At 41.0% G+C, this 141,302-nt stretch overlaps 12 protein-coding genes and 1 long non-coding RNA gene across 24 annotated transcripts in view; 4 read left to right on the top strand and 9 right to left on the bottom strand.

The window, feature by feature from the left end:
• The window catches only part of LOC306782680 (uncharacterized protein), a gene marked incomplete at its 5' end in the record, with an annotated part of 36,270 nt that extends 11,060 nt beyond the window's left edge, over positions 1-25,210 (top strand). Inside the window, 23 exons of the mRNA XM_079276124.1 lie at positions 5,532-5,820; positions 6,148-6,188; positions 6,341-6,626; positions 7,754-8,022; positions 8,721-9,009; positions 13,938-13,981; positions 14,962-15,250; positions 15,576-15,616; positions 15,769-16,054; positions 16,160-16,245; positions 16,965-17,250; positions 19,188-19,216; positions 19,449-19,734; positions 20,542-20,582; positions 20,669-20,739; positions 20,990-21,204; positions 21,329-21,579; positions 21,725-21,853; positions 22,353-22,488; positions 22,648-22,677; positions 23,033-23,077; positions 23,523-23,561; positions 24,355-25,210. Of these exons, the coding sequence (XP_079132250.1) occupies positions 5,532-5,820; positions 6,148-6,188; positions 6,341-6,626; positions 7,754-8,022; positions 8,721-9,009; positions 13,938-13,981; positions 14,962-15,250; positions 15,576-15,616; positions 15,769-16,054; positions 16,160-16,245; positions 16,965-17,250; positions 19,188-19,216; positions 19,449-19,734; positions 20,542-20,582; positions 20,669-20,739; positions 20,990-21,204; positions 21,329-21,579; positions 21,725-21,853; positions 22,353-22,488; positions 22,648-22,677; positions 23,033-23,077; positions 23,523-23,561; positions 24,355-24,620 (3,744 nt within the window). The 3' untranslated portion in view covers positions 24,621-25,210. The remainder of the gene's footprint in view (positions 1-5,531; positions 5,821-6,147; positions 6,189-6,340; positions 6,627-7,753; positions 8,023-8,720; positions 9,010-13,937; positions 13,982-14,961; positions 15,251-15,575; positions 15,617-15,768; positions 16,055-16,159; positions 16,246-16,964; positions 17,251-19,187; positions 19,217-19,448; positions 19,735-20,541; positions 20,583-20,668; positions 20,740-20,989; positions 21,205-21,328; positions 21,580-21,724; positions 21,854-22,352; positions 22,489-22,647; positions 22,678-23,032; positions 23,078-23,522; positions 23,562-24,354) is intronic.
• Positions 25,211-36,738: 11,528 nt separating this feature from the next.
• LOC306782163 (uncharacterized protein) lies at positions 36,739-56,921 on the top strand. 4 transcript variants are annotated; one of them, XM_079275392.1, is made up of 18 exons: positions 36,739-36,853; positions 37,177-37,217; positions 37,369-37,639; positions 37,785-37,828; positions 38,548-38,827; positions 40,514-40,539; positions 40,772-41,057; positions 41,716-41,759; positions 41,845-41,918; positions 42,041-42,255; positions 42,379-42,629; positions 42,762-42,881; positions 43,399-43,528; positions 43,668-43,697; positions 46,158-46,196; positions 46,967-47,221; positions 48,688-48,732; positions 50,068-50,450. In XM_079275392.1, exons 1-18 carry the CDS (start codon positions 36,742-36,744, stop codon positions 50,088-50,090), a joined length of 2,286 nt encoding a protein of 761 aa, XP_079131518.1. In that variant the 5' UTR covers positions 36,739-36,741; the 3' UTR covers positions 50,091-50,450. The 4 variants fall into 4 exon arrangements, with proteins under 4 accessions (XP_079131518.1, XP_079131519.1, XP_079131517.1 ...); XM_079275393.1 differs by having other exon boundaries at positions 40,511-40,539; positions 41,725-41,759; XM_079275391.1 differs by having other exon boundaries at positions 40,511-40,539.
• Positions 56,922-64,653: 7,732 nt separating this feature from the next.
• On the bottom strand, positions 64,654-69,056 carry LOC306782228 (apoptosis-associated speck-like protein containing a CARD). The gene is made up of 4 exons (XM_079275490.1): positions 68,741-69,056; positions 67,343-67,387; positions 66,859-66,897; positions 64,654-65,998 (listed from the first exon to the last, which is right to left on the bottom strand). Exons 1-4 carry the CDS (start codon positions 68,991-68,993, stop codon positions 65,730-65,732), a joined length of 606 nt encoding a protein of 201 aa, XP_079131616.1. The 5' UTR covers positions 68,994-69,056; the 3' UTR covers positions 64,654-65,729.
• Positions 69,057-70,440: 1,384 nt separating this feature from the next.
• LOC306782229 (apoptosis-associated speck-like protein containing a CARD) lies at positions 70,441-73,866 on the bottom strand. 2 transcript variants are annotated; one of them, XM_079275491.1, is made up of 3 exons: positions 73,530-73,866; positions 72,166-72,225; positions 70,441-71,296 (listed from the first exon to the last, which is right to left on the bottom strand). In XM_079275491.1, the coding sequence occupies exons 1-3, from the start codon at positions 73,780-73,782 to the stop codon at positions 71,031-71,033; spliced, it is 579 nt and encodes a 192-aa protein (XP_079131617.1). In that variant the 5' UTR covers positions 73,783-73,866; the 3' UTR covers positions 70,441-71,030. The 2 variants fall into 2 exon arrangements, with proteins under 2 accessions (XP_079131617.1, XP_079131618.1); XM_079275492.1 differs by lacking the exon at positions 72,166-72,225.
• Positions 73,867-76,028: 2,162 nt separating this feature from the next.
• Positions 76,029-79,531, bottom strand: LOC306782230 (apoptosis-associated speck-like protein containing a CARD). 3 transcript variants are annotated; one of them, XR_013772260.1, is made up of 5 exons: positions 79,198-79,531; positions 77,845-77,889; positions 77,373-77,411; positions 77,040-77,101; positions 76,029-76,243 (listed from the first exon to the last, which is right to left on the bottom strand). XR_013772260.1 is itself a non-coding variant. In XM_079275493.1 (4 exons), exons 1-4 carry the CDS (start codon positions 79,448-79,450, stop codon positions 76,221-76,223), a joined length of 360 nt encoding a protein of 119 aa, XP_079131619.1. In that variant the 5' UTR covers positions 79,451-79,531; the 3' UTR covers positions 76,029-76,220. The 3 variants fall into 3 exon arrangements, 2 of the variants coding, with proteins under 2 accessions (XP_079131619.1, XP_079131620.1); XM_079275493.1 differs by lacking the exon at positions 77,040-77,101; XM_079275494.1 differs by lacking the exon at positions 77,040-77,101 and having other exon boundaries at positions 76,029-76,198.
• Positions 79,532-83,328: 3,797 nt separating this feature from the next.
• Positions 83,329-85,239, bottom strand: LOC306782231. Its single transcript, XR_013772261.1, has 4 exons — positions 84,888-85,239; positions 84,132-84,173; positions 83,979-84,025; positions 83,329-83,497 (listed from the first exon to the last, which is right to left on the bottom strand). It is a non-coding gene; the product is annotated as an uncharacterized lncRNA (long non-coding RNA).
• Positions 85,240-85,994: 755 nt separating this feature from the next.
• Positions 85,995-90,348, bottom strand: etsrp (ETS1-related protein). Of its 2 annotated transcripts, none has more exons than XM_079275043.1 (8): positions 90,242-90,348; positions 89,566-89,647; positions 88,478-88,606; positions 88,302-88,376; positions 88,072-88,221; positions 87,736-87,981; positions 87,291-87,409; positions 85,995-86,662 (listed from the first exon to the last, which is right to left on the bottom strand). In XM_079275043.1, exons 1-8 carry the CDS (start codon positions 90,305-90,307, stop codon positions 86,381-86,383), a joined length of 1,149 nt encoding a protein of 382 aa, XP_079131169.1. In that variant the 5' UTR covers positions 90,308-90,348; the 3' UTR covers positions 85,995-86,380. The 2 variants fall into 2 exon arrangements, with proteins under 2 accessions (XP_079131169.1, XP_079131170.1); XM_079275044.1 differs by having other exon boundaries at positions 88,478-88,576.
• Positions 90,349-94,387: 4,039 nt separating this feature from the next.
• fli1rs (Fli-1 proto-oncogene, ETS transcription factor-related sequence) lies at positions 94,388-109,933 on the top strand (the record flags this gene model as incomplete). Of its 4 annotated transcripts, none has more annotated exons than XM_079274750.1 (10): positions 94,388-94,528; positions 100,124-100,320; positions 100,732-100,898; positions 104,313-104,516; positions 105,578-105,676; positions 106,998-107,066; positions 107,217-107,279; positions 108,092-108,139; positions 108,392-108,478; positions 108,903-109,933. In XM_079274750.1, the coding sequence occupies 10 exons, from the start codon at positions 94,511-94,513 to the stop codon at positions 109,424-109,426; spliced, it is 1,476 nt and encodes a 491-aa protein (XP_079130876.1). In that variant the 3' UTR covers positions 109,427-109,933. The 4 variants fall into 4 exon arrangements, with proteins under 4 accessions (XP_079130876.1, XP_079130878.1, XP_079130877.1 ...); XM_079274751.1 differs by lacking the exon at positions 94,388-94,528 and adding an exon at positions 94,951-95,064; XM_079274752.1 differs by lacking the exon at positions 108,392-108,478.
• A 5,286-nt stretch (positions 109,934-115,219) lies between these two features.
• On the bottom strand, positions 115,220-116,898 carry LOC306782678 (sperm acrosome membrane-associated protein 4-like; the record flags this gene model as incomplete). The annotated part of the gene is made up of 3 exons (XM_079276122.1): positions 115,220-115,443; positions 115,589-115,708; positions 116,880-116,898. The coding sequence occupies 3 exons, from the start codon at positions 116,896-116,898 to the stop codon at positions 115,220-115,222; spliced, it is 363 nt and encodes a 120-aa protein (XP_079132248.1).
• A 66-nt stretch (positions 116,899-116,964) lies between these two features.
• On the bottom strand, positions 116,965-121,993 carry tektl1 (tektin like 1; the record flags this gene model as incomplete). The annotated part of the gene is made up of 8 exons (XM_079276121.1): positions 116,965-117,192; positions 117,908-118,021; positions 118,120-118,215; positions 118,311-118,477; positions 119,296-119,446; positions 120,080-120,184; positions 120,842-121,126; positions 121,700-121,993. The coding sequence occupies 8 exons, from the start codon at positions 121,991-121,993 to the stop codon at positions 116,965-116,967; spliced, it is 1,440 nt and encodes a 479-aa protein (XP_079132247.1).
• Positions 121,994-123,012: 1,019 nt separating this feature from the next.
• Positions 123,013-131,156, bottom strand: LOC306781853 (uncharacterized protein). Of its 2 annotated transcripts, none has more exons than XM_079274901.1 (10): positions 130,993-131,156; positions 129,919-130,916; positions 129,537-129,683; positions 128,634-128,711; positions 127,178-127,282; positions 125,932-126,081; positions 125,594-125,749; positions 125,295-125,390; positions 124,631-124,822; positions 123,013-123,831 (listed from the first exon to the last, which is right to left on the bottom strand). In XM_079274901.1, the coding sequence occupies exons 1-10, from the start codon at positions 131,129-131,131 to the stop codon at positions 123,727-123,729; spliced, it is 2,166 nt and encodes a 721-aa protein (XP_079131027.1). In that variant the 5' UTR covers positions 131,132-131,156; the 3' UTR covers positions 123,013-123,726. The 2 variants fall into 2 exon arrangements, with proteins under 2 accessions (XP_079131027.1, XP_079131028.1); XM_079274902.1 differs by having other exon boundaries at positions 129,919-130,796.
• Positions 131,157-134,787: 3,631 nt separating this feature from the next.
• On the bottom strand, positions 134,788-138,606 carry LOC306782676 (lysosomal thioesterase PPT2-like; the record flags this gene model as incomplete). Its single annotated transcript, XM_079276120.1, has 8 exons — positions 134,788-134,931; positions 135,086-135,140; positions 135,387-135,471; positions 135,558-135,641; positions 135,766-135,867; positions 136,026-136,121; positions 137,595-137,748; positions 138,451-138,606. The coding sequence occupies 8 exons, from the start codon at positions 138,604-138,606 to the stop codon at positions 134,788-134,790; spliced, it is 876 nt and encodes a 291-aa protein (XP_079132246.1).
• Positions 138,607-140,051: 1,445 nt separating this feature from the next.
• dhx16 (DEAH (Asp-Glu-Ala-His) box polypeptide 16) overlaps positions 140,052-141,302 on the top strand; it is an 11,563-nt gene continuing 10,312 nt past the window's right edge. The window contains exons 1-2 of the mRNA XM_079276052.1: positions 140,052-140,284; positions 141,032-141,234. Coding sequence (XP_079132178.1) covers positions 141,037-141,234 — 198 coding nt within the window. The 5' untranslated portion in view covers positions 140,052-140,284; positions 141,032-141,036. The remainder of the gene's footprint in view (positions 140,285-141,031; positions 141,235-141,302) is intronic.

The raw sequence follows: 141,302 nt of genomic DNA, 5'->3' as shown, positions 1-141,302 counted from the left end.
TTCTTTTGATGATCTTTGATGTGTTCGATGGTAAGCTCAGGTGGGCCGGATGTTGGCTTCAGTGGATGGCCCATCACAATATGAGAAGTTTTTTTTTGTTTTTTTTTCAATTGCTTTTGCCACTGCTGCAACATATCTTGCGCACGTGGATTGACCATTTTCCACAGTGTCAAGTTTTGATGAATGATACATCAGTACCTGTCTTTCACCCCCCTTTTTCTGGAAGAGTACAGCATTGAGTAGGCTGTCTCTTTCAGAAACATCAAGGTGGAACGGTAGGGAGTAGTCTGGGGACATGAGTGCAGTGGACGTGGTCCAGGGGAGTTTTGTATGGGAAAAGCTGAGTGATTTTTGGTTTGAGAATGTTGAACCAATATTGGATGGCAGGGGTCTGGGGGCCAGTTTGAAGACAGCGTAGCCAGAAAACTTCTTCGTCTGTGGGGGACACTGTCTCTGTAATGGGAGCAAGGGAGAGAATGCGTACTGGCATGGACAACGTACTAGTTGGTGGGTTGGACGAGACATGTACACCCTCTTGGTTCATCCAGATGATCAGATTGAGGCGAGTCATCAGATCGCGTCCTGTGTTCTTTGAGTTGTTTCTTGAGAAGGGCCTTCTGCAAGGTCTTAATTTCTGTGTCACTACCCGCCTCAGTTTGAATGTGCTTGGAGAGGTAATGTCGGAGCTGGGCGTTCCACATGTCTTGTGTCATTTCTTCTAGGCCAACCACTGCGTCCATGCACCGGCGAGGTCCATCAGGGAGGCCTCGTTTTACCATTGTACGCCATAGTGCCACTGTGGTAATGCTTGCATCATGTGGCTCTCTGAAGGCCTGGCGCCACACCCGTTCTGCTCTGGCCAGATACAGGGGTGGAGACTCTCCCGGGGTCCAGATGAATGCTGCCACTGCACCTTGGTTCACTGGAGTGGGGAACTTAGTTCTGAGCTGCTGCCACAACGCTGTACGATGTTGATCAAAGGGGTCGGCATCTGGTGCCGCACCAGCGCCTGCCATGTGTAGTAGGGCAGTACACTCGGATGGGTCCAGACAGCGGGAGAGAAGTGCTCTCAGGTCGCCCACTGCTAGCTGGCGGCCAGCAGTCAAAGCTTCCGTGAGCTCAATCCACGGATCAGCTCCTGCATGGAGGGATGGAAGCTGTTGTATCATGCTGGTCAGATCTGCAAACCCAAAAGGCACAAATTGAACACGCTGTGGTTGGGCTAGAGTGGGGGCTGCTCTCAGGGGATATGCACCACGAACACTCTGCTCTGTTTCTTCTCGTTGGTGCTGGCCCTGAGACCGAAGTTGCATGGCATGTTGGGAGAGTGGAACTCCAGTCCCTGTCTTGAAGGGGAAAACTTCTCCTCGTAGAGTGCCTGACACCGCATACATTGGCACTGCCACCGGTCTGTCACAGTGGCTGGTGTGGGCTAGAACTGAGTTCAGAGTCTGTTGTAGCACGTCCGCCTCTGTTAGCAGGACAGAGAGCTTCTCCAATGTGGTTGGTCCGCTTGGGTTCCTTTGTGATGGCTGTCTTCCAGCTTCAGGATCATGGTACAGGTTGCTTGTCACATAGGTCTCTTCTGAGTGCATGGGGAAAAGTGTTGTGGCAGCGAGGTCGTCGTCAAGTCGCTGAATGCAGCCCTGATCGAATTGTCTCTGTTGCTGGGCCTCTGTTTCATTCTCTTCGGGCTGCTGGCCTCTCTCTGTTGTCGCAGGATCTTTTTTGTCTATGGGGACTCCTGTTATAGCTCTTTCCAATGTTCTCACCCTCTCCATCATGTTTCTCATCGCTCGCTCTGTTGAGGTGGAGCTTGTGTCGATGGTGCACCCTTCATCCAGGGACATCTGGAATGCTCCTGAGAGCAGTCCTCCCTTTACTGTTCTCACCGGTGCTTGTATGAATGGATTATTATGGGAGTATGGGGGAGGAACCGGAGGAAGTGCTGGATACAGGCTAGTTGAGGGTGGGGGAGGAACCGGGGGAAGTGCTGGATACAGGCTAGTTGAGGGTGGGGGAGGAACCGGGGGAAGTGCTGGATACAGGCTAGTTGAGGGTGGGGGAGGAACCGGGGCCAGAGATGTTTGGCTCATTTCCTGTGCAGCCTTTTCCAGACCTACCGGGGCTTGAGTGGTAGGGGTGACGTCCAGGGGGTTGATGTTGAGTGACAGACGGGACCAGGTTTTTTCTTTTCCGGTTGGCATGTCCACCTGCATCCGATCTGTCATGGCCATCCCTAGTGCCATCGTTGCCACTCGCTGTTCCTCTTCTCTGTCTTTGCGGGCTTGCTTCAGTGGGTTAGCGAACCCCCATCGCTTGGTTTGATTTGTCATTTGATTTCTCTCTGCAGTCTGTGCTCGAGCCACTCGTTTTGTCAAATCGTTGGTGAAGAGCCGAAGGTTGTTGACTGATGGAGGTAGTGGACTGGCCGCCTTCCACCATCCCTCCTCTTGCCATCGTTTCATGCATTTATCCCAATGTGTCTTGTCTCTTTTCCATGCAGTCCTGCCTCCAGTCTCTGTTACTGTTTTTTTCAGTTTTGCACGCAGTACTTCTGAGTAGCCACCAGATGGAGCCACAGCTCCAGCCATGTCTTCTTGTGTTCTTCGTCTTCTTTCTCTTTTCAAATCAAGTTTTTTTTTTTCTTTTTTTTTATATATATTTTTTTTTTAAATCAATTCCAATCTTCTTCTTTTTTTTCAAATTTCAAATTTCAAAATTTCAAATTTCAAAATTTCAAATTTCAAATTTCAAATTTCAAATTTCAAATTTCAAATTTGAAATTTCAAATTTTTCAATATAAAATGTTTGGATGCAGTACTCCCGAATGTCCACCAGATGGAGCCAAAGCTCCTGTCGAATGTTCTTCTTGCAGTTCCTGAAGTACCCACAGAGGGAGCCAAAACTCCTGTCAAATGTTCTTCTGCAGTTCCTGTAGTGCTACCAGAGGGAGCCAAAGCTTCTCCCAACTTTTCTTGTGCAGTTCCTGTAGTGCCACCAGAGGGAGCCAAAGCTTCTCTCAAATTTTCTTGTGCAGTTCCTGTAGTGCCACCAGAGGGAGCCAAAGCTTCTCCCAAATTTTCTTGTGCCCTCTGACCTTGGCCTAAATCCTATACTCCCTGCACCTGGTTTCTTATCTGAAATTTTCACTCCCTTTTTTCCCAGTGTCTCTCTGACTGAATGAATGCCTGCTCTGTCTTCGCTTCTATGTTGACGGTCCTTATGGAACACAATTTCCAATAAATCTGTAATCTTTGTAACTATACCAGTAAAACTGACATGTATATTAACCCTCAGCTTTCCTCTTCTATCCTCGTGTTCGTGTGCCTGTGTTGAATGCAAAGTTTGTGTCTCATGAGTGTGCTCTGCTCCACTGACCGTCAATCACTGGCAAACACACACGAGCCTCTGCACACTTCAACTCCAAATCTCATCTGTCTTTCACCCATGTACGCTTCACGCAGTCACTCTCATCCTTACCAAATTGACACCATACGCTGCCGTCACTGAAATACGCACAAATCACATATGGATTTGTTCTTATAGCGTTTTCACGAGCCCGGTCCCCGAAGGAAATGGATACCTCCCTGAGGCATTACTCCACACTCAATCGACCATACACTGCCGTGATTCCACAAATAATCGCACACAGACCTCGTCAGGGAAGATCTATTGACCTTATTGTTTACAGTGTACGCCTTGTGCCAATACGGTCCCGAAGGAAATGGCGATATCTTGTGCTACAATTGAATCGATGTCTTCCCAGAGCACATCTTATGCTGCATGCAAAACCATACACTGCCACTTCTGCAATACTGGTACACAAACCATCAATTCAACCTCCTATTTAACCTCATCAATTTATTTTTTCAATTAAAATTCTCTGGATGGCTCTTCATTTTACAGTGTACAACATGCATGAACGTGGTCCCTTTAGGAAATGGCGCTGTGCAGTCTCCAGACACACTACTTTCACATCAGCGTATTTCAACAACACTTTCTATATACTTGATCCAAATCTCAGCTTGCAACTTCGCATAAATCAACAGTGTGTCCCGGAATTCAGTCTTTCAGACCGTCATTGGTCAGCGAACCGAAGCTTTCGCCACGGCTGTGTAACCTCTGAACAGTCAATCAAAGCTTACGCGGTGAACACAATGGCAGCCTATACAATGTTAACAACCATCAATTTCTGTTAGATCCACTCACACACATGTACATGCTATAGTAAAAAACCCCACTGCTGTCATAACAATTCTGTCACAATGCTCGGCAATTTATCTTTAAAAATTTAGTCAAGGCAATTCATACTCACACTCCAGTACTTCCGATCAATTCAATTTAGTTTTTTTCCTACATACAATACGCAGACTTCATTTAAATAGGCTCTGCTTTACCTTTTGATTCAGCGCGCTGTTTGATCAGTTTCTCAGAGTTGAGCAGAATGGCCCTGTAGGCCTGAGGCCTCCTGCAGCCTCGAGGGGAAACGGCTTTTTTTTCCTTTCTGTCGACAGAAGAAAGTCTGTTACTCGATGAAAAATAGTCTTGGATCTTGGATAACCATTCTCTGCTACCATGTTAAGAATGAAGATCGAGTTAACAGACTGAGATCGAGGCGTTTAGCTCAATTCAAGCAATAAGATTTATTTGTGACAGAAGTATTATGTCCAGCAGTTAAACGTGCACGGACTCTAGCAAAAGCAAAGAGTGCCAAAAGTGAAACCAAAGAGCGCTTATAGCAGAGTGCGCAGGCGTGTCCATCTGGTTCTCCTTGTGGAGCCATTGGTCAAAATAAAAGGAGAGGTGGATCTGTTTTTAGCATTCAGATGACCTGATGGAGCTCTGGACAGCGTCATCCACACTGGCTCACGTCCGAAACCTGCCTTCTCTGGAACGTCAGTGTGTGTGAAATGTTGATCTACAGCATATTGTTAACACTTGAGGTGAAGAAAATGAAAGGAGTGTAGTTCTAAACTATTTCGAAGTCTCTGTGTGAATAGATAAAAAGAGGTCTTTTCTTACTCTAAAATGGCAGTTTCTGCCCTAATCTGGTGGTTTAAGCAAGCGTTTACTTTCAGGGCCACTGTATCTGTTCCTATCGTACGAACGAGCGACGGAATGCCCCATTCGGCGTTTTTGACCTACTTACAGTGACCTCACAACTCCGCAATATAAGCTTTACAATTATAGCGCATATTATTTAACAGTGAATGAATATATTTTATTTACAAGCGCTACTTTAGACAATGCAGCTTTTATTCAACAGATGTAGATTAAAAATGATCCTCACCTTAAATATTATAAATGATGAATAAAATCAACTTAATTTTTCATCAGAAGGTTTTTTCAGAACTGTAGTGTGTATGAGATGAATTGGACAAATATTATGAATCATATCATGACCTTGTGTGATATGACTGATGTACTCACCACATCAACGTTTCTAAAACAGACATTGATGAAATGTGAACAGAAAAATCTAATTTTTTTAATTTTTCTCTCATGAACATTTCCTTTGAATATATCAGGTGGAAACGATGGCGTCTGTTATCGAGCTGCTTTTGGAAACGCTGGCTGGTTTGAGTGACTGGGACCTCGAGATGTTCAAGTATGACCTCTGGAGTCAAACTGACTTCCGCAGACACTCCAGAGACATCACATTGATGCTGTCAGAGGTAACAGACAAGCAGGACATGGTGTTTTTAATGGTGCTGATCTACGGCCAACAGTCTGTGAACAAGATCAAGGAGGTTTTAAAGAAGGTGAACCGGACTGATCTGGTGCAGATGTTGTCACACAGCAGCTCAAGACCCAAAAGTAAGACAACAAAGAGAAAAACATCTTAAAACCATGAAACTGTTACTTCACACGTATGTCATAGGTTGTGTCATAAGCTTCTTCTCTTTTCATTTTGAATACTGTGATTGATAATGTAGAGAAAAGACACATCATCTTGTGTACAAAATATATTGTATGACTGATATGAAGTATGAAACATATTTTGGGAGAGGAGACAATGACTGTTGTGGTTTAAGTGTAATATTGTGTTGTGTAGATTTCATGAAAAGCAATGTTGCCTGTGAACAATATTTATTGTCAGATGTTAGATCAATCACTCATGACTTTTACTACTTTTCTCCTCAGAGAAACTCTCTGATGAACACAGATCTGCACTGATCCAGAGAGTGAGTAATGTCACATCTGACTTCATACAACACAGCTTTCATTCCACCAATGCTGCTGAAAAAATGTTGTCATCTTTAACATTTAAAAAAATGATAAGACCCAAAGTCATGATTTACTAATTGATTTTATAAATGTATTGATTTTCTTTCAGGTAGCAACAATAGTAGCTGTTAAACAGCTGCTTTTAGAAACCTTGAATGGTTTAGATCATTCAGAGTTAAAGAAATTCAAGAAGTTCCTGCAGTTGATCGTCTCACAGAAGAACCTCCCAAACATCTCATCAATGTTGAGACAAAGAGCAGACAGTGAAGAAACAGTGGATCTGATGGTGCAGCTCTACGGCCGTCAGTCTGTGGATTTAACCAGGGAGGTTGTTGAGAAGATGAACAGAACTGATCTAATGTGGAGGTGGTCAGAGAGCAGCTCAGCACTCAAAGGTAAGACAAAGATAAACAACACATGACATAATCATGTGTCTCAAAATTGAAAGTTTAAAGGTAAAATATACAGTCACAGAGAGAGAGAGAGAGAGAGAGAGAGAGAGAGAGAGAGAGAGAGAGAGAGAGAGAGAGAGACTTTTATTGTATCAGTCTATAGTCCAGTAAAATAGCCTGTAATAGTACTTTTACTTTGGTACTTATGTACTTTTACTTGTAACAGTATTTCTACCATGGTATTACTATTTTTACTAAAGTTAAAGATCTGAGTACCTCTTCCAGCACTGATGGTAGGGCTGTTAGGATACCCTCTATAGTTTAGTAGTTAATAAATTATATCTGTGGACCATTATATAGATATTAGGAAATGCACTTTTCATTGCAAAATTATTTTACTAATTCTACGATCTAACGATTTTGTTTTTCCTGAGCTCTAAAGCGGATATAATCTGTTAGTTAATTGAAAGTGATTATCTAGAAAAACAGAAACTTACTCTGAAACCTCCTAATTTAACAGTTAGTCTGGCTCAGTACAGAACTCCAGCACATCTGAAGATCAACAATTAAAATGTCAAATATTTTTGTATTGGTTCAATAAAACACAAACTTTGGACTGACTAGCTGTTCTCCCGTGCCTCCAGTTGTTATGCTAAGCGAAGCTAAACATCTAAATGTATTGAACAAAATGTCATTAAAATCAAAAAGATGTGAGAACTTTTCAGAATGACATTTGGAGGAAACATCTCATGAATATAAAATGTGTCTTTCAGCTGTTGTTTAAATCCAAAATTGTAAATTCACAATTTGAATAATAATTAAATAAATAAAACATCAAAATGAACACTTGAGTCACTATCGCTCTAAAACACAGTTGTATGTGTGATGTTTGTTTTTCACACATGCAGTTAAAATGCTTCAATGAATGCAATACACAAACAACTGAACGATAGAAATCACTGTTACAGAATCTTAATAACTTTTCCTAAAAAATCCATGTCGCAAATTGTCTTTATTCTTACATTTGAAGAATCTCCGTTATCTACACTTTAAATTATATAAGTAGGAGTTTTAAAGCATCTTGTAATGAAACTTCTCTTCTAAACAAATGTATTTCACTGTTTCCTCAGGGGAGCACTTTGTGGAGAAACATCAAGTCAATCTGATCAAGAGAGTGAGCAACATTGCACCCTTTTTGGATGAGCTCCTCCACGAAAACATCATCCAACAAGATAGTTATGATGAGATCAAGGCTCTGCCTACCTCTCAGGAGAAGATGACGGCGCTCTTTAGTGGGCCTTTGGGATCCAGCGGAGGTCAAGGAAAAGCGATGTTCTACAGATTCCTGAACAAACATGAGCCAGATCTAATCCATGAGCTCAGTGGAACAGAAGTGCCAGTGAGTAAATCCTTAGTGATGTAAAGCATTTTAAGAAGTGTGGAGATCACAGGTGGAACCTCTCATATAGTCAGTTTTTGAGACTCAATAGGTAAATACAATTGAGAATCTCATTTTAAGTGAATGTGATAAAACAAATATTTTGTGAATACAAGTCAAACTTTGGGTAATATTTCTAAAATCCCTGAAGGAATCCTCCACTAGAAAATGTGATTTGCTCGTCTCCTGTCGGCCTAAAAAGCGTAGCTCTGATCAGTTTACAGCGTGTTCCCTTATGAAGGACAGCAGCTGTAGTCACATTCACACACGTCACAATTTAAACAGAGTCAAGAAAACATCAATAGAAACTTCTCAAACTACTTTTGCTGCATAACTGAAAATCGGCATTTTGCAAAACATCATAAATTAGCTGGAACTGTGCTGGAGAGATGAGCACCGACCACATGACGTGCATTTATTTGCTGTTTTGATGATGTTGGTTTAGAGCGCTGCCTAAACTTCAGTCCAAAATCTCCCAGAAGTGTTCCACTGAGTTGACCTGGTGTCTGAAAGTCAGAGCCTGTGATTCACATCATTTTACATGTAAACCATCCAATGACCCATCATGCTCTGTGTGGAGGAATTCAAGCTGTTCCTTTACAGAGCAGTGGTTCTCATGAACATGTTTCCTTCATGAACATATAATTGGAATTTTCCAGGTGGAAACAATGATGACTGATGAAGAGCTGCTTTTGGAAACTCTCAATGATTTGAGCTCCGAAGAGTTAAAGAAATTCAGGTGGTTGCTGCTGTTCAACTTCCTCCACTGGGGCCTTCCACGATTCTTATGGAGTCGACTGCATACGGCACACATGGCAGACCTACTGGTGAATGTGATGATGGAGATATGGAATCAACAGTCTGTGGAGGTGACCAAGGAGGTTTTCATGGACATGAACAGGACTGATCTGGTGCAGAGGCTGTCAGAGACCAGCTCAGAACCCAAAGGTAAGATAAAGATAACGGTCACATTAATAATATTTAATATGCACGGTTACAAATACAGCAGCTTATAGTATAAAGCAGCGGTTCCCAAACTTTTTAGGCCGCGCACCCCCTTCTACATCCCGACCGGGTTCGCGCACCCCCCCCCCCCCCCCATTAATAAAAAAAAAAAAAAGAAGACGCAACAGAGCCTTTTAAGCCTTCATAGCCGCATAAGAATCGGACCAATGAGAGAACAGTTTGCTCGCGCGTGGCATTTGTTTACAAGATTTAGTCCGCTGTTAAATGTTGCAGTGTGAACACAAACCGAACAAAGGAGCAAATGCAACATTGTATCATATTAATCCCTGAATCGGAACAAAGCAAACGAACTGAAGGTGTGAAAACGCCCTGAAACACTGCAACAAAGTTTCAATAACTTTCAGTGACACAAGGCGTCACTTTTAAAGAGCAATACGGATGTGAGGACACACGCACAGGCTCAGAGGCAGATTATCACATTTAATTTACAATTAATGAGCGACTAATGTAGCCAGGATGTCTTCGGACAAAGCATCGATGCGGCGCGACACAGTGTTGTTGGACACCGGGATCATGTCCAACTTTTTTGCTTCTTTCTCCCCAATCATACATTCCACCATCTCTCTGGCAGCTGGCAAGCTCACGTCTTCAGTGATTGTGTGCGGTAGCCCCTTTCTCGCTATTCTGTAACCAGATATGAAGCCCGTAGTGCGTCATTTATAGACCCAACACATGAATGAGACTGCAGTTGTTTTGGCTGTTTTGTAACTCCTCCAATTTCGATATAAAGAATGTAAGGGGCTTTTGACTTGCACTGGCATGCTTGGTGTTCAGGTGGCGACGTAAATAAGAGCTTCAGACTGTTAGCCAGAACCTCGCTGCACACCACGCACTGTGGCTTTGGGGAATCTGCGTTGCCAATCCAAGTGAAGCCCAGACACAGATCATTTTCATCATATTTCCTCTTTTTTTCCCAGTCTGATGCTCACTCTCGTTTCCTCTTTTTCACCTTGACTCCGCGATGGGCCGATGTGCTCCCGATTTGTCTGTGCAATCCCTTCCTCCTTCCTCCGTCTCATCTTCCTCTGACTCGATTTCTTCTCCCGGTCTCTCCCCACGCACCTCTCCGTTCCCCTCGCCTCCGATTCCTCTCTCTCTCTCTGTCCCTCTCCTCTTTTACGACTGATAGCTTCAGATGTCCCACCTGACAGTTTTTAAATTAAAATTACATTTTTTTTTAATATTTAATATTATTACACCATCAGACCGCCATTACACTTTTCCTCTCGCGCACCCCCTAGAGGCAGCTCGCGCACCCCACTTTGGGAATCCCTGGTATAAAGCAATGCAACACCATATAGGCCCGCCATGACAGCAAAACTACCAAAGAGTTGAAAGAACACCTCTCAAACACATTCTCAACAAAAACTGAACTTTATAAGCTTCACAGAGTTAGTTGTTCACTGTCTTTTTGAAGCGTCTAGTTTAACTAAATAAATATACTTGTGCATACAAAATAAAGACTGCATGTTAAATCAGACAAATATTACTTCAGAGGTGAATGTTTTGGATTTCAACTTCAAAGTGAAGATGTTGTGAGGGGTTCATGAGTCTGTTGACTTGTGGTCGTGGGCGGAGGCTTTATGTTCTCGGGTTGTCCATACGTACTTCCATCTGGTCCATTGTCGTGAACGTGATGTCTCAGGAACGCCTGGAGGGAATTTCTTCAGATTTGGCACAAACGTCCACCTGGACTCAAGGATGAACTGATTAGATGTTGGTGGTCAAAGGTCACTCTGACCTCATAAAACACGTTTTTAGACATAACTCAATAATTCATATGCTAATTACTCGGGCTGCAACGGATCACAAAGCTCACGGTTCGGATCGGATCACGGTTTTTGAGTCACGGATCTTTTTTTGGATCAGCAAAGAAAAGGGGAGGAGACAAATATAACTTCTTAAGTGCTGCAATGATACCTTGTTGTTGTTGTTGATACACACACTCTCCCTCTTACCACAGTTTGTTGATTTTTGATAGCATGCTCATAAATGTGTAGTATTTGTTGTTAGTTTTAGACATTAGTTGAGGAGATCATTATTATTGATACTTAATAAGCTCTGTTGTACTTTAAAGAACAGCTGTCTGTGATAACTTGGTGCATGTGTATTGTGGTGATAACTGGATATGTGGCCCGTGCTCAAATTCAAACCTTCCCTTTCACTCTGAATGTTAAATAGTATTTGACTATTGACATTGTGAGTGAATACTAATTATGAGACTTAGTTTATAGTTTGGTTATTGGTCCCTGTTCACAGGGTAGTGCCCCGTTATTATTACAAATTGTGAATAATCTTACTGACATTAATAATTCTATTGATGTCAATAATTTAGTTTTTCATATTTGCTGTTGGCTCAAACACGCTCCTTTTCGTTCCCAACATTTTCGACAGACATGGATGTAAACTGCATCTCGACTAGTTGCATGACTAGAAATACAACTGAGAGTCAGCAACTCTAGTTTGTACATTTTGTGGTTTCAAAAGTCTCTCAACATCTATTCTTTAAAAACATTTTCTTTATTGGGACACGTGATCTTGTTTGTTTTTTGGTCCATTAAATTTGTGTATCTTGATTTCATTATCACCAGTATTGTATAGAACCCAATGTGAATTTGGTTGATGTTGTCAACATAATTTCACATGAATCTGTTGAATATTATTCATTGAACTTGAAGAAAAATAATTCCTCAAAGCCATGAAGTTACTTTAATTTACATTTCAGTCTCGCAAAGAAGACGGTAGTTTATTTTTATGATGGTATTCAGTAGATTTTCTGTTCATAATGCGATCATCCTTAACATTATAGTTCTTGTAGTCTGACAGTGTGTTGTTGGGATCTAAAGGAGCGTGTTTGGGTTATCAGCATTTAAGAAACTGAATTCTTGACATCAATAGAATTATTGATGTATGTAACAATTATTAATGATTATTAATAAAAACGGGGCACCACCCTGCGAACAGGGACCAATAACCAAACGATAAAACTAAGTCTCATAATTAGTAGTCACTCATAATGTCAATAGTCTGCGTATGACTATACATTCAGTGACAGTGAAGGTTTTAAGTTCGAGCACAGGCTACTACATACAGTCTTATCAAATACATATGCACAAGTAATCACAGACGACTGCTCCTTAAAGTATAACAGAGTTTATTAAATCAAAATAATAAATGATAAAATCAATTACTATTGCAACCAACAAACATTATCATACAATTTTATATGCCTAAACTAAAGAATGAATAAAATGGATGAGGGTGTATGTCTGTGTGTGTGTGTGTGTGTGTGTGTGTGTGTGGGTCTGTGGGTGAAAAGGAAGAAGAGTCTTACAGCTACAGCCAGAGACTACAAAGATGGCGGCGTCGAGTGACGCTGGCCAAAAGGGGAGGGGCCTTAAGAACTACAGCTAAAAACTACAAAGATGGCGGAGTCGAGTGACGCGGGCCAAAATGGCAGAATGGGACTGCTGTACGTAATCACGTGTGCCGATGCAGCACGTGTGTTGTGAGGCGATCGTTTCAACGGGGTTTCCCCAGGGGCAGAGATAAGAAAGAGAGCGCAAAGGTGGGGGTCATGAATCAAACTTCTGCGCGCGGTCCGCGTTGCAGTGAGAATGGGGATCGCTGGCGTATCGTACACAACGTGCCGTTGTCGGTAGAACTGCCAGCAGTTATGTACGATAGCCGAGATTCCACACTTCACTCACAGAGCTGATTTAATGAGGAGAGAATACTACACGAAGTGTAGTAAAACAAATGAAAAGAAATCAAATAAATCCCAAGCAAACAGTCATAGTTAATACACGAATACAGCGGAGCTTCTCTCGTCCGCGAGGAGTTGCGCCATATCTCAATATCATGCGACAGTAACTTAAACACACAAAAACACGGGAATATCAACATATAAATGAATGACCTGAATTAAACTTACGATAATTTAAGCTAAGCTATGCCCAAATGCCAAGAATCTTACTTGTCGATGCTTCGTTGCAACGTTGAAGTGTTCGTGAGCAAAGTGGTCCGTTTTCCTCGTCGGGAAGGGGGACAGGGGGGAGCTTGCGGGTCGGCGCGGCTTTGCAGCGGGCGCTGTGTGTCGCACGGCGTTTGCTGGTGCGGCTTCGGTCCGTCGGCGTGGCTCTGGAGCAAACGCAGACGTGAACTATCCTCGCTGCAGGGAGGACAGTTTAACTTCGGCTGAGACGACGTGGTCCGTAGGTCTCCCGGTAATCATCGGTCAGGAGAGGATTATACGTCTTCCTGCCGGAGTGTGCGCAAAAAGAAAAAGGAGCAAAAAGCACTGAACGGATCGCTGAAGCGGATTCGTTATCGCGGGCTGTTTCGTCCAGCGAAATGGCTCGTGACCTGACAGGGTTTGAGGAGGGGGTGAAGGGCCGTGCTTCCTCGTGGCCGGCGTCGCGCTGGCGGGGAAAGCTGGATTCTCTGTGGCCTGGACCGGGGTCCGAGGGAAGAGAGCGGTTGCGTGCCTCCTGTTAACCCCGGAGGGAAAATTGGAAAAAGCGTGGAGATGGGGGAAGGAGACAGTTTTATAGAACAGTGGCTGAACCACAGTGGTCCTCGGGTCTCTTGGCTCTCGGCCAATCAGGTGACTTCAGGACCCATAGTTTTTGGGGGGGGGGGGGGGGGTGAATTTACACCCAAGTGTGAAATTCCACCCAGAGGAGGCTTGTTCTCATCAAACTACAAGTCAGGATGAGACCTTTGCTTGAAAAAGTTAAGGCCTGATTCTCATTGTCCACAGCACATATTGAAGCCATTTGGTCAGACCCCAACAGTGTTATTATAAAGCTTGGTGTTGAATCAATCATCTATATTTATTTTCTCCTCAGAGAAACACACTGTGGATGAACATTGGCCTGGACTGATCCAGAAGGTGAGTAATGTCACATCTGTCTGACTTTAAACTAAAGCTGAAACAATTAATCAATCAGTTGATCAACAGAAAATAAATCACAACTATTTTGACAATCTCTTAATCATTGAAGTACTTTTTGTTTCGCAAAAATGTGAAATATTGTTGAAGATCTTCTTTTCTCTGTTCTGTATCATTGTAAACTGAATATTTTTGGGTTTGGGCTGTTGAGTCAGACAGAACAAGACTTTTAAAGATGTCAACGTGGACTTTAGGGAATTGTGATCTTTAACCATTTTCTGACATTTTATAGACCAAACAATGAATCCATCAATTTAGAAAATAATCGTCACATTCATCAATAATAAGAATGATAGTTAACTGAAATGAGTGCACAGGAGTACGGGTAAGTAGGAAGCTGATGAATCTCAAGTTCTCCAGGTGGATTTTATGTTATGTTCTAAAAAGGATTAATGTATTTATGTTATTTTATTTATATTTCTTAATATTATTTCTATGAAGGCACATTATTGATTGATTGAAATGTTGTTCATCCCACTTGTTCTTGGAGTTGCACGGGGTTGGGAGGGAGCAATGGGGAAGGACATAAGATGTATTTATAGATATTTGTACACTGATTGTTTTGTATATTGAAAAATAGAAATTGCAAGTCATTAACTTATGTAAATAATAATAAGTTGCAGCGCTACTTTAGACAATGCAGCTTTTATTCAACAGATGTAGATTAAAAATGATCCTCACCTTAAATATTATAAATGATGAATAAAATCAACTTAATTTTTCATCAGAAGGTTTTTTCAGAACTGTAGTGTGTATGAGATGAATTGGACAAATATTATGAATCATATCATGATCTTGTGTGATATGACTGATGTACTCACCACATCCACGCTTCTGAAACAGACATTGATGAAATGTGAACAGAAAAATCTAATTTTTTTTAATTTTTCTCTCATGAACATTTCCTTTGAATATATCAGGTGGAAACGATGGCGTCTGTTATCGAGCTGCTTTTGGAAACGCTGGCTGGTTTGAGTGACGAGGAGCTCAAGATGTTCAAGGATGTCCTCTTGAGTCAAACTGACTTCAGTAGACTCTCCTCAGACATCCCATTGATGCTGTCAGAGGTAACAGACAATCAGGACATGGTGTTTTTAATGGTGCTGAACTACGGCCAACAGTCTGTGAACAAGACCAAGAAGGTTTTAAAGAAGATGAACCGGACTGATCTGGTGCAGAGGTTGTCACACAGCAGCTCAGGACCCAAAAGTAAGACAACAAAGAGAAAAACATCTTAAAACCATGAAACTGTTACTTCACACATATGTCATAAGTTGTGTCATAAGCTTCTTCTCTTTTCATTGTGAATAATATGATTGATAATGTAGAGAAAAGACACATCATCTTGTGTACAAAATATATTGTTTGACTGATATGAAGTATGAAACATATTTTGAGAGGAGACAATGACTGTTGTGGTTTAAGTGTAATATTGTGTTGTGTAGACTTTATAAAAAGCAATGTTGCCTGTGAACAATATTTATTGTCATACGTTAGATCAATCACTCATGACTTTTACTACTTTTCTCCTCAGAGAAACTCTCTGATGAACACAGATCTGCACTGATCCAGAGAGTGAGTAATGTCACATCTGACTTCATACAACACAGCTTTCATTCCACCAATGCTGCTGAAAAAATGTTGTCATCTTTAACATTGAAAAAAATGATGAGACCCAAAGTCATGATTTACTAATTGATTTTATAAATGTATTGATTTTCTTTCAGGTAGCAACAAAAGTAGCTGTTAAACAGCTGCTTTTAGAAACCTTGAATGATTTAGATCATTCAAGGTTAAAGAAATTCCAGGTGTTCCTGCAGTTGATCGTCTCACAGAAGAACCTCCCAGACATCTCATACATGTTGAGCCAAAGAGCAGACGGTGAAGAAACAGTGGATCTGATGATGCAGTTCTACGGCCATCAGTCTGTGGATTTAACCAGGGAGGTTGTTGAGAAGATGAACAGAACTGATCTAATGTGGAGGTGGTCAGAGAGCAGCTCAGGACTCAAAGGTAAGACAAAGATAAAAAAAACACAACATTCAAAATGTCGTGAATTTGTTTTATTCCTTTTTGAAGCATCTAAACCCCATTAAAGTCAATTTTACTCTTCATTAGGTTTTATTCCCCAGAGAGTTTTTAAATGGCTTTTCTCCTCAAAAGAACACTCTGTGGATGAATATCAACCTTCACTGTCAGAGAGCGTGAGTCTGACTTTACACATTACAGCTTTCATTTATAGATGCAGATTGAAAACCATCCTGTTACCAACATTGTCATCATTTATATTTTGTATCATGTGGTGGAAAAAAAATCATGTGGCAGGGAAGACTCAATCATCACACAGAGTGCCTGTGTTGTCTGTGGGATGGAGAGAGTGACCTGCGTGCCGTTTGAGCACATCTTTTAAAGGGTCAGAGCATCAAGAGAGCAGGGGTGAAGGTGTCTCTCCAAGACATCTGGTTATTTTCTAATCTACACATTTCACAATAGTACCCGTAATAAAACATTTACTACAGATCCTAATCCGTAGATCCTGTGGTTTACTACCGCGAAGCTAAACCCTCTGTGATTACTATCTGCACTCCCTACATCAAAGGTCTATGACTGATCTATTCTAAACATCCCACAACACTCACGGCAGTTTAGATTTACGACTAATCGAATCTAAACATTCCCTTCCGGGAGAAGGAGGTTACAACAGAAATCCCATATAGGTTTGTCAAACATTGAATAAAGCACACTAGAAAAGTCACGGCAGAATTTTCTATCACAATCATCATTTATAATGTTACAAACATTGTAATGATGATACAAACCAAACCAAGTGTTTTAAATTGGTTCTCACGGCATTAAGATTGAGCTCTTAAGTAATGTTATCTAACATTGATATTAATACCTCTGAATACTTTTAATCCATCAGGAAGCAACCATGACATCAGTTCAGCAGAAGCTTTTGGAAACACTGCAAGATTTGAATTACCAGGATCTCGAGAAATTCAAACATGTCCTGCAGTACACTAAAATAAAGAAAGGCCTCCCAAAAATCCCAAGACAGAGATTGGAGACGGCAGACAGAGTTGAAATGGTGAAGCTGATGATGGAGACCTACGGCCAACGGTCTGTGGAGGTGACAGAGGAGGTTTTAAAGAAGATGAACAGGAGAGATCTGGTAGAGAGGTTGTCAGAAACCAGCTTAGGACTCTCAGGTAAGCTAATTAATACAAACACTTTCACATTATACAATATGTTTCTCAGAAAATAGATCTTAGAATTCACAATAATCAATAACAATCAATAATAATCAAACTTATTTATTTTCTAATGTGACGTATTGAAGAATAGAGGGTAGGCAGCAATTCAACAACACCACATTTATTAGTTCAACTGCAGAAATCACAGAATTGAGACTTATATTACATTCTGAATATCCCAATTTGACAGCACTGTAATATTTATCTTTACAAATCTGGGACATCAGTAACTACTATGAAAGGGCAGTTGGTGTCCAGAAAAGACTGACTGACGGAGTGGTTGCCTTAAAGTTTCTCGTTGTCAGGGTCGTAAATATTCTGTCTGAATCTACAGTATTATTTATTACCTGTGACTTTAATTCATATTTTTCAATGATTATAAGACATTTAAAAAGATAGATTCATGCTTTTAATACATTTTTGACAAAGGCTGTACTGAATGTCTTTTTTTGTTTTGTTTTTAACAGTCTAAGCTTCTATTGGGATGAAGCTTTAAATGTCAACAGGCTTTAGATGCGATTCTTCATTTGTGTGGAATGTGGGAGAGCAGACAGTTTTTGACCACAGTGAAAAAGTTGTTTTTGAAAGGCTTAATGCCAGCAAATATGGATTGAAGCAGAATAGTTTGTTCGATAAATGTTGTGGATTTAGGAAATTATTTCATCTATCTTTTTCAATAAATTTAAACTTTTTGACTGAGGACTGAGGAAATTACAGAGGCAAGGACTGCAGCGCTTGCTGTGTGTGTGTTTAATACTTAATATTGTGATGTCTTGAGAGGTCGGGATCGGCTTGTGAGGCATGGGTGCACAATTGAAGACGACAAGCAGTTGTTTTCGAACTCAAAATAATATATTTCGATTATTTAAGCAAAAGGTCAACTTAATTCCAGCCGAAAGCCGCTACAAAAACAAACATAAGTATCTTCAGTTTTACTTCTGGTTCATTGTCTTTAAAGTAAAACAAAACTCTTTCTCTCTTCGTTCGCTCCTGTTCTCCTACTCGTTCCGAACATGTTCTCCTTTGTCCCCACACCAACCTCTCGAGGGTAATCAGCCACCTCTCTTTCAGCTGGGCAGCAGCCTTGGCCCCGGCTGCCCTGCTGACTATGGGAATTGTAGTCAGTTACCCAGATGCCATGATGGGTTGTAGTCTTTGCTGCAACCACTGCGAGGGGATGTATCTCCCATTGATGACACTCCTTCTCATGACATCACAATATACAGAACAAGCTTATAGATTAGGCATTTATTTAAGGTCATGGAGACAAAAGATGGACAGTGACACCAACCGTGCAGTCATTTTTCATCTCAACACGCATGAAGCAAATTCATTATTTATTATCTGGAGTAACAGCAGAGGCCACACTGCAGCCATTATGCGTAAACCGGCAAGTATGAACAATGCAATTTTACAAAATTAGACAATTACAATTAAAATATGAACAAAACATTTACAAGACTTAAAGTCAGGAAATCCTGCAGAATGCACTACTTCAGCACCAGTGGTGCAGCTGCAACAGCACCTCTCTGTCACTAATAGAGCCATGCTCCAAGGCCTCTAGTCTGTTAAAATAAGGGACAGCCTTCATATTTTTTCGGCATTGTTTAAAAAAATTCAGTCAATCATGGAAAATATTCAGTTATTGCGGCCTTTGAACTGATAGCAGGGGAATCCACCATCGATAGACGGGCTAGTTACCCTCACCACACATCCATGAAGTGAAGTCCTCACCAATGCTGCGTTCACACCAAACGCGGCTCAGTACAACACGTACTAAGCAGAAATAAAGGTTATTTTTTTCATGGTTGATGGCGGATAGTTGAACGGCTTCCAGGGCGATAAGCCACGCGATAAGTCAACGAGTCATTTTCTGTTTTCTTTCTCCTCAGAAGAACATCTGTCGAAACCAATCAAGAAAGTGAGTGGTGTCAGATCAGACACATTTTACACAACACAGCTTTCATTTAATTGTTACAGCTTGAAAATATGCTCATGTTGACAGTAATAGTGATCTTGAACTCAAAATGTATCATTGTGCCTGATCTCCTATAAATATACATTGTTACAATACTCTTAATGACTTGCTTAATGTTTCATTACTACAGTGGCGATATTACATAAATGCACTCTGATTACTTTTAATCTATCAGGAAGTAACCATGACATCAGTTCGGGAGAAGCTTTTGGAAACACTAGAAGATCTAAGTTACGGGGAGCTTGAGCAATTCAAGCTCGTCCTGCAGCGCACTAGAATGAAGAAAGGCCTCCCAAGAATATCAAGACAGAGAATGGAGACGGCAGACAGAGATGCAACAGTGGAGATGATGATGGAGATCTACAAGCAGCAGTCTGTGGAGGTGACCAGTGAAGTTTTAATGGAGATGAACAGGAGTGATCTGGTGAAGAGGTTGTCAGACTTCAGCTCAGGATCCAAAGGTAAGTTGTGGGGAAAAATGACATTACATTACAGTCATTTAGCAGATGCTTTTATCCAAAGCGACTTACAATAAGTGTATTGAACATGAAGAGAACTACTAGTCACCAGAAGTCATAAGTGCATCTCCTTTTTTAAACAAGCATATAAGAGCATAAACCAGAGCAAATGTACAGTGCAGAAAGAAACTAATACAATAAGTGCTAAGTGGAAGGCTCAGGGTAATACTTCTTGAAGAGGTGAGTTTTCAGTCTGCGCCAAAAGACGGGCAGCGACTCTGCTGTTCTGACATCAGCTCATTCTATAACATTCTCCTGACATTCAGTTCATTCCACCACTGAGGGGCCAGGACAGAAACAAGCCGCGACCGGGTCGAGCGGCCGCAGGGACCTTTGAGCGACGGGGCAACCAATAGCCTTTTAGATTACAGTGATGACTGCGTAGGATGTGACAGATTCATTTGATCCAAACATCTCCAACTCAAGAGCGTTCAGTCCATAAGACAAAATGTCTTGAAAAAATATATAGATTCTTAACATGAGTTTATCTAACAAAATATTCTGCTTTAATCCATATTTGATTTGTTATTTGTGACAGCTTCTGTATTTTTATTTTTATTTAGCTTTCATGAGGCATCATGAGGTTACTTAAGACAGCTACATGCAGCTAGTCTAATCAGTATACTTCGTTCAACATGATATATTGCATCATTAAAGCAGCATATTAAGCACAAAACACATGGAAAACTACCTTATGATTTTATATATTAAAATACCGATTTCAAACAAATTTGTATGTGTATTCACAAGGGCCTTCAAGAAGCTGGGACCATGCGAGTTGTGAAATTCTGGTAATTTCTTACAGTCATTTATTTGTTCATTTATGTGAAGACACATCTCCACGTATATTTGCCATAATTATTGTCCTCTGCATCAGCTCTCCAGTGACTGGACTAAACTTGAACCTGAAGTGAAGAGTAAAGATGCAGACGAGGCTCCAACTTACAGGTAAAAATAACATCCTGAATACTGCGTCACAGCAAATATTGAAAAGCTTTAGGGAAACATTTCAGCTTGGTTCTTGGGATTTTTTCACTGAAGGAAAACTAAAATCTTTCTCTGTGCCGTTACTGATTATAACACAATATGAGGATTAAAAGCAATACATTTTGCACCTAATAAACTTCTACTCTTTGTTGCCCAATACAGTATTTTTGTGCATATAAATAAAACAGTTATTTTCTTTTTCATGACTTAGCCTGCAGTCTGAAGCAGGAACCTTTGAATGCAGCCTCTCTGGTTTGCGCTGGATCTGTCAGGGAAAGGTCAGCTTTCAGTACCAGTTTTGTCCTTGGGAGGAACCCATGGAGAGGATCAAAAGCATGCAATACATGGCTGCAGGTCCCCTAATAAACATCACAGTCCTTGCTGGGAAGTTAGATGAAGTGCACCTGCCACACTGGATCTGCATAGGTAAGAGGACATGAAGAAATATGAACATAAAATGAACTGACTGTTTAAATTTCAGACAGCATGTTTTACAATAACTGATGCAGACCTTTTCTCCTCACTAATTGTCTGCTTTTATTTTGTACAGATGACAACCCTACGATATTAGACAAGTTTGCAGTCCTGCACATAGATGACTGTGGAGATGTTGTGGAAAAAGTGTCTGAGGTCACATCGTCGCATGTCAAGCTGTGTGAACCCGTTTTCTCTCCAAGAGCGGTCCTGATGAGAGTTGGCTTTTCAGTGAAAATAAACTGTAACGTGTTAATATACAAGACCAACACAGCATTCCTCACACTCCATGTTTATCTGATCCCACGAGATCCTGGTCTACAACAGGTAATTTCATATCTTACTGTCAATACCAATAATAGATTTAGAATGGCACCAAAAATAACTTGATAAATAGACTGAGAACAATGTTGGCTGCTTTGACTTTGTAACAAATCGGTTGAGAAATGTTTTTTGTGTTTTTTTTCTACAGGAACTGGAGAAGAGGGAAATATCCTACGGATACAAAGTAATCCGAAAGCCACATCCAGAGAAGTCTCTGAAAATAAAAGATCATTTCATCTTAACCGCAGTTTTGGAGGGTGCAGAAATTAATCCTCAGGTATGTTTTGAACTTATTTTCAATCTCTGGAGCGAACCAAGATTCAGAAATGAGACAGATACGAACAATTGCTCTTTTTTATATGTTAAAGAAAAGGGAGATTATGACAGAATTATCCATCTTTACATCACTTACATGTTTTGGTAACATAGTGCAAGTCTCGTGCAAAAGTCACTCTGAAACAGTCTAGTTAAAGAGAAAATCCTCCATCTTTTATGTGGATGTCCAATCAATGCTGATGGTAAATGTAGTCAACTGAAGAAAGAAATAATTCAGGATGCATTGCGCACAAGCGGCTAGTTCTCTACATGTGATGAATAAACTAAATAAACTCACAAAATATCAATGAAGAGAATATTTACACAATTGTGTTCATTTGTGTTGTCCAAGTCTTTGATTTAAATTAGAATACCACCTTATTCTAAAACTTATCACAGTTGCAAACTTCAGAAGCTCAAAGTCTTAACTTCCCTCCCTTTCCCTTTTTTTTGCTCCACAGGACTTAAAGCTTAGATATGAAAGCAGAACCCCAAATTTCTTCGAAGTGTACAAAAAAAAGCCAGACACAGACTTTGAGATGAAGCTCAACAAAAAAACGGAGCATGAACCAGTCTGGACCTGTACGATTCGAAAAGGTCAGTTTCAAATGATACAAGAATTGATCTGAACCGCCTATGTTCCACTTTCATTTCATTGAATATGGATCATGAGTGAAACAGATGTCCATCTGTTAAATAAAGGCAGTAAATCAGCTTTTTATCCATATCTTATTTTCTTATGCGTTTTATTTCCAGAAGAATACCAAAGCACTGTTCATTCACAAGGTAAGACATTTCTAATTATTTGTCTTTAGAAGAAGTGCACTTTGGATGTCAGCCACGTTGCAGTTTTGTGTTCAGATATGGAAATCTTTAAGACTCTTTCAGTTTGTCCAACATAAAAAACAAACAGTTTTAATACACATATGAACATGTGATTATCATTTTAAGACAGACTTGAAGAAAACTGAACCACCACATTGTACATAAACCATAAAGCAACGTAACCTTATGCACAAACCCAAGATCCCAGTTTATAAATCACAGAATGTTTCCTATAATCCTGTAACTCAAGTTGTAATTCCATCATGTTCGTTGTTGACGTCATCCATCATCTAATACTGTCTTTCTATTTTGGCAGAGAAAGAGATTGGTGAACAGTCCTCAAACCGCGGTTCCAGTGACAGTGAGTTGTTTTTACACTTTTTGTTAACATGAGACAAAACTGTGCTTCAGGATTTAACCTTTTATATCTATTGTAGAATAGAAGTTTAGAATAGAATACAACTTTATCTTCCTGCAGAGTGAAACATTGTCTTTAGCTCACCTAAGCATAAAAGCAATCAATATTTACACCAGGATGACATTTCCTGTGGCAAACTGCCTCCCTCTACATGTATGATGACACTGACTCGCACAATATGTTTTAAAACCAGGAAGAGGAAGTTGAGGACAAATTAAGTGCAGGAAAAGCATTTGAGAGACAAAGTCTGTGGCTTTCATTAGTTTTCTAATTGTGTCATTAAATATGATCTTTTTACTTGCTGTGTATAGAAACACAGTAGCATGTATGTATGACCATAGACCGGTCCATCGTTGAGCAATTTTAATTTTCCATAAATCTGTTTCAGCTGTGAGACCCTCAGCCGGAGCAGAAGGTGGCTGCACAGGTACTATGATGTCTTCTTAGCTCATTTAATTCATGCTGCCTGTGATCAGTCACTGATCAGATTGTTTAGAACATTAGAAATCCAGAATCTGACTTTGAAACCTTGTTGCTGATTTGCTGCATGGTTGTATATGTAGAACAGGTCTAACTGTTCTCCAAACAGAGCACCGGCTCAAGAAAGGAACAGATGAGTACTGCGTCATAGTATTACACTTTAAATGAGTAGTTTGACACTTTGGGGAAATATTATTTTTTGGTGTTCTTTCTTGGAGTTGGATGAGAAGACCTCTGTGATGTTTGTGCATCAAGAAAAGAACTTGAGCCTGGAGACATTTAGCTTAGCTTAGCATAAAGACTGGAAGTGACAGTTAGCTTGGCTCTGTCCAGAGTTTAAAAATCTAAACTAAGCAAAACTAAATGTCTATGCTAAGCTAAGCTAAATGTCTATGCTAAGCTAAGCTAAATGCCAATCTCACTCGTGGCAAGATGCCAATAAGTGTATTTCCCCAAAATGTCATCATAGATAAAATGTGGGAATGACATTTGGAGAAAACTTCATTTTGTGACAGTGAGATGTTCCCTTATTCATCAGCTGTAACAACATGTACTCGTCCTGGAACCCACATGCAGTTAAAAAACGCTCCAATGAATGCAATACACATGCAACTGAACTGTAGAAATCACTGTTACTTAATCTGAAGTCCTTATCTTAGAGTTGTATCAAGTTGGCTTCATGTTATCTAATAAATCTAATATGTCTAATATGTCTGTGTCATTTTTCCTTCTGTCCTCAGGGGCGGACTTTGTGGATAAACATATAGCCGCGCTGATCGACAGAGTGAACAACATTGGAGCCATTTTGGATGAGCTCCTCAAAAAAAAAGTCATCACACACGGGGTTTATGTTGAAATCTTGGCTCTCCCTACCACGAGCGATAAGATGAGGCAGCTCTACTCTGGTCCCCTGCATTCTGCTGGACGTGAAGGCAAAGAAGTCTTCTACAAAATCCTTGAGGAAAAGGAGAAATATCTTGTTGCTGAGCTCAAGAAAAAGAAGTGAATGTTGTGGTGAAATGTATCTTCAGACCAAATATACAGTCGAATGGGCCCAATTTTGTAATACAATAACAACGGGGGAATTTAATGCTCTGTCTCTGTCGGGGTTTCTAAAAAGGAAAAAGCTTTTCGGCTTTATGTTTGAACAGCTGTTTCCTCTTCATGTTCCCTTTAAATTAGTTTCAATGTGTATGAGGCGCGGTGCCTCCTCTGCCTGATCAGTGAGGATCATGATGAGATGAGTTTTACTTCAAGGTTGAAAACCAGATTCATCAAAAGTTTATCAGACAATCATGTAGGAAATGAATGGAGGTTCTCACCAGACATGTAATGATTTTATCCAACAAACAACAAATGGAATGAAAATCTGTTTTTAGCCAAATTATTTTAGTGTAAATTAAAACATGCTTGATCATAAATGGTTTTCCATAAGTGTTGCTTCTAAAGCAGGTTGAACCTTTCATTTATGCCATATATGTGCTATTAATCACTTTTATTCTGCCCAACAACAATACGTTCACTTTTGGAGGGTCATTTAAAATGTTTTCTATTTGGAAATCTATATACATTCATAATAAAGTCTTATGATTGCTATGTGTGGTTCTGACGTTTTCAGTGAATGGAGTGTTACAAATGTAATACAAGGCAAATATAATGATGTAATAGAGTTTAGAAACATTTATGTATGTAATGTGATATGAATGTGAGGAGAGGCATGAATTGGTTATGGATCTCTCCTTTTGTCTGACGTTCAGCACATGTTACTGAGGTGTTCTGTATTCAGCGGTTTACTCTTAGAGGATCTGTATCCGGCCGGATGGAAGGAGGCTGAGAGCAGAGTCCTATTTTAATGTGGAACTGCAGTGATTTTACACATGAAGTCTGTTTACAGGTATCAGGGTGCAGAGTAGCTGCTGCGTCAGTGCCTTTTGTGGCCCTAGAGGGAGCTGTAGGATAAATAATGGCAGTTTGGGCTAAAGCCCACATGCTCAAAACAGGAATTTGAGATGTTGATTCATTATTATGCATCATTTATGGTAATTTTCAATAACTTCACTGTTATTAAGTGTAGTGTGTCAAAGATCACTTCGTACATCAATGAGCTCCTCCTGGTTATACAGTTATTTGGGAAGAATGGGCTTTTGCATAATTTTGGTTTTTAATTTTGGTTTTTAAAGATTATTTGCTCAATGTTGCTTTATTTGAACCAGAATGTACTTAGCATCAACGCTATTTAAAACAATGTCCTATTTGCTTTCCACAAACCAGAATATTGGTTTAGGCCACTTTCATAACGTAACATACAGACTCAAACACACAATACATCTTATATTAACTTAATGCTTCTTCTGAAAACACATTTCGGGTTAGAAAACCTTCCCAGTGGTCATTAGTTAAAGTGAGGTTCACTCTCAACAGTTTCTTGGTGCCATACCGTCTCAAAATATAAACATTTTAAAGGAAATTATTAGTGAACCTCCATTTCTCTTTATGACCAATAAGTAAAAAGATTTACGATCACTTTTGACAGCTTCTGTACAATTCTCCTTCTGGTGACGATTCCAGGTGACATTACAATAAAGTATCAATTAGCAAGTATCAATTGTGAACCTATGTTCTGTATTGTTGTGTGTTTGTGTTGAATAAAAACAAAATATCACAGCAAGAGAAGAGTTCACTCATTTAATCTATATACACACCAATATGCACATATATTGTTGTTATGAAGAGTTGGAGAAGAATCTTTATTACCTGATGTTTCTCTACAAACTCATACTGCTCAACCTTTAGAGGTGAAATCTCAAGAGGTGCTCTGTCAGGAAAAGAGAGTCACAGCCCGACAGGACATGCAGACAGCTGAGGAAGGATTTGTGCTGATTAATGCAAGATGGGGAAATGAAACGTTGTGGAAAGTTTCTGACCAACGAACAAGTGTGTCTTTTCTCTCTTTCTCTTAGAGTTCAATGCTCAACAACTCTAAATGCCATCAGGTCATTTTGTGAGTGTGGTTTGATCAGATCAGACAGAAATCTGTAAACGTAAGACTTTAATTGACACTTTGCTCAATCCTGATTGGTGCAGGGACAAAGGTGACGACGCAGATATACCCGAATGGAAATAACCAGAGAACGTTTCTCCATGTTGGAAGCCATTGCTGATGAGAAAATAGCTTTTTTGAGCTTAAGGTGGCTGAAACTTTAGAGGCACGTTCTCGGCCGTTACTGCCTGATTGCTGTGGGCCACCAAACTGCCCACCACAGGGTGCTGCATCGCCTAAAAACCCTCTATTAGTGACTACTGTGGAAAAGGAGGATGATTAAAAGTTACAGGAAAGGAGGCTTACATCTGACTTTTGAGTGAACCAGCTCTGGTGTGAGTCGGACTGAAAGGACACATTTGAAATAATGACGTTTGTTATTCATAGCTGCTGTGTTGTGCGGGACAGAGAAGGATGGTCGACTTGTAACCTTCGCTCGGTGGTTAACTCCGCCCAAACGATGAACCCTGCAGCTGTGAATCATCATATCAATCAACATAATTGCTCTAAAGTCTTAGTACAACATAACTAAACAGAACTTAGTTTAAATCAACACAGTGAGTGCTCTTCTGAACAAGAGACACAGCCTCCCCATCTCCTAACTTCATACTATGCTGGCCAGTCCATAGTTGATTGCAGGGGTAGAAGACATTCCTCCTCTGTGGTGTAGATGTAGTGGCTCCTGAGAACACCCCTCTTGCTGTAGTAGAATGGCACAGTCCAATTGTCCAAGCTCATCTACTTAGGCAGGTGTGATGCAGCATGTTGATGGATGGTGACTCACTGAATTTAGAGAAGCGTATTTCCACCACTACACAGAAAATACTGTAATATGCTGATAAATTACAGTTATCTGCCGCTATAGTGAACCGACGGCATTAACTGTTAATTTACATGCAAAGGATGAACATTTGACTGCATGTTACAGTTATTATGATGTACTGTAAGATACTGTTGTAAATCCACCGGAAATTTACAGCAATTCATTACAGTGTAGAATAATATTAAATGAACTAACTAAACAATAGTGCAAAGATTTAACAAACAACAACAACAACAGTGTGACTGTTAAAGTTGTGTGATTGATTTGGACAGAGGTGATTTATTGTAGAGTCTTATTGCAGAGGGCAGGAATGTTCTCCTGTATCGGTCCTTGTGACAGAGGAGCTGCATCAGTCTGTTGGAGAAAGTGCTCCGCTGTCCCTGCAGGAGGTGGTGGAGAGGGTGGTCCGGGTTATCCAGTATGGATAATAGTTTCTTCAGTGTCCTCCTCTCCGCCACCTCTTCCAGATTGTCCAGTTTGCAGCCAATGATGGAGCCGGCCTTCTTAACCAGTTTGTTAAGTCTGTTGGTGTCTCCGGCTCCAATGCTGCTCCCCCAGCAGACTACGGAGAAGTACAGTGCAGTGGCCACAACAGACCGGTAGAACATCTCCAGCATCTCGCTGCACACGTTGAAGGATCTCACGACCTCTCAGACACAATAGCATTTCTCCTGCTCTACTTGGATGGTGCACACAGGTGATGTTCTTACTGCACCTATACAAACTCTGAGGGCCCTGGTCTGGATAACATCTCGCTGTTTAACTGTGGTTTCTAATGCTGAACCATATGCTATACTACTATAATATAATCTGGATTTAATTAGAGCTTTGTAAATGTGTATCAGGGATGTAATGTCTGCTCCCCAGTCCAACCCTACCAGACATTTCATTACATTTATAACTTTATTACACTTATCACTAACATTGTTAATGGGGTCTTTCCGTGTTAATCTGCTGTCAAAGTGTACTCCTAAAAACCGAAATGACTCTACTATTTATAACTTGTTTTCATACAGATTCAGCTGAAAGTTTCCCCGAGTTCTCCGTCTCGTAAATAACATTACTTTCGTTTATTCAGATGAGAATTTAAATCCCCATTTCTTCCCCCATATCTCAACTTGTTTTATTCCTTCTTTTGTGTTGCATTTGTGTTGTTCTACCGCTCCGTTCTGGATACTACAGACAGGTAGACCAGTTAGACCTGAAGGGGTGCAGTACAGGAAACGTGTTAATGAGGAAACACTATTCGAGAGAGGAGCAGACTTCTACTAAAGTCCTGTCAACTATTCGGAGAATTACATAGATTAGATAACAATGGACGGACTCTGACGGCTGAAGCTACAAGCTGTTTTAAAAAGGTTTGTAAAACAGCATTTAACAACCTTTTATTCTTACTTTCACTTTCATAGGTTTAACTTTCTGTCGACCTTAAACGTTGACACTAATGTGTGAAAAACACAGTTATCTTAACTAATTAATAACTAAATATACTAATGATACAGTAACTAACACAAGTATCTAAATTGCTCTGACAATCCATTTTAATAAAACAACCAAGAATAAAGGTAAAGACAACGAGAGAGATGAATGTGTATTATCATGACTTAAGCCACCCAACGTAGTAGTTAACATTACCTCTACCTTTATCTGCTGCAACATGAAGGTGATGTACATATTAATGCATCAATAATTATAATGCAGTGAAATAGCCTGTAATAGTACTTTTTCTTTTGGTACTTATGTACTTTTACTTGTAACAGTATTTCTACCATGGTATTACAATTTAAATTAAAGACCTGAGTACCTCTTTCAGCACTGATGGTAGGACTGTTTGGATACCCTTTATAGTTTAGTATATCTAGTCAATAAATTATATAGATATTAGAAAATGCACTTTTCATTGCAAAATGATATAACTAATTCTACTATCTAACTATTACTTCATTGTTTTTCCTGGGCTTTAAAGCGGACGTAATATGTCAGTTAATTGAAAAGCAAATAGAAAATGAAACTGTTAAGTATTTTAATAATCATTGTTGAAGTCATTTATCAAGCAGAAATGCCAAACATGGTCTGATTTAAGGATTTGCTGCTTTCTCTGTAATATTACCATCGACTGTAGAACATTACTGGAGAATAAATAACTTTGTGTTGTGGACTCACTTTGGGCCCGAGGTGATGGGCATTTTTCACTGTTTTCTGACATATTTTAAACTAAACAGGTAATTGATGAATCAAAAACTAATCAGCAGATCAATCTATACTGAAAATAATCATAACTTTTAGTCATAGTGTACCTCAATCACTGTGTTTCCCTGTCTGACATAAGTAACTGTGTCAGGCTGAATTAATACAATATTTAAATACGACCACACGCTGCTTTGCCTTTGTACCTCTTCAATGGATCAAAGCTGTGAATCAGAAGCTCATTTTATGCTTTGCACTCTTTGCAGCTTATTATTGCATCATCATTTAACTGAGCCTCCCAGTGTGTGGTGTATATTTTAAAGGTGCCATGTAAATAAAGTTATTATTGTTATTATATGGATATGAGACGACAGAGGTATGCACAAAGTCTAAGAACAATATATTGTACTGAAGTCTTAATTGTACCTTTTTATTTTTACAGCTACTTCATCCTCAGTAGCAGCAGCTGATGTGAACACAATAGCAGAAGGTAGGTGCACAGATGTTATGTACACAGTCACCTCACTGTTACTCACGAGTTCAGGTTGTCTACGACATAAAAGAAAAGAACGTACAACTTATTGAACAAATGTGGTAACAAAACAGATTAACTGTAGAAGAAAGTAATGTGTTCTTAAAAATGTATAAACTGCAAAAACAAAACAGTGGAGAGATTTTGCAGATTAGCAGTTCAGTTCTTTGATTTTATTTATTCACTAATGCACCAATTCTGCAGCTGAAAATAGTCAATAATAATAAATGCAATATTTACTCCTGTTTCACTAAGGTATGCAAAAAAAACTACAGTGCCCAGCTGTTTTAGGACTTCTTTAGCCTTTTTAAAAAATGAAACTATATTTATATACAGTATATATAACTGTATATTTGAAGAATCTCCATTATCTACACTTTAAATTATATAAGTAGGAGTTTTAAAGCATCTTGTAATGAAACTTCTCTTCTAAAGAAATGTATTTCACTGTTTCCTCAGGGGAGCACTTTGTGGAGAAACATCAAGTCAATCTGATCAAGAGAGTGAGCAACATTGCACCCTTTTTGGATGAGCTCCTCCACGAAAACATCATCCAACAAGATAGTTATGATGAGATCAAGGCTCTGCCTACCTCTCAGGAGAAGATGACGGAGCTCTTTAGTGGGCCTTTGGGATCCAGCGGAGGTCAAGGAAAAGCGATGTTCAGATTCCTGAACAAACATGAGCCAGATCTAATCCATGAGCTCAGTGGAACAGAAGTGCCAGTGAGTAAATCCTTAGTGATGTAAAGCATTTTAAGAAGTGTGGAGATCACAGGTGGAACCTCTCATACAGTCAGTTTTTGAGACTCAATAGGTAAATACAATTGAGAATCTCATTTTAAGTGTTAAGTGAATGTATAACAAATATTTTGTGAATACAAGTCAAAATTTGGGTAATATTTCTAAAATCCCTGAAGGAATCCTCCACTAGAAAATGTGATTTGCTCGTCTCCTGTCGGCCTAAAAAGCGTAGCTCTGATCAGTTTACAGCGTGTTCCCTTATGAAGGACAGCAGCTGTAGTCACATTCACACACGTCACAATTTAAACAGAGTCAAGAAAACATCAATAGAAACTTCTCAAACTACTTTTGCTGCATAACTGAAAATCGGCATTTTGCATAACATCATAAATTAGCTGGAACTGTGCTGGAGAGATGAGCACCGACCACATGACGTGCATTTATTTGCTGTTTTGATGATGTTGGTTTAGAGCGCTGCCTAAACTTCAGTCCAAAATCTCCCAGAAGTGTTCCACTGAGTTGACCTGGTGTCTGAAAGTCAGAGCCTATGATTCACATCATTTTACATGTAAACCATCCAATGACCCATCATGCTCTGTGTGGAGGAATTCAAGCTGTTCCTTTACAGAGCAGTGGTTCTCATGAACATGTTTCTTTATGAACATATAATTGGAATTTTCCAGGTGGAAACAATGATGACTGATGAAGAGCTGCTTTTGGAAACTCTCAATGATTTGAGCTCCGAGGAGTTCAAGAAATTCAGGTCGTTGCTGCTGTTCAACTTCCTCCACTGGGGCCTTCCACACAGCTCATGGAGTCGACTGCTTACAGCACACAGGACAGACCTACTGGTGAATGTGATGATGGAGATATGGAATCAACAGTCTGTGGAGGTGACCAAGGAGGTTTTCATGGACATGAACAGGACTGATCTGGTGCAGAGGCTGTCAGAGACCAGCTCAGAACCCAAAGGTAAGATAAAGATAACGGTCACATTAATAATATTTAATATGCACGGCTACAAATACAGCAGCTTATAGTATAAAGCAATGCAACACCATATAGGCCCGCCATGACAGCAAAACTACCAAAGAGTTGAAAGAACACCTCTCAAACACATTCTCAACAAAAACTGAACTTTATAAGCTTCACAGAGTTAGTTGTTCGTTGTCTTTTTGAAGCGTCTAGTTTAACTAATTAAATATACTTGTGCATACAAAATAAAGACTGCATGTTAAATTAGACAAATATTACTTCAGAGGTGAATGTTTTGGATTTCAACTTCAAAGTGAAGATGTTGTGAGGGGTTCATGAGTCTGTTGACTTGTGGTCGTGGGCGGAGGCTTTATGTTCTCGGGTTGTCCATACGTACTTCCATCTGGTCCATTGTCGTGAACGTGATGTCTCAGGAACGCCTGGAGGGAATTTCTTCAGATTTGGCACAAACGTCCACCTGGACTCAAGGATGAACTGATTAGATGTTGGTGGTCAAAGGTCACTCTGACCTCATAAAACATGTTTTTAGACATAACTCAATAATTCATATGCTAATTACTCGTGGTGCAACGGATCACAAAGCTCACGGTTCGGATCGGATCACGGTTTTTGAGTCACGGATCTTTTTTTGGATCAGCAAAGAAAAGGGGAGGAGACAAAATATAACTTCTTAAGTGCTGCAATGATACCTTGTTGTTGTTGTTGATACACACACTCTCCCTCTTACCAGTTTGTTGATTTTTGATAGCGTGCTCATAAATGTGTAGTATTTGTTGTTAGTTTTAGACATTAGTTGAGGAGATCATTATTATTGGTACTTAATAAGCTCTGTTGTACTTTAAAGAACAGCTGTTTGTGATAACTTGGTGCATGTGTATTGTGGTGATAACTGGATATGTGGCCCGTGCTCAAATTCAAACCTTCCCTTTCACTCTGAATGTTAAATAGTATTTGACTATTGACATTGTGAGTGAATACTAATTATGAGACTTAGTTTATAGTTTGGTTATTGGTCCCTGTTCACAGGGTAGTGCCCCGTTATTATTACAAATTGTGAATAATCTTACTGACATTAATAATTCTATTGATGTCAATAATTTAGTTTTTCATATTTGCTGTTGGCTCAAACACGCTCCTTTTCGTTCCCAACATTTTCGACAGACATGGATGTAAACTGCATCTCGACTAGTTGCATGACTAGAAATACAACTGAGAGTCAGCAACTCTAGTTTGTACATTTTGTGGTTTCAAAAGTCTCTCAACATCTATTCTTTGAAAACATTTTTTTTATTGGGACACGTGATCTTGTTTGTTTTTTGGTCCATTCAATTTGTGTATCTTGATTTCATTATCACCAGTATTGTATAGAACCCAATGTGAATTTGGTTGACGTTGTCAACATAATTTCACATGAATCTGTTGAATATTATTCATTGAACTTGAAGAAAAATAATTCCTCAAAGCCATGAAGTTACTTTAATTTACATTTCAGTCTCGCAAAGAAGACGGTAGTTTATTTTTATGATGGTATTCAGTAGATTTTCTGTTCATAATGCGATCATCCTTAACATTATAGTTCTTGTAGTCTGACAGTGTGTTGTTGGGATCTAAAGGAGCGTGTTTGGGTTATCAGCATTTAAGAAACTGAATTCTTGACATCAATAGAATTATTGATGTATGTAACAATTATTAATGATTATTAATAAAAACGGGGCACCACCCTGCGAACAGGGACCAATAACCAAACGATAAAACGAAGTCTCATAATTAGTAGTCACTCATAATGTCAATAGTCTGCGTATGACTATACATTCAGTGACAGTGAAGGTTTTAAGTTCGAGCACAGGCTACTACATACAGTCTTATCAAATACATATGCACAAGTAATCACAGACGACTGCTCCTTAAAGTATAACAGTTTATTAAATCAAAATAATAAATGATCAAATCAATTAATATTGCAACCAACAAACGTTATCATACAATTTTATATGCCTAAACTAAAGAATGAATAAAATGGATGAGGGTGTATGTCTGTGTGTGTGTGTATGTGTGTGTGTGGGTCTGTGGGTGAAAAGGAAGAAGAGTCTTACAGCTACAGCCAGAGACTACAAAGATGGCGGCGTCGAGTGACGCTGGCCAAAAGGGGAGGGGCCTTAAGAACTACAGCAAAAAACTACAAAGATGGCGGAGTCGAGTGACGCGGGCCAAAATGGCAGAATGGGACTGCTGTACGTAATCACGTGTGCCGATGCAGCACGTGTGTTGTGAGGCGATCGTTTCAACGGGGTTTCCCCAGGGGCAGAGATAAGAAAGAGAGCGCAAAGGTGGGGGTCATGAATCAAACTTCTGCGCGCGGTCCGCGTTGCAGTGAGAATGGGGATCGCTGGCGTATCGTACACAACGTGCCGTTGTCGGTAGAACTGCCAGCAGTTATGTACGATAGCCGAGATTCCACACTTCACTCACAGAGCTGATTTAATGAGGAGAGAATACTACACGAAGTGTAGTAAAACAAATGAAAAGAAATCAAATAAATCCCAAGCAAACAGTCACAGTTAATACACGAATACAGCGGAGCTTCTCTCGTCCGCGAGGAGTTGCGCCATATCTCAATATCACGCGACAGTAACTTAAACACACAAAAACACGGGAATATCAACATATAAATGAATGACCTGAATTAAACTTACGATAATTTAAGCTAAGCTATGCCCAAATGCCAAGAATCTTACTTGTCGATGCTTCGTTGCAACGTTGAAGTGTTCGTGAGCAAAGTGGTCCGTTTTCCTCGTCGGGAAGGGGGACAGGGGGGAGCTTGCGGGTCGGCGCGGCTTTGCAGCGGGCGCTGTGTGTCGCACGGCGTTTGCTGGTGCGGCTTCGGTCCGTCGGCGTGGCTCTGGAGCAAACGCAGACGTGAACTATCCTCGCTGCAGGGAGGACAGTTTAACTTCGGCTGAGACGACGTGGCCCGTAGGTCTCCCGGTAATCATCGGTCAGGAGAGGATTATACGTCTTCCTGCCGGAGTGTGCGCAAAAAGAAAAAGGAGCAAAAAGCACTGAACGGATCGCTGAAGCGGATTCGTTATCGCGGGCTGTTTCGTCCAGCGAAATGGCTCGTGACCTGACAGGGTTTGAGGAGGGGGTGAAGGGCCGCGCTTCCTCGTGGCCGGCGTCGCGCTGGCGGGGAAAGCTGGATTCTCTGTGGCCTGGACCGGGGTCCGAGGGAAGAGAGCGGTTGCGTGCCTCCTGTTAACCCCGGAGGGAAAATTGGAAAAAGCGTGGAGATGGGGGAAGGAGACAGTTTTATAGAACAGTGGCTGAACCACAGTGGTCCTCGGGTCTCTTGGCTCTCGGCCAATCAGGTGACTTCAGGACCCATAGTTTTTGGGGGGGGGGGGGGAATTTACACCCAAGTGTGAAATTCCACCCAGAGGAGGCTTGTTCTCATCAAACTATAAGTCAGGATGAGACCTTTGCTTGAAAAAGTTAAGGCCTGATTCTCTTTGTCCACAGCACATATTGAAGCCATTTGGTCAGACCCCAACAGTGTTATTATAAAGCTTGGTGTTGAATCAATCATCTATATTTATTTTCTCCTCAGAGAAACACACTGTGGATGAACATTGGCCTGGACTGATCCAGAAAGTGAGTAATGTCACATCTGTCTGACTTTAAACTAAAGCTGAAACAATGAATCAATCAGTTGATCAACAGAAAATAAATCACAACTATTTTGACAATCTCTTAATCATTGAAGTACTTTTTGTTTCGCAAAAATGTGAAATATTGTTGAAGATCTTCTTTTCTCTGTTCTGTATCATTGTAAACTGAATATTTTTGGGTTTGGGCTGTTGAGTCAGACAGAACAAGAGTTTTAAAAGATGTCAACGTGGACTTTAGGGAATTGTGATCTTTAACCATTTTCTGACATTTTATAGACCAAACAATGAATCCATCAATTTAGAAAATAATCGTCACATTCATCAATAATAAGAATGATAGTTAACTGAAATGAGTGCACAGGAGTACGGGTAAGTAGGAAGCTGATGAATCTCAAGTTCTCCAGGTGGATTTTATATTATGTTCTAAAAAGGATTAATGTATTTATGTTATTTTATTTATATTTCTTAATATTATTTCTATGAAGGTACATTATTGATTGATTGAAATGTTGTTCATCCCACTTGTTCTTGGAGTTGCACGGGGTTGGGAGGGAGCAATGAGGAAGGACATAAGATGTGTTTATAGATATTTGTACACTGATTGTTTTGTATATTGAAAAATAGAAATTGCAAGTCATTAACTTATGAAAATAATAATAAGTTGCAGCGCTACTTTAGACAATACAGCTTTTATTCAACAGATGTAGATTAAAAATGATCCTCACCTTAAATATTATAAATGATGAATAAAACCAACTTAATTTTTCATCAGAAGGTTTTTTCAGAACTGTAGTGTGTATGAGATGAATTGGACAAATATTATGAATCATATCATGATCTTGTGTGATATGACTGATGTACTCACCACATCAACGTTTCTAAAACAGACATTGATGAAATGTGAACAGAAAAATCTAATTTTTTTAAATCTTTCTCTCATGAACATTTCCTTTGAATATATCAGGTGGAAACGATGGCGTCTGTTATCGAGCTGCTTTTGGAAACGCTGGCTGGTTTGAGTGACGAGGAGCTCAAGATGTTCAAGGATGACCTCTGGAGTCAAACTGACTTCAGTAGACTCTCCTCAGACATCTCATTGATGCGGATAGAGGTAACAGACAAGCAGGACATGGTGTTTTTAATGGCGCTGATCTACGGCCAACAGTCTGTGAACAAGACCAAGAAGGTTTTAAAGAAGATGAACCGGACTGATCTGGTGCAGAGGTTGTCACACAGCAGCTCAAGACCCAAAAGTAAGACAACAAAGAGAAAAACATCTTAAAACCATGAAACTGCTACTTCACACGTATGTCATAGGTTGTGTCATAAGCTTCTTCTCTTTTCATTATGAATACTATGATTGATAATGTCGAGAAAAGACACATCATCTTGTGTACAAAATATATTGTATGACTGATATGAAACATATTTTGGGAGAGGAGACAACAATGACTGTTGTGGTTTAAGTGTAATATTGTGTTGTGTAGACTTTATAAAAAGCAATGTTGCCTGTGAACAATATTTATTGTCAGACGTTAGATCAATCACTCATGACTTTTACTACTTTTCTCCTCAGAGAAACTCTCTGATGAACACAGATCTGCACGGATCCAGAGAGTGAGTAATGTCACATCTGCCTGACGTCATACAACACAGCTTTCATTCCACCAATGCTGCTGAAAAAATGTTGTCATCTTCAGCATTTAAAAAAAGACCCAAAGTCATGATTTATTGATTTGTTTTTTATGAATCTATTGATTATTTTCAGGTAGCAACAAAAGCAGCTGTTAGACAGCTGCTTTTGGAAACCTTGAATGATTTAGATCATTCTGAGTTCAAGAAATTCAAGGAGTTCCTGCAGAAGAACCTCCCAAACATCTCATACATGTTTAGAGTAACAGCAGACAATGAAGAAACAGTGGTTCTGATGATGCAGCTCTACGGCCATCAGTCTGTGGATTTAACCATGGAGGTTGTTGAGAAGATGAACAGAACTGATCTAATGTGGAGGTGGTCAGAGAGCAGCTCAGCACTCAAAGGTAAGACAAAGATAAAAAACACAACATTCAAAATGTCGTGAATTTGTTTTATTCCTTTTTGAAGCATCTAAACCCCATTAAAGTCAATCTTACTCTTCATAAGTTTTTATTCCCCAGAGAGTTTTTAAATGTCTTTTCTCCTCAGAAGAACACTCTGTGGATGAACATCAACCTTCACTGTCAGAGAGCGTGAGTCTGACTTTACACATTACAGCTTTCATTTATAGATGCAGATTGAAAACCATCCTGTTACCAACATTGTCATCATTTATATTTTGTATCATGTGGTGGAAAAAAAATCATGTGGCAGGGAAGACTCAATCATCACACAGAGTGCCTGTGTTGTCTGTGGGATGGAGAGAGTGACCTGCGTGCCGTTTGAGCACATCTTTTAAAGGGTCAGAGCATCAAGAGAGCAGGGGTGAAGGTGTCTCTCCAAGACATCTGGTTATTTTCTAATCTACACATTTCACAATAGTACCCGTAATAAAACATTTACTACAGATCCTAATCTGTAGATCCTGTGGTTTACTACCGCGAAGCTAAACCCTCTGTGATTACTATCTGCACTCCCTACATCAAAGGTCTATGACTGATCTATTCTAAACATCCCACAACACTCACGGCAGTTTAGATTTACGACTAATCGAATCTAAACACTCCCTTCCGGGAGAAGGAGGTTACAACAGAAATCCCATATAGGTTTGTCAAACATTGAATAAAGCACACTAGAAAAGTCACGGCAGAATTTTCTATCACAATCATCATTTATAATGTTACAAACATTGTAATGATGATACAAACCAAACCAAGTGTTTTAAATTGATTCTCACGGCATTACGATTGAGCTCTTAAGTAATGTTATCTAACATTGATATTAATACCTCTGAATACTTTTAATCCATCAGGAAGCAACCATGACATCAGTTCAGCAGAAGCTTTTGGAAACACTGCAAGATTTGAATTACCAGGATCTCGAGAAATTCAAACTGCAGTACACGACAATAAACAAAGGTCTCCCAAGAATCCCAAGACAGAGATTGGAGACGGCAGACAGAGTTGAAATGGTGAAGCTGATGATGGAGACCCACGGCCAACGGTCTGTGGAGGTGACAGAGGAGGTTTTAAAGAAGATGAACAGGAGAGATCTGGTAGAGAGGTTGTCAGAAACCAGCTTAGGACTCTCAGGTAAGCTAATTAATACAAACACTTTCACATTATACAATATGTTTCTCAGAAAATAGATCTTAGAATTCACAATAATCAATAACAATCAATAATAATCAAACTTATTTATTTCCTAATGTGACGTATTGAAGAATAGAGGGTAGGCAGCAATTCAACAACACCACATTTATTAGTTCAACTGCAGAAATCACAGAATTGAGACTTATATTACATTCTGAATATCCCAATTTGACAGCACTGTAATATTTATCTTTACAAATCTGGGACATCAGTAACTACTATGAAAGGGCAGTTGGTGTCCAGAAAAGACTGACTGACGGAGTGGTTGCCTTAAAGTTTCTCGTTGTCAGGGTCGTAAATATTCTGTCTGAATCTACAGTATTATTTATTACCTGTGACTTTAATTCATATTTTTCAATGATTATAAGACATTTAAAAAGATAGATTCATGCTTTTAATACATTTTTGACAAAGGCTGTACTGAATGTCTTTTTTTGTTTTTTTTACTTTCTAAGCTTCTATTGGGATGAAGCTTTAAATGTCAACAGGCTTTAGATGCGATTCTTCATTTGTGTGGAATGTGGGAGAGCAGACAGTTTTTGACCACAGTGAAAAAGTTGTTTTTGAAAGGCTTAATGCCAGCAAATATGGATTGAAGCAGAATAGTTTGTTCGATAAATGTTGTGGATTTAGGAAATTATTTCATCTATCTTTTTCAATAAATTTAAACTTTTTGACTGAGGACTGAGGAAATTACAGAGGCAAGGACTGCAGCGCTTGCTGTGTGTGTGTTTAATACTTAATATTGTGATGTCTTGAGAGGTCGGGATCGGCTTGTGAGGCATGGGTGCACAATTGAAGACGACAAGCAGTTGTTTTCGAACTCAAAATAATATATTTCGATTATTTAAGCAAAAGGTCAACTTAATTCCAGCCGAAAGCCGCTACAAAAACAAACATAAGTATCTTCAGCTTTACTTCTGGTTCATTGTCTTTAAAGTAAAACAAAACTCTTTCTCTCTTCGTTCGCTCCTGTTCTCCTACTCGTTCCAAACATGTTCTCCTTTGTCCCCACACCAACCTCTCCAGGGTAATCAGCCACCTCTCTTTCAGCTGGGCAGCAGCCTTGGCCCCGGCTGCCCTGCTGACTATGGGAATTGTAGTCAGTTACCCAGATGCCATGATGGGTTGTAGTCTTTGCTGCAACCACTGCGAGGGGATGTATCTCCCATTGATGACACTCCTTCTCATGACATCACAATATACAGAACAAGCTTATAGATTCGGCATTTATTTAAGGTCATGGAGACAAAAGATGGACAGTGACACCAACCGTGCAGTCATTTTTCATCTCAACACGCATGAAGCAAATTCATTATTTATTATTGTCGGCATTGTTTAAAAAAATTCAGTCAATCATGGAAAATATTCAGTTATTGCGGCCTTTGAACTGATAGCAGGGGAATCCACCATCGATAGACGGGCTAGTTACCCTCACCACACATCCATGAAGTGAAGTCCTCACCAATGCTGCGTTCACACCAAACGCGGCTCAGTACAACACGTACTAAGCAGAAATAAAGGTTATTTTTTTCATGGTTGATGGCGGATAGTTGAACGGCTTCCAGGGCGATAAGCCACGCGATAAGTCAACGAGTCATTTTCTGTTTTCTTTCTCCTCAGAAGAACATCTGTCGAAACCAATCAAGAAAGTGAGTGGTGTCAGATCAGACACATTTTACACAACACAGCTTTCATTTAATTGTTACAGCTTGAAAATATGCTCATGTTGACAGTAATAGTGATCTTGAACTCAAAATGTATCATTGTGCCTGATCTCCTATAAATATACATTGTTACAATACTCTTAATGACTTGCTTAATGTTTCATTACTACAGTGGCGATATTACATAAATGCACTCTGATTACTTTTAATCTATCAGGAAGTAACCATGACATCAGTTCGGGAGAAGCTTTTGGAAACACTAGAAGATCTAAGTTACGGGGAGCTTGAGCAATTCAAGCTCGTCCTGCAGCGCACTAGAATGAAGAAAGGCCTCCCAAGAATGTCAAGACAGAGAATGGAGACGGCAGACAGAGATGCAACAGTGGAGATGATGATGGAGATCTACAAGCAGCAGTCTGTGGAGGTGACCAGTGAAGTTTTAATGGAGATGAACAGGAGTGATCTGGTGAAGAGGTTGTCAGACTTCAGCTCAGGATCCAAAGGTAAGTTGTGGGGAAAAATCTGTCACTTTTGACTTATTTTCAATGTAGCGATCCACACAGAAATACATACAAATGCAGAAATATGTTTGTGATTTTTTTTACATTTATATAAATCGTAATTTATTCATGTGTGCATTGGAATGTATTTGTGAATCGTTCTGTTTGCATTTGCAATTATTGAGACTGAACTGACCCCATACGGTTAGATATAATCTGTGTTTATTCATGTTTAAAATGAATTGATAGGCAGGCTATATAAAGAATGACATTATCATGAATGCTCAACATTTATGTTTCCTTTCGGTTGGAGCTACGTCATCAGCGATTTCAGTGACTGCATACTCGCCATCATTGTCATTAGACCTGCGAGGTTTCAGTTAAACGCTGTCGTACCGGTTACAAACCGGTAGCGAATGTTGTAGCCTCATATTTGTTGGGATCTATCAGGAGCGTGTGTGGTTATCAGCAAATATGAAAACTAAATTATTGACATAAATAGAATTATTAATGTCAATAAAATGATCAACAATTATGAATAATAACGGGGCACCACCCTGAGAACAGGGACCAATAAGGAGTGAGAACTACCCAAAATGGCGAATGTAGTTTAGTACGTCATGAAACATAATTGTTTCTAAATCTTCTGTGTCTTCACAAGGGCCTTCAGGAAGTTCAGAGCTTGAGGGTTGTGGAAGCATCATTGTAAGTCCTTCCATTTATTTTATTTATTTAATTTATGGTATGTCGCAGAAAGAAACAAATCTTTTTAAATGATTGTTCTCTGCAGAAGGACTCCAGTAACTGGACCAAACGTGAACCTGAAGTGAACGGTACAGGTGCAGACGAGGCTCCAACTTACAGGTAAAATACAACGTCCTAACTACTGCGTCACAGCAAACTGGAGCTGGAGGGAAACCAATGCAACATGAGAATTATAGTGGCAATACTTTTCACACTCACTCGTTTTCTTTTTCATGATTTAGCCTACAGTCTGAAGCAGGAACCTTTGAATGCAGCGTCTCTGGTTTGCGCTGGATCTGTCAGGGAAAGGTCAGCTTTCAGTACCAGTTCAGCTCTGTGGAGAAACACATGGAGAGGATCAACAGCATGCAATACATGGCTGCAGGTCCCCTAGTGAACATCACAGTCATTGCTGGGAAGTTAGATGAAGTGCAGCTGCCACACTGGATCTGCATAGGTAAGAGGACATGAAGAAATATGAACATAAATAAACTGACTGTTTATATTTCAGACAGTGTGTTTTACAATAACTGATGCAGACCTTTTCTCCTCACTAATTGTCTGCTTTTATTTTGTACAGATGACAACTCTACGATATTAGACAAGTTTGCAGTCCTGCACATAGATGACTGTGGATATGTTGTGGAAAAAGTGTCTGAGGTCACATCGTCCCATGTCAAGCTGTGTGAACCCGTTTTCTCTCTAAAAATGCCCCTAGTGAGACGCGGCTTTTCATGGAAAATAAACTGTAACGTGTTAATATACAAGACCGCCAAGACATTCCTCACACTCGATGTTTATCTGATCCCACAAGATCCTGGCCAACAACAGGTAATTTCATATCTTACTGTCAATACCAATAATAATCCGATTTAGCTTGATAAATTCACAACACAGATAACAATTTTGGCTGCTTTAACTTTGTAGCAACTTTATGTTGAAAAGGTTTGTTTTGTTCTACAGGAATTGGACAAGATATGTGGATACAGATTAATCCAAAAGCCACCTCCACAGAAGTCCCTGAAACTGAAAGATCGTTTCATCTTAACCACAGATTTGGACGGTGCAGTAATTGGTCCTAAGGTATGTTTTTCACTGCTCCTCAATTTATAAAGTGAACTGTGGTTTCAACATTAGTTGGATACTAGAGTACAAGTACAATATTTTAAACAAGAAAACATGACGAAATGACTGAACTTAGCTAACATACTGAAGTTTAATCTTCCTAAAACATTCATGGTTTCAAGGCTTGTAAAATAAACACTCCACACGAGCTGTGTGACGTTATAGGCTTGTTTCTTTCTCCAGCTGCTGTAGTGATGAAGTCTAGACCTGTCCAACCTCAAGGATCGCTTCTGTTCTGTTCAATCTTTCTAAATAAAAATACATTCAAACATATCTGCAATCATGTCCACCATTTTACTAATATTTGGCAATATGCAGCATTTATATTCATATGTTTCGTCACTGTCTCTTTGATGTAAGTGAAATTACCACCACAATCCTTTTTTATTTGAAAATCATGAGAAAAAAGATATTCTGGTGCACTTTAGCTCAAGGTCTAACTTGTTTCCCTTTTTTATTTTTATTTCCTTCACAGATGTTAATACTCAGGAACGAAACCCGAAATTTCTTCGAAGTGTTCATTGAAAATTCAGACAAAACGTTCGAGCTCCAGCTCACAAAAGAAAATGAGCTTCAACCAGTATGGACCTGTACAGTTCGAAAAGGTAAATTTAAGAGAATATCACAAGAATTGATCTACACTGCATAAGTACCACTTTCATTTTATTGAATATGCATCATGTAAGATAAAGGCAGTAAATCAGCTTCATATATATTATATTAATCTCTGCATTATATTTTCAGATGACTACCCAAGCACTGCTCATTCACAAGGTAAGACATTTCTAATGAGTCGTATTAGGAGGAAGTGCACTTTTCATTGCAGAGTGTGTAAAAGCTCTGCTCTGTCCATCAGTCTGCTGAGACAGACACCCCCCCAAAAACCAACACAGTGTCTTCTATCAAGAAGGTCAGGGAGACATCTGATGATTAACCTGCTGCATGTATATGCATACATTTAAAGTAATCAAGTTACTTCAAGGTGCGATTCCAATTCAAGACATTTCTTCTCAAGTTCAGTGAACATCTCCTCACAGTCCGCTAGCTGTTTGTTCTGCATGTGTGCGTCATGGCTCTGTAAAGAGGAAACAAACTAAATGGCTCGGGCCAAATCACACGACGCTGTTCCAGCCAACTTGTTCTTGCGTGTGCACATGAAGGGGAAACATGAAGGCAGTGGGAGTGAGAGGGCAGTTCTGAAGGAGCACTGATGAGAGGAGTGTATTTGTTTGGGTGTTGGTGTCAAATCTTAACGCTCTTTCTCCAGAATAACGGACTCCACCTGAACTTCATCAATATCATCCTACCTGCATTCCTGGTATCTGCACATTGTAGTGGCAAATTATGAAATCGGCCAAAATCACTGGATTTATTATACAGTAAAAATATGAATAATCTTTAAGCCTTTGCAGCATTCAGACGTATTACCTGATAACAAAACAATGTCCTGCTGAGCCTGTACTCGTTAATGTTTCTTGTCAATAAAATGTTTATATTTCTCAAATTAGTTAGAATTTACATTTTGCCTTTGGAAAACAACCAAAACTATGACTCTAGAGTAGACCTGGGCATTGTATGGCCCCCGGGCCATACCCAGCCCTTTGGAAATTAGGAAATTAGGAATAAAATGTAAATAAGTGTACATCATGCACGGAATACAGCTGCTTTGCTTTTATTTTGAAGTCAACTGTTTTTTTTAAATTTCAGTATGTTAGTACGTTCGTGAATGTGTGCAAGCAGCAGCATCACTGGCCCAATCCCAATCTCCACCCTTACAGACTCTCACACTTTGAGGCGTGCTCCCGTAAAGTCCGTGAGGGTTTAGGGCTGTCCCACTGTCAAATCATCGAGTGTTTGAGGGCTCTCTCGCAGACATTTTGAGAACTTTATGAACCCTTTCCGACTTAGCCTAAGGGAATTACCCACAAATCATTGCAATGTGACGTTAAACACGGGGTAACCAGTGGACGCATGGAGACGTAAAAAAAAGGTAAACAAAGAGGACGGCACATGTGTTCAGCTTGTCATATTCAATTTACACAGAAACATGAAGAGTTAAAGATGGAACAAAAAACAAACATGAAATCAAAAGATATTTATTTACTTATTTATTCATCAAATATTTGATTTTGTCATTGAAGCCGTTTTGACAAAAACGAGTAAATATATGATATGAATTACCTCTCAACCTGTGAGGAAAGAGCCTGGAATACTTTCAAATCAGGGAGTACAAAGTATAAAATAAATACCCACAATTATACATCATATTTTTTGTCGTTTTCAAGCAAAGTGCTGTCCCGTTCCTATTTACACCATCTCAAGCCCTCACAGTCTCTCACACTCAACCACTTACCAGGTGACGTCAATTAAGTCCTTGAGGGTTCAGGGCTTAGGGTTTAGGGGGGACATTGGGATTTGGCCGTTGAGTGTTTGAGAGCTCTCTGGCAGACATTTTGAGCCCTTTATTGACCCGCAGCTCCTCTCTGCGGTCCCTCAGCTCCTGACAAAACGTAAAACAGGCCAGCTTACTCAGATTCCCCAGTGTGCCTCAACGCGTGCTTGATTGTAGTCTGCACCATTTTTTTTTTAAATTCTTATTTTCTTTTTTTTAATTCTAGAAGAGTAAAAAAGTAGAAAAATTAGTTGCATTGAGTTGTTTTACAGTATTTCCAGCATTCCAGCAAACTGTGCTTCGGGATTTAACCTTTTATATCTATTGTAGAATAGAAGTTTAGAATCGAAAAAACTTTATCTTCCTGCAGAGTGAAAAATTGTCTTTAGCTCACCTAAACATAAAAGCATAGCAACATATTGAACAAATGTGGTAACAAACCATATAGGAGTATAAAGGAAAGACATGTTAAGGGAAAAATGTAAATAAAATACTGAAAACTATATATAAATCATTCAAACGTTATAAATCAAGTTTGATTTTGCAGGTTTGCGGCTCAGTTTTGGGAGAGACGAATGATAAATGAGTGAAGGGGCATTTTAATCAATATTTTCACCACTGACTCGCACAATATGTTTTAAAACCAGGAAGAGGAAGTTGAGGACAAATTAAGTGCAGGAAAAGCATTTGAGAGACAAAGTCTGTGGCTTTCATTCGTTTTCTAATTGTGTCATTAAATATGATCTTTTTACTTGCTGTGTATAGAAACACAGTAGCATGTATGTATGACCATAGACCGGTCCATCGTTGAGCAATTTTAATTTTCCATAAATCTGTTTCAGCTGTGAGACCCTCAGCCGGAGCAGAAGGTGGCGGCACAGGTACTATGATGTCTTCTGAGATCATTTAATTCATGCTGCCTGTGATCAGTCACTGATCAGATTGTTTAGAACATTAGAAATCCAGAATCTGACTTTGAAACCTTGTTGCTGATTTGCTGCATGGTTGTATATGTAGAACAGGTCTAACTGTTCTCCAAACAGAGCACCGGCTCAAGAAAGGAACAGATGAGTGCTGCGTCATAGTATTACACTTTAAATGAGTAGTTTGACACTTTGGGGAAATATTATGTTTTGGTGTTCTTTCTTGGAGTTGGATGAGAAGACCTCTGTGATGTTTGTGCATCAAGAAAAGAACTTGAGCCTGGAGACATTTAGCTTAGCTTAGCATAAAGACTGGAAGTGACAGTTAGCTTGGCTCTGTCCAGAGTTTAAAAATCTAAACTAAGCAAAACTAAATGTCTATGCTAAGCTAAGCTAAATGCCAATCTCACTCGTGGCAAGATGCCAATAAGTGTATTTCCCCAAAATGTCATCATAGATAAAATGTGAGAATGACATTTGGAGAAAACTTCATTTTGTGACAGTGAGATGTTCCCTTATTCATCAGCTGTAACAACATGTACTCGTCCTGGGACCCACATGCAGTTAAAAACGCTCCAATGAATGCAATACACATGCAACTGAACTGTAGAAATCACTCTTACTTAATCTGAAGTCCTTTTCTTAGAGTGGTATCAAGTTGGCTTCATGTTATCTGATAAATCTAATATGTCTAATATGTCTTTGTCATTTTGTCATCTTTCGCTAAGAAATGGCCCCCAAAACCGCAAAACAGTTGATTAAAGGCGCGTTGGCGGACCTGTCACAGAAGAACTTTGAGCTGTTCCGCGACGAGCTTTTGGACCGTGAAGAAGAGCCGCGGGTCAAACGCAACCAGGTGGAGGATAAAACCTTCATCGTGGTCACTGATGTCTTGGTTTCAACTTTTACCGACACCGGGGCTCTTGCAGTGGTTGTAGAGTTATTGAGGAAGATCGACTGCCACAAGGAAGCAAAACAACTCGGTAAATATCTCACGGCTTCATGGTTTTGATGTGGAATGAGAGCAGAATCTATATTCCATCGTTAAACCCTTAAAAGTGTGCTTGGAGATAATTAAGCGACAAAATGACCACGTTTAATTGGAAAGGTGGTCATTTTGCAGCACAGCATATTTTCTACAGTATTAAAGTTGAAATTTAAAGTGAAAAAAATAGTTTGAACCAACCCGCCTTACTTTTTACTTTCGCTTTGGAGCAGTGTCGGACTCAACTATCTGAGGGTGAAATAAAGAAATAAAAGGTGTATCAGATGCATGAAGCAGGGTGGTAGGGCAGCTTATATGCACTTCATCACCTGTTCTTGCTCATTGGGCATCAAAAAGGGCTTTTTACTGTAATTGCTGCTGCTTCCAAACACACATAGGGGAAACGCCCGATCTGCAGACTGTTGCCAGTCATGTCCTCCCCCCCACCGTCTTTATGATATGAATGAATGAATGAATGAATTTTATTTATATAGCGCTTTTCACAGACAGTACTATCACAAAGTGCTTAACAGAGCAGACATTTAAAAGCATAAAAAATATCATTCAGTGCAGCTCACTCAGACACGATTACTGGAAGAAATAAAAAAAAAAAATGTCCTTGTTATGTGGTCAAAGTCTCTGGTAAATAAAAACTACAAAGCCCGTGTGTGCATATGTCCAGTCGAGGCTTATTTCCAGTTTAATACAGCAAAATGGCACAGCTGCTAAATATAAACCTTTTCATGACAGACATTTTGATTTGTCATATTAGGAAAAGTGCAGGTGTTATTTATATTAATTATATGAATTATATTAACTTTCCCTAAGCTTTACCAGTGAGCGTGCAAAATACCAGGGCCTCCCATAGGTTGAATGCAGCTCTAATACATTTTGTTAATTATGTACACCTGTGCTTTTTTATCTGGCAAAAACACAATATTAATTCGGTTTTACACCAAAGGCACACACATTTGCACAGACCAGTTAAAAATGAATCAAACATGATGAATATGTCAACAAAGAACAAGAACTGTGTATTTTGTCTCACATCACACGTTGAATGTGCTCCTTTACCAACCAGTATGAACAGGAAGAGAACTGGTTGAGCAGGAATACAAAACGCTCTGCTGTAAAATAATGTTTTAATGAGCATGTGTTCGGGCACGTTGCAGTTTTGTGTTCAGATATGGAAATCTTTAACACTCTTTCAGTTTGTCCAACATAAAAAACAAACAGTTTTAATACACATATGAACATGTGATTATCATTTTAAGACAGACTTGAAGAAAACTGAACCACCACATTGTACATAAACCATAAAGCAACGTAATCTTATGCACAAACCCAAGATCCCAGTTTATAAATCACAGAATGTTTCCTATAATCCTGTAACTCAAGTTGTAATTCCATCATGTTCGTTGTTGACGTCATCCATCATCTAATACTGTCTTTCTATTTTGGCAGAGAAAGAGATTGGTGAACAGTCCTCAAACCCCGGTTCCAGTGACAGTGAGTTGTTTTTACACTTTTTGTTAACATGAGACAAAACTGTGCTTCGGGATTTAACCTTTTATATCTATTGTAGAATAGAAGTTTAGAATAGAATACAACTTTATCTTCCTGCAGAGTGAAACATTGTCTTTAGCTCACCTAAACATAAAATCAATCAATATTTACACCAGGATGACAGCCGGAGCAGAAGGTGGCTGCACAGGTACTATGATGTCTTCTTAGATCATTTAATTCATGCTGCCTGTGATCAGTCACTGATCAGATTGTTTAGAACATTAGAAATCCAGAATCTGACTTTGAAACCTTGTTGCTGATTTGCTGCATGGTTGTATATGTAGAACAGATCTAACTTGTTCTCCAAACAGAGCACCGGCTCAAGAAAGGAACAGATGAGTGCTGCGTCATAGTATTACACTTTAAATGAGTAGTTTGACACTTTGGGGAAATATTATGTTTTGGTGTTCTTTCTTGAAGTCGGATGAGAAGACCTCTGTGACTGACACTGACTCTGTCATCCCCAGGACAATTTCCTACCGGTACACTCCGTTGCACATCCCTTCTATGTTTCTATATTTAAATACACTTGACACTTTTACATTACACTTACATTATACTTGTTTTAAAATGATGTTTGTTTGTGCACTATACTTTATTGTAAATTGTAATATGTTTCTATTTCTAAATTACGTCTTGATTATTGCACTGTGTTCATTGTTATGCACCATTTCACCAAGTCAAATTCCTTGTATTTGTAATGTACTTGGTTCTGATTCTGATGTTTGTGCATCAAGAAAAGAACTTGAGCCTGGAGACATTTAGCGTAGCTTAGCATAAAGACTGGAAGTGAAGGAAAACAATGAGCTTGGCTCCGTCCAGAGTTAAAAAATCTGCCTATATCTTGTTTGTTTGGTACAAAAAACACAAACTTTGGACAGACTGTGCTCCCGAGCCGCCAGTCTTTATGCTAAGCTAAGCTAAATGTCTATGCTAAGCTAAGCTAAATGCCAATCTCACTCTTGGCAAGAAAGCCATTAAGTGCATTTCTCCAAAATGTCATCATAGATAAAATGTGGGAATGACATTTGGAGAAAACTTCATTTTGTGACAGTGAGATGTTCCCTTATTCATCAGCTGTAACAACATGTACTCGTCCTGGAACCCACATGCAGTTAAAAACGCTCCAATGAATGCAATACACATGCAACTGAACTATAGAAATCACTCTTACTTAATCTGAAGTCCTTTTCTTAGAGTGGTATCAAGTTGGCTTCATGTTATCTAATAAATCTAATATGTCTAATATGTCTGTGTCATTTTTCCTTCTTTCCTCAGGGGATGAATTCGATTTAAAATGAAAATCTTGGTTATCCCCAACAGGAGGGAGAAGATGATGAAGCTACTCTGGTCCGTATGCTGCTGGACCTGAAGACAAAGAAGTCTTCTACAAAATCCTTGAGGAAAAGGAGACATTTATCGTCACTGAGCTGATCTCAAGAAAAGGAAGTGAATGTTGTGGTGAAATGTATTTTCAGACCAAATATACAGTCTAACTGGGACCAATTTTTTTAATACAATAACAACGGGGGAATTTAATGCTATGTCTCTGTGGGGTTTTCTCAAAAACAAAAAAGCTTTTCGGCTTTATGTTTAAACAGCTGTTTCCTCTTAATGTTACCTTTAAATCAACCACCAGGGATCTCGTGTTGATAATGCTACAGTACTTAGTTTGGAAAATCTCTTTTAATGGTCTCAACTTGTCTTTAAGACAAAATGTAGTGTCAGCAATTTCTCCTCAGTCACCAGGATGCCTCTGATGAATAAAAACACCAAGTTTTTAAAGATCGTTTGCTCAATTTTGCTTTATTTGAACCAGAATGTACTTAGCATCAACGCTATTTAAAACAATGTCCTATTTGCTTTCCACAAACCAGAATATTGGTTTAGGCCACTTTCATAACGTAACATACAGACTCAAACACACAATACATCTTATATTAACTTAATGCTTCTTCTGAAAATACATTTCTGGTTCTAAAACCTTCCCAGTGGTCATTAGTTAAAGTGAGGTTCACTCTTAACAGTTTGTTGGTGCCATACCGTCTCAAAATATAAACGTTCACATGCGTGGTTTTGAGTGAAATGTCTCAAAAGCAATTTGATGGACTGCCATGAAATTGCACGCATTTGTACACATTGGTCCACATTCATGTCCCCATGAGGTTGAATGAATTATAATAACCGGTGATCCTCTGACTTTTCATCAAGACACATTTTAAAAGGTGCTAAACCTGCGAAATGTTACGTTGTTTTCAATTAAATAGTTTTCTTTGCATGACCAACATGCAACTCCAGATAATAAAAAAAGATATTTGGACCATCATTTAAAATCAGTTGAACCAACCTAACTCGACTTCATTTATATTTTCAGGCTATAAAGTGCAAATGAAAACTGGTTTTTCATTTCATTCCAGGGTTCAAGGATAATTTATTGTCATTCTGCAACACAGGGTCGCACAACAAAATGCAGCTGTGGCCTCGTACACTTTTGTTACTCAAGAAAAATATGAAAAAACAATAGTGCATTTTTATTAAATTGCACTGGGAGTAAGCTGGGTAGTGGACTAGACTTAGCCACTGCATGCCAATATTCTATATTTCTCTTTACGCTCAATCACTCCCATGAAAAGACAAAAGTGAACGACTATTATTGTCTGTGTATCCAAAGCCTGCTAGTCTTCTATCTTATCATTCTGTGCCACAGAGCTTCATTGTAACAATATAAACACATAAATGAGTCACATCGTTGCACTGGGTGACGTGGTTCTTCCACCAGGTTAGTTTCTTCATTACTGAAGGGAAGGGTTCCCTGATGGGTTGCCATGAAAGCCAAGAAGGGATTTGAGGTGTGTGTGCGTGTGTGTGCGTGTGTGTGTGTGTGTGTGCCCGCGCACTCAAACACTTATGCATGTGGGGGTCTGGGAGAGGAAGTGTGTCCATCTGATGAATGGACATGAGCCTGAACTACGCTAATTGTTGTCTCATTCATTTTTGCCCGGGACAATCTCAGGTGTAAAATAAAACACCCAGACTTTAATGTAAATGATCTAAATTCAGACAGATGCTCAGTGTGGACACAATTAATGGAACTTTATGCCAATCAGATTAAATCAACAGAAAATGTTCAGAGCGAAAACATGGAATACAACAGGAGGGTTAAGTTCACTTTCTATTAATTCAAGAATTAATTAATTACTATAATTGTTCATTTTTTACATTCAACTATAATAATTATTATCAATTCTGTTATTTATCAATATATCTTGGGCATAAGATTTCCCGACAACCCCTGAAGGCATCATATGTATCTTTGCGTGTATATGTAGTTACATCATAAGGAAGAGAAACTTATTCTTCTTCCTCTGCTGATATCGAAACATTTGCTTGACAGTCCGGGATCTTTCGCGAAGAAATGGCCCCCAAAACCGCAAAACAGTTGATTAAACGCGCGTTGGCGGACCTGTCACAGAAGAACTTTGAGCTGTTCCGCGACGAGCTTTTGGACCGTGAAGAAGAGCCGCGGGTCAAACGCAACCAGGTGGAGGATAAAAACTACTTAGTGGTCACAGACGTCTTGGTTTCAACTTTTACCAAGGCCGGGGCTCTTGCAGTGGTTGTAGAGTTATTGAGGAAGATCGGCTGCAACGATGACGCAGAGAAACTCGGTAAATATCTTCATGGTTTTGATGTGGAATGAGAGCAGAATCTATATTCGGCTTGAGACCGTTAAACCCTGAAACGTGTGCTTACAGATAATTAAGCGACAAATGACCACGTTTAATTGGAAAGGTGGTCATTTTGCAGCATAGCATATTTTCTACAATATTAAAGTTGAAATTTAAAGTGAAAAAAATAGTTTGAACCAACCCGCCTTACTTTTTACTTTCGCTTTGGAGCAGTGTCGGACTCAACTATCTGAGGGTGAAATAAAGAAATAAAAGGTGTATCAGATGCATGAAGCAGGGTGGTAGGGCAGCTTATATGCACTTCATCACCTGTTCTTGCTCATTGGGCATCAAAAAGGGCTTTTTACTGTAATTGCTGCTGCTTCCAAACACACATAGGGGAAACGCCCGATCTGCAGACTGTTGCCAGTCATGTCCTCCCCCCCACCGTCTTTATGATATGAATGAATGAATGAATTTTATTTATATAGCGCTTTTCACAGACAGTACTATCACAAAGTGCTTAACAGAGCAGACATTTAAAAGCATAAAAAATATCATTCAGTGCAGCTCACTCAGACACGATTACTGGAAGAAATTATTAAAATAAATGTCCTTGTTATGTCGTCAAAGTCTCTGGTAAATAAAAACTACAAAGCCCGTGTGTGCATATAGGTCCAGTCGAGGCTTATTTCCAGTTTAATACAGCAAAATGGCACAGCTGCTAAATATAACCCTTTTCATGACAGACATTTTGATTTGTCATATTAGGAAAAGTGCAGGTGTTATTTATATTAATTATATGAATTATATTAACTTTCCCTAAGCTTTACCAGTGAGCGTGCAAAATACCAGGGCCTCCCATATAGGTTGAATGCAGCTCTAATACATTTTGTTAATTATGTACACCTGTGCTTTTTTATCTGGCAAAAACACAATATTAATTCGGTTTTACACCAAACGCACACATATTTGCACAGACCAGTTAAAAATGAATCAAACATGATGAATATGTCAACAAAGAACAAGAACTGTGTATTTTGTCTCACATCACACGTTGAATGTGCTCCTTTACCAACCAGTATGAACAGGAAGAGAACTGTTTGAGCAGGAATACAAAACGCTCTGCTGTAAAATAATGTTTTAATTAGCATGTGTTCGGGCACGTTGCAGTTTTGTGTTCAGATATGGAAATCTTTAAGACTCTTTCAGTTTGTCCAACATAAAAAACAAACAGTTTTAATACACATATGAACATGTGATTATCATTTTAAGACAGACTTGAAGAAAACTGAACCACCACATTGTACATAAACCATAAAGCAACGTAATCTTATGCACAAACCCAAGATCCCAGTTTATAAATCACAGAATGTTTCCTATAATCCTGTAACTCAAGTTGTAATTCCATCATGTTCGTTGTTGACGTCATCCATCATCTAATACTGTCTTTCTATTTTGGCAGAGAAAGAGATTGGTGAACAGTCCTCAAACCCCGGTTCCAGTGACAGTGAGTTGTTTTTACACTTTTTGTTAACATGAGACAAAACTGTGCTTCGGGATTTAACCTTTTATATCTATTGTAGAATAGAAGTTTAGAATAGAATATAACTTTATCTTCCTGCAGAGTGAAACATTGTCTTTAGCTCACCTAAACATAAAAGCAATCAATATTTACACCAGGATGACATTTCCTGTGGCAAACTGCCTCCCTCTACATGTATGATGACACTGACTCGCACAATATGTTTTAAAACCAGGAAGAGGAAGTTGAGGACAAATTAAGTGCAGGAAAAGCATTTGAGAGACAAAGTCTGTGGCTTTCATTAGTTTTCTAATTGTGTCATTAAACATGATATTTTTACTTGCTGTGTGTATAGAAACACAGTAGCATGTATGTATGACCATAGACCGGTCCATCGTTGAGCAATTTTAATTTTCCATAAATCTGTTTCAGCTGTGAGACCCTCAGCCGGAGCAGAAGGTGGCTGCACAGGTACTATGATGTCTTCTTAGCTCATTTAATTCATGCTGCCTGTGATCAGTCACTGATCAGATTGTTTAGAACATTAGAAATCCAGAATCTGACTTTGAAACCTTGTTGCTGATTTGCTGCATGGTTGTATATGTAGAACAGGTCTAACTTCTTCTCCAAACAGAGCACCGGCTCAAGAAAGGAACAGATGAGTGCTGCGTACTATTATTACACTTTAAATGAGTAGTTTGACACTTTGGGGAAATATTATTTTTTGGTGTTCTTTCTTGGAGTTGGATGAGAAGACCTCTGTGATGTTTGTGCATCAAGAAAAGAATTTGAGCCTGGAGACATTTAGCTTAGCTTAGCATAAAGACTGGAAGTGAAGGGAAACAGTTAGCCTGGCTCCGTCCAGAGTTTAAAAATCAAAACTAAGCAAAACTAAACGTCTATGCTAAGCTAAGCTAAATATCTATGCTAAGCTAAGCTAAATATCTATGCTAAGCTAAGCTAAATATCTATGCTAAGCTAAGCTAAATATCTATGCTAAGCTAAACTAAATGTCTATGCTAAGCTAAGCTAAATGCCAATCTCACTCGTGGCAAGATGCCAATAAGTGCATTTCCCCAAAATGTCATAAATGTGAGAATGACATTTGGAGAAAACTTCATTTTGTGACAGTGAGATGTTCCCTTATTCATCAGCTGTAACAACATGTACTCGTCCTGGAACCCACATGCAGTTAAAAACGCTCCAATGAATGCAATACACATGCAACTGAACTGTAGAAATCACTGTTACTTAATCTGAAGTCCTTTTCTTAGAGTTGTATCAAGTTGGCTTCATGTTATCTAATAAATCTAATATGTCTAATATGTCTGTGTCATTTTTCCTTCTGTCCTCAGGGGCGGACTTTGTGGATGAACATAGAGCCGCGCTGATCGACAGAGTGAACAACATTGGAGCCATTTTGGATGAGCTCCTCGAAAAAAAAGTCATCACACACGGGGTTTACGATGCAATCTCTACCATCCCTACCAACGGGGAGAAGATGAGGAAGCTCTACTCTGGTCCCCTGCATTCTGCTGGACCTGAAGGCAAAGAAGTCTTCTACAAATTCCTTGAGAGAACGGAGGAATATCTTGTTGCTGATCTCAAGAAAAAGAAGTGAATGTTGTGCTGAAATGTATCTTCAGACCAAATATACAGTCTAATGGGCCCAATTTTGTAATACAATAACAACGGGGGAATTTAATGCTCTGTCTCTGTCGGGGTTTCTAAAAAGGAAAAAGCTTTTCGGCTTTATGTTTGAACAGCTGTTTCCTCTTCATGTTCCCTTTAAATTAGTTTCAATGTGTATGAGGCGCGGTGCCTCTTCTGCCTGATCAGTGAGGATCATGATGAGATGAGTTTTACTTCAAGGTTGAAAACCAGATTCATCAAAAGTTTATCAGACAATCATGTAGGAAATGAATGGAGGTTCTCACCAGACATGTAATGATTTTACCCAACAAACAACAAATGGAATGAAAGTCTGTTTTTAGCCGAATTATTTTAGTGTAAATTAAAACATGCTTGATCATAAATGGTTTTCCATAAGTGTTGCTTCTAAAGCAGGTTGAACCTTTCATTTATGCCATATATGTGCTATTAATCACTTTTATTCTGCCCAACAACAATCCGTTCACTTTTGGAGGGTCATTTAAAATGTTTTCTATTTGGAAATCTATATACATTCATAATAAAGTCTTATGATTGCTATGTGTGGTTCTGACGTTTTCAGTGAATGGAGTGTTAAAAATGTAATACAAGGCAAATATAATGATGTAATAGAGTTTAGAAACATTTATGTATGTAATGTGATATGAATGTGAGGAGAGGCATGAATTGGTTATGGATCTCTCCTGTTGTCTGACGTTCAGCACATGTTACTGAGGTGTTCTGTATTCAGCGGTTTACTCTTAGAGGATCTGTATCCGGCCGGATGGAAGGAGGCTGAGAGCAGAGTCCTATTTTAATGTGGAACTGCAGCGATTTTACACATGAAGTCTGTTTACAGGTATCAGGGTGCAGAGTAGCTGCTGCGTCAGTGCCTTTTGTGGCCCTAGAGGGAGCTGTAGGATAAATAATGGCAGTTTGGGCTAAAGCCCACATGCTCAAAACAGGAATTTGAGATGTTGATCAATTATTTTGCATCATTTATGGTAATTTTTCACGGGATAAATATTCAATAACGTCACTGTTGTGTGACAAAGAACATTTGAGCTCCTCCTGGTTATACTACAACAGTTATTTGGGAAGAATGTGCTTTTGCATAATTTTGGAGAATTTTTAAAGGAAAAATATTCAATAATTTCTCTTCAAATTCTGTTCAACCACCAGGGATCTCGTGTTGATATTGCTACAGTACTTAGTTCGGAAAATCTCTTTTAATGGTCTCAACTTGTCTTTAAGACAAAATGTAGTGTCAGCAATTTCTCCTCAGTCACCAGGATGCCTCTGATGAATAAAAACACCAAGTTTTTAAAGATTGTTTGCTCAATGTTGCTTTATTTGAACCAGAATGTACTTAGCATCAACGCTATTTAAAACAATGTCCTATTTGCTTTCCACAAACCAGAATATTGGTTTAGGCCACTTTCATAACGTAACATACAGACTCAAACACACAATACATCTTATATTAACTTAATGCTTCTTCTGAAAATACATTTCGGGTTAGAAAACCTTCCCAGTGGTCATTAGTTAAAGTGAGGTTCACTCTCAACAGTTTCTTGGTGCCATACCGTCTCAAAATATAAACATTTTAAAGGAAATTATTAGTGAACCTCCATTTCTCTTCATGACCAATAAGTAAAAATATTTACGATCACTTTTGACAGCTTCTGTACAATTCTCCTTCTGGTGACGATTCCAGGTGACATTAGCATAAAGTATCAGTGATTTGGTCAAACTGGTGCAATTGTGAACCGATGTTCTGTATTGTTGTGTGTTTGTGTTGAACAAAAACAAAATATCACAGCAAGAGACGAGTTCACTCATTTAATCTATATATACACCAATATGCACACATATTGTTGTTATGAAGAGTTGGAGAATAATCTTTATTACCTGATGTTTCTCTACAAACTCATACTGCTCAACCTTTAGAGGTGAAATCTCAAGAGGTGCTCTGTCAGGAAAAGAGAGTCACAGCCCGACAGGACATGCAGACAGCTGAGGAAGGATTTGTGCTGATTAATGCAAGATGGGGAAATGAAACGTTGTGGAAAGTTTCTGACCAACGAACAAGTGTGTCTTTTCTCTCTTTCTCTTAGAGTTCAATGCTCAACAACTCTAAATGCCATCAGGTCATTTTGTGAGTGTGGTTTGATCAGATCAGACAGAAATCTGTAAACGTAAGACTTTAATTGACACTTTGCTCAATCCTGATTGGTGCAGGGACAAAGGTGACGACGCAGATATACCCGAATGGAAATAACCAGAGAACGTTTCTCCATGTTGGAAGCCATTGCTGATGAGAAAATAGCTTTTTTGAGCTTAAGGTGGCTGAAACTTTAGAGGCACGTTCTCGGCCGTTACTGCCTGATTGCTGTGGGCCACCAAACTGCCCACCACAGGGTGCTGCATCACCTAAAAACCCTCTATTAGTGACTACTGTGGAAAAGGAGGATGATTAAAAGTTATAGGAAAGGAGGCTTACATCTGACTTTTGAGTGAACCAGCTCTGGTGTGAGTCAGACTGAAAGGACACATTTGAAATAATGACGTTTGTTATTTATAGCTGCTGTGTTGTGCAGGACAGAGAAGGATGGTCGAACGATGAACCCTGCAGCTATTGTTTTACTATTGAGTGAATATTTTGAAAAGATGATTCTGTATTTATGATCATTGATATTTTTTGGGCAATTTTTGGATCAATTAATTTTTTTCTGTGGTGATTTTAGTCACGTGCTGGCTCAAATACTGCGGAGAAACCAGTGGTGGAATGTAATTAAGTACATTTACTCAAGTACTGTGCGTTTAAGTTTTATTGTCATATACATTTACACATATACGAAATGTGTCGGTTGCCAGACGACCCTCTCTAACCAGTTAGCCACGGCATGTGGTACGTGTACAGTACTGTCAAAAATAACAGTACATGCACATTTTGAGATACATTTTCTCTTTACCAGACAGGCTCGAGATTACACGTCCCAGTGAGCATTTTTCCGTTGAAAAGACGTATGACAATGCCCTTTTAAAAAAACGTTTACATTTTGTCTAATTTTGAACAGCATTTGTTGCTTTTCAATAAATAAATCTTCTATATATATATATATATTGTGGCAGCCGGAGGGGCAACCCCAGAGGGGCAGTGATAGAGGGACGATATTGCCTGACATGGAGGCGGAGCCCCCATGTCAGGGAAGGGAAAAGAGCGCCAAACCACCATCAGCCCAACAAGCAACACCTGAGGAGGAGAGACGAGGGAGCGACCACACCCTATCAGAGGAGGAGGAGGGGACTACAAAAGGGCCCAGGCAACAGGAAACCGGGAGAGAGTAGGAGTGGAAGAGGAAGCAGAAGAAGTAGCTAAACAGAGAAACCCTTGGAGAAGACTGCCTTACCCCTGGATCACCCTGGAACGTCTGACTACCCGCCCGGCTCACGACCCCTGCCTGTACGACTACCCTGCTCCTGCCCGCGCCCTGGACCGTCTGAGGAATACCCGCTGTGCACCGACCCGTGGAATTGGACCCCGACCCTCCCTCTGGAAAACGGACATTGTGTTCTTGAGTGTCTATCCTACCTCTTTCCCCTCTCTACCTTCAGTAAAAACCTCACTTGAACCGTTTATCTGCCGACTGGTTGTGTTTATTGGTCAGTGTTGTCGTGAAACCCCCTGTCCACCCCGGGGGCTGTCACAACTTGGTGGAGAACGTGGGCACTACCCGGTTCTGGCAACGCTGACCGATAGACCAACCGACCCAGTAAGCATGGCCACCCCGGTGCCATTTCAAGAGCTGCTAGCGGGGCTAATCGCTAGCAACCAAGAAACCCAAAAGCGCCACGAACAAGCCATGCAAATACAAATGCAAATCCTCCAATCCCAGCAGCAACAACAATACCAACAGCAAAGCCAAATGGAGAAATATATGGAATTGCAAACAGAACGCGCGGAGGCCATGCAAAGCGAAATCAAGGGCATGTTACAGAACCAACAGGAGCAACATACCGTGGAGAGAGCCAATCCAGCGCGCTTCCTGCTCAAACAAACGGCAGCGGACGATGTTGAAGTTTTTTTCCAAATATTCCAGACAACGGCACTCCGCGAGAAATGGCCAGAAGATCACTGGGCAGAGTTAATAGCCCCCTTTTTGATCAATGAAACGCAGGTAACGTATCAGGACTTAGAGCGCGCTGGAAAAGTTGACTTCCGGGTTTTGAAAGCGGAAGCGTTACAGCGATGCGGGGTCACGCTGTTCTTAAAGGCCCAACGATTTCATGACTGGTCATATGACGCCTCACTTTCTCCGCGAGCCCAGATGCATGAGATAAAAAGGATCACGACGGCCTGGCTACACGCAGAGCCAACCGAGGTGTCGCCCACCGATCGCGTGGTCATGGACAAGTACATCCGATCACTCCCGTATGAGGCAAAAAAATTGGCAGGCCAGAGAAACCCCCGAAACATCGAGGACCTGGTGGAAATAATGGAGGGTTACCAAGCCGCACAAGCTTTAGTGCGTGGGGGAAGAAACCAGACATTAGAGGGGCCCACCCGCAAAGAAAAAATTAAAACGGAGGAAAATAAATATGTGTCTCCCTCCTTCCCCCCAGGCTTTCCCCGACGTCGGCCGGCGTTTGGACAGGAAGAGAGGAGGTGCTACCACTGCGGCGAGATCGGGCACATCGCCTGGGGATGCCCTCACCGCCAGGACGCGCCCATGCCCACGGCCAGTGAGGGGAGTCGCCCATGCGGTTTGATTACAGGATGCTGGGCCACTCACGAGGACCACATGCCCCTCACCCCTGTCAAAGTCAACGGCCGCGACGCCTCAGCGATGGTGGACTCCGGGAGCGCCATTACATTGGTGAGACCCACGTATGCTCAGTACCCGCTCCTAACCGGCACCCGAGCGGTCACGTGCATCCATGGGGAGACCCGCGAATACCCCACCACCGCCCTAGAGATCTACACGACAAGGGGTAGATACATCGGCACTGCAGGAGTCGTGGAAGGACTCCCCGTAGAGGTGCTCGTCGGCCGAGACCTGCCCGTGTTCCAGGAGCTTTGGCGCAGCCTGGTGGTGAAACCAGGTACGACCCCTCCCCGAAAGTACAAAAAAAAAGCCATCTGTGGGCTGGGGGAGGAGATCTCCACCGATCCCCTATCGGAAGGAGTCGCCAGTGCCGTGGCCCGGGCGTTGGTGGAGGCCACCCAACCCAACCCCGATGACGTCTATGCCACAGCCATCGAAAACGACGGACCCTCCAGCCCCAGTGAGCCCGAAGGAGAGGCGCCGCCCATCCCCGAGGAAGCAGATACCCCCTCCCTCGACGAAGAGGAGCTGGCCGGGCTGTTTCCCCAGGACCCGGAGGAGCCCATCTTACCCGGGCCCCTCACAGGGAGGTTTGGGACGGCCCAGTTGGAGGACCCCAACCTAGCCAACGCCCTTCGGCAGGTGGCCGCCGTAGACGGACGACCACTGGACGGGGTAAGAGACCTCCCTCCCACACATTTCGCCATATATAACGGGCTCCTATACCAGGTAGTAATGAGGGACGGGGCCCCCCTCAGGTTGTTACTGGTGCCACGTCCTTTTATACCCTCTGTCCTACAGTTAGCCCACTCCCATCTCCTAGGTGCCCATCTAGGAGTGGAGAAAACCCTGGAAAGGGTGAGGGCCAGGTTCCACTGGCCCGGAATAAAAAAGGCCATCGAAGATTACTGCCGGAGCTGCCCCGAATGTCAACAAGTGGCCCCACAACCCCATCACAGAAACCCGCTGGTGCCCCTGCCGATCATCACCGTCCCCTTCAGCAGGATCGGGATGGACCTAGTGGGGCCCCTACCCAAGACCAACAGGGGACACAGGTACATCCTGGTTATTGTTGATTACGCCACCCGGTATCCCGAAGCCATCCCCCTACGCTCCATGGCCACCAAGGGCATAGCCAGGGAGCTTGTGATGTTGTTTTCCAGGGTCGGAATACCGGAGGAGATTCTCACCGACCAAGGGACCCCGTTCATGTCTAGGATCATGAAGGACCTGTGTGGCATGCTGAAGGTGACCCAACTGAGGACGTCGGTGTATCACCCCCAAACGGACGGCCTAGTCGAGAGATTCAACCAGACACTGAAAAAAATGCTGAAAAAGACCATGGACCAGGACGGTAAGAATTGGGACCAACTGCTGCCATTCCTTATGTTCTCCATTAGAGAGGTGCCCCAGGCGTCTACAGGATTCTCGCCCTTCGAGCTCCTGTACGGTCGACGACCCCGGGGACTACTCGACCTGGCCAAGGAAGCCTGGGAACACCAACCCTCCCCCTACCGCACCATGGTGGACCACGTCGAGGAGATGAGGGTGAGGATGGCATCACTCTGGCCCATAGTCCGAGAACACATGGCCGAGGCACAGGCGGCCCAAGCCCGCGTGTACAACCGGGGAACACAACCCCGAGTGTTTAACCCAGGGGATCGGGTGTTGGTCCTGGTGCCCACGGCGGAATGTAAGTTTTTAGCCCGATGGAGGGGACCGTATGAAATTATGGAAAAATTGGGGCCGGTAAACTACCGAGTCAGGCAACCAGGTCGAAGGCACCCGACGAAGATCTATCATGTTAACCTTCTCAAGAAATGGGTGAGTAGGGATGCCATGCTCTGTTTCTCTCTCTCTACAACCCCAGGAAAAACGGAGCCCGTCGAGGTACCCGTGGGAGAAGAGTTGACCCCCCGGCAGAAGCAGGACGTCCGGGAAATGGTGGATCGGTTCCGAGACGTGTTCTCCCCGGACCCCGGATACACCACACTGGTGCAACACCGGATAATCACCGAGCCCGGGAAGAAGGTAAAACTAAGGCCGTACCGCATCCCCGAAGCCCGCCGGGGGGCGATAGAGAGAGAGGTACAGAGTATGCTGGAGGCCGACATCATCGAACCCTCGACTAGCGAGTGGTGCAGCCCTATAGTGTTGGTTCCGAAACCAGATGGCTCAGTCAGATTCTGTAATGATTTTAGACAGCTCAACGCCATCTCAAAATTTGATGCCTACCCGATGCCCAGGGTGGACGAAATGATAGAGCGCATCGGGAGGGCCAGATACATAACCACCCTCGACTTGACTAAAGGCTATTGGCAAGTGGCAGTGGCCCCCGAAGACAGGGAAAAAACGGCCTTCACTACTCCCATGGGCCTGTACCACTATAAGAGGCTGCCGTTCGGTCTCCACGGAGCCCCCCCCACGTACCAGAGACTGATGGACCAGGTACTTCGTCCCCATCGAGAATACGCGGCAGCCTATCTGGACGACATCGTCGTACACGGGGAGGAATGGGGGGCTCACCTCCAAAGACTGGACGCAGTCCTGAAAGCTCTGCGAGGGGCGGGGCTGACAGCCAACCCCAAGAAATGTCGCCTCGGCCTCCGGGAAGCTGACTACCTGGGGTACACCATCGGCCGCGGCTGCGTCAAGCCCCAGGTAGGAAAAGTCGACGCGATCCGGGAGTGGCCCCGCCCCCGCACAAAGAAACAGGTACGAGCCTTTATTGGGCTAGCTAGCTACTACCGACGTTTTGTTCCCCAGTTCTCTGCCCTTGCAGCGCCCCTGACGGACCTCACCAAAAACCGGCTGCCAGATCGGATCGTCTGGACGGCAGAGACCGAGGACGCCTTCGAGAAGCTGAAGGAAGCACTGTGTTCCGAACCAGTGCTGGTGACCCCGGACTTTACCCAACCGTTGGTGGTACAGACGGATGCCTCCGAGACCGGGGTGGGTGCCGTCCTGTCCCAGCTGAGGGATGGAGAGGAGCACCCAATCACGTACGTAAGCAGAAAACTGTTACCTAGAGAAACAAAATACGCCACGGTCGAGAAGGAATGTTTGGCCATCAAATGGGCTCTGGGGGAACTGAAGTACTATCTGCTGGGACGGCACTTTACCCTGGTCACGGACCACGCCCCCCTGGTATGGATGTCCCGAGCGAAAGACAATAACGCCAGGGTCACCCGCTGGTTTTTATCCCTTCAGCCGTATGCTTTCTCTGTTGTCCACAGATCCGGGGCCGCTCATGGAAACGCGGACGCCCTGTCAAGACGGGACGCCCTAGGTTCCTGGAGCAGTCCTCCCCCCAGGTCGGATTTAAGGGGGGGGGTATGTGGCAGCCGGAGGGGCAACCCCAGAGGGGCAGTGATAGAGGGACGATATTGCCTGACATGGAGGCGGAGCCCCCATGTCAGGGAAGGGAAAAGAGCGCCAAACCACCATCAGCCCAACAAGCAACACCTGAGGAGGAGAGACGAGGGAGCGACCACACCCTATCAGAGGAGGAGGAGGGGACTACAAAAGGGCCCAGGCAACAGGAAACCGGGAGAGAGTAGGAGTGGAAGAGGAAGCAGAAGAAGTAGCTAAACAGAGAAACCCTTGGAGAAGACTGCCTTACCCCTGGATCACCCTGGAACGTCTGACTACCCGCCCGGCTCACGACCCCTGCCTGTACGACTACCCTGCTCCTGCCCGCGCCCTGGACCGTCTGAGGAATACCCGCTGTGCACCGACCCGTGGAATTGGACCCCGACCCTCCCTCTGGAAAACGGACATTGTGTTCTTGAGTGTCTATCCTACCTCTTTCCCCTCTCTACCTTCAGTAAAAACCTCACTTGAACCGTTTATCTGCCGACTGGTTGTGTTTATTGGTCAGTGTTGTCGTGAAACCCCCTGTCCACCCCGGGGGCTGTCACAATATATATATATATATATATATATATATATATATATATATATATATATATATATATATATGATTTTGGTCTGGTCAGCTGATTTTGGTCTGAATGTACGTTCTGCATTTCATGAATCTAATGTGCGTCTTGTCACAGCCCGGCTCAGAGACTGGAACAAAATAGGGAGACAAAGAGCTGGCGGCCAAAAGTAGGAGTTTATTTGTCTCGCCACAAACACAATGTTAACAGCATTTTCACAAATAACAGTAACTACTGCGGTGAGCCCATCAACAAAGGTCTTCCTTCCCGCCCTCGCCTGCCAACTGGAAAGGGTATTTAAGGATGAGCCACCCCGACACAGGTGAGACTCATCCTGCTGACGATCCTCCACTCAGCACCTGTAACAGATTAGACACAACCCCGGCACCTCGTGTATGATAGGAGGGTCGACTCGTCACAGTCTCTTTAGCAGATAAATGCTCCTCAGTGGTCATCAGCTGGTCTCTGTGTCTTTCTGCTGTTGATGAGCAGGTAGAGTAAAGTGTGATTTTACCCACAGGTACATAAAAGAAACCCAAAATGAAAAGAAACTTCTTTAATATTGGTGAACATTTGGGCTTTTATTACGATTAAATCATGAGAATTGAGAAAGACGCTCCGTGAAACGGCAGCTTTGCAGGAAACATTCATGATTAAATATGCAGATGATTCTGTAATGAGTTCATGGAGTCAGAGTCTGGCCATGGCTCTTTTGTTGGAGAAGCTGATCCCTATACTGTACTCCTATGTAAATATCACGTTAGGTTTTGAAAAAGAAGCACAACGTTGTGAAAATTATCAGAAAGTATCCCTCTGAACAATTACATGCATAAATAAAATGTCTAATCAATGAGCACATTTAAAATTTAAAAAAAACCTGGAGGGAAAAATGAGCCCTCATTTCTAAGCTCTATTACATCAACATAACAATCAGTTATTTACATGAAATAATTGGATTAAAAACACTTTCATTCCATTTGTTGTTTGTTGGATAAAATCATTACATGTCTGGTGAGAACCTCCATTCATTTCCTACATGATTGTCTGATAAACATTTGATGAATCTGGTTTTCAACCTTGAAGTAAAACTCATCTCATCATGATCCTCACTGATCAGGCAGAAGAGGCACCGCGCCTCATACACATTGAAACTAATTTAAAGGGAACATGAAGAGGAAACAGCTGTTCAAACATAAAGCCGAAAAGCTTTTTCCTTTTTAGAAACCCCGACAGAGACAGAGCATTAAATTCCCCCGTTGTTATTGTATTACAAAATTGGGCCCATTCGACTGTATATTTGGTCTAAAGATACATTTCAGCACAACATTCACTTATTTTTCTTGAGATCATCAATGAGATATTTCTCCTTTCTCTCAAGGAATTTGTAGAAGACTTCTTTGCCTTCACGTCCAGCAGAATGCAGGGGACCAGAGTAGAGCTGCCTCATCTTCTCCACGTTGGTAGGGATGGCAGAGATTGCATCGTAAGCCTCTTGTGTTGTGATGACTTTTTTTTCGAAGAGCTCATCCAAAATGGGTCCAATGTTGGTCACTCTGGCGATCAGCTCGGCTCTATGTTTATCCACAAAGTGCTCCCCTGAGGACAGAAGGAAAAATGACAAAGACATATTAGACATATTAGATTTATCAGATAACATGAAGCCAACTTGATACAACTCTAAGAAAATGACTTCAGATTAAGTAACAGTGATTTCTATAGTTCAGTTGCATGTGTATTGCATTCATTGGAGCGTTTTTAACTGCATGTGGGTTCCAGGACGAGTACATGTTGTTACAGCTGATGAATAAGGGAACATCTCACTGTCACAAAATGAAGTTTTCTCCAAATGTCATTCTCACATTTATGACATTTTGGGGAAATGCACTTATTGGCATCTTGCCACGAGTGAGATTGGCATTTAGCTTAGCTTAGCATAGACATTTAGTTTAGGTTAGCATAGATATTTAGCTTAGCTTAGCATAGATATTTAGCTTAGCTTAGCATAGATATTTAGCTTAGCTTAGCATAGACGTTTAGTTTTTCTTAGTTTCTATTTTTAAACTCTGGACGGAGCCAGGCTAACTGTTTCCCTTCACTTCCAGTCTTTATGCTAAGCTAAGCTAAATGTCTCCAGGCTCAAGTTCTTTTCTTGATGCACAAACATCACAGCGGTCTTCTCATCCAACTCCAAGAAAGAACACCAAAACATAATATTTCCCCAAAGTGTCAAACTACTCATTTAAAGTGTAATACTATGACGCAGCACTCATCTGTTCCTTTCTTGAGCCGGTGCTCTGTTTGGAGAACAGTTAGACCTGTTCTACATATACAACCATGCAGCAAATCAGCAACAAGGTTTCAAAGTCAGATTCTGGATTTCTACTGTTCTAAACAATCTGATCAGTGACTGATCACAGGCAGCATGAATTAAATGAGCTAAGAAGACATCATAGTACCTGTGCAGCCACCTTCTGCTCCGGCTGAGGGTCTCACAGCTGAAACAGATTTATGGAAAATTAAAATTGCTCAACGATGGACCGGTCTATGGTCATACATACATGCTACTGTGTTTCTATACACAGCAAGTAAAATGATCATATTTAATGACACAATTAGAAAACGAATGAAAGCCACAGACTTTGTCTCTCAAATGCTTTTCCTGCACTTAATTTGTCCTCAACTTCCTCTTCCTGGTTTTAAAACACATTGTGCGAGTCAGTGTCATCATACATGTAGAGGGAGGCAGTTTGCCACAGGAAATGTCATCCTGGTGTAAATATTGATTGCTTTTATGTTTAGGTGAGCTAAAGACAATGTTTCACTCTGCAGGAAGATAAAGTTGTATTCTATTCTAAACTTCTATTCTACAATAGATATAAAAGGTTAAATCCCGAAGCACAGTTTTGTCTCATGTCAACAAAAAGTGTAAAAACAACTCACTGTCACTGGAACCGGGGTTTGAGGACTGTTCACCAATCTCTTTCTCTGCCAAAATAGAAAGACAGTATTAGATGATGGATGACGTCAACAACGAACATGATGGAATTACAACTTGAGTTACAGGATTATAGGAAACATTCTGTGATTTATAAACTGGGATCTTGGGTTTGTGCATAAGGTTACGTTGCTTTATGGTTTATGTAAAATGTGGTGGTTCAGTTTTCTTCAAGTCTGTCTTAAAATGATAATCACATGTTCATATGTGTATTAAAACTGTTTGTTTTTATGTTGGACAAACTGAAAGAGTCTTAAAGATTTCCATATCTGAACACAAAACTGCAACGTGCCCGAACACATGCTCATTAAAACATTATTTTACAGCAGAGCGTTTTGTATTCCTGCTCAACCAGTTATCTTCCTGTTCATACTGGTTGGTAAAGGAGCACATTCAACGTGTGATGTGAGACAAAATACACAGTTCTTGTTCTTTGTTGACATATTCATCATGTTTGATTCATTTTTAACTGGTCTGTGCAAATATGTGTGCGTTTGGTGTAAAACCGAATTAATATTGTGTTTTTGCCAGATAAAAAAGCACAGGTTAATGAACAAAATGTATGAGAGCTGCATTCAACCTATGGGAGGCCCTGGTATTTTGCACGCTCACTGGTAAAGCTTAGGGAAAGTTAATATAATTCATATAATTAATATAAATAACACCTGCACTTTTCCTAATATGACAAATCAAAATGTCTGCCGTGAAAAGGTTTATATTTAGCAGCTGTGCCATTTTGCTGTATTAAACTGGAAATAAGCCTCGACTGGACATATGCACACACGGGCTTTGTAGTTTTTATTTACCAGAGACTTTGACGACATAACAAGGACATTTTTTTTATTATTTCTTCCAGTAATCGTGTCTGAGTGAGCTGCACTGAATGATATCATAAAGACGGTGGGGGGGAGGACATGACTGGCAACAGTCTGCAGATCGGGCGTTTCCCCTGTGTGTTTGGAAGCAGCAACAAATACAGTAAAAAGCCCTTTTTGATGCCCAATGAGCAAGAACAGGTGATGAAGTGCATATAAGCTGCCCTACCACCCTGCTTCATGCATCTGATACACCTTTTATTTCTTTATTTCACCCTCAGATAGTTGAGTCCGACACTGCTCCAAAGCGAAAGTAAAAAGTAAGGCGGGTTGGTTCAAACTATTTTTTTCACTTTAAATTTCAACTTTAATATTGTAGAAAATATGCTATGCTGCAAAATGACCACCTTTCAAATTTGTGGTAATTTGTCGCTTAATTATCTGTAAGCACACGTTTCAGGGTTTAACGATCTCAAGCCGAATATAGATTCTGCTCTCATTCCACATCAAAACCATGAAGATATTTACCGAGTTTCTCTGCGTCATCGTTGCAGCCGATCTCTGTCAATAACTCTACAACCACTGCAAGAGCCCCGGCCTTGGTAAAAGTTGAAACCAAGACGTCTGTGACCACTAAGTAGTTTTTATCCTCCACCTGGTTGCGTTTGACCCGCGGCTCTTCTTCACGGTCCAAAAGCTCGTCGCGGAACTGCTCAAAGTTCCTCTGTGACAGGTCCGCCAACGCGCGTTTAATCAACTGTTTTGGGGTTTTGGGGGCCATTTCTTAGCGAAAGATCCCGGACTGTCAAGCAAATGTTACGATATCAGCAGAGGAAGAAGAATAAGGTTCTCTTCCTTATGATGTAACTACAGATACATGCAAAGATACATATGATGCCTTCAGGGGTTGTCGGGAAATCTTATGCCCAAGATATATTGATAAATAACAGAATTGATAATAATTATTATAGTTGAATGTAAAAAATGAACAATTATAGTAATTAATTAATTCATGAATTAATAGAAAGTGAACTTAACCCTCCTGTTGTATTCCATGTTTTCGCTCTGAACATTTTCTGTTGATTTAATCTGATTGGCATAAAGTTCCATTCATTGTGTCCACACTGAGCATCTGTCTGAATTTAGATAATTTACATTAAAGTCTGGGTGTTTTATTTTACACCTGAGATTGTCCCAGGCAAAAATGAATGAGACAACAATTAGCGTAGTTCAGGCTCATGTCCATTCATCAGATGGACACACTTCCTCTCCCAGACCCCCACATGCATAAGTGTTTGAGTGCGCGGGCACACACACACACACACGCACACACACGCGCACACACCTCAAATCCCTTCTTGGCTTTCAGCAACCCATCAGGGAACCCTTCCCTTCAGTAATGAAGAAACTAACCTGGTGGAAGAACCACGTCACCCAGTGCAACGATGTGACTCATTTATGTGTTTATATTGTTACAATGAAGCTCTGTGGCACAGAATGACAAGATAGAAGACTAGCAGGCTTTGGATACACAGACAATAATAGTCGTTCACTTTTGTCTTTTCATGGGAGTGATTGAGCGTTAAGAGAAATATAGAATATTGGCATGCAGCAAATGTGCAAAAGCATATTAAAGGCTGATCTACTTCTTTTACTACTACAATTATGCAAAAGCTCATTCTTCCCAAATAACTGTTGTAGTATAACCAGGAGGAGCTCAAATGTTCTTTGTCACACTACACTTAATAACAGTGACGTTATTGAATATTTATCCCGTGAAAAATTACCATAAATGATGCAAAATAATGAATCAACATCTCAAATTCCTGTTTTGAGCTTGTAGGCTTCAGCCCAAACTGCCATTATTTATCCTACAGCTCCCTAGGGCCACAAAAGGCACTGACGCAGCAGCTACTCTGCACCCTGATACCTGTAAACAGACTTCATGTGTAAAATCGCTGCAGTTCCACATTAAAATAGGACTCTGCTCTCAGCCTCCTTCCATCCGGCCGGATACAGATCCTCTAAGAGTAAACCGCTGAATACAGAACACCTCAGTAACATGTGCTGAACGTCAGACAACAGGAGAGATCCATAACCAATTCATGCCTCTCCTCACATTCATATCACATTACATACATAAATGTTTCTAAACTCTATTACATCATTTTATTTGCCTTGTATTACATTTGTAACACTCCATTCACTGAAAACGTCAGAACCACACATAGCAATCATAAGACTTTATTATGAATGTATATAGATTTCCAAATAGAAAACATTTTAAATGACCCTCCAAAAGTGAACGTATTGTTGTTGGGCAGAATAAAAGTGATTAATAGCACATATATGGCATAAATGAAAGGTTCAACCTGCTTTAGAAGCAACACTTATGGAAAACCATTTATGATAAAGCATGTTTTAATTTACACTAAAATAATTCGGCTAAAAACAGACTTTCATTCCATTTGTTGTTTGTTGGATAAAATCATTACATGTCTGGTGAGAACCTCCATTCATTTCTTACATGATTGTCTGATAAACTTTTGATGAATCTGGTTTTCAACCTTGAAGTAAAACTCATCTCATCATGATCCTCACTGATCAGGCAGAAGAGGCACCGCGCCTCATACACATTGAAACTAATTTAAAGGGAACATGAAGAGGAAACAGCTGTTCAAACATGAAGCCGAAAAGCTTTTTCCTTTTTAGAAACCCCGACAGAGACAGAGCATTAAATTCCCCCGTTGTTATTGTATTACAAAATTGGGCCCATTAGACTGTATATTTGGTCTAAAGATACATTTCAGCACAACATTCACTTCTTTTTCTTGAGATCATCAATGAGAAATATCTCCGTTCTCTCAAGGATTTTGTAGAAGACTTCTTTGCCTTTAGGTCCAGCAGAATGCAGGGCACCATAGTAGAGCTGCCTCATCTTATTGCTCGTGGTAGGGATGGCAGAGATTTCAACATAAACCCCGTGTGTGATGACTTTTTTTTGGAAGAGCTCATCCAAAATGGCTCCAATGTTGTTCACTCTGTCGATCAGCGTGGCTATATGTTCATCCACAAAGTCCGCCCCTGAGGACAGAAGGAAAAATGACAAAGACATATTAGACATATTAGATTTATCAGATAACATGAAGCCAACTTGATACAACTCTAAGATAAGGACTTCAGATTAAGTAACAGTGATTTCTACAGTTCAGTTGCATGTGTATTGCATTCATTGGAGCGTTTTTTAACTGCATGTGGGTTCCAGGACGAGTACATGTTGTTACAGCTGATGAATAAGGGAACATCTCACTGTCACAAAATGAAGTTTCCTCCAAATGTCATTCCCACATTTTATCTATGATGACATTTTGGGGAAATACACTTATTGGCATCTTGCCACGAGTGAGATTGGCATTTAGCTTAGCTTAGCATAGACATTTAGTTTAGGTTAGCATAGATATTTAGCTTAGCTTAGCATAGATATTTAGCTTAGCTTAGCATAGATATTTAGCTTAGCTTAGCGTAGACGTTTAGTTTTTCTTAGTTTCGATTTTTAAACTCTGGACAGAGCCAGGCTAACTGTTTCCCTTCACTTCCAGTCTTTATGCTAAGCTAAGCTAAATGTCTCCAGGCTCAAGTTCTTTTCTTGATGCACAAACATCACAGCGGTCTTCTCATCCAACTCCAAGAAAGAACACCAAAAAATAATATTTCCCCAAAGTGTCAAACTACTCATTTAAAGTGTAATACTATGACGCAGCACTCATCTGTTCCTTTCTTGAGCCGGTGCTCTGTTTGGAGAACAGTTAGACCTGTTCTACATATACAACCATGCAGCAAATCAGCAACAAGGTTTCAAAGTCAGATTCTGGATTTCTACTGTTCTAAACAATCTGATCAGTGACTGATCACAGGCAGCATGAATTAAATGATCTCAGAAGACATCATAGTACCTGTGCAGCCACCTTCTGCTCCGGGTGAACAAACAGGGGACTGTTCACCAATCTCTTTCTCTGCCAAAATAGAAAGACTATTAGATGATGGATGACGTCAACAACGAACATGATGGAATTACAACTTGAGTTACAGGATTATAGGAAACATTCTGTGATTTATAAACTGGGATCTTGGGTTTGTGCATAAGGTTACGTTGCTTTATGGTTTATGTACAATGTGGTGGTTCAGTTTTATTCAAGTCTGTCTTAAAATGATAATCACATGTTCATATGTGTATTAAAACTGTTTGTTTTTTATGTTGGACAAACTGAAAGAGTCTTAAAGATTTCCATATCTGAACACAAAACTGCAACGTGCCCGAACACATGCTCATTAAAACATTATTTTACAGCAGAGCGTTTTGTATTCCTGCTCAACCAGTTCTCTTCCTGTTCATACTGGTTGGTAAAGGAGCACATTCAACGTGTGATGTGAGACAAAATACACAGTTCTTGTTCTTTGTTGACATATTCATCATGTTTGATTCATTTTTAACTGGTCTGTGCAAATGTTTGTGCGTTTGGTGTAAAACCGAATTAATATTGTGTTTTTGCCAGATGGTAGAAAAGCACAGGTTAATGAACAAAATGTATGCGAGCTGCATTCAACCTATGGGAGGCCCTGGTATTGTGCACGCTGGCTCACTGGAAAAGCTTAGGGACAGTTAATATAATTCATATAATTAATAATTAATAACATCGGTGCTTTTCCTACAATGACAAATCAAAATGGCTGCCGTGAAAAGGGTTATATTTAGCAGCTGTGCCATTTTGCTGTATTAAGCTGGAAATAAGCCTCGACTGGACATATGCACACATGGGCTTTGTAGTTTTTATTTACCAGAGACTTTGACGACATAACAAGGAAAATTGTTTTTTTTTATTATTTCTTACAGGCAACAGTCTGCAGATCGGGCGTTTCCCCTGTGTGTTTGGAAGCAGCAACAAATACAGTAAAAAGCCCTTTTTGATGCCCAATGAGCAAGAACAGGTGATGAAGTGCATATAAGCTGCCCTACCACCCTGCTTCATGCATCTGATACACCTTTTATTTCTTTATTTCACCCTCAGATAGTTGAGTCCGACACTGCTCCAAAGCGAAAGTAAAAAGTAAGGCGGGTTGGTTCAAACTATTTTTTTCACTTTAAATTTCAACTTTAATATTGTAGAAAATATGCCGTGCTGCAAAATGACCACCTTTCCAATTAAACGTGGTCATTTTGTCGCTTAATTATCTCCAAGCACACTTTTAAGGGTTTAACGATGGAATATAGATTCTGCTCTCATTCCACATCAAAACCATGAAGCCGTGAGATATTTACCGAGTTGTTTTGCTTCCTTGTGGCAGTCGATCTTCATCAATAACTCTACAACCACTGCAAGAGCCCCGGTGTCGGTAAAAGTTGAAACCAAGACATCAGTGACCACGATGATGGTTTTATCCTCCACCTGGTTGCGTTTGACCCGCGGCTCTTCTTCACGGTCCAAAAGGTCGTCGAGGAACTGCTCAAAGTTGACCTGTGACAGGTCCGCCAACGCGCCTTTAATCAACTGTTTTGCGGTTTTGGCGGCCATTTCTCAGCGAAAGATCCCGGACTGTCAAGCAAATGTTTCGATATCAGCAGAGGACGAAGAATAAGGTTCTCTTCCTTATGATGTAACTACATATACACGCAAAGATACATATGCTGCCTTCAGGGGCTGTCGGGAAATCTTATGCCCAAGATATATTGATAAATAACAGAATTGATAATAATTGTTATAGTTGAATATAGTTGATAATAATTGTTATAGTTGAATTGCTTTAAACAAATGTTTTTACGAGCACATAAGACTATCCCAATTATCTTTGCACCTTTGCAACAGACTGTAAGCATTATAAATGATAATTTAATGGTGATGGAAATTGATTTATTTTTAGTTCATAAGAGGTTTGCAGTATGATTTAAATATTCAGAATTATTCCCATTATTATCCAAGATTCAGACTTTGTCAGTGTTTCGGGTCATTTCATGAAGATACAAAAACATCTTTAATTCAAAAGAGGAATAAAAAAAATACATAATTTTGCATTGACTGTTAGATTAATTGTAAAAATGAATGTAATTCCTAAAAAATTGGCTACTTTTATGATGATTGAGCACGTGTAAAGCTCTGATTGGGAGACGTATGGACAAAGGTTGGTCTGCCGTATCAGCAGTGTACTTTTCTCTCTCATCTCATGTAGCCTTATGGCTTTATGGTTGCTGTAAGGCTGTGATTGGGAGGAGTTTCGCGAACGGCAAATATTAATATTTCCGACAGCATTTGAAAGCAGCACTTCTTTTTCTTATAGGCGTAACCTACATTTTGGGCGGGCAATAATGTAACCTGAACTTTAGATCCTTCTAGAAGCAGATAATAAAAATGGTCCAGTCTACAATCAAACGCGCGCTGAGGCACGCGCTGGAGAATCTGAGTAAGATTGACTTTCTTACGTTTTGTCAGGAGCTGAAGGACCGCAGAGAGGAGCCGCGGGTCCTCTGCAGTCACGTGGAGGATAAAAGCGTTTTGCAGATCACAAACCATATGATGGCGTCAAGTGGCAGGATGACAATCCCTCCCTCCCGACAAGGAGCAGGGAGGTTCCAGCTGGAAAGTCTTAAGAGCCAGTTCACCCAAAAGGAGGAGAACATGTGATATAACAACGGCTCCAGAGTGCCAGGATATGGAAAGAAAATCCCCCCCCTAACCCAGCTATAGGACCTAAGGCTAGTCCACTACCCAGCTTACTCCCAGTGTAATTTAATAAAAATGCACTATTGTTTTTTCATATTTTTCTTGAGTAACAAAAGTGTACGAGACCACAGCTGCATTTTGTTGTGCGACCCTGTGTTGCAGAATGACAATAAATTATCCTTGAACCCTGGAATGAAATGAAAAACCAGTTTTCATTTGCACCTTATAGCCTGAAAATATAAATGAAGTCGAGTTAGGTTGGTTCAACTGATTTTAAATGATGGTCCAAATATCTTTTTTTATTATCTGGAGTTGCATGTTGGTCATGCAAAGAAAACTATTTAATTGAAAACAACGTAACATTTCGCAGGTTTAGCACCTTTTAAAATGTGTCTTGATGAAAAGTCAGAGGATCACCGGTTATTATAATTCATTCAACCTCATGGGGACATGAATGTGGACCAATGTGTACAAATGCGTGCAATTTCATGGCAGTCCATCAAATTGTTTTTGAGACATTTCACTCAAAACCACGCATGTGAACGTTTATATTTTGAGACGGTATGGCACCAACAAACTGTTGAGAGTGAACCTCACTTTAACTAATGACCACTGGGAAGGTTTTAGAACCAGAAATGTATTTTCAGAAGAAGCATTAAGTTAATATAAGATGTATTGTGTGTTTGAGTCTGTATGTTACATTATGAAAGTGGCCTAAACCAATATTCTGGTTTGTGGAAAGCAAATAGGACATTGTTTTAAATAGCGTTGATGCTAAGTACATTCTGGTTCAGATAAAGCAAAATTGAGCAAACGATCTTTAAAAACTTGGTGTTTTTATTCATCAGAGGCATCCTGGTGACTGAGGAGAAATTGCTGACACTACATTTTGTCTTAAAGACAAGTTGAGACCATTAAAAGAGATTTTCCAAACTAAGTACTGTAGCATTATCAACACGAGATCCCTGGCGGTTGATTTAAAGGGAACATTAAGAGGAAACAGCTTAAACAAAGCCGAAAAGCTTTTTTGTTTTTGAGAAAACCCCACAGAGACATAGCATTAAATTCCCCCGTTGTTATTGTATTAAAAAAATTGGTCCCAGTTAGACTATATTTGGTCTGAAAATACATTTCACCACAACATTCACTTCCTTTCTTGAGATCAGCTCAGTGACGATAAATGTCTCCTTTTCCTCAAGGATTTTGTAGAAGACTTCTTTGTCTTCAGGTCCAGCAGCATACGGACCAGAGTAGCTTCCTCATCTTCTCCCTCCTGTTGGGGATAACCAAGATTTTCATTTTAAATCGAATTCATCCCCTGAGGAAAGAAGGAAAAATGACACAGACATATTAGATTTATTAGATTTATTAGATAACATGAAGCCAACTTGATACAACTCTAAGAAAAGGACTTCAGATTAAGTAACAGTGATTTCTATAGTTCAGTTGCATGTGTATTGCATTCATTGGAGCGTTTTTAACTGCATGTGGGTTCCAGGACGAGTACATGTTGTTACAGCTGATGAATAAGGGAACATCTCACTGTCACAAAATGAAGTTTTCTCCAAATGTCATTCCCACATTTTATCTATGATGACATTTTGGAGAAATGCACTTAATGGCTTTCTTGCCAAGAGTGAGATTGGCATTTAGCTTAGCTTAGCATAGACATTTAGCTTAGCTTAGCATAAAGACTGGTGGCTCGGGAGCACAGTCTGTCCAAAGTTTGTGTTTTTTGTACCAAACAAACAAGATATAGGCAGATTTTTTAACTCTGGACGGAGCCAAGCTCATTGTTTTCCTTCACTTCCAGTCTTTATGCTAAGCTACGCTAAATGTCTCCAGGCTCAAGTTCTTTTCTTGATGCACAAACATCAGAATCAGAACCAAGTACATTACAAATACAAGGAATTTGACTTGGTGAAATGGTGCATAACAATGAACACAGTGCAATAATCAAGACGTAATTTAGAAATAGAAACATATTACAATTTACAATAAAGTATAGTGCACAAACAAACAGCATTTTAAAACAAGTATAATGTAAGTGTAATGTAAAAGTGTCAAGTGTATTTAAATATAGAAACATAGAAGGGATGTGCAACGGAGTGTACCGGTAGGAAATTGTCCTGGGGATGACAGAGTCAGTGTCAGTCACAGAGGTCTTCTCATCCGACTTCAAGAAAGAACACCAAAACATAATATTTCCCCAAAGTGTCAAACTACTCATTTAAAGTGTAATACTATGACGCAGCACTCATCTGTTCCTTTCTTGAGCCGGTGCTCTGTTTGGAGAACAGTTAGACCTGTTCTACATATACAACCATGCAGCAAATCAGCAACAAGGTTTCAAAGTCAGATTCTGGATTTCTAATGTTCTAAACAATCTGATCAGTGACTGATCACAGGCAGCATGAATTAAATGAGCTAAGAAGACATCATAGTACCTGTGCAGCCACCTTCTGCTCTGGCTGAGGGTCTCACAGCTGAAACAGATTTATGGAAAATTAAAATTGCTCAACTATGGTCATACATACATGCTACTGTGTTTCTATACACAGCAAGTAAAAAGATCATATTTAATGACACAATTAGAAAACGAATGAAAGCCACAGACTTTGTCTCTCAAATGCTTTTCCTGCACTTAATTTGTCCTCAACTTCCTCTTCCTGGTTTTAAAACACATTGTGCGAGTCAGAGTCATCATACATGTAGAGGGAGGCAGTTTGCCACAGGAAATGTCATCCTGGTGTAAATATTGATTGCTTTTATGTTTAGGTGAGCTAAAGACAATGTTTCACTCTGCAGGAAGATAAAGTTGTATTCTATTCTAAACTTCTATTCTACAATAGATATAAAAGGTTAAATCCCGAAGCACAGTTTTGTCTCATGTTAACAAAAAGTGTAAAAACAACTCACTGTCACTGGAACCGCGGTTTGGGGACTGTTCACCAATCTCTTTCTCTGCCAAAATAGAAAGACAGTATTAGATGATGGATGACGTCAACAACGAACATGATGGAATTACAACTTGAGTTACAGGATTATAGGAAACATTCTGTGATTTATAAACTGGGATCTTGGGTTTGTGCATAAGGTTACGTTGCTTTATGGTTTATGTACAATGTGGTGGTTCAGTTTTCTTCAAGTCTGTCTTAAAATGATAATCACATGTTCATATGTGTATTAAAACTGTTTGTTTTTATGTTGGACAAACTGAAAGAGTCTTAAAGATTTCCATATCTGAACACAAAACTGCAACGTGCCCGAACACATGCTCATTAAAACATCATTTTACAGCAGAGCGTTTTGTATTCCTGCTCAACCAGTTCTCTTCCTGTTCATACTGGTTGGTAAAGGAGCACATTCAACGTGTGATGTGAGACAAAATACACAGTTCTTGTTCTTTGTTGACATATTCATCATGTTTGATTCATTTTTAACTGGTCTGTGCAAATGTTTGTGCGTTTGGTGTAAAACCGAATTAATATTGTGTTTTTGCCAGATGGTAGAAAAGCACAGGTTAATGAACAAAATGTATGAGAGCTGCATTCAACCTATGGGAGGCCCTGGTATTGTGCACGCTGGCTCACTGGAAAAGCTTAGGGACAGTTAATATAATTCATATAATTAATAATTAATAACATCGGTGCTTTTCCTACAATGACAAATCAAAATGGCTGCCGTGAAAAGGGTTATATTTAGCAGCTGTGCCATTTTGCTGTATTAAGCTGGAAATAAGCCTCGCCTGGACATATGCACACATGGGCTTTGTAGTTTTTATTTACCAGAGACTTTGACCACATAACAAGGATAATTGTTTTTTTTTTATTATTTCTTACAGGCAACAGTCTGCAGATCGGGCGTTTCCCCTGTGTGTGTTTGGAAGCAGCAACAAATACAGTAAAAAGCCCTTTTTGATGCCCAATGAGCAAGAACAGGTGATGAAGTGCATATAAGCTGCCCTACCACCCTGCTTCATGCATCTGATACACCTTTTATTTCTTTATTTCACCCTCAGATAGTTGAGTCTGACACTGCTCCAAAGCGAAAGTAAAAAGTAAGGCGGGTTGGTTCAAACTATTTTTTTCACTTTAAATTTCAACTTTAATATTGTAGAAAATATGCTGTGCTGCAAAATGACCACCTTTCCAATTAAACGTGGTCATTTTGTCGCTTAATTATCTCCAAGCACACTTTTAAGGGTTTAACGATGGAATATAGATTCTGCTCTCATTCCACATCAAAACCATGAAGCCGTGAGATATTTACCGAGTTGTTTTGCTTCCTTGTGGCAGTCGATCTTCCTCAATAACTCTACAACCACTGCAAGAGCCCCGGTCTCGGTAAATTTTGAAACCAAGACATTAGTGACCACGATGATGTTTTTATCCTCCACCTGGTTGCGTTTGACCCGCGGCTCTTCTTCACGGTCCAAAAGCTCGTCGAGGAACAGCTCAAAGTTGCCCATTGACAGGTCCGCCAACGCGCCTTTAATCAACTGTTTTGGGGATTTGAGGGCCATTTCTTAGCGAAAGATCCCGGACTGTCAAGCAAATGTTTCGATATCAGCAGAGGACGAAGAATAAGGTTCTCTTCGTTATGATGTAACTACATATACACGCAAAGATACATATGCTGCCTTCAGGGGCTGTCGGGAAATCTTATGCCCAAGATATATTGATAAATAACAGAATTGATAATAATTATTATAGTTGAATATAGTTGATAATAATTGTTATAGTTGAATTGCTTTAAACAAATGTTTTTACGAGCACATAAGACTATCCCAATTATCTTTGCACCTTTGCAACAGACTGTAAGCATTATAAATGATAATTTAGTGGTGATGGAAATTTAAAACAGCATATTAGTATTTCATTCAAATTCACTCCTGATTTATTTTTAGTTCATAAGAGGTTTGCAGTATGATTTAAATATTCAGAATTATTCCCATTATTACCCAAAATTGAGACTTTGTCAGTGTTTCGGTTAATTTCATGAAGATACAAAAACATCTTTAATTCAAAAGAGGAATAAAAAAAATACATAATTTTGCATTGACTGTTAGATTAATTGTAAAAATTAATGTAATTTCTAAGAAATTGGCTACTTTTATGATGATTGAGCACGTGTAAAGCTCTGATTGGGAGACGTATGGACAAAGGTTGGTCTGCCGTATCAGCAGTGTACTTTTCTCTCTCATCTCATGTAGCCTTATGGCTTTATGGTTGCTGTAAGGCTGTGATTGGGAGGAGTTTCGCGAACGGCAAATATTAATATTTCCGACAGCATTTGAAAGCAGCACTTCTTTTTCTTATAGGCGTAACCTACATTTTGCGCGGGCAATAATGTAACCTGAACTTTAGATCCTTCTAGAAGCAGATAATAAAAATGGTCCAGTCTACAATCAAACGCGCGCTGAGGCACGCGCTGGGGAATCTGAGTAACATTGACTTTCTTACGTTTTGTCAGGAGCTGAAGGACCGCAGAGAGGAGCCGCGGGTCCTCTACAGTCACGTGGAGGATAAAAGTGTTTTGCATATCACAAACCTGCTGGTTTCAACCTTCACTGAGCACGGCGCGCTTCAGGTGGCTCTGGATTTACTGAGGCTGATAAACTGCAATGAGGAGGCAGAGACACTGAGTGAGTAAACAATGGTGACTGAAGTGCGTTAAAAAGTGTCCAGCAAATACATGGCTCCTAAAATGAGTTCAAGCATGAAAATATCAAAGGACATTGGGACAGTCATTTTTTAAAACTGTATTAATTGGTTAAAAGTCTTGTAAAGTCAATACTGCAGGTCAGTGTGTATATTGGTGGGGTCTATGTCGATCTGCCTTTCACCGTATCATCTGTCTCTACAGATTCCGAAACCAAAGCCTGTGTGGACGTAAGTTGAAAATTTAAATATTCAAGGCTCTCTTTAAAATATTGGTAGTTCAAATGATACTGGTGTTGTCATTTTCGTTCTTCAGAAAGGTGACCCTACCTTCCGTAAGACCTCGACTGGGGAGTTGGAGACGAAGCCCTCCCAGGAGGCTCTGAACCATGCGGCCGGCCGGCGGCCTTTACAAGCTGCTGGACCCGGAGGTCCTCCTGTGTCGGTGAAGACGCCAGAGGAGGTGGAGGCTGAGGCGAAGGCACGCGTCCTCTCGGAGGGCGGGGACGCTCGCAACGAAAGGCTGGTTCTGAGCAGGTGTACGATTCAGTTTGGCCAGTACAAAGGTCAAAGCTTCAAATGGCTGTTGGAGAATGATGTGGGCTACACTGCCTACCTGGTGGCTGGTCACCAGAAGCAGCGACAGGACACAATGGGTCAGAACTCGATGACGGTCAACAAGGTACTGCAAAGAAACAGGACATGCTGTCTGCCTTCTGACATTTGCAAGCTCCCAAAAGTTTTTAGTTTCAAGGTATTATATATTATATATAAGACAAAACACACAGAAAACAAAGTTAAAGATGAACTTGACTGATAGCATTATTATTTCTTTTTTCAAATTTTCCATTTCGCAATTATATTGTTTTAGTGAATTCTTTTGGCCGCGATAATCATGGACTAAAAATGTGATATTGTGACAGCCCTCACGCCAACACACACCACTGTGCACCTACTAATCCCACTTTAAAAACAGATTTCCTCCTACAACACCAGTTTTAGTTGTGTTTTTATAGAACTGTATACATGTGTATTAAGGAGTCGTTTTTGTGTATTTGTCTCACATTTTCTTGAGGAACAAATCAAGTGTTTTTAATTGAATTGAAAATGAACCGTGTAGCTTTATTAATAACATACATTTTACTGTTCATGTCTTGTCATTTGAAGGATTCTTTGACCCGATACGCAATTGCTTACCCTGAGGTTTTGAAAGAAGTCCGATTTCATCGCGGGTACGAGAGATCCCTCCAGTCAGGCCAAGAAGGAGAGGCCCTTGTTGGATTTGGTCGTCACAGGTCGGACACGCTGCAGGATCTGTACGAGTCGACGGACAAGGACAAGATCAGGTTTGGTGGAACGCATTAGTCAACGGCGGTGGATCTTGGCGTTAGCAACGCTGGCAGACATTAAAGGCCACCCGCTCTACCCTTTTCTACACAGCTATGTCAACTTCCTCCGGTGGAAGAGGTCAACCTGCGGTCCAGGAACCAAAATGGACGTCGCTGTCAGATACATTTTGCAGCGTGACCAAAATCTGGCCACAAACAGGCCGACCACCAGCTTCGCCCCTCGAGGATTCAGAAACAGACAAACCAGAAAGAAAGGGGTCAAGAGCACCACACGCCAGCCAACTACTGCCTTAAGGTCTGTGTGTAAAGACTGTTTCTGTCGGTGGTGAAATATGTGTTGTTAAAGACCTCTGTCGCCTAAAGGTTTTCCATATCAATGTCTAATGCAGACTTGCTGAAGTAACTCTAAAGTGTCTGTTGAATTGCTTTGGCATTTTGTCTTTTGTTCGAATCCATCTCACCATCTCACATGAAGGACCATTCCCCAAATAGTGCTTTTTATTTCAAGTGATCTAGATTTATCCACTTCTTTCTTCTTTTAAAAGGTCCAGTATTGGCCGGACTATTCCCCGCACCTTCACTTTGTAGAGCGTGCTTAACACTAAAGGATCGTCTTTTTCTAAAACAATAGCTTTAGATCCCTTTGTAATTTTCTCAGACACCAGAAAGCTCCTCCAGACGTTGTACCACGTTTTTATAAAAGTACTGCTCATGGCGTTTAAACTGAACTTAATGTGTACAATCGGTATGTCTCTTGTAGATAATTTGATGATGAATGCATCGCCCCGGCTCACTCCACTGTCCTCTGCCTCCCCTCCAGGCGTATACGGAAGAAGCCGAAAAGTAGCTGGAGGAGGACATCATTCCCCCCGCCGCCCCGGTAGTGACCCTCGTTCTCTTTGGAAGTCAGCGGCCTGTCGTCCTCTCCAGACTAAAATAATAAAGGAGTCAGAAGTTGTTTTCACCAGTCATTTTTTTTCGTATCTCGTATGCTGTACAGATTGTAAAGCCCCTTCGGGTAAATTTGTGATATTGGGCTGTATGAATAAAATTGACCAAAACATTATTCATTAACATTAATGAACCCCTTTTTACAACTCTTGTGCTGTTTTATTGCAACTCTTGTGCTGTAAATTATGCCTTATTTTTTTTTAACAGTATGAACACTCATTGTTATTTATTGAAAGAGCATTTTCTGTAATGCAATCCTTCTTTTTAGGTGAAGGTAATGTAAAAACGGCCTGCTTACATACAGTAAAACGTACATAGAGGCCTTCGTCTACATGAAGCTTAATTAATTAATTCATACAAACTAACATATTGTGGAAATAGGATCAATGTTGATAAATACCTATGATTTTTAAGAAATAATGTGAGTCACAGAGGGAAGAGACCCAAGAAAGACTTTATTATGACAAAGTACAAAATATTGATTTGTGATTTGAAGTTGGTTTCTGCAGACGGCTGTCTTATGACAATATTCTCTCTGGATAGTTCATCATTTATGGTGCGACAATGTTCGTGTCCTGGATGACGTGCGTCGATGCATCGAGTGTTTCCCTGAGGACAAAGAGAACGACACTCGCTCATTCATGAATAATGGTAGTTTATGTCTTATATCGACGTTATACAGCGACCGCCTTCATCCGGAGATGTTGCTTTGTGAAACATATGTCAAAAGTGAAAACTGATCTTTCAACCTTTGAAATTGTAACAAAGATTACATAGATTGCATGCTGCCATTACTGAATGTAAATACATGAAATGGCTGTTGCAGAAAAAATGCAGCCCGTGAATAAAATCAGCAATGGGGTTTGATTTCATGAACATTTTGAAGGATTATGACTTTAATGTGACAAAATTAACAGCTGATTGTTACATGAATGATGGCGAGATCATTTAGCAGTTGGATCATGTTTGTAGATTGTGGGTATCTTGATTTTGATACATGTAATTGTTTTTATTCCTCTTCGAGAGAAAATAGCAAACTTCCAGCCTGCAGGCAGAGAAACGTGCTCTGAGATGTAAAACCAATGCGTACCTTCTCCCACCATGCTGGTCCTCCTGCTGCTCATGAGGGCCTTACATCTGTCAACATTTCATGACATTTTACTTTGAATCGTAACTCTACTCTTTGCACAATGTTGACAACTTCCGTGCATGCAGGACACAAACATTTTTGAGGTCAACTCACTGTCAAAGCGGGATGTTTAATGTCTTCCAGTTGTCATTCTGACTGTGAAAAAAAACAGAAACAAATGTTAAACAGCACTGGCACATTTACTGTTTATTACTTAGTCAACATTAATCTGGGTCATTGCCAAATAAGTCATTCGATTCCCAGATTGTTTATTCAAGTTATACTTTCAACTGTAAGAAAGGCAGCCCAGTCACGCATTACGTAATTTCCAGGAAACTAAATGAAGCTGCTGTGTAGAAGTGAAGAGGCAGAAACAACGTATTGATGATTCTTCAGCTGCAGTGCACAGACTCTGTCCACAATAAACAATAGCAGTGTACAAATAAAATAACATGCACGTTGTTTTAGGTGATTGTTTGGCAAACATGTAAAAAAAAAATACTATTCAACAGAGAGTATCAATCTTGTCTTCCAAAGGCTATAAACTGAATATGTAAAAATTAAATCTGACTTTTGTTTCGACTCTCAAACATCAAGATCAGCGTTAAAACTCCAGTATGTGGCAGCCTCTACTCTACTTGTAACGACATGAAAGCAGACACACTGGAAACATTTAAAAATGAAAGTAAAATCGAAAGTCGCTGTATTTCTTTTGTTTGTTCATATCGTCCGCGCAGGAATCACTTTGCTATTTATTTTGGGGTTATAGAGAAATGTGGTTTACAAACAGCAGTAATAACATGATATTCATATTGCAATTAACCACGGACACGCGCAGTATCCTGAAGGCTACACGGCGGTTTATCTCACCAAGTCTCTCCGCCTCTTCGTTGAGGCTCATCTGTCTCAGTATTTCCACGGACACTTGAACAGCAACGGGCTCGGTAAAAGTGGAAACTAAGACGTCCACGACTTGTAAGCGGGTTCTACCCTCCAGCCTGTTGCGCCTGACTTGCGGATCTTCTCTGCGGTCCAGAAGATCGTGGCAGAACCTTTCAAAGTTCTGACTCGACAGGTCCTCCATCATGTCCACTAAAGCCATCTTAATTGTTTTTGGAGGCATTTCTTAAAACGGTGAAGAGATCTGAATTTATTGATTTTCCCGTTTGGGCTGCAAGCGGTCGATATATTCCCCTCAACGTATCGATGAATCCACCCACCGTTTGACACATGCAGGAAGGACGCGTTCAATGCCGATATCCGAGTATCGAAATTATGAAACGCTAGGTGTCAATGTTACATAAGCCTTACTGTAACACGTCCTCTCGTCACGTAAACGCTCTGTGCCTACGACGAGCAGCAATAGATAAGGAAGAGCTTGTGGCCTATATGTGATATACTAACTAGCACTATGTATCGGGTTATAGCCAGCCTCGAGCCGCTACAGGCTAAACGGTTTACTCTCTATGCATTTATACTCCTAAAATAACCAAAACAATACAAATCTATATAGAAATATATCATACTTACAGCTTCACACAGATTGATTTGACCAGTAACCGAATATCATCTCAGTTTAATTATATTAGCAGACCACTGGCTCAGCTCCTGCAGTTTAACTTCTTCTATCAACTACATGTCAAATATAGATGTGTAATATATAAAACTTAAAATATTATAGCTACAATTCAACAAAAAGTATTCAACATTTTGCTGTTAAAGGCAGAATCCAGACTAAAAAGTGTGTGTGCATGTGTGTGAGTGTGCATGTGTGTGTGTGTGTGTGTGTGCATGTGTAATGAGACTCTTCACACAATTCTATGTTCATATACAGTTTATTTACACAAAACAATCATCACACAGGCTAAAACGTTCACAGTGCGTGCCTGTAAATTATCTCAGTTTACGTTATTCTGACTAGCAACAGAGGTAGACATGAGTTTTGTATCAAAACAATGATAATATAAATGCACAAAACTCTACAAGACGGTCATATAAACACTATTTACACATCGATTCCTTCTTAGAATCACATCAAATGAAAATATGGCCCCTGACGTTGCAAAAGAAGTATCTTTAATCCTTTAAGTAGCTTTATGCCCCATGTGCTGCAGTTATTTAGCCCTGAGGTGCCATGTGTTTAATGGGCCAGGCATTGGGAGACCGATCCATCATTTAAGAAAAGATAGGATCTGAATTTATGAGTTTTTGGTTATTTGACTCCCTGAAATGCAGCATGTATAAACCAGCTGTCTGTGACATAATCCCACCATGAGGATACTGTTCAGCCAGAGCTCGAGGAGGCAGCGTTCCCTTTGTCGACTGTGGGCCTCGTACTCCTGGTAGTCGTGTTAACCGTGTTCCTACTGAGACGCCCATGTTTCGCTGCTGTGCTCCGATGCCGCTGGCACCCCGGGGCACGACGGCCACGATTCTGTGTTCGTGGGCACAACGTTCAGACTGGTCAGCACCTCCTGTGCCGTCTTTCCCAGCATGCCCTGTATGTCGCAGACGAAGCGGTAGACGTAGCGTTTGCCCGCCGTCTTGTGGATGATGTTCTTGTGGTAGTAGTAGCGCAGGCCTCGGCTCAACTTCTCGTAGTTCATCTTGGGTTTGTTCTTGCACTGGCCCCAGCGCTTAGCCACCTGTGGGATTAACAAAAACACAGATGAATGTGTGTTTGTATCTGAGAAAAACAATGAATAACCCGTCCATGTAGCAAATGTGGAAGAAGTACTTAGATCCTTTACTTAAGTGCCAAAACAACAATACAAAAACAATCCAAAGTCCTGCAACAAGGGGGCCAAACTAAGCTTCACTAAATATTTGTGCTACATGACTAGCTAGCTAGCTTTTAGCAATTCAGCATTCATTGATGTTAATAATGTAATGATGCTGGTAGCGAAGCGTTGAGTGGAGCTTTGAACAGTGTCAACGTGATTCTCGTTGTTACGTAGCACAGGTTTTAAAGGAAGGATCATTTGACCTCTTTGGGCTTTGAACATTGATTTAACTTGAACCATCTGAGAAGTTTAGTGGAGAAATCTGCTCACAACTCAGACATCTGAAATGTGACAAGGGGCCCTGATTAGACGTTGATATTTGAATTAATTCTTAACAATGCATTTTATTTTACAATCTTAATCTAAAAGGTAAGTATTAGTTGTTAAAAAGTACAATATTTCCCTCTGAAATGTACTGTGATATAAGTTTATGTGAATGTACTTTCTTTCCACTACTGCCATAGTACTCCAAAACAAGAGATGTCCTCACCTCTGAGGGGTCGGACATCTTAAACTCCCAGCCGTCTCCCGTCCAGCAGATGAAGGTGCGACAGGCAGAGTCCAGAAGTAGCTCCAGTAAAAACTGCCACAACTGGATTGGACCGGAACCTGAAAGAATGAATCTAATTTTATTTTTACAGAAATGTTGAGTTTTGGTTAACCTGTTAAAATCAGGTTTTTATAACAGAAAACATAAAATCATCTGAATTATTACATGTAACACATGTACTTCAGTTATTGTTTGACTAACTTGAAAAAGTCTGAAAAATGGCCACTATGAGTGTTTTACGATATTTATTTTACTGTCAGAATATTATTGCTCATGCATTAATGTGGAGGTAGTATTTTAATGTTGTAGTTCGTCAACGTGGTGCTATTTTCTATATTTTATACACTTTTGTTTAGAGCAGCTCAGAAGAGATGAGAGATCAAACCTGGATAAGTTGACATTCCCGTCATGTGGCCCTCCCTGTCTAGCCTCTGGGGGGGTGTGTTCTTGCGTTTGACCACACGGGGGCAGTACTGCTCTGAGGACTGAGGGCCGGGGGCCGGAGGCGGGTGGGGTTGGGGGGCGGTGAAGCTGGGAGAGGAGTACTCGGGCCAGAAAGAAGAGGCCTGCCTCTGTCCGTCAGAGTCGTACAGTTCAGCCGAGTGACACGAGTAGCTCTGATCTGTCTCACCTGGAACAAAGAGACGGGATTACACACTGAACTGCAAGAGTTAGACCAGTCACGGGGGTGTTTTTAACATCCACAGGTGAAACGACTTACTTTGTAATGTATTGGATGCTTTTGCGGTTAGAAAAGGGCTGTGGCTGCCCTCCACAGCCGGGCTGAACTGTCCGTTCTGGGGCACCAGGCTCTGGTACGTCTGTGGAGACTCCTGGTATCCAGTTTGTGACTGGTCTACCGTCAGTCCATCTGTACATCAAACATAAAGTTAGATACAAAAACAAATCCCTTTAAAAAAAAAAGAAAAAGTACAATGAGTATGAGCTCACCATGTGAGTACGAGGTCCACCAGTTGAACTCCTGGTACGAGTCCAGGTTGAAGAGGGAGGTGTCGCCGGCACTCACTGCAGGAACAATAAAAAGAGCAACAAACAAATGTAAGATGAGTCTAAAACGTGGGTTGTTGCAGCACCCATAAGGGGTATGTTTGTTGTTGAGGTTTCACCTTTAGTGTCGTAAGGGTGAGAAGCTTTGGGTGGATCCGGGTAGCTGCTTTCTGCGACATATTGCTGCTGCTGCTGCTGCTGCACGGGGGCTTTACTGTCTAACAGAAAAGACAGGTCTTCAGGGTAGTCTGGAGGTTAAACACAATGCAGACAGATGGAGTCCGTAGGTGATGATGAAGGCAGGATAGAGGGAGAGTTCATGCTCGAAGAAAGGAACACACCAATTGTTTCACTCTACATTAATTCAAGTTCTTTGGTTGATTTCATCTCGACTGGGCCAGCTATTGTGGTTTCCATTGAATTCAGCACATGTCTACTGTGTAGTGAATGTGCTTTGAGATCATATGGTCCTTTAAGCTGGAGGTTTATTACAGCTCAGCTCAGCAAAAGAGTCATCAAGAGAGGCAAGATGGGGTGAATTTGTAAGTTTGTTGGTTTTTATCTTAAAGGTGGATGTTGACACACACACAAAAAGCTGCTTGTTTACTGTCAAATCAGCACCAGGCACTCATGTTTTTCAGCTCTATGGATGGGGGGAGCTTGGAGGAAACTAGGGAGGGAGGGGTAGGAAGAGACGGGAGGAAATGCCAGCGGAGGGAGTGTGACAGAGTAGTGATGGAGGTCTGGGGAAGGGGGAGGGGGTTACTCTAAATCTGTTGGAGGAGGAAGTCTGGAGGAAAGGATTAGGGAAGACAGAGAGGGGAGTGTCTTTAACCTGACCACCCTGTTTCTGTCTGTCTTTGCCTACCTCAGCCCATTCAAGCGTTATTCACACTCACACACACTCACACACACACACACAGCAGCACCCCATTATCCTGGGTTTGAGCGAGAGTCCCCGGGTGTCAAGGTCTCATCGAGAAACCTCTGACAGATGTGATGATACAGTCTGCGCAAATATTTCCTCTGTCCTTCAGCTGCTCAGGTTCAGAGGAAACAGATTGCGCAAACATAAAAAACAAAAACATAACTCTGTCAGGGCATCGCGGAGAGTTTAAACCTTGTGCCATCATGAGTCATGATGCGTAACTTGTGTTGGAGGAAAAAGAAAATACAAAATCAAGTGTAAGTGATTCTCTGAACTCACCATAAGATGCAAAGTCAAAGCCAGCCGGCACTTCCTGTGTCCTGAAGTCTTCTGTGTAATATCCAGTCTGGCAAATCTCCATCTGTGTTGAAAGAGTCCTGATTACAACTTTCATCATCATGGCAACTCTCCATGTTGATCAAAATCTAGAGGCAAAGGCAACATGAAAAGCCTTGCACTAAATATTGTTTTGAAAATAAAGAATTGAGTATATGGAGACTTCAAATAAGTAACGCAAGTTAAGTTTTTTTAAATTATATTTTGGTCAAAGTCATGGTATCATGCAGTAGTAGCTACTGTGAGGCCTATTTGAAAGAAACTTCATTTCTGCTGCATTAGGTGCTGTGGAGAAAAGTCAGACATGGGAGACATGAGTCACCTGATGCACAGCAACCTTTCTTTGTTAGATCAGTTACATGATCTGTTTCACAATGATTTGTCTTTTTAGTGTGATTCTCTTACAACTGAACTCGAGTGCATTGCCATGTCATTGAACGCACCGTCAAGGATTATCTCAGATAAAAAGAGACTTATTATTTTCATTCTCAAAAAACATTTGTCTTGTTGTTAGTTTACAAAATGGAAGAAAACAGTTCAAAAGCCCATCATATTTCCCAACCAAACTCCTCCGATATGAATGATTTTCTGTATTCCATTAAATGAAATTAAAACCTACCTTTATTTTCGAGTCTTTGCTGTCTGTGTTTCTGTCTCCAGGTTTGGTGATAGTGTCCCAGTACATCTCTTTCTATCTCGCACAGATTTACACACTTTATTTGCCGGCTACACGCACAACAACGAGTGGTCAGTCTCCAGCCGGAACGGTCCCGTTATAAACGCAGCGGAGGTGGGAGGGGCGCGTGCCCGCGCTCGGCGTCGTGACCAGTTTGTTAAATAGAACGTGACGTCGGTCGCACCCCCCCCCCCCTCCCCCCTTTCAACAAAAAAAAAAAATCTAAACACTCATTCATAAAATACTCACTGACATCGTAATGTTCCGGGAAAAATATATCACGACGAGTTTGAATCGATTAGTGGAGGAAGAAGTATTCAGCACTTAAAGTTAAGTGTCAATATCAAACTGTAAAAATACAAAAGAATTAGCAACAGAAATGACCAATCAAAAGTAGAGCTAGGCAGCAGAATGAGCCATTAAATGCTTCAGTATCCGATTATTATTAACATTACAATTGATGTCCAGCCTGTCCAGCTACCATACTTTATAAAGTGAAGCTGGTTGGTAGAATATAACATTGCATTTACTTATTAGGCCTGAATGTTTTGAGCAAATACATTAAAATTGTGCTTAAGTACTACAGTAATTGAGTAAATGTTGGCTATTTCGTTACTTTCCACTACTGATTACCGATGAGATCATAAATATATGTGTAGGATTTTTTATTGATCGCAAAAATTGACATGAAGGGAAAATTATTGACAAACAGAAAATAATCTAAATAAACTAACAAAAAGAATAAAAAGAATAGAGCTGAAGTTATTCAGCAATAAACAGTTGAGGCAACGATTCAGATTAACATGTTAAACGAATTTCTTATTTTCAGACTTTTTATAGATTAAAACGATGAATTGATTAATCGAGAACATAACCAGTGACAATGAAAATGACCATAGCCCTAAAAACATCTCATAAAGTGTTTATGATATGATATGAAAACCCATGCTACAGCAATGGCAACCTAACACATGCAGTTAGCCAGTCAACGCAAGTAATTATTGCCTAATAGGCCTATAAGTGGATATCAAGGGGAAGCATATTTCTACAACTTTACGCCTATTGAGGATTTAGTAAAAAAAAATCCTAAGAGGAAAACCATAAGAATTGATTACACGCTGAATAATAGGCAGTCAAAACAACCATCCGTGTTATTTTTATTCTCGGAATGGCCTCAACGTCTTCCAACGCTGATGCGGTCACTCTGATTGTCTGACAGGCGGGACTAAATAACTGAGCCACAGTTTGGGTGGAGATGAAGTGCAGGCGTTTGAAATCAGAGCAGTCGGTTTCTAATGAGGTGGGAGGAAGAAAAAAAACAAAAAAAACCTCTGTATCTTTAGAAACCATTCGACAAAACAATGGCCCGTAAAAAGCACACACAAACACACACACGCACACACAAGTACTCGCTGAAGAAAGACTGAAATCACGGCGTGAGTGGCTGCAGCAGATAAGGCCGAGCCCAGGGCCTTGTATAAACAAACAACTCTCACACACACACACACACACACACACACACAGCTCCATCTGGAAAAGTGGAGCTGGCTGAAATCGTGCGCGTCGGTGGGAGACGGGAGTCGTGATTGGGAGCCCCACCTCGAGACCTCGAGACGAGGACACAACCGGGATAAGGTTACACAACACGAGGTGATTAACAACCGTCTGCAGTGAGCGATCAGGAATCCACCTGGGAAAATGACACTGTGGGTCACAGCTGAAGTTAACTGTCACGGAGCGATAAGCCCGCAAACAGCGTCAAATCTGCCGGAAATTAAAATAATACAAGTTTTAATGGCACTCTGGAGCAGACGGTTCATGAAAACAGTCGTCGATGAATAAATGCTTCGGAAGTGTTTATTCTCAAGATTGAACTTAAATATGTCATAGTGTTCAGCAGTCAGCTGGTGGAGAAAGTATTTGGATCATTTAGTAAAGTAAAAGTACTAACGCTACACCGTGAAGTGTCCTGCACTGAAAAAGTAAACATGTCAATAAATCAGGAAAGAAATGCACACGAAGAAAAATAGAAAAATAAGAATAAGAATTGAATAAGAGGTAAATAAGGGGAAAGAATGAATTAAAGACAACGTTATGTGCAGTATAATATGAGGTGTCGTGAAGTGCAAGTAACACAGCAGCAGAATATCAATGTAATATGGTATTTTAGTATATTACAGTAAACTATATCATTGGAATGTTATGCATCACTACAAAAGCAGGCTCTTAACGTTAGTGTGTGGAGATTTAGTTTGTATTGAACAGCAAATAAAGATAATTTGCAAGTTTGAATTTAACTGCTGATTGTTTTTTTCCATTATTCAATTGTTTCGTTTGTAAAAAATAGTGAGAAACACCATCACAATGAGCCCAAAGTAACACCTTCAATGTTTGTTTTGCCCAACCAACAGTCCAAACCTCCAGATTATCAAGAACAAATTACAATAATTTAAAGGATAAACAGCAAATCTTCAGATTGGTGAAGCTGGAAGCAGGAAGTGCGGGGTTAACTTCAAAATCACAAACGATTATCATATAACTGCCAATAAACTATTCTGCTGTACAAACAGTTTGTTAATGCATCATTTAGCATCATATTTTATAAGCTCTTCATATGTTTTGAATACAAAAATGTTAATTTGAAAAGAAACTAAAGCTGTAAATGTAGTGAAGTAAAGAGATCAATATTTCCCTCTGAGATGTAATGGAGTAGAAGTATAAAGTGGCATGAAAAGAAAATACTCGAAGTGCAAGTACCTCAAATGTAAGTGCAATACTTGGGTAAATGTATTTAGTTACATTCCACTACAGCCTGTTCAGGTTAAGCCATTTCATTTGTCTCACTTTACAACTTCCTTTGGCCTTTTTGTATGAAGCCGTTTACTTCACTCCCAACAATTGTTCCCAAGGATACAAAGTGACTTCTTTTTTAAGATTCAAAATTGTTGATTATCCTCAACACAATCAGATTGAAAAAAATACTACATAAGTGCCATAGGCCTACTGTTGACTATTGAATGTAACAGGAAGTGAGGCTGAAAATGGAATTACCTGTAGAAATGGCTTTGCTGATGCACTTTTTATTGAAGGATCCTTTGCACCGGATGAACTGAATAGCTCTGTGTTTGTTCATGTTCAATAAAATGATCTTCCACGATGGAGAATAAAGTTACCTGCTTTAAAAATCCTGTGACATTCTGTTATTTTCATGAACATTCAGGAAGTTGAACAATGTAAAACAAAAGTCAGGTGCCGAATTAAAACATGCTTTTGCTTGCTGTGCTGTAATCATTCCTCCTATTCATACTGGACACTTACACATTGAGAAAGCTTTTTCAAGTCGAGTCATGGAACTAAATCTACAGTCCTCAGTAATGTGCTTAAGTTGATCTGAAGTTCATGGCTTCAGCAGTGGGAGGTAGACAAATCAAGGATATCTTCCAAAGTTTCAGTGTTTTTAGAAAAACAATAAGCCAAGTTTGTACACCTGTTCAGTAATATATATTACTGGTATATGCTGGTATGTAATGTGCCATTTTAGACATTAATGGCATGTCTCCAAAAGCACAGGTCTTGATATAGATTGTCTTTTTTTTGTTTAACCATACAAGCTATTTATACTCTGAAACTTTAAAGGCATTCAGTATCAGAGGCCCCCTTTCATTTTCACTGTGGTTGAACTATTGCAAAACATTAAGAAACTGTTTTACGTGAGAGATTGTGAGTTTCTACGAAGTTCTTCTGCCTTCCAATATGAATCTAAGGCGCGCGCGCACACACAAACAAACAACAGAGGTTTTTGTTTTTCCTTCTGAGCAGTAAATGTCGGTTTCATGAGACGCAGCGTCGGTGCTTTCAGTGTTTAAGAGTGACTTCACTTCCCAATTTAGAGAGAGAGAGAGAGAGAGAGAGAGAGCGAGAGAGAGAGAGAGAGAGAGAGAGAGAGAGAGAGAGAGAGAGAGAGAGAGAGAGAGAGAGAGAGAGAGAGAGAGAGAGAGAGAGAGAGAGAGAGAGAGAGAGCGAGAGAGAGAGAGAGAGAAAAAAAAAACGTGTCATCCGGTTATGGTCTGTGAGCAAAAAAAAATTGCAACTGCAATGGTTTGCGCCATAGAGCCAATGCACCCCTGCATGCATTGAAGTGCGGTTAGAAGGCTAAATTAGCTGCGACATTTACAAAAACGACTAAATGACAAAGACTGCGAGGCTGCTGCAATGGACTGTACGATAAAGGTACGTGTTTAAGAGTTTTTAACGCTGGTGAGAATGACAGGCGGCCACCCACATCAGACTCTGCTGAGTGAGAGAGTCAAGGCGGTGATGCGAGTTCCCCACTCTTTCCTTCTTGTACAAAATTTCCTCTTCCTTCCCGTTCGTGGTTGTATGTCGGCTCTATAATAACACAACTAACCACTACATCTTTACACTCACATATAAACAGTAATTGGTGGCCGGTTACACGCGTTAAAGAGGATTTCCAAACGCGTTTCGACTTTTTCTTTCTTCTTTTCTTCTAATTGCCGTGTTTAATGGGAGCTGCACCCCGCACTATCCACGGAACCGCAGCGCAACAACACAAATATCCACACGAAGAGTGAAATTAGAGAAGTTTTAGGAGGGGTTGACAAACTTTTAACGAAGTTAATGGAGGGATGCTGGATTTTATTGGTGCGCACAAGGCAGGTGTCCCTGAAGGCGCCATGGACCAACTTGGATACAGCGAGAGCCCCTTTTTGAAAGGAGCAGAATCCATTTCCATCAGATGACTGGTATTTCACATTTCACACTGTTACAACGATACAACTGTTCATCTTCTCCGGACGACCACCGCGCAGTCATTGTTTATATTATTACAATGTAGAATTAAAGGCCTTCAGGTCAGGACTTCAAATCGAAAAGCACATTTTAATAAAGTTAACAGTAAAAACGGATTATTGCGCAACGAGAGAAAAAGACAAACGTTTGTATTCGAGGATGTAGATCAAAAATATACAAATTCATGTTTTTTTAACGAATGTGCGTCTTTTCAACATTGGCCTGTAGTCTTTTATTTCTATTTGTGCATTAAATATTCTTAAAACCCTCTGAATAAACTCCCCTAACTTCGACGCAACATTAATACCCAATGATTTATTACAACGAATGACTTGCTATTTCAACCAAAATGTATTTATTGAGCCCAATTGCAATGGTATAAAGATGTGTTAGAATAAAACGGGGCCTCAGTGGATCGAGGAACTAATACTTGTACTCATGTCTCTTTGTTTAATTTCTAAAGAGCTATTTGGGCATTTTTGACTGTTACATAATTCAAGTTTGAGTTACATTATTCAATCGTATTTTTTAATCGTGTTATGACTTGAAGAGGTAATTAAAGGGCCAGTGCAGGACAATGGTGACATCCTGAAACGAAATCCTAAATAGTTTTTAGCCCGTTAAAAAGTGTGTTGTATTCTATTATTTAGGTTTTGGGTGTTTACATTGTGGCACACATACTGGATGATTCGTTGATAAAAAAAAAACACAACCTATTTCTTCAGATACTGTGTCGCAGCAGTTCGTGCGTTTGAGGTTATTTTAAGTGTAATTTATAGCTGCAAACGGGAGCACTTGTCAGGTGTCGTTATCTGAACTCAGCAGGCTTCCTGTCTCAAACCTCAGACTTTCCGCACTCATTTCCGCTCATGGACTAAAGAAGAAAAGAAAAGAAAAAATGTCGAAAGGGCAACAAAGCCTCTCCAGCAAGAAACGGAGTGGACAAACTGAGGCGTTGCAGTGTTGTTTTTTTAACTCTACATTGTCCGCTCACACAGGCTGGGAGGTGACGGAGGCCCGGGCCCTGCAGAGGCCCGCGTGCTGCCAGGCTCCGAGCTGTGGAAACCGCACCGTTGTTTGTGCAGCAGAAAGCGCAGCTGCTCGCGCCATGCCTTCACTTTTACTTCTGCTTTCTGCAACTCGCCTCAGACATGGCGAGCACAGAGGGCTGTGCTGTTTTTGCACAACTTGAACTCTGGCCTGGTGTTGTGTAGGCTGCACCTTGTTTTCAGAGCGTTCAGAGGTTTCAGGCCATTTTAATATCCTCCCCTATAGTCTTGATCGGCGTTTACAGCGACACAGTTGACATATTTATTAAAATATCCTTCAAGTATCTATCTGGAAGCCATTTGTGGTAGATCCAAATGTAAACAGGAGCTGAGCAACAGCTTAAAACTGTCTTAATTTATGGAAACACAGTGAAGAAGAGAGTGAGAAATAACAGACCCACAAATCATTGGGTTATTATCATCAATACTAATAGTAATGCTACTATAGTTTTAATAGTCAGATCATTTGAGTATCTGTCTCCAACGTTTAAAATCTATCTGAGATGTCACATAAAATCTTCATCAGTCCAGGGCAACACACTGTTTGATGATGAACAAAAAGAGCATGAATGAAATGAGGATTACTCATAATGCTGCTTCGGCTGCAGGAGGGAGGATAATGTTACCAAATCAGCTTATTTAACACATAAATGAAGTCATTTGTGTTTCCAAAGCAGACTTTAAATAGGCTATCAATCGTATCATTGGTGGATGCAAGTAAGTTGATGTTTACTGTCCTTGGTTGCAGTTTAGGGCAGCAGTTCCTGACCCTTTTGGCATGTGGCCCCTTAAATCAAAGCTATGTGTTAGAGCTGAAACGATTAGTTGATTGATCCGTTTGTCGATTGACAGAATCCGAGACTATTTTGATCACGGATAAGATGTTTCAGTTGGAAAGATAGTTCCAGCTTCTGAAAGCAAGAGCTTGCGTTCACGTGTCAAAACCGAATCTCTTTGCTGATCTTTTTTTACTTTTGGTTAGATCAAATAAAACATTTCATGACCTCAACTCTGACTTTTGAAGATCCGAAGTTTTCTGATGTTTTACAGAGCAAATGATTAATCCAGAAAATAACAAGCAGGTTCATCAGTACTGCAAATAATCAGCTGCAGCCCAATAGATGTGGCTCCCAAATTAGGCTGCAGCCAGGCAAAAAAATAGGTCACCCAAGCTGCTGCTCTATATACATCTAACAGCAAAAAACGAATTCACTTAACCTGTTTTTGTCTGAGCTAATTGTGTGATCTAAAGTCCCTGGCATTAAAAATGAAAAGGCTCTGGGCTTTAAAACAGTGCCAACTCCCTCTATGTCAATTCATAACATAACTTGTACTATCTAATGTGTTAAAAAGCCCCAAAAAGAACAGAGTTGAAGCTGTTGAAGTGTCTAATCTAAAAAGATATTTCTAAAGATATGGACGTCCGTGTCGTAAACACCACTCTCTCAGCTCTTGGTTTGGGCAAGACTGCATGATGCAACCCGCAAAGCTGCTGACTTGAAGCCATGTTAGAGAAGTCTCCTTGCAGGGCTTCATGCTCGCGCTTTTGCAGCAAGTGAAAAGTGTTTACTATCAAACTGAAGAAAACCGCCGTCAACTTTAGGACATCGAGGCACAGCGTCAGCCTCAAGAAGGTCATGTTTTCTAAAAAAACTTGTTTTGTGTCACTGAGCAACTGAGCTGAAACACATAGAACAGGAAGTCAGTTGTGGCATTGGCGGTCAGGCCACATTTTGGTAAATTTGTATCAGTGTGCAGAGGAGGGAGAGCGAGAGAGAGAGAGAGAGCGAGAGAGAGAGAGAGAGATAAAGAAAGAGCGGGAGTGCATGCTTGCGGTTGTGAAAGCATGAGCTTGTCACTCAATGTACAAAACTGAATGTGATGAGCGGCTGCGAGTCACGATAATATCAACAGTTTGAGTGCTAAGCACCCAAAAAACGAATCGTTCACCACGACATACAACGATTAAACTATCATGTCTTCTCATGACAGTTGTATAAGCCGTCTGTTTCACTTCCGCACAGAGAAAAGGGGCCTCTGAAGGCAGCCAGTGTGTGAGAGGACGACTGGGGGAAAGAGGACAACATGACAGAAGTAAAACAAAGCTGAGGAAGAAGAAAACAGGGAGTGCGGTCGAAAGAAAGCTGAGCAGGACAATACGAAGTCCTGTGAAACGCTTCTGTCACTTAAAAAACTGCTACTAGCATGGCGCACCCGGATCTAACGAACCATATAGACCGAACTGTCGGTGTTCAAGTTGCATTCTGGGTAATGAAGGTGCCATGTTTGTAACAAGGAAGAAAAATGCATGGAATTCAAAAACGGCCCATTGTGAGTTTAACAAGTTTAGTACAATGGAAAGTCTTTTACGACAAAACATGTTATATGGTTTTATCATTTGTGTCTTTAAATCTTAAGCAACTAATATCAGGTGAAGTTTGATTTTGAATGAGTTTTTTTTAACTAAAACCTTTTGCTTTAAAAGAGAAAAGGGCGTATCCATTACACATCAGTAAATGCTCCGTGAAGCAACATCAGCAGGTTGCTGAAATCGTACACACTGCTGACTTCTCTGTCAGTCAGTCTGCAGCCTGGAGGAAATGCCAAACTGTGTGCCATGCATTAAGATGTGGTTTACAATGCTCAGGCAACAATTGAGCTAAAAAAAACCACAGGCAAAAAACAAACAAAAAGAAAAACACAATGCGAAGGCGGCACTTCAATCAAGGCTAGTCTTCTTTCTGTCCAATGAACCCGACCCCCTCTTCTCCCCTGACCACACGCCTTTAGGGTTGTTTTCCAGCTTTGAAATGACCCAAATTTTTACATTGTGCCCCCCCCTCCCCCTCCCCCGCCTCCTCCACTTCCTCTCCCTTGGCCTGTGCCAAAAGGTTCCGCTGCACATGGCGGCCAGGTTTCCTGTAGGCCACCGACAAAGCACGGCACTGACGTACAGGGCCCAAAGACAATGCTCAACTCCTCTAAACAAACACGCACTTGCACCCACTTAGACTGCCGTGGCCGCATCGCACATGCACTCGTCTTAACGTGAGAAGCAGACGGAACAACAGGTCCGGCGTTTGCCCTCACGACTGCGTGGGATGAAAGTGCCATCTTTGGGTGGCTTTGAGGCCTCGCTGTAGGTGCTGAACACAGGAAGACGGACTTAAATCTCAATTAGACTCCACCTTTAGCTAACACCCCCCCCCCCTGCAACCCCAATCCTAACGACAAAATAAGACTGCGGTTAAGGTTACTGATGTTCTTTAAGATTCGACAGCCTCCTCACTGCCTGAAGAGTTTACTTGTGATTTCACTCCTGAGTATTGAGTGGTTTGATAACCACCTTTCTCTCTGGTTCTTTACATTTAGCATACCTCTAACGTTTTAATCAAATCACAGGGCAATGTTTTGTTGAAAAGGTTAGAAAAGAAAGCATGTGATCAGAAGATTGCCAGTTTAAACCTTTACACAGACAAAAAACAACAACTTTTGAGTGGAGAAAAGTGAACGCGAAATGGTCCCAACTCTGTTCAAGTACCTCTGAGCAAGTCACGGGTTCAATTCAAGAGCACTGCTAAAAAGACGTGTGTGTGTGTGCATATAATATAATAAGCAGATATGATTTCCTGTAACTTATTTTGATATAATTCTCTGCAAACTATGCTTACTGATTTGTTGATTCACAAACAAATTCCAAAGGGACAAAATGTACAAAGAAATTCTGATGAACTTTAAAAAGGGAAATTTGGTAATATTCACACTGTAAAAAAGTAACAGTTTAAAACTTCAGATAAAAGTCTATTGTGCCGTTATTACTCTTACAGCTAATGAGAGTTTATTTCTATTCACTGAAGTGTCTTGTGGAGTAAACAGAGTCCGTATGTGGAAAAAGGCAGTTTCCACAGGCTGTGACCCGGCACATTTAATGGCAGACACTGACCGCTGTGTCTCTGTTGGGCAGGAAGCGCTGTCCGTGGTGAGCGAGGACCAGCCCATATTCGAGCCGCCCTACACCGCAGTGCACATGAAGGCCGAGATGACGTCGCCCGGCGGGTTCAGCCACGCCTCCAAGCAGAGTCCCGAGCCCACCGAGCCGGAGTGGGTCGGGTCAGCGGCTCAAAACCCTGGCAAAAGAGGAGAACACGTCAATGGAACCAGGTGAGTCAGGGCAGGCCGGGCCACAGGGGAGCACAGGTTCCCGGACCATCTGACTGTAGATTTGTCACGGTCCATGTTAACATTTTGGGGTTTTTCCAGACCCTAAAAATGTTTCTTTATTGTTCTCGTACCAAATACAACCCTGCGTCCCTTCTTGCTTTCCATTACCATCCATCATAAGTGGAAATGTTTAGCTGAAGGATTACATAACGCCAGTGGTGGAAAGTTACCAGGTACATTTACACATAATTGTACTTTGAGTATTTTCATTGTCTGCTACTCTAGACTTCTTATACTCCACAACATTTCAGAGAGAAATAATGTGCTTTTAACTAACACTGATTAGCTCTTACACGTTTTACAAGATATCTTAATGATGGAATTACACTGTTCTCCTGCTGCCTGCTGTAGCCGCGAATCCCCTGTGGACTGCAGCGTCACCAAGCGCTCCAGACACATGAGCAACGACGGGGCCCCGATGCCGTACCAGTCCTCGTACCCGGAGCCTCGCGTCAGCCCCCAGACGGCCACCCCACCCACCAGCGCCACAGAGGAGAAGAGGGTCATCGTGCCGGCAGGTGAGCTGTGTCACTTAACCTTCAATCACCCGAACCCTCCTCCCACAAGACAGTTTCCTAAGAGCTGGAACACACTCGGCTTGTGCAATATCAATAACTGAATCAGAGACGAGCACAGCGTGGGTTTTTCCACACACTACCATCATTACTCTCCAGTGACGCAAATAAACAACAGCAGGTTTCCGGTTGTCTGCTTGTGCATGACATCAGGTTTAAAATGAACGCTATTTAAAAAGTGTGAAGTCTAGACCGTGAATTTAGCGCTCAGCACTGATGTCAACAAGAGAGAGCGACAAGCAGGAATGGATGCGTGATGAGCAGGTGGGACATTTTCTAAAATCATCCTGCTTCCTGTAGCTACATCTGAAATCACATTATTGATTGTTCTCAGGCCAAAACAGATCAAAACTACGACTAGCAATACTGCTACTGCTGTTTGAGTAGCTGTCAAACACTACAGTGCCCGGCTGCTTTAGGAAGTTATCAAGCCTTTTTAAAACAGGAAACTACAGATAAGAATAATTTAAAAACCGACGAACACATACGACTTTGTCAACTTATCGATTTAATCGACAGATCTGTAAAATTGAGTTCCTCCACGAAGAGTCACACAAATGCATTTTGTGTTCACCAGAGATGTGTTCATAAGTTTCATTCAGCCTGAAAAAGTAGAAATAAAAGTTACAAAGTGCTTCACATAGCAAACAAAGAACTCACAAAACATGGAAACAAGAATGAAAGTACTTGGAAATGTTCCCTAAATAACGAATCAGATGAAATCAGAGACCATGTGATAAAGTTTTCAAGCTCAGATTTAAAGGAAGCCTTATGAGCACTCAGGACTGATGTTGTAAACAATTTGTGTCCCATTTTTGAAGATTTCGGGGCTTAGAGCTGAGTGCCACAGGAAGTGTATTGAGAGATGAACTCAGGCATTTTCATAGGGGTTTGTTGACAATATGAAAAGTACAGAATAACATCTGCCTTATCCATAAGAACATAGAATATCTTGTAGTATCTTTGGTGCAGGTGAACTGTGAGGCGTTCCCTTTTTCTTAGCAGAGGACAATCACTGGAACACAACTTAGAGTAAAGACAGTGATGTGTCACGACTATCTAAGTAGTCACAGTCCGGGTTTCATCCTCACTATGAATCACTGGTCCAACCATCTGAAAACCAACCTGATGACATATTTTACGGTGTCTCTCTTGCACAGTTCCCATACTGTGACACCCATCACTGAAGCAGTCCAAAGCAGCACGTTTCAGTGAGTCAGTCTCTCTCTGGAGGGATCCCACCTCAGACGATTTAAATCTCAGCTCCGGGGAATCAAACGAGATGCGTCGAGGAGTCACCAGCGCCCAGTTGTTCTGCTTCATAATACACGGATGTTGCATCACAGTGGCATGTGTTCACCAAAGGACAATCAGGACACGAGGGTGTGGTGGCCTCTGTTCACGACTGACCCTCCTGCCTAATATTACGGGCAATTCACAGTCATTGTTTGCTGCTGGAAATAAGCTTACCTTCCTGAATCAGACTAGTGCTGCAACAAGGCATTGGCATCAATTTCAACAAGGGCTGGGCAGTATGGAGAAAATGAAATATTTTTTACATTATTATTGCCTTAGATTTATCAGTGAAGAAATATATTTTCATATTCTAATAAAGAGTAATAAAAAAACGTGTAGATATGTAAAAGTATTCAGTATCATGATTATTTATATACTGCCAATTCCTGCCTTAATATAACCATTTACACCATAACACCTTATTAAACATATTGTGTTGATAAAACATGTCCTTACGGGTGTCATTACATTTCCAGTAAAAGATTTTTGTTGTTGCAAATATCTAAAAGAACAGGGTTGAAAATGTATAAAGGATATCCAATGTAATGTAAGATATCAAATCGGCAGTATCGCGATGAAATGTAATTCAACTATATGTAAGACAGCAAATTGTTCTTTTGCCAACATTTTTAGAATTTGAAGATGAAAAATGCTTCATTTAAAGACAATAATAATGAAACAAGAGCGCTTTAACACATGCTCTCTGATACTAGAAGGGCACTTGGAGAGCGCAGACCTCCGCCACGGCAAAGTGACCCGTCTCACAATGTTAACGAACGTATACAATTATTTGTGTATCTGCTTCAAAACTTAATGGGCTCTTCTTTGGCCCATGCTACACCAATACCGGGCCAGTAGTTTTTCTGTGATCCTGCTCACAAACAGACCAACAAAACCGAAAACATAACCTCCATGGCTGCGGTAAATATCAGTGTGCACATAAAAAAAACATTTACAAGACCTCAACAAAGAATATTGAATCCCCTTACACATCAGAACAATTGCACAGACTGAGCAATGTTTTCTTTAACTCAAATACAATGTTAATATGTATATTTTTCCAATATTTAAATGTATATCCATTTGGCAAACACATGCAACATTGCATATAAATAAAATCGAATCCAAATGTTTTATGCAATTAACTGTATTAGACTGTTTTGCGTTACATGAATAAAAGCCCATCACATGTCTAAAAATAAACTCATTTTGTTAGCTTTTAATTGCGGTTTGCTTGAAATCCTTAATTTTGACAATAGAAATGTGTAAAACAATAAAAGTAAAGTGGAATACAATATTATAGGCAAGTAGTTTGACTAAACCAGACCACCCAACTTCACCATCAGCATGAAAAGTATCACTGGTCCTCACATCTGGGTTGTTTCCGGTGTTATTCAGCACTTTCATATCCTACAAACAAATCGCCCAAGTCTTCAGATTATTTCTGTGTGACGCTCCTCCCACTATCCTCCAGTCGTTGTTCTTTAAGAGATTTCTTTTTTTTAATTAATCAATGAAACCAACGGCATCTCTCACAATGTAAAAGGCCGGACAATGTACACTATAGATCACTACAGCAAAGGATGATTTACATGTTTTCATCCAACAAAACGCAGAGTTGGTATTAAGTATTACAGCCAGCCACAACTGCTTATAAAGACCCTCCCAGACACGCGTTATATTATAAAAAGATATTTTTGTAAGTATTTGAGTCTTATGTTTTTCCAAGACAAAAACAAGTTAACTCTTACAATTACTCCGTTTTCCTTGTTGACAAAACCAGATTGCAAATATTTTAGATATTTAAACTTGAACTCCTGGACGCAATATGTCACACACTAAGCTCCTATAAAAACCATCCTCCAGAACGATTTGTGACGTCACAAAATGATCTCGTACATATGAGTCATAAACTGAGATTTAAGGTGAGAATAGAGCTAAAAGATGTTTACCTTTAAAAAATTTAAATAAAAAGTCCTATAACAATATGAGACACTGCGTTATAAATATATCAGAGTATCCGGAGTCTTTTTCTGATCATTGTTGTTCCTCTGATGCTAGATCCAGAGGTTTGGACACAGGACCATGTTCGGCAGTGGCTGGACTGGGCCATCAAGGAGTACGTCCTGGAGGAAGTGGACGTCATGCTCTTCCAGGCACTGGACGGCAAAGCCCTTTGCAAGATGACCAAGGACGACATGATGCGTCTCACGTCGGCCTACAACGCAGACATCCTGCTCTCTCACCTCAGTTACCTCCGGCAGAGTAAGACTCGCCTCGTGTCCGAGATATCTCTCCCTTTCTCCCTCTTCAGCCGATAACATTGTTCGGTTCTCCCGACTGATCTCAACAATGTAAAAAGGTTTTCATTGTTCTGTGGCGACAAATATATTTACCTGCGCGTTATCATAAATAAAATCAGGGAAAGATATGTAGCGCTGAAATGATTCGACAATAACAAGTTTAGTCAATGGACAGAACATTGTTTGATGTTAAACGACTGAACCGATTTATCACAAAAGGACAAACATTTGCTGGTTCAGCTTCTCAAACTTGAGGATTTACTGGTTTTTATTGAGGTTTTGGACAGTGTATCGGACAACGTTGTACATACGAGTATTTTCACAATTTTCTGAAATTATATACACTTGACGATTAATCTATTACTCAGGAAAATAAAGTAAGTGTCTTACAATATTTCTGCATGTGAAGTTGTTGAAGTTTTGAACTTTATTTCAAAATTTTATTCATGAAAATCAAATTCCACTGAGGTACCGTGGTCAATAGAGGATGTGGACAAAATAATAGCAACAACTTGCAATACAGTACAGGGGCACTTACGAGTTCCTGTTGAGGCTGGAACGACATGATGCCATTTGAGGCTGAAGTTTTCATGTTGTTGCCGTCTTCATTAAGTGTTGTGACCACTGTTCCTCTTTGCTAGTGATGCAGGTTTCCTGTATATAATATGTTGTCATCATTTCTGATACTTGGCGCATTACATCATTTTGCAGTGTTATCGCTTCTGCAAATCAGTGTAACAAATGCAGCTAAAGGAGACAGTCACCACGTTCAAGTCGGGTTTTTAAGACAACATTACGACGTACAAGTGGTGGACAAAATGCCAGCAACATCTGACCGGTCCTACAGCAAAACCCCCACAGTCCTCAACAGAATCAAATCAACACCTCTCTCGTCTTTCTGTCTATTCTTTAGTACAAAATACCATTGATGACACTGAAATTATACTCTGGTATGATTGATGTCTGTTGTATCCATCTTAAAAAATATATGATCTTGACCTTTTTTTTCGTTTTCTGCTTCAGGTAGCCCTACGTTCTCATACTCCACAACTCCTACCAACACCACACCACCACTACCACCTCCACCACCACCACAACAACCCAGACTACAGGTGAAAGCAGGTGAGATCATCGACTCCATTTAAAAGTCCCTCTGGGGACAACAAACGCTTATCTAAAGATCCAGCAGTTACGGTGCAACGTTCTCATTCATTTGGAGTCGTGGTTCTGAACATCTTCTGAACATTCACTCTCTTTAAGCTCGGCTTTTGGTCTCCTGTCTACTGTTTGGTGCAGGACAGGTTGTGCCATGAGGGGATTTTAGGGTTTTTCAAGGTTATTATTACTCAATTAATTGTTATTATAGCTTAAAATTGGAGAATGGAAATAGAGGAGAGTTGAGAGTTTGTCATGGCTCCTCGAGTTTGTGGATGGAATTTTATATGAAAAAAAGAAATTACAGTTCAACTTAAATGTTCAAACGTATACATATAAATATATATATATTCTTTTTTTAAAGTTCCTTAATAGTCATGACTATCATACAGTATATGCAGTTAAACATCAATTACATTCCTATTTTTTATGTCATATTTAGTAGTGGACAGTCAATATTACTAGTAATTCAGTACATTCTCTCAAGTACCACAACCAAGTACAAATTTGAGGTACTTAAAAACCAGTGGTTCCCACCATTTTGGACTTGTTTCTCCTTATTAAAAAACAAAAAAACAGTGTCGTTGGGACCCCTTGACTTGTTGCAGACGTCTTTAAGTTGTGAGCAAGCGAAAGAGAACAGTTTCCTCAAAACGTCTAAATCGTTAGAGACTTGACTCATCAGGTTTTAAACGAATGATTAAAAATACGTTTTTTTCAGTTTTTCAATTCTCATTGCCACCATTTCCCTTCTGCCACTACCCATTAGTCATACAGTCAATATCTGTCTGAGTGTGTCTGGGTGTGAGTCAAAGCTCAGAATTCAGGGTCACATTCTCAAGCCAAACACAAAATAAGAGCAAACTACTTGAATGATTTAGGGATATAAAAATAATGTGTTGAGTTTCAGAACCGTGTTGCATAGTTTCAAGAGTCAAAAAGAATCTATGGCCCAACACTGGCCTCAGTTGACAAAACACTGATGAGTTTAAAACTCAACAGGCAGTTTCAGACAGGAAACAGCTGCACCGGCGCAGGAAATGGGGGGTATGGGTCCTGCTCCTGGGACACAATTCACAATCTTGTGGCAACAGGGGTGGCCCGGACAAAAGAAACTTTTTGGGTCATCAAATTCATTCAGACCTCCAAACTCTTAGCATCTTGGTCTCCATTTACTGACTTCCTTCCTACTACAGCTGAACCAGCCTACTGTCCACTTCAAAGCCTTTTCATGCCACGCGCAGGGCAAAGTCTCGTCTCAACCTTGTTGGGTTTTCTGTGTGTGCAGAGAGCGGTTTTGAGGAGATCAGCTGCAGGAACAGCTGGGCGGCAAACACCATGAGTGCAGTGCCAAAAGGTAGGACAACAAAAACCCGATATGAATGATCAGGATCAATGTTTCATGCATGAACAACCAAATGGTCTTACGTAGAAATTGTAAATCCTAAACTAGGCCACAGCTGAGGACTAAACCATTCCACATAAGTAACTTCATTTTGATTTGTAGGTCCCTCCATGGAGCACCAACACAGCTCAAGAGTTACAGAGCCTGCTGTAAGAATTGTCCAAGGTATGAAGGCCACGTACCAAGTATTTTCACAACACATGGACCTTCACAGCAGGCCAATTCCTGCAAACTCACATTGTGCGGGAAAGGATTGCTCAAAGTTCAGGAGCTTTATACGAAAAACAATCCCAATGTTTCCCAATAATTGTTCAGTTATAGGAGATGTGTAAACGAGACTTGAGAGTGTAAAGCCATGCCAGCTGCTCTGAGGCTGATGGGAAGGTCATTAGGTTTGATGGCATTTAATTATACACCAAATGACGATGTCAGATGAAAAGTTAATGGATCATCGTTGTCACAATCCATCCAAAAATTGTCGGCATGAAAGTCGTTGACCGACAAACTGACAGTGCCATCCCGAGAACCATGCCGCTAGTATTTAATTTCGACCTAACCCACCAGTAGAGCGGGATGAGTCTGTTCTGCACCACGTCATTATTAGTCAACGTCGAAGCTGCAGTAGCAACTGCTAGCAGCAGGTCATTTATTTTTCATGACAAATACATTTTAGAGGGTCGGAGTTCATATTTCTGAACACAACAGCAGACCCGTTTGAATCACTTCACAAATCTGGGATGTGGGAGCTGTGATTTGAATATTCCACTTCATTAAAACGAGCGCTTACTTGAAGTACTGGCACAACATGACCAGAATTGTGATGCATGTGTTGTCAAGCAACATGGAAAGATGTTCTTTCTAATCCTGAAGGAACTTGACATGGTGTAGGAGGAGGACTTGCGAACATTAAGGTTAAAAAGTTGAATAAAGTAATAAAGGTGTAACAAATGTTTTGATATGCCTTTGTTTCTTTGCAGACCCGTATCAGACATTAGGGCCCATAAGCAGTCGACTTGCCAACCCAGGTAAGAATCAAAGTACCACAAGACAAACCAACAAGGACCACACAAATGAGGCCTTTACACTGTCTGCTTTGGTAACACGACAGAAAAAAAAAACAAGCAAGCAAGTGCTGGCACACAGGCACTTAATTTCCAAAATGGAGTAAACATCAAGCGACACCTGTTGTGTCAGCAGAATTGCATCACGCTTACACTGAGACGAAATCTGGCTTCCCTCTCATCAAAATGACTGTTTGCCCTGCTGTTTCCTCACAGAAGGCCAAGCCCTCAGCTCATCCAAGAACCGAACAGCCAAACAAAGTCCATACAAGCTCCCTGACCCCAGCGCTCACAGGCCTGTGGGTAGGTTTCTGCCCCGATGTCTGTCACTTCCTCCAAGCCACACAGTGAAAAGGTCACATTTGGTGAAAAAAAAAAGTCGTAATATTACTGGGACAGAGACCTGCCCACAATAAAACTCCTAAGAACGTTTTGAAAAGAAAAACTGAGGCGCTGTCCAAGGTCCTGGAATAACTGGACGCATCAAATGGAACTGAAATCTTATTGTTTTGGTCTCTTTTATTCAAAACTTTGCTAACTTTAAAGGTTGACTGGTATCTACACACAGATGATCAAGTCATCCAAACTGTTCCAATATATTTTTAAATAATTAAGATGCTTAGAAACATTTCTCACAGCTACTATGTGTACATTTCCTGTCTTTCTTTGTGTGACCAACCAATGAAGTCGGTAACAGATTCCTTAACGCTTCCTTTTCCCCTCCCAGGTTCGGGGCAGATCCAGCTGTGGCAGTTCCTGCTGGAGCTGCTGTCCGACAGCAACAACTCCGGCATCATCACCTGGGAGGGCACCAACGGCGAGTTCAAGATGACCGACCCGGACGAGGTGGCCAAGCGCTGGGGCGAGCGCAAGAGCAAGCCCAACATGAACTACGACAAGCTGAGCCGCGCTCTGCGCTACTACTACGACAAGAACATCATGACCAAGGTGCACGGAAAGCGCTACGCCTACAAGTTTGACTTCCAAGGCATCTCGCAGGCACACCAGAATCACTCAGCGGAAGGCGGGATTGTTAAGTACCAGACTGAGATGTCTTACGTGCAGCCCTACCACAGCCACCAGCCCAAAATGAACTTCATGGGTGGCCATCCTGCACCTATGCCAGTCTCCCCCGGCAACTTCTTCAGCCCGCCGTCGACGTACTGGAACTCACCCAACAGCCCCATCTATCCCGGGTCAGCCATGACCAGGCATCCCACCACCCACTCCCACCTGAGCTCGTACTACTGAGGACGACGCCTTTCACACCGGAACGGGATAACGCGGGAGAGGAACCCAAATGTACTGGAAAACACATTTACTCCATTCAGGATGCACCTGAGCTGAACCCGGTCTGAAATGGATGTATGATGCTAGGGGTCTGATTTTATAAGGGCGTTGTTTGTTTTAGTCACATTCCTTCTTAAAAACGGATAAAACTCGAGGGGTTAAATAACTGAGGAATGCAAGGGATTGGTATTGTACGCCTCCCAAGATTTTTATAAATATACTGATTAACGGTTATTCAGATGTTATGAAACCAAGTTTATTTTGTAAGTACCTTGTTTGATTTGTACCCGTTGTAAAGCCATTGCCTTTACCGTGTGAGTAGCCAACGGTTTTGAAACTGTTATTTGACACTTTTCATCGAAACTACAGATATCACATTCAAAGACCTGACATTTGAAAAAGAAAAATTGTATAGAATGATGGTTATGTAGCAATATAACATTTACTCACGATGTAAAGCTAATAAACGATGCTTGTATCTGAAAATTGGCTCCTGTGAGTTTTATCATTTACAGGTTCAGTAAAGAAGCTTGGCTTTTTGTGAACTGACTAAATGCTTTTAGTTTGTACTTTAACGTCATACAATCTGTCAAATATTATGCTACAGCCAGCAGCAGGTTAGTTCAGCTCAACACAAAGAATAGAGACATAGCCCGACTATGTCCAAAGTAACTTCTAAAGCTCACTAATTTAAACATGATCCATATGAGATATTTAATTCAGCAAAGCTATGGGTTAGACCCGATAGCCAAGTGGTTAGGACGCAAATGCCCGACGCAGATATTCCCTGATCCGATTCCCCACATTTCCTGTCTCTCGCTCCACTATCTCAACCGAATAAATGGCAGAAAATGCCCAAAAAATAAGTAAGCCAAAATAAGCGGCTGCAGCTAAATATTGAACGAACAGATATAAAAGTGATGTCAATCGTCTCACCTAACCCTCAGCAAGAAAGTGAATAAGCTTATTCCTCAAAATAAACTATTCCTATAAAAGAAAGGATTGATGTCGGTTTAATGTTGCAAGTGACAAATAAAGGCAATCATGTAATGAGCCATCAGGACTGAATTTATCACTGTACGAACAGCTTTATTCATCAAAACCAAAGATGTCTTCATATATTGCGTGAGGTTCTGTGACCTCCTCCATCTCCACAACAGCAGAGCCCGTCACCGGCTTCTCCTCACCGTCCACCTCAACCCACGCCACTCCTTCGCCTCCGAACAGCCACTCCAACTCCTCCACTGTGTCCTCCACCTTACCGGTCAGAGACACTGCCATCGCTTCAGGCTGTGGAGTCGTCGTCCACTCAGTGACCTCTCTGGTCGTCTCTTTTTGTGGAGCTGTTGTGGTGGTGGTGGAGACCTTCCTCCTTTTTGAGGCAGTGCTGGGTTTTACTTCAGGCTCTATTGTCCACGGCCGGCTGCTGATTATTTTGGTCACTGGAAAACATTGATTAGATATTAGAATATATTCAAAATTATCAATCCAGTTCCTTACATGTCAAAACATTAGAATACATTTAATCTCGCAGTGGGTTCCCGGGATGGCATATTATTTTTTATAGCACCTTTAAAAAAAAAAAAAAAAAAAAAACATTACACTGTGCTTTACAAAACAAGAACAAAATCACAGACATACAGCATATTGAGACAAGAGGTACACATAATGACATGAAAGCCCGTTTGCCTCTATAGAAGGATGAGGCTGGTGCTTTTCAGCTGCAGGCCCGTGTACGTGGGATTGACTCAAAATAAACCGCAACAATGTTGCTTATTGATGAGTTTTTAAAACAACGGAATTCTACTTCACAGAGAAATAAGCTACAGCAGGCTTTGGCTACACAGACAACACTTGTTACTTTTCATGGGATTCGTTGACAAGAAGTAATTTCTCCAGCAATATCCTTTAATGACAATAGGATATGATTAATCATGGAAAATAAGGGAAGCACTGACTCACCAGTGGAAGCAGCAGAGCTACAGTTGGAGTCGCAGCAGGTGCACACCAGGTCTGGTCCATACAGCTCAACCCATCTGAGAAAAACAAGGATGGAGAGCTGATCCCTTTTGTGCCAAGACTTGTACAGCATGGTTAAACTTTTTGTTTCCAACTCAATTTCTCCACACAAAACAAAAAACTAACTTTCTTGTTCGAGTGTTGTAGTTGCAGGACTTTGCCGTGGATGTGGGGACAGAGCTGCCCACAGACATGGAGCAGTGCATGTAGATGTGCTACAGGAGATCAGAAAACAATATGTCCAATCAGTTAAAAGGTTTTAAAGTCTTTAATCACAGTATTAAAACAAAAAGAGGATCAGCAAAGAAATTAGACAAGTTTTGCGAAGGTGATAACTTGAAGAACTTGAAGAATCTTTGCTCACCTGGCTGGTCATTCCCGTGAAGTAGAAGGCATCCACAGAGAATCTCACAGCATTGCTTTTGTATGGGATGAATCTGGAGCGACTGTCCTTGCTTTCAACCATACACCTTTATCAGAGGGCGAGAAAACCTGACCATTACATATGCTCTTCTTTTGTGCACAGCTGTTAAAATGAAATCAGAGCAACAATAAATGTCAAGGTCTTCAGTTTGTGAGAGAGTGAGGTGTTTGTTACCCAAAGTTTTGCACGACTGGAAACTGAGGTGTGGAGGTGTGGGACTTCTCGGGAGTTGCGTAACACAAGTGGACGTACAGTCTTTTGTTTCGGGCCATGGAACGAGCCGCTGCCTCAAAGTACATGGACTTCCCGAGCACGTACTGATCCGACGGCGAAAGCTTTTCCCACTGAGCTGAAAGAAAGAAGGAAGCAGTCAGGCAACAACAGCTGCAGCGGGAGCAGCGTCAAGAGTTCTCCCTCATTCATGCAGTCCAGTTCAAATGTAAAGACAGAGTGATTCAAATAAAACGCCTTGTTTGATGATATTCAAAGGCTGAAGCACATGATACTGACCAGAATTCCCTTAAAGGACAAGTGTGTAGGATTTTTGGGGCTCTATTGGCAGGAATGAAATATATTCATTGTTGTTATTTTGAGTAGTCTTGAGAAGACAAACTAAACACTGGCTTAAGAGAATGACTTTCATGTTATTACGTTACCTGAAGACCATTGTGGTTCTCTGACATGCTTGGAAAGGGAAGGGTGAGCGGAGGGGTATTCAGTTAGAGGCAATCTGCAACCTCACCACTAGATGCCACAATATCCTATACACACTGGTCCTTGAAACCCGGAATTTGTATCCTTCAATAGTTTTCTCTGCACATTTTGGAGATGGCATTTTTTTTTTTTTTTTGCAGGGTTTACCATTTCGAGGAGTCAGAATGAATTTTGCTCTTCTCCTCATTGATGTCACGATCTTGCGCAGCCGCATCTTTGGTGTGTATTCAGAGTATTGGTACCTAAACATATTGTTGAGATTTAATAAAACAGCTCCTATATATGATTTATATGTTACACAGTTGAAAAAAAAACTTGGCACAGAATCTTTTCTGGTCTGGATCCAGTCTCACCTGTTATAATAACATGCAACAGGCCGGGAGAACGGCACAGCTCGCCTGATTGGTCCCTGGAGCCTTACTGGATCATATTGTAGCGTGTTTGAATAGGCCACATGGTTATTAATTATCTGCAAACAAAAAAAATTTAAAAAAACAATTCAGCTGAGATGTATCCTTCCTTTAACAAGACTGTTTAAAAAAAGGTGCTAGATAAATAAAGTTAGTATTATTATTGTTCTTAATCCATATAAATGTTGAGATATTTCATTTTGGACCCAAGTGGCAGACCACCAAACAGACCGAGATTGCTGCCTCCCTGCAGCCACCTCGCTAGCAGTTTATCCCGGTTATCATGGCTACAACCCTTTAGCACAGTGGAAGATATTAGGCCGTTAAAGCTCACCGTGCGTTTGGTTCCACACATGCCAACGTCGTATTCAAAATAAAGGTAATCCCTCGTGGATTTACTGGCTTGGCATGTCCCCAGTTTGACTTGAGAGTCCGGCTCACCGGTGCCTAAAATGCTCCTCTGCACCTGCACGACCATCTTGTTGAGCACGCACGAAGTGCTCACGGAATCACCCGTAGCTCTGGGCGGACTGGCGTTAGCCCGAACCGGGGGCAGGGTTTCCCGTACGGGCAGAGTCGGTGTGTCCCCCCGGGAAACATTTCTCGTCACCTGGGTCGTTTGTTTTAATGCCTCGAACGTCAGTGGCGTTCCTCCATCGGTGGAGGACAACAGCGGCAGCATGAACAGCAGTAACGGGGAAACCATGCCTGGAAGTCTGATGTGTTTTTTTTATTTTGCGGTTAACAATCCAACCTTATGTGAAGAGTATTATTAATGATGACGTTCTCCTTAGTTTGAGGCCTAATTAACAGCACCTGGTGAAGAAGAGGAAACGAAATGGCGACACACACCTGTTGAGAAACAACTAGATGCGACAAGTTGTCCAACTCCTAACAGGTATATTGTTCGTACTGAAACGTATGATTTATCCTACCTCTGTTTGTGTAACGAGTAAAATGTCATCCTATTGTATTTATAAACCATTTAAAACCCATTTTATATCAAGAAGAGGAAGTAATAACCTCAGTGATGGCTCCTTTCTAATTAGGGAAGCCAATTTCCGGTGAGCTCACTGGGACATGTGGTTTTTCTATGACAAGTCAAAATAGCTTACATGGTGTGAAGAAGGTTTAGAGAGCAATAAAAAATGTGTAATGTATCCCTCTTGAAAAGTCTATTGGGTTAAAGTTCACTTCATGTGCAAACAAATAAACATTACTTTTAGTTATTATACTTAGTTTGTTTACGAAACAAACTTTATGGTTTATTGTATTCTTTAAAGTTCGATGATATCGACTAAATGTGTGACAGGGAAAATGTAAATGTATTTCTCAACTCATCTTTAATATCAGGTATATTGTTTTTAAACAGCAGGCGAACAATTAATTTGGCATTTAATTCACAACATGTCTTGTATTTGCTTCTCCTGCTTTGCTTGTACCGTTTTCAAAATAGAATGTCAGCACTGATATAATAAGCACCTCCATCGCTTTGCTTACAAATTGTGACAAGTTGACTGATGGAGGTAGTTTATATTCTTCGTTTTAATGAAATTATAATGGGAACACAAGCTAAACATGTTACACTCGTCCCCACTCTCCACTTCAAAAGAGCTGCAACCAGACACACACCTTTAGTTAGCAATAATCAGAGAAATATATATCTATTTTTTCCATCTCACGAACAAACAAACCTCAGTTTAGAGACATTACAGAAAGGAGACGAAGCATGAAAGTCAGGTTCCTGTTTCTGTGTTTACATGGGTTTTACCATCACGCTTAAGGAGACAGGACCAGAGTCTATTAACTCCCATGGGAGAAGTGAACATTTATTAATCGTCACACAAGTAGAGATTGGACATTCTGACACTGAAATGGCATTTTCCAGACCGACACATACGGAGAAAATTCACTTTGTTTGCGACCTTTCTGTGTCTGTACTCTTGTGTCAGCAACAGAATCTCGTGAGATCCGGCAGCTAACGCCCTAGCAAAATAATTTGAATTATGCTAAATATGGCGGTTAGCCGTCCAATGTTGGTAAAAATAATCAGCTTTTTTTAAACTGAGTATCTTTGGTTTAGCACAGATTAGTGCACTTAAAGGAATGGAGCACGACATCAGTCCATTAGAGGGCAGACTCCACTTCATGTGTGTTAAACTAGTTCTCTTCCACATATTTTACAATTCACCAAACGGAGTATGAAATAAGAAGTGCGAGTAATATGCCAGTCCAGTCAGAGGTAGCAGGTACTGCAGCATCGTTGCACAGGTGTGTGTTGCAGCATTCATTGGTGAAGGTGAAGTTGAGTCCCATGGTGTGTTTTTCTCCCGTGACTCCACACAGGGAGGGCCGGACGCAGCTCTTCTCACACCACACGGAAGTCTCCTTAAAAACCATCACAAACATCACTTTAGGAGAGATTCTCACAGACACTCGCTCAAAAAAAACCCCAAAAAAACACACTGACACATTTCCCTCCGTGTTGCGTGTCTCGGTTCTTTTTCTCAGTTTTGATTCATTTGAATTTTGTTCAGTGACTTGAGGCGCGCTCACCTTTCTCGCCCACAGCTCTGCTGGACAGACAGACCTGCCCGGGTGGACACCGGAGAGGGAATCTGATGCAGTCCAGAGGTGAGATGGCAGGGAACACACAGGTGTAACAGAAGAGGGGAGCTGAAGGACAGAAGTGTTGTTTGAAACCACATTTCTTAAGTTCAGTTTTGCAGAGGAGCTTAAATTATGATCCAAAACATGATCAATTTCAAACTGTACTCCAATTTAAATACTCAAGTTATAAGTTGAAAACATACGTATAGGATTATTATCAGTGGTAATGGGTTTCCTTGTCTTATACGATAGTAAGATGATGCATTTTAAGTCGTCACCGTGGACAAAATTGTCTCTCTTACGACTTATAGAACGCACAGTTAATCAGTTGATTGAGAAAATAATTCCCAGATTAATCACCTCTAAAATAAAATAGTTGGTTGCAATCTCTTAAATGATCCATCTTTATGGATTTAAGTCAGTTTCCGAGTTTCCTCCTGGCTTTCCGAGCTTCCTCAGCCGGCCCAGCTGCAGAGGTCTGAAGGGAAATCTCCTCTGGTTTCTCTTGATATTCTGTTTGTGGACTCCAAGAACCTCCACACCCAAACTTATCATTCAATTAGGCTGTTCGGTTCCCGGTGACAGTCATGACGTTACAGCGCTCAGTGTCCTGCAGACAACAGCCCCTTTCAGATTTGAGAGAATCAATAGGGCTCTGTGAGGGAACTGCACTCTAGTTTAGGTTGTAAAATGTCCACTTATGTCATGTGTATTTTACAGACACGCGGCATGCACTCGGGTAACAGGGCAGGTTTATTAAATCAGGTCTTATTTGTTCATGAAAGACGTTGAGTTTGGAAGGAGGGCTGTCAAGTGACATGCAGTCCCATGACTAGATATCTGAGAATTTCTGGAAAGGATGTTGAATTCACAGGCAGCTTTTGTTCACAAAAAGGCAAGTTTTTCAGTTTATATCTTTAAATATACGGTAAGACTTTTGTTTAATCATGAAATAAATGTGGTTTAGTGAAAAAATCTGATCTTGTTCGATAAGATAATCATATTAGACACTACTTCTTGTTTCTATTGTAACGGTATAGAGGGCCATTGTTCCTATCATGGTCATGTTTTATTGCGGTAAAGATAACCAAATTAGACCACGATGAAAGGGTTATGGCAAATAAAATGTTGCCATAAGTAGTACAGGTCATTAGTCAAAGCTTACTTAAGTTACATGAGAAGAATCCTCCGATGTCAACAGAGAGTCTCACACTCTTTGCAGTGCATCACATTTTACTCATCTTGAACCCGTACATTTTGCACATGACTGCTCCTTATTTCCCACAACACACAAAGCTCGTGTCTCTCATATTGCTGCAGCCCTACTGAGTACAAGACAGGAGGGGTCGTCTTCTGCCCGCCCCCTGCTGGAGGACAGAGGGCATGGCTCGCTTGTCGACCTGCTGCCGCCTCATGCGGAAGACGGCAGCATCCACCTGAGCCGCTCCTCTCTTGCCGTGCTGGTCGTCCAGCAGCTGCAGACGGGTGCGCTGCAGTCCGGCCAGCTCCCCCTCACAGGACGTTAGACATCGCCTCAGCACTGCACTGCCCTGAGACACACACACACACACACACACACACAGGAAATACATTCAGCCCGGTTTGGTTTGTTTGAGACACTCAGCAGGCAACAAAAGGACAGGTTGGTGTTCGACCACTGAGTGCTTTTTTAAAATATATGGTGTGAACATCTGCCATGCATGTTTTGTGTTTGTCTTTATTTTCACACAGGAGGTGAGAAACTCCTCCTATTGTATAGGAAGGACAACTTCGAGCTAAGTTTAAAGATAAGAATGTTTGTTTCCTGTATCCAGGTCAGTGTTCACCTGACTCATAATGTGTTGAGGCAGTATCAAGAGACAAGTCCCGCTTTGGTTTGGTTCAGATCAGTCATGCAGATTGTTGTCTGTAGAGGTGCGAGTGCAAGCTGACATCATATTTCCCTTTTTCTCAGAAAGGTTTATTTGTCAACTGACTGTTTTCAAATTCCGGCACCACTTTCTAATAAGGCAATCTTTATCATTCATAACTTGTAGTTAGTGGCTTCACAAATGCTTAATAAACAACTCATAAACGTCAGTAATACATCGTATAACAACTTGTAGGTCTCCAGGTTGTGAAAAAAATAAACTGGAGCTGCACTAATCAACGACTCAAACCCCCTTAATGAAATATGAAGAAGAGGGTGGTCGCCACATTCCTATCCCCATCATTCATGAGTGTGTTTGCATGTATATAAATAGATATTTTGGTCGGACTAAACACCTGTATGAGATGAGCAGCCTCAGGTAAGTGTGTCCCTGGATGTCTCTGATAAAGCTGCACCAGAGGCCTGTTGAGTTTCTCTCTGGACTGTATGTCACCGCTGTACTCCGGACCCTGTAAACACACAACACAAGCAGAACTTCCCCTTATGCACTTTGTCTCTGAATCTCCAATACATTCACTGATCCTGTTCCACATGCACACCAACTAACCTGCGCTCTGCCGTGGCTGTGCTGAATACAGTTCATTTCCCTCTGCTTGCGAAACATGGCCTGCCTGGTGGCTGCAGACATCAAACTCAGGTTTTGCTGCAAAAGACGGAATGAAATGGAAATATTATTCTGGTGCTAAAATGGTGTCAAGAGTATTTTTGTGTCGTTTAACACGTTATATTTGTGTCTACCTGCAGACTGATTGTCTCTGCAATTTTTTTCACCAGACCATCGTTGACGCTGCGGTGAACAGCTTTCTGCCTGGTGATGGCACTGGTTAGCGTCTGTCTGATGTTTTCCCTCAGTAGCAGTGACTGCTTGACTGTCGAAGCGGACGACTCTAAAACCCGTTTACATTCTGCAAGGAGATAAGTCAGTGATCTAAAATATTGTGTTTAAATTAAACAAGTTATGGTGGAGGGGATAAAGTAACCCCTTCCTGCATCTCCTAATACGATCTGCTCTGAGACTGTAAGCAGGTACGTTGTTAGGGATGGTGTAAATTAGCGATGAAAGTATTCTATGTTTTATAGAGAGATATGATAATAATGATAAAAAATACACATATTTAGACTCTGAACATATTCAGCAGTTACTCAGCCCTTTGTACGACATGATGAACAGTTAGGGACACTAAGTTACACAAGCAGTTCATTTCATTAAATAGAGTGAAGGCGTACAGTCTTGCACAGTTTTTAGCCATGCTAGCGATGTGGCTCTAGGTCCACCATTTTGTGCCGGACTGAAAAACAACTATTGGATGGATTGCCATGAAATTTGCTGCAGACAAATAACTTTGGTGAGCCCTTAACTTTTGATTTAGCACCAACATAAGGTCTGCAATTTGCTTCATGACCAAATAAAACGAATGACATTTCCATCAGCCTCAGCTATACTTTGTGTTTAGTGCTGATTAAAAATGTCAGCATGCTAACATACTAAACGAAGATGGTGAACCTGGTAAACATCAGCATTGTCATTATGAGCACATTATCACACATATGAACTTTTAAGTAAATTAATTAAGAGTCTTAAACTCAACAAATACCAATGTTTCAAATGTTTTTAAAATATGTTGAAAATGAATCTCCTTATTTTGTCTTGCTTTGAGTAATTAGTCTTTTCTCCTTGCAGCACGATTGGCTGCAGGCATTGACACCGTTTGACTTCGTGTACCTGGAGTGAAGGGGCTGACGGGGTCTATTCTGTTGAAGGTCTGAGCAGCCCGGCCGTGTCCTCCAGCAGAGCTTCTGTGAGGCAGCAGATCCAGGACAAGAGCCCTCTCACCGGCACAGTCCAGCAGCTGTCTGCTGCTCCGACCCAGGGCCTGGAAGACACAGAGCAGGGGGCCATGAAAAAGACACACTAGGGCTGCAGCTAACGATTTCCAAATATTGATTCATCTGCCAATTATGTAAGAAAAAGAAAAGCAGCACATTCTCACACAGAGCTGAAACAAGAAGATATTTAATTGTTTTCCTTTGAAATAATTACTCAAATGATTCATCAATTATCACAATAGTTGCCAATTCATTTTTCAACTCCAGAACTGATTTTGTGTTTGGCTTCCTGGTAGGAAGATTCACTCCAAGTTCCCTTGTTTCTTTGAAGTCATTTTCACTGTGCAACTTACATTTTCTATGTAGCTTGTTGAACTGTTTTCTTATGAAGAGGGCTTTATTGTAAGAGTGAATGTCATTATCATCATACGTCTTGGCAGGTACGCACTATAGAAGTAATGCTACGTGATTTTACTTTTCATTCATATCATTTGATCTCTGTTCAAAAGGAAACTTTAGGATGTTATTGCTGCGTGAAGGCTTTGGCAGCGTCGTTTTTCCTCACGCACTCGTGCCAGTAAATCACATGGAAGGGCAAGTGGAACAGAGAGAAAGAAACACACAGTGGGGGGGAGGGGGGTGTCAACTGATGCAGACAGAACAGTGACGTTGTAAATCACCTGTAGCAGGGTCAGTGTGTTTCTCAGCACTTCCTCCAGATCCTGTTTCAACTGGGCCAGCTCTCTTCTCTCCCACAACAGCAAGTAATCAGCACCGTCTCTCTCCTGCAACAGAGCGGAGCCGTCAGCAAACACATCTCCTCTCTTTAAGCTCGCAATGCAGAGCTCAATGAATTCATCCACCCGTTGTATCACTTACACCACGTCTGGTGTTTGATTGAGCTGGAATGGCAGTGAAAACGTGACACACTTTGTTGTAGTGATTGAAAGGATTTAACAATGATTCGATACCAGCAGTGCTTTGTCTGAATAAGTGAGTAACAATAATGTGTGAGGCGCGTGTGACTACAACACAACCTTTGTAGTTTTTTTGAGTTTCCTGCATGTTTCTGCAGGTGAAATCAAAACATTACCTGTGCAGAAAATAAAGTAAGTGATCTATTTATTTCGAGCTAAATCATAAGTATATTATTTGAATCCTTAGATAAACATTAAAAAGTCCAAAATCTACAGTGATTGAGACCAAAAGTTCAAATATTTAAGATCTGTGCAACTTGAGCCTCGACTCAAATGCAACACCAGTGATCCCTGTGGAGAAACTATTTTTGGTGTTTTTCAGAACAAAACAAAACAGCGATATATGATTCAGTGTTCTCCTTGTGGATCGTCTGGTTATACGAGTGTATTCCTCACACTATTGCCCAAAGAACACAGCACAGTGTAGGGAAAAGATTTGAGCAAAGAGACGAGAGGAGACTTAACGGTTTCAGCAGGGGACGGCCTCCTGGTCCTCCCCTCCGAGCTCCTCCTGTTGACGGTCAGATCGGTCCTGAGGCTGCGCAGCATCCTCTCCAGGTGACCCCTCTCCCTCTCCAGCTTGATGCCCTCCTGGGTCGTCCGGCCGGCCTGCCTGCGCAGCTGGCCCTCCACCTCCCGCACCCTCCGCATGTACTCAGAGGCCACGGCCACACTGGCCCCTGCACACTGCTCACGCAGGCTGCTCGGCGGGAACGGGGCCACAGACATTCTTTGGGAGCCACTAGGGAACTTCAGAAGAACGTTAGATGATTTCTAAATGTCTGAGTGACTCACAATTACACAAATACCATGCAAGTACAATTTTGAGGTACTAGTACTTGACTAGTAGTTTCCATTTTATGAAACTTTATACTTCTACTCCACTGCATCTCAGAGGCAAATAATGCTTTTTACAACTTTAAATCTAACAGCTTTAATAATTACTTTACAGATTATATAGATATAGACAGATACAGATATAGACAGACTCAACTATGTTAATGCATCTGTAATAATCAAATAATGTAATGAATGTACTGTAACACTGAATAGCCTTTCAGTATAACGAATGGGCCTAACGTTACTTATGACTGATAACAGGCTTCTTAGACTTGCCAATGCAGGACCGTTAGGCTACTTGTGAGTTACTGTGTACTGTGGTATATTCTTTATGTAAGATATATAGGTCTACTTCTCCATTTGAAACATTACTTTATCCCAAATGAGTCAGATCAGTGAAGTGCTTCCTGTCCTCAGTGTTCAGGTCGCCTATAGTCTGCAGGCAGCACATAGTTATCTCTCTGCACGCCTGTGCTTTCTCACCGTCGCGCCTGCGGTTTTCGGCCTTTGCATCTTATTTTTGCAGACGCAGTCACGACTCTCTCCGCATTCCTGCGCTGTGATCTTATCTTCCGTCGTTTCCGTTGGGCCCTCCGTGCGCTTCGGGGTGAAACTGGCGGTGGCGCTGCGGCTCCGGGGAAAGCTGCAAGTCCCGGACCGACCGGCTCGAGTCTCCCGCATCAGGCGCTCCGCACGCTGGATGGAGCGGACCGTTCCATCGCGCCAAGACTCCGGTCCGATGGTGACGAAACCGAGGGGCACCGACTGGACCTGCATTCCTTCACATCCACCGTCCTCTCTAAATATCATGAATCCTTCTAATTAACAGCATGCATCTACTGAGAAGCATCCGGAGTGAGAACTTTGTGAGAACTGTTGAGGTATGAACTCCATAGCAACGGTTCCTGAAGTAACAAGAAACTCAAAGCTATTAGGTGATTGGCTAGAGGAGAAGACGTGGGGGGGGGGGGGGGTGATGTCACTCAACACCGGCTCTTATTGTCAAATCCCCATTCATTGTCCCCATAGACAAAAGTCTCGTGCTTCAGAGTTGAAGCACGTGTACAGGTTGAATCTATCAAAACTCTTCGAACATGCAACTAACTAGAAAATATGCTTTTTTGATGAAAAGTCAAAGTTAAAAGCCTGTGAAATGAAACGCTTTATAAAAGATAAGTTAACTACGACTCCCAGGGTGCATTTCGGCAACATCCAATCACAGAGCTTAGTATTCTGTTCCAACGTTAACGGCAGGTAATATAACGGGTAATCACTTTACTTTATTTGTAGATACATTTAGGAACTTTAGCGTAGTGTTTGGTTAATTTATTTAAAGTTTAGACGTTTTGAATTCACGACGAGGATACTCTGAAAAATGCCTTTTCATAGCAACGGCGGGAGAGGCTCCTGGGTATTGTAGGCTATTTGGACCCGTCAATTACGCCAAAATGACGCACAACCCATGCGCACGACACATTATTTGAACACCTATATGGTCCTTAAATTATCCGGGATAGTTCTGATTTTACAATTATTTGACACTATACATTTCACTGGAATTATAACTTCTGTGATAACATGTGACAAAAACAATTGATATATGAATCATTTAAAGAAAAAAAGTGAAATGCAGAATGGGGAACAAGACTTCCGGAACCAGCGCAACCACCAAGCATGTATGATAGTTAACATAATAACAGCTCTATAGACATAAGTACTTTGGATCAGAGTGTTTAATTCTCTTGAGCTAAACAAAAAAAACAAACAGGAAATGTCTCCAGTAATGAAGTCCCACACTAACTAACATTACTAAACATGTACACGTTTAAGATCTAAAAAAAAAAAAGTGACATAAAAGCCAAAAAGGAAAGAGGTTAAAAATATAATTTTGGTCCAAAATATTTCCCTCCAGAAGTGCTATGATAGCACTGTAAACAAAAAAAAGACAGTTCTGTACCATGAAGTGAAAAGACAAACACTATAAAGAAACTGCAAATAAGTTACATTTAAATTTAAAGCTATTTCATACCCGCGCCTGTCCTAAAGGACACAATGAATGCTACTCAGGATCCACCAACATTCATACCATTCAGAAATGTTTGCATCAACAATCCTACTGCACGAAATGAGATCCAATCACTGCCCGATCATTAGACCCACTACATTCAAAACATAACTAAATACAGTAATCTGGTGATTTTAAATCAAGTATTAAACATCCGGTTATAAGAACTTGACATCCCTCCACACTGAAAATCAGGTTGTCTGAGTCTCTGAAGTCTGAAATTACTGACTCACTCCACAGAATCAAGTAGTTATTGTGGAAAATTGCCAAAACAAGACGGGTCTGCAAATGCAAACCTCAAAAATGTGGAGAGATAAATATAAATAGACTTAATGTTCACCATGAAAAATATGCTGCAGAGGCAAAACGGTGGTGTAGAAAGTGCAAAAGAGATCTTCCTTCTCCGTGCAGTTAGTTTGCGTCCCGCGCGTACAGTCGTCCTCCATCACAGTGTGTGTTTGACGGCCGTCAGAGGTTCACGTTTGTTCTGCAGGTTCTGCTGCAGCTCTCTGAACAGATTGTCACGCTCCTCAGCATCCAACAGGATTTGCTGAAGAAAAATAAAAGACGTCAGTCACCATCGCAAGTATTCATGATGAATTTTCAGACATGACAGACGTTTTTTAGCAGGATATATTTATTGTTGCATTTTGCCGTTTCGTGGCGTTTGTTAGCAATCTGAAAAAAGACACAGTATTCCCAATTTATCCTTTACTGTAAGTGCTGCACTTTATGCTTTTGTTGACCCACTTTTATTTTGTTCTTTTTCAGTTAGAAGTAGATGAGTTTTTAGAATTACCTTCCAACTCGTTACTATTGTTGAGAAATTAAGATCTGTGTTCTTCAACAGCATTATTTTTCTTGATGAGACTGCGAGTCTATTAAAAGCGGGAGGATCTGACATCAAAACCTGCCACTGATGTTTAGGATTGTTTAAGGTTTTTCATTTAAGAAAGAAAATGTTGAAACTACCTCCAAAAACAAAAAGTGGTAAAGTGCTGTGTTTTTGCAAAAAAAATGTCATATTTTGTAGCATGCCGTCATGTATGAACTTAAAATGAAATATTTATGTGGGGAGAGAGAAATTTAGGGCGACAACTAATTTCATAATTGATTTATCTGCCAAATATTTTTTCCGTGAAATTTTCCAAGTTAACGTCTTGTTTTGGCCGACCAAGAGTCCAAAACCCAAAGAGAGAGAAAATCCTCACATTTGAGATTATTTAGCATTTCTGCTTAAAAGTAAGTGAAACGATGGACTATCAAAAACACTGGTGTTCAACTAACATGGACGATGTGTTCCACGCACTGAATATTGAGACAACAAGCATCAGATTCCTGTCCTTTACCTCTATGAGTTTGTCTCTCTTCTCCAGGCTGTCCCTCAGTTTCCTCTCCTCTCTCTCTCGGTCCTCTCTGTCGTTCTGCTGGGTTCTATCAGCCTCCTTCTTCTCCTTCTGCGTCGCCCTCAGCTCCCGCCGAGTGTCGCTGAGTTGATCCGTCAGAGAGGACACGGTCTGACTGTGACTCCCCTGCTGATTCTGGGGAAGAGGAAAAGGGAATAGTTCAAAAGGCTGAGCCGCTGTTGTCTGTGTGTGCTAGTTAGCTAAGCTTTGCATAAAGACTGCAAATGGGGGGAAACCGCTCTGTCCAAAACCTGCCTTCCAGCGCATCTACAGCTATCTAAATGAATCATTAATTCACAAAAAAAAGACTGAAACAATTAATCAATTATCAAAATAGTTGCTTATAGTTAGTACTTAGTGGATTCTTTTTTTCTGTCGATCGATTACCAACTAATCGGTTCAGCTGTACTCCACACCATGCAATCGAGGTCTTAAATCAAAATTTGAAAAACTATTAAATATTGTTTTCTGTAATATCAAAGTCTAAATCGATAAGTGTTCTGTGTCAAGAAGTTGCAGGTGAAAAAAAATCATTCCCAACTTATTTTTTCCAGTTTTCTCTTCATTGTAAACAACGTTCAAATCCCCTCCTGTGCAAATATCTCACCTGCACCATGTCCTGGTACTCCTGCAGGGCTGTGGTGAGTTTGGTGACCTCCATGCACAAGGTGGCGCCATTTCCCTCCGTGTCTCCTACAAAACCCTGACCAATCAGAGAGAGCGTGGAGGAAAATGACATGTTGTGAGTAACAGTTTCCCTCATTCAATAATACAGAGAGAAGGAAAGCTCTGCAACTTTATATCAAAGGTGGAAGACATTAAATGAGCACTTTATATCCCTTTGAAAAGGGAGGGAGACGGACCTCTCCTCCCAGTCTAGCCAGAAATTACACCCTCGTATATTACCTGCACATCTTTCTGACAGCTCGCCAGCTCCTGGATCAGAGCCTCCTTCTCCTGCAGGACAGTGGTGAGGGCACAGTCCCTCTGTCTCCACACCTCCCTCTCTTTCTCCACCTCCTTCAGCCGTCGCTCCTTCTCCTCCAGAGCCACTCGCAGCTCCTGCAGCAAAGACAAAACACAGTTCTATCTAAATAAAAATTCCAAGTGCATGTAGGGTGAACTGGGCATGGGACAAAGTACAAATGTACACTGTGTCTGAAGGTAGTAAGAATTTGTTTTGAACTGCAATGCATGCACTTCCATCCCCAGTTTCTAGTGTGTGTGTGTGTGTGTGTTCGTACGTTGATGATATCCTGGTTGCACTGCAGCACGGTGTTGAGTGTGTCGAGGTCTCCCTCTCGGTCTCTTCCAGCCTTCCGCAGTGCCTCGATCTCTTTCTCCATGCTCTTCTCCTTCGCAGTCGCTTCGGACCTCACAGTCTGCAGGGCGGCCTACAGATCACAAAACGTCGTCATGCGAGACGTCCAGTTTAGATAGAAATATGTCTGTAGAGCGATGTCGATGAAATGATAGACAGAAAATGTGTCGCCAAATGTTTTGATTGTCGAATAATCACTTGAATACATTTTCAAGCACAAATACCAAACACAAAACATTAAAGACATTGTTTTTGACTTTTGGAAGTTGTAAGATTCATTTTTCACTATTTTCTGACATTTCATAGACCGAACGACAAATCCATAAATCAAAAAAAAAAGAAAAGAAAAAAAAAAAGAAGAAAACTCAGGAAGACCACTTGGTTCTAAAGGAGGTGTAGCATTTATCCTGTGACAAACTTACTTATGCTGCCTGCACATGTACTGTTCACTGCTTATCAGACCAGGGCTTCTGCAGGGTCCATTAAGTTCAATTCAAGAGCTTTTTAATACCAAACTAAATGTTAATTTATACCAAATTGAAGATCATACCGGCCAAAATATGAAAGTGCAACTGGAAACCGGTAACGATATGGCCTAGAATTTATCGCTGCTTTCAGTACCTCTCAGAAGAATAGAACAATCATTTCTAATAAATAATTAAATGCAACGTGAACCCCTGATAAGCAGAGAAAATGAATGATTGATTAAAAGAGTTTTTTTGATTCTCAATTTTTTAAAATCTGTCTAGAAACTATAGTCAGGTTCCTGTGTGAAGACTGAAACTGTTTTTTCTTGCTGTAAACATCCAAATTCATAATTTGCTTCAAACAAGAGGTTGATCTTCGTGTGATTTAACGCCAGAATGGAGTTAACTCAAAACACAGTGTGTAATGGCAGCCATAATCGCTCCACAGAGCTGGAGGAAATTGCTGAAATACTACTGCTGGACTGGTAAAAACCTCCCACAGGCCTGAGGTAAAAATACCAATCACAGGACCTGCTCTGCTCATACAGAAACCTCCAGGGACAGCAGCATGGAGTCTGACGACTATCGGCAGAAGTCTGTCCGCTCATGCCGATTACTGCGACGCTTCAGTGAGAGGGTGTGTCATCATAAGCAGACATAAGAATGTCAATAGTCAGGGTGGAGGACAGAGTCGACTCTAACCTTGTTGTCGGATTGAGTTTCCTTCAGATTCTCAGTCAGCTTGTTGGCCAGCTCTGTGCCTGCTGCCTCCTCCACACACAGCCTTCTGATCAGACCCATGCACTCCTGGAAGAGAGGAAACATCTGTCTGAACACACTCATCTAACAGCACTGTAGCAAGGGGAAAAACATTTCAACTGCAGTTTTTTTACTTCAGTTGACAGATTTAAGGCTTATCTAAGTGCAGATTTTTGTAAGAGTCAAGCACAAATCAATACATGGGGGCGTGGCGTGATAACCCAGGCAAAGCGTGTTCACGCACCATAGAGGCCAGAGCCAAGCGGATACGTGTGCAAATGAAGAACCACTAAACCTACAGCGCCATCAAACAGATGGCCTCCTTCATTACTCGGCTACTCAAACTGAAACTCTTGTTTAAACCACAAGACTCGGAATAAAGAAAACTAAAACTCTGAGTGTTGGCGACACATTTGTTCCAACATTATGATCATTTTTAGGGCTGTGGTTTTCTTTTGCATAGCATACATTTGCTATCTAAATCAACGTTCACTGCATATGAACAGCTTATATTTGATGTACTTTTCTAAGCTATAAACATGCATGTTAAAACACCAGAAGTGTTTTAAAGTATTTTAAAAAAGGAATAGTTTGACATGTAAGGAAATATGTGCATTTGCTGCTTTGGCAAGTTAGATGAGAATACTGATACTTCTCTCATATCTGTATGGAGCCACAGCTAGCAGCTGGTTAGCTTATTTTAACAAAAAGACTCTTCAGCTGGCTCTGTGCAAAGCTAACAAAATCTGTCTACCAGCTCACTAACTAACACGTCATATTGTGTTTTTGTTGTGTTTGAACAGAGCCAGGCTAGCAGTTTCCCCCTGTCTCCAGTCTTTATGCTAAGCTAAGCTAACAAGCTACTGGCTGTAGTTTCCCATGCAACACACAAATATGGGTGTGGTTGGTATTGATCGTCTCATCAACCTGCTTGTTATGGAAAAATATATTTGTATTTATTTAAAAATAAAATAAGCTACTAGTGTGACACAACATAAAGCCACGGGTAAAAGTGCAACAGGGACTCTGTTCTACAGTCACTTATTGATAATCTTTAATATTCTGTAATCCAGTCAAGCACCCTTGACGGTCCTGTTTGCGTTAACCACTATGACGTTGAACCGGAGTGACTTACAATGAGAGCAACATTCCAATGAGGTCCCTGCTGTAAATAATCAACCTACCAAGTAGCTAAAAATAAAAGCAGCCAAAGCTTAAAAAAACAAACCATACTTCAGCATCAACGGTACAATGTAGTGAACCGGCAAAGTAGCTTTGACGCTGCCACTTTAAGGGCGTACAGTGACTTTGCAGACAAACAACATTCCTGTGAGCTTTGAAGAGGATCTCACTGCCGTGTGCATGACTGAGTCCCGTCCCCCCTCACCACCTCACCCACCTGGATCACGCGCTCCCGGCTATGCAGGGAGTGACCGAGGCTCTGCAGCAGGGAGCTGCCACCCTCCTCCTGGAGCAACTGGAGGACAGAAGGAAACAAATGACGATGGTTTCTTTTAAAACGTCAAACTGTGTCACTGAAACACTCCGGGAGTAGAGCCGAGTAAATTATACGGCAGAATCTAAGGCCTGGGATTAGGTGCTGCAGCCACGGGTTATTTAAAACATCATCACATTGACTATAACGCACGATCAAAAAGACTAATCCTTCTACTTATAAACTTATTTTTAAAAATTCGGGTTTAATTTTCTTCAGTATATCAACTTAACATCTGCAGCTCTACTGGGCTTCATTTGAAAGGTTTCGATATTATGAATTGATTCAATTGAAAACAAGCAATCGGGTCATGTGGACTCTACAAAGCAACTGAGGCGCTTTTTAATGATATTCTCTGTCATGAGACTACCGAGCCCGGGGCAAACTCCACCGGTCGGGGAGGATTCCAGAGAGAGGCTGCGTGTGCGTCTCTTTATCTGCACCTGCAAATGAGGAAACGCAGACACACCCTTCAATGGACACAAAAGTACACCCGCCCACCCTCCATTCCTTTATGACGCTGCATTTGTGCTACGTCAACATGCACAGTGTGGTTCATGGAGCCGGTTGGACATGTGACTGTGTGATGTTGCACTGTGCAAAGAAAACCTGTTTTTCCTTTGTAAGAGGAAAAAAAAAGGTTGGGAGGCAATTATCTCTCATGACAGCCGGTTAAAAATGACACGCCTCTGTGTGTGTGTGTGTGTGTGTGTGTGTGTATAAACGTCTGGTACGTCACAACTTCACTGACAGCAACATATAATGGTCTCTAAGTGGAGTGTGTGAGAGGACAAACTGAATACTTACAGGGACCCAGTCGTCTGATCCATTGATTTCGGTTTGTTGGCCCCTCCCATGTTTCAGCTCGGCCTCCAGGGTCCTGATTTGGGCCACAGCCTGGTCCAGCTGGCCTCGCAGGTGCCTGACAGCGTGGCGAACCCTGCCAGTAGTGCTCTGAAATGATTTGGTTGTGGTACTATTTAGTGAAAACACAGGTGGAATGTGTCGCTCTGATCTTGTCGTACTGCTGGACTGACCTCTGTTGCTCCCGGATTACCTGTTGCAGCAAACTGTGTCAATATTTACAGCGCGCACACACACACACAGCATCTGGTCAGAGTCCTTCTATTTGTATATAGTACATGTTTATAGTCGACGGCAAGCTCAGACAGGAAGGAGAAACACTCACCTCTCGATGAAGAGGTATGAACTCGTCCCTCAGCTCCGACAGCACATCCCCGTCCTCTTCGTTGATTTCCTCCTCTCCGTTCTCCACGCTCCCGAAGCGCAGCACCCTGTTCACCGAGGGTGACGCCGTCCCTCCAACTGTCTCGGAGTACTTCCTGTCCAGAACTGGGATCTTACTCCCCAATGGCGAACAGACCGGCTTTCCTTCAATGCCTCTCAGCTCCGCCAGCAAAAAGTTGGTCGACCGAACACCCGGCGGGTCGAACGGGTCGTTTCCATCAAGAGAGTCCGTAGACTGAAAGGACTCGGTGCGGGAGGACTCCTGTAAGGACAGGGTGGACCCCCCTAGTGAAGAAGGCATGGAGCTGCAGGATGTCACCCTCTGCCAGTGGAGGGGCATGCTCTGGGACTTGTCCCGCGACAACGCCAACGGGGAGAAGGGTTGGAGAGGCAACCGGCGAGGGACCCCACAAACGGACTCGTAAGCCGAGTCGGACACCCGCAGAGAATCACAGCCTTCACATCCTTTGCCCTTCCTGCATCTTTTCCCCGTTCTTATAAAATACGGGCACGTGTCCCACTTCTCGGACCAGCACTCGTACTCCGAGAGGGCCATATTCTCCTTGAGCATCTCCCTGTAGCCCTCCTTCTCCGCCTCTCCGTCCTCCTCGCTGGTGCTGCCCCTGCTCTGGGCGTCCCGCGGGTGTCTCTGGTAGTAGTTTTGGCGCACCCACTGTCGGATCTTGTCCCTCTCCTGCGTCAGCTTCTGAAGCCTCTCGGACGAGAGCACCCTCACCCTGGCTATCACCGAGTCGAACTTGAACACCCGCTCGAGGACGCACACGCATTTGCCACAGACGAACTCCGCCTGCCCGCTGCCTCGGGTTACAGACTGCCCCAGTATGTGAGTCAAGACCGAGAGCAGGTCCATCCCTTTGGACGGGGAGCTCAGGGAAACCTGGGAGAGCGACGCCGAGGAACCCAGAGACAACGTGCTGCCTGTGAAGAGTAAAAGAAAGTTCAGACTTTTCTTTACTTCATTTCAAAACGTCCTCTTTACTTGCTCCAGACTCACCCCAGGGGCTGCTCTGCGAGGACCGGGACAGGCTTCCTCCTCTCAGAGACCCTGTCGGGGTCAGAGCCTGATCAGTATTCTTATTTTGGGCCCCAAACAGCCACCGCCTTTGGTTTCCCTGGAGAGCGCCGCCACACATTCGGCACAGGTCATGTTTACCTCTGGAGGACATCGTGGACAGAGAGGGCTGATACTTTTCACCTTGTTGCTGGAAAATCTGTGAATTAAAAGCAGAAAAAAAAACAGAGATGCGTTTACAGACGCGGTTTCCAGCCTGAGAGGTGAGATGACATGCGAGCGCCTCACAGAGCCGCTAACTTGGCTGTAAACTAAACAGTATTTCACATAAGATTGTCACGTTTAATACTATATAGTTTTTACCTCTTTAGGTCTCCAAAATTATTAAAATTAAACCAATGAAAATCCCTCTTAAATCAAAATAATCACAAATCTTTGATATAAAACTCATAATAACGACCCGAGGAGAAGTTTTCAAATCAAACGGTGAGATATGTTAAGCTGTTGAAACATTAATTGATATTGAAACAAAACAATCTCTCCTCAGAGATTTATTACGTCCGTATACGTCATACATATATTTACCCGTCTTAAATGATTGTCTCGTTTCCAAATACTATCAGCAATTCACATGCACAAAAAGGAACTAACAGTCATAAAAGCGATCCAGCAGATTGATGTGGTGGGTTGATATTAACCACTGGATTTACACATATTCATTAAAGGAGAGAAGCTATAAAGTAGCTTCCTAATTTAAATCAGGATAACAGCTGGCAGTGACTTTTGTCCTTAAAAAGTTGAATAGACATATTTCTCCAGCTGTGTTCACATGTAAAACAGGTCAGATAGTGTGATTGAACTATCTTATCCCAGTGTGACACGGTGAGCGTCTCCTTGTCGCTTTGATTAATGGTTTACTGTCATCTCTTCCCTGAGTGGATGTTTTGGCCGGTTTACAGCCGCTCACAGCTGCTGGGTGTTTACAGTGCTGGACACGTCGACCATGAGCCACGCTGACAGTGAATTCAGTCAGACTGTCGATGAATGAACCTCTCTCTGTAACGTTCAGACTTTCCATGAAACCTTTCCCCATTCATAACGCATATTAGACATCCGTCAACCATTTAAGACTAAATAACACTATGGATTTAACTTTAAAATGTGTGGGAGGTTTTTTTGTATACATGAAACCATGAATTAGAACACATACACGTTATAAACTGCGAGCTTTGACTGCTCGAACACAACAATCAAAAGCTTTTTTTCTCTATTTTTCCGGGAACTGCAAACAGCATGCAACGTTTCCAAAAAGGGACAACCCTTCATCGTCCAGTGGAAAACAGTTGAACTACAGTGGATCTGCTGCTATTTTAAGCGACTGAAGTGCAGCGATTCAATGTGAAAGTAACGTCCGCGTGTCAAAGTGGAGCAGCAGGAACATAATAACCTTCACCGCCACCGGTTCAGAGCAGTCTTCACTTCACAAACACACAATATATAGCTTTCACGTAAAGTTGTTTTTCAATTCTTACGTTCGAGTCCTCAGAGCTTCCTGCAGCTGACTAACGTTTAAAATCCGACACGCGAGGGAGAAATCGTCCCTGTTGTCTCATACATAATAAGTGGAGCGCTTAAAGTCACACATGAAATAAAGATTGAAGGCTGAGGTAAAGTTTCTTACTTAAAAACCTCCACCGGGAGCTGAGCCGGAGCCGCGTTGCACCACACCGGAGGAGCACAGGAAGAGAGGAGGGTGTCACCTTGCTGGCGTCATGGCTCATACCTGTTTAGAGCAGCGCGAGCACGCGGCGAGCGCGAGGAGGCGGGTTTGACACAGTAGGGGGGGGGGGGGGGAGATTGGGGACCTGTATCACCAATCAACCCAGTGTTCAATCAATCTGGCTGTGAGCGCGTTCACGTAAAGGGGCGGTGCTTGCAGCTTATTGACCAATCACAAACATGGAACATTTAAAAACCCAAAATGTAAACTGTAAGACTGTAAGACGATAACTATATGAGACAAATACTAAGAAGTTTAAAAACATAATTCAGGTTGAAAGTAACAGTTTAACTAACTACCAAATGCAGGAAAGACACCTGGCAAAAAATAATTGCAGACTGTGTGAATGTGTAAATAGATTTATAATACCACTGCTTCAATAGAGGACAATCGATCTTTACATGGACAAGGACTAACACATATAAATTACGGTAAAATGGGAATGGAGCAAAAAACAGAAATCCATTCCATTTGCATAACTATAAAATATGTATATATTTTAAAATATAATGTATTAATTGGATAAAGTCCCTTTTTTTCTATTACCTCACAATCCATAACTCGAGTGCCTGTTTCAGGACATGCTGCACAAACACTTTAACTTTCAACAATGAAACCGGATCATTATAGATCAATCTGAAAGTGTTCAAATATATCTGAAACAGGGACAGACAACAACAAAAACTACATATCATTTAAAATGTCCAGTTTTTATTGAGTAGTTTTTGTTTGAACTCAATCCTGCGGTCAGTTTTGAGGCTGCACTTCATGATTGTATCTATATTTAAATGTGCTAATTTGTGTTATTGTACTTAAATAGAGGTGCAGCAGCTTTACAATAGACTGCAGTCCAATACAACAACAACAACAACAACAACAACAACAACGCATACAGTGTCAAAAGAGTTGCAACAGCACCTCTGACAATGTCATCATCAATTAAAAATGTAAAGTTTGATAAGGGAATTATACATTACAATGAAAGTGGGTTTGTATGCCTGTGGATTTTTTGCTCGTTATAAAGTGTGATTTGTTACAACAAGTCACATTAGTTAAAATCATATCTCAGACGCGAGAACCGCAAAAAGTTAATCACAAATTTCTGACAATGCCTTCGGGAAATATTTCATTTTTTGAAAGGAGAAGGTAAAAATAAAACAATAACTTGTATGGTGAGGGCAAAGTTTCATAAAGAAAATACACAAACAATAATTTAGCGATTGGTGTTCCGATAAAAGACTTGAATGCAGATATAAAACCCAAGATTTCCGATATTCTTAAAGGATCAATTAATACCAAGTGACATCAGAAACATCACTCAACAACTCTCCATCCTGCCTAAAACAGTTCAGTTTTCCTTCACACTCCAGAGTACCATAGACTGCCACCAGAGGGAAGTGATTGATCAGTCAATGCTCATGTATGGCCACAATGTGTGGCTCATTGGGTCACTTCAGACTGTCCCTTGCAATATTCAGGACCATCTGAGGATGATGGGAATGGACTAAAAATGCAAGACCACAGAGTCTGAACACAAAAAGAGATCTGTGGATAAACATTTATGCCAACTTTTCTTCAGCTAATTTGTTTTAGTTACATCTGAATACCTGACAAATTCTCATTGGACAAATGGACCCTGTAATTCTGCCTTTTAGTCATAATTTGGCATATTTATTGGATAAAGTAAAATGTGAAATATATCTGCACTCCCAACATTTAAACATTGGTTAAATTAACTCATTAGAATGCATCATAAGGAAAGAATCCACTATAATATATCAAGGAAACCCACAATATTATGATATGGAAATCTTAACCTTGTCTAATATATCTGTCGAACCTTCATGAAGGGAAGAAGCTTGTGAAAAACGATGTTGCTCTTTGTAATAGGATTTTGGTTTGTATGGTTGCTGTCTTGTTTAAAAGTAAAATATATCAAATGTGTCTATTTCAGTTGAATGATACTTTGCATTGACATCTCTCACACTCGTTTGTTTTCATGTCAGCCACTTCTCTATGCAGCTCGTGAACACGGTGTAGTTCGAGTGCCATTGAACGTGCCTCACTCCGGAGTGAACGCACACCGCCACGTCGCCACGGTCCTCCAGCGCCTTCAGCCCAAACGTGTCGCTCTTGTAAAACTTTCATAGGGAGAGAAGAAGAAAAGGAAGGGTTACGAAATAGAAAGAGAGAGAGAGAGATGTCGGCCGTTCAACAGAGCACCTGAAGTATAAATGAAACTGGGTTTCCAGTCAATACAGAAGTGATACAACGGTATACCAGTTTGCAACTTACCTCCTGTTTCCTCATTTCAACGATTTTTTCATTGCTGTCATAGAATCCAAACTGGCTGTTTATAAAAGAGCAAACAGTCAGTTCAGGTGAAGTGGTGTCAAAGCCTTTTGCTGCAGTTTGTCAGTATCCACTTCATTGTCCGGCACTAAACCAAGGGTGTCATTTCCACTGTGGATGAGTGGGACATGTCCTTCTCACATGCATATTTTTCCAGTTTTTGTTATAGTAGTATAAGACACTGGCACATTCAAATGACAGAGAATCAACAGTGCGTGCTAGAATTATAAAACTTTGGTGAAACCTGGACTGCCACGGTGTGATGACGCCATCATCTGGTCCTCCAATCAGCACAAGCTTCTTGATGCGCAGGAAGTTTTCCCTCCATGCTGAGAAATGGAGACTCCACATTTTATACTGTACGTCCACAAGTATTTCTGCACACAACGGCCACAACACTAATTCATTCCCTTACCTTTCATGTCGATGTGAGGTCTCTCGCCGTTAAGAATCGGCAGAAAGTTGTTGTTTCGCAGGTAGGAGGACCTATGGTGAGGGTCTGTGGAGAAAATTTAATATATATGAATATATATAAATTTGTTGTGATATCTTTTCAAGGGGGAATGTCATGCCACAGGCAGTTAAAATGGATTATTTTCTGCTTTTCAAATCATCATTCTCACCATTCCAGTAGTCGCAGATCGACAGATTATGTCCCATTGTGTTGTAGCAAATACGAAACAATGTCTTCTTTAAGAATGGAAATATCCACAGGTAGTCTGTATCTGTGGAGTGAAGGCAGAATTTATAAATGTAGTATCTATTATAAATCAATACTGTTTAAAGTTCTGCTGAATTAACTGACACTCCTGAAATGTCACAATTCCCTGGGGGATTAACGGCTACACGGACACGCTTAAAATGTGAACTAGAGCTCGCTGACCTCCATACTGCCCGGCCTGTGGTGATGACAGCGAAACGAAGGTGTGCACGTTGTGGTGTGGAGTCATGGAGAGAAGTGCTCGACAAATTAGACCACCTTAGAAAGGAAAGGCCACAACATCAAGAGAGTTCTGACAAATCAGGACTTAATGTACAATCTGATGCGGTGATCCTTTCATTGAATCCCTCGGTAGACATGCATCTTGGATGTTAAGAAGATATGACTGTGGTTACAAAGTGGGTGCCTCCCACTGCATGTGTTGCTACCTGTATAGAAATCCCAGCATGGCTGGTAAAACATATCAGCACTCTTGGGTGAAAATCTCCTTAAAGCCAAAAGTTGAAAGAAACAACTGTTATTTTTTCTTGACCAGCAGTTTTTTTCCCCAAAGATCAGATTTTGTATGATTTTAAGTGAATAGGGCCCATTGGAGGATATGTCTTATGAATGATATATATATATTATATATACTGTAAATACACTAATGGAAATTTTGAAAAATGAAAACAAGTACACAGCTGTATATCAGACCTGCGGTTAGAAGTTAAATGTTTTCTGACTCTAATATTTAGAGTACATAGAAACATATGATGTAAGAACATGCTGTAAACTGCAGCGTTGCACTTTGAACTTGGGAGGTTCAAAATGGTATAATCTTGGGATGCTTCAAACGTGGAAGTGAAAGTTGAAGGCCTGTGGTATATCTAACTTTAACGTGTGTGTGTGTGTGTGTGTGTGTGCGTGTGTGTGTGTTTGTACAATGAGCAGGAGAGACCTAGTGAAAGGCAAATAAGACCGTCAAGGTCATGAAATCAACAGCCGTCCCCTCTGCAACGTATTTATTTTGGACTGTATATTCCTACGTATACTCATGGTGGTTATTTTGTTAAACTGACCTTCAGGAAGCAGACACTCTGTCCCCATTCTCCTGTTGTCCTTGCACTCAGCATGTACACATTGTCAATCATCTAAGTTTGACGAACATTATTTCACAGTGAAAATTTGTCTATGACAGACTGAGTGTCACCTCTCTAACACTCAGTAGGCTCACCTGGCTCAAACTAGTGGAGTCCGATACAACAGTACAGCAACAACTTCTAGCGTCATGAAGGTTTTAATGTTCTGTTTGGGGTGCTGTTGACCTGTACTGCATTATACAGAGAGGTTTTTTATTATTTTGTCCACTCCATTTATATAAATGAGGGTAAATTAAACCATCAACAGCGATTGGGGGTTGAAAAGTATCCTTTTAGACTGACAGCCATTCACAACTATTGGTAATATAGAGACTTAACTAAACAGAGGACTCAGTTACAATCCTACATTATCAGACTCATGATGTCAGATATATTGTCTCATTTTATTCCACATATTCGTCGTCCTTCTCAAAGCCTGATGCCTACATTACCCACAAGGCAACTTGGCTGCCGATAGTCAGCGATTCACAGGCATCCAGGTGTGTTGTGGTAGCAACTTCTAATGTAGCCCGAGATAAATACTCAAAGACTTATTACATAAAGAATGTCAGTGTGCACACAGTGTGAGTACTACGTGAGTGGGAGAGAGGACCTTGTGAGAAGCAGAGCAGATGGACGCCATCGGGAGCTTTTTGCACGATGGAGTCAAAGGCTTTGCTGAAGTCTTGGACCTGATCCCATAATGGCCTCAGACTGGCCAGGTCGTCATACAAGTCGATCACCGACACCTCGGTCCCTGGATGCACCTGGGAATGACATTTAAAAAAGGAACTGAGACAGGAACACAGTAAACAGTGATTAAATCAACTGTCGGCAAACTATCTTTGATTACTGATCATGTTATCAGCCAACTCAGCTCCTCCAAAATAAAATGGATCCTGAGGAACAGAAAATGACAGGGGAACAGAAACCATTACCTTGAAACTGCTTGCTGGTTTTCACTTCACTTGAAATCTGACTGCTTTTAGAATATTCTCACCGATTGCAGATCTAAATTCCAAAATAAATTAAATTAATGAAAACTGGGAAGTTGACCGCTCGGACAGTCCAAGTGATCAATATTTAGCCTCACTGATGAGTATGACATGAAAAAACAACAAGATACTCAATGGTTAATAATACATTTACTCGAGGACTTCAAGTACAGTTTTGAGGTACTTGACTTGAGTTGTATACTTTTACTCCACTTTTTACTCCACTTTGTCAGTGGCAAATATCATACTATTTCTCCTCTATATTTATTTGATAACTTAGGTCACCTGTACTTTGTAGATTCTGGTTATTAATACACAATACAGTCAACTTGTGCAATATGATATATTATTATAAATTACTATAACCTACCCAGCCCCACCCTTAGGCCACCAGCTGCAACATGAACACATTTAGTAAATCCCAAAGTTAAACACTGTTTGCATATTTGCACGCTAGCTTTTGAGACGTCCTACCTTGGTTATGTAAAGAGACATCGTCTTAAACTGTTTTGGTCCATCAAAAATGCCATGCACGATGATGACAGGCCGGTACCCGTCGATGCGAACCCCTGACAGCAGCAGCAGCAGCAGCAGCACCGGTGATCCTCGGAAAATGTGCGGAGTGTTCATGTCTCTGCACCGGGCAGACTGGAGGATCGAGAGAAGGACCGGAGACAGGATTTCGCCTCGGGGATGATGAGGTCTTAATTAAGCAGTCCTGATGAGTAGCCTACTGATGAGTACTTATCGATTTCTTTCAACTTTTGTTTGCACACTTGGAGAGTATGCGCGCGCTTCCGTCCTCATCACTGGTGTGTCATGTTTTCTTAAATGGTGTTTAAGATCACATCCGCTTTCGATATTCAGTTCCTGCTAATGACTCACCCAGCTAAATGTAAATGAGTCATTTAACATTTTATTATACTACTATACTAATAATAATACAGATAATAATAATAATAGCAATTTTTTTTTTTTTTACAATAGTACATAATTATGATTATGTTGTAGTTACTATAATGATTATTATTTATGATTGTTGATATTATTATTTTTAATTAGGCCCCAGTTTAACAATATCTGCAGCACCATTTTTGTCTACATTTACTCAATTGTAAGAGCCATTTTGTTATTGTTTTGTTTTTGTACAACCTCCCACCTCTTGGGAGCAGAGCCGCTGTGAATTAGACCACAGGTGAATGCAAGGTCACTTGAGACGTGTTGCTGAGCAAGCAGGAGCAAACAGTTTTTTACTTTAATGATGTAGATGTTATGATTTATTTTGTAGAGGAAATGGATTATGACAGAGAAAGTGGTTGTCCTCTGTTTGTGTGCCTATATTGTGTTTGTAAAATGCCTATATTGGAAATTGGACTTTATGGCATGCGTCTAAACAAACAATCAGCAACCGTGGTGACTTTTTTATGACTAAGCAACTGGGTCACTACAATACTCAAGTACAATGTTGAGGTACTTATAGTCTACTTTACTTTAGTGTTTACATTTTCTTCTACTCCTCTACTCTGTGGCAAATGTTGTACTTTTTACTGCACAAAATGTACTTGATAACTTTAGCACGTTTAGCCTTTAATGTAGGCTACTTACAACAACCCTGCCACAAATAATCTTTACAGTTACTTCCTGTAATGACGCAATTATCACGTTACGTTACGTTTTTTTTCTCATTTTCCAATACATGGCAAAAAAAATGAAGACAGCTATTTAGTCCTCCAATGAACTTTGTGTCCAATATGTTTCATCACTGGTTAATAAAAAAACGGTGCTGTGCCAGATAAGAGCATATAATAAATGTATATATATTGGGCAGTGGGCACATATTCAAAACGATAAAGCCTCATTTGTATTTTAAATATTCAATTTCAATGAACTAATACAAAATGCAAAAACTAATTGTGACATATTTTCGTTATTTAGCCTGTTCACTAGTGTCAACCCTTAAAATGATCAAATACCGCTCTGTTGTTGTTTTTCAATCGGCCGCATAGGGGCAGTAAGCGCGGGAGCTTCTACGTTGACGCAGTATTTTTACATGACGTGTTTCCGCTTCCGACATCAGCGTGCGTTGAGCTAAGTTAGCAAAACATGTGTTGATAATTGTATTTATGTTGTGTTTTATTTGGGAAAATAAATCTACAAATATATGTTTATACATGGCGATGGAGGGATGTATCGATTAAGTGTCCTGACCGGAAGCTCGTGATCTACAAGTGAAGTTAACGGTTATTTTGTAGCTGGAGTTAGCGGAGTTAGCTAGCTAACATCCTGCTACTTCTACCACAACAACAACGTAAGTTACTTAAGCATTGACATAAATAGCCCTAAAGTACTTACAAGTAACGTTACTCATAAAGCCAAATGGTCCATTTCAGAATAATTATGTTATTGATTACAATTCTTGATGCTTTCGTGTGTTCAGCGCTTTAATGTTGCCGCTGCTACCAGTTGAGCTAATTTTTTATTTAACGCTATTTACTGGGTCGCTTGTGAAACTCAATGACATTTTATCTAGATGTATTTGTTGATTGTATGATATATTATTAACCTGTACCTACAAACACTGAAGTTATTAAATACATGTAGTGGAGTAAAGGTATTCTGCCATAACGTCTACTTTTATGATGCCTATAATACGTTTTCTGATGGTGTTGGTTCAATTATATTTATTAGCATTTAGTCAGTGATCTGTTTTACTGGACTGCATTGTAATGGGAGGTGTTTCTAATATCCCACCAACCTCCTGTATGTAAATTGGAAGGACATAATGTAGTCCAGTACCACCGACGGGTACTATACACTGTTTGCACAGGGTTGTTGTGGTACATGTAGTGCAAGAGTGCACCTGTTAGTGTACTCAGTCTATTATATATTTATATACGGTCTAAGTAATGCAATGTACGGGCATTAGACCCTTGCTGGGTTGTTTATTTTGGACTGGGAACAGGTTATGGTTGCAGGCTTTGGTGTAGCCGGCAGCTTCTTACACCTTCACCTGGATTGTGGATAACCATGTTTTTGTGTTGTGCTCCCTCATCAGGCACCATGGCAAATCTAGAGCAGTGGGTGAATGACCGTCTCCATGACATCCTCGGGTTGAGTGACAGATATGTGTCTCAATTCATGATCGGCACTGCGCGGAAAGCCTCGAGTTCTCAAGACTTTGTGGATCGTCTCGAGCAGACGGGCACGATTGACATCGAACAGAGTGTTGTTGCGTTCGCGCAAGAGCTCTTCGACAAGGTATATTATATCGTCATTTCTTTATTTATTTATAAATATAAATTTTAAAATCATTAAACAGTACGGTA

Source organism: Melanostigma gelatinosum, assembly GCF_949748355.1.
Source record: "Melanostigma gelatinosum genome assembly, chromosome: 9".
In the NCBI taxonomy this organism is placed as follows: domain Eukaryota; kingdom Metazoa; phylum Chordata; class Actinopteri; order Perciformes; family Zoarcidae; genus Melanostigma; species Melanostigma gelatinosum.
Note: the sequence above shows the minus strand (reverse complement) of the source record. Positions and strands in the feature narration are given on the sequence as shown.

Excerpts from the sequence above, each read along its gene's own strand:
- LOC306781853 (XM_079274901.1), bottom strand. The coding sequence starts at position 131,131 with ATGTGTGGCGGCGCTCTCCAGGGAAACCAAAGGCGGTGGCTGTTTGGG. Across the intron at positions 127,283-128,633 it reads GCCGGGAGCGCGTGATCCAG|GAGTGCATGGGTCTGATCAG; the intron begins GTGGGTGAGGTG and ends CCTCTCTTCCAG. Across the intron at positions 125,391-125,593 it reads GCTGTCAGAAAGATGTGCAG|GGTTTTGTAGGAGACACGGA; the intron begins GTAATATACGAG and ends CTGATTGGTCAG.
- LOC306782228 (XM_079275490.1), bottom strand. The coding sequence starts at position 68,993 with ATGGCCCCCAAAACCCCAAAACAGTTGATTAAACGCGCGTTGGCGGAC. Across the intron at positions 67,388-68,740 it reads CGATGACGCAGAGAAACTCG|AGAAAGAGATTGGTGAACAG; the intron begins GTAAATATCTTC and ends CTATTTTGGCAG. Across the intron at positions 66,898-67,342 it reads AAACCCCGGTTCCAGTGACA|CTGTGAGACCCTCAGCCGGA; the intron begins GTGAGTTGTTTT and ends AATCTGTTTCAG.
- LOC306782163 (XM_079275391.1), top strand. The coding sequence starts at position 36,742 with ATGGCGCTGATCTACGGCCAACAGTCTGTGAACAAGACCAAGAAGGTT. Across the intron at positions 36,854-37,176 it reads CAGCAGCTCAAGACCCAAAA|AGAAACTCTCTGATGAACAC; the intron begins GTAAGACAACAA and ends TTTTCTCCTCAG. Across the intron at positions 40,540-40,771 it reads TGTCGAAACCAATCAAGAAA|GAAGTAACCATGACATCAGT; the intron begins GTGAGTGGTGTC and ends TTAATCTATCAG.
- etsrp (XM_079275043.1), bottom strand. The coding sequence starts at position 90,307 with ATGTACTGGGACACTATCACCAAACCTGGAGACAGAAACACAGACAGC. Across the intron at positions 88,222-88,301 it reads GTGGACCTCGTACTCACATG|ATGGACTGACGGTAGACCAG; the intron begins GTGAGCTCATAC and ends TTTGATGTACAG. Across the intron at positions 87,410-87,735 it reads GGGAATGTCAACTTATCCAG|GTTCCGGTCCAATCCAGTTG; the intron begins GTTTGATCTCTC and ends TCATTCTTTCAG.
- LOC306782229 (XM_079275491.1), bottom strand. The coding sequence starts at position 73,782 with ATGGCCGCCAAAACCGCAAAACAGTTGATTAAAGGCGCGTTGGCGGAC. Across the intron at positions 72,226-73,529 it reads CAAGGAAGCAAAACAACTCG|AGAAAGAGATTGGTGAACAG; the intron begins GTAAATATCTCA and ends CTATTTTGGCAG. Across the intron at positions 71,297-72,165 it reads AGCAGAAGGTGGCTGCACAG|GGGCGGACTTTGTGGATGAA; the intron begins GTACTATGATGT and ends TTCTGTCCTCAG.
- LOC306782230 (XM_079275493.1), bottom strand. The coding sequence starts at position 79,450 with ATGGCCCTCAAATCCCCAAAACAGTTGATTAAAGGCGCGTTGGCGGAC. Across the intron at positions 77,890-79,197 it reads CAAGGAAGCAAAACAACTCG|AGAAAGAGATTGGTGAACAG; the intron begins GTAAATATCTCA and ends CTATTTTGGCAG. Across the intron at positions 76,244-77,372 it reads AGCAGAAGGTGGCTGCACAG|GGGATGAATTCGATTTAAAA; the intron begins GTACTATGATGT and ends TTCTTTCCTCAG.